This window comes from Schistocerca gregaria, chromosome 2 (genome assembly GCF_023897955.1).
Source record: "Schistocerca gregaria isolate iqSchGreg1 chromosome 2, iqSchGreg1.2, whole genome shotgun sequence".
Taxonomy (NCBI): Eukaryota; Metazoa; Arthropoda; class Insecta; order Orthoptera; family Acrididae; genus Schistocerca; species Schistocerca gregaria.
Window position 1 is genome coordinate 267,095,158 of NC_064921.1, and position 144,179 is coordinate 267,239,336.

The 144,179-nt window shown below is 41.8% G+C and overlaps 3 protein-coding genes across 5 annotated transcripts in view; 1 reads left to right on the forward strand and 2 right to left on the reverse strand.

Annotated features, from left to right (window-relative positions):
- LOC126336850 (presenilins-associated rhomboid-like protein, mitochondrial) overlaps window positions 1–3,433 on the forward strand; it is a 100,666-nt gene extending 97,233 nt beyond the window's left edge. Inside the window, exon 9 of the mRNA XM_050000941.1 lies at window positions 3,164–3,433. Coding sequence (XP_049856898.1) covers window positions 3,164–3,257 — 94 coding nt within the window. The 3' untranslated portion in view covers window positions 3,258–3,433. The remainder of the gene's footprint in view (window positions 1–3,163) is intronic.
- Window positions 3,434–15,388: 11,955 nt separating this feature from the next.
- Window positions 15,389–64,408, reverse strand: LOC126336851 (S-formylglutathione hydrolase). 3 transcript variants are annotated; one of them, XM_050000942.1, is made up of 6 exons: window positions 64,233–64,408; window positions 27,419–27,489; window positions 27,155–27,342; window positions 26,889–27,078; window positions 16,476–16,698; window positions 15,389–16,361 (listed from the first exon to the last, which is right to left on the reverse strand). In XM_050000942.1, the coding sequence occupies exons 1-6, from the start codon at window positions 64,320–64,322 to the stop codon at window positions 16,164–16,166; spliced, it is 960 nt and encodes a 319-aa protein (XP_049856899.1). In that variant the 5' UTR covers window positions 64,323–64,408; the 3' UTR covers window positions 15,389–16,163. The 3 variants fall into 3 exon arrangements, with proteins under 3 accessions (XP_049856899.1, XP_049856900.1, XP_049856901.1); XM_050000943.1 differs by lacking the exon at window positions 64,233–64,408 and adding an exon at window positions 27,570–27,684; XM_050000944.1 differs by lacking the exon at window positions 64,233–64,408 and adding an exon at window positions 27,562–27,669.
- A 37,362-nt stretch (window positions 64,409–101,770) lies between these two features.
- Window positions 101,771–128,432, reverse strand: LOC126336853 (uncharacterized). Its single transcript, XM_050000945.1, has 3 exons — window positions 128,182–128,432; window positions 117,345–117,480; window positions 101,771–102,070 (listed from the first exon to the last, which is right to left on the reverse strand). The coding sequence occupies exons 1-3, from the start codon at window positions 128,329–128,331 to the stop codon at window positions 101,871–101,873; spliced, it is 486 nt and encodes a 161-aa protein (XP_049856902.1). The 5' UTR covers window positions 128,332–128,432; the 3' UTR covers window positions 101,771–101,870.
- Between the last annotated feature and the right edge of the window lie 15,747 nt (window positions 128,433–144,179).

The window sequence follows — 144,179 nt, forward strand, 5'->3', positions numbered from 1 at the left end:
GTGCAAGATTCTTCATCTCCCAATACCTATGCAACCTACATCCTTCTGAATCTGTTTGGTGTATTCATCTCTTGGTCTCCCTCTACGATTTTTACCCTTAAGGAAATAGGAATCAACTGGAGAGATTGGAGACTTATAAGGAACTTGTACCTGGGACAAAGGGTAAAGGTATGACTGAACTATGGAGATGTGAACAGTGTGGAAATAGGAAGGGGAGTGGGACAAGGATGTTGTCTCTTCAACCTTTATGGAGAAATGCTGGCGAGAGAAGCGCTGAAAGGATGCGGAAACTCCAAAGTGGGATGACGTCTCATCAACACCATCAAGTATGCAGACGATCTCGTAGTGCTCGCCAAAAATCAGAGGCAGCTGCAACACATGAACAATTTGGTGGAAATGGGAAGAAAATACGGCATGGAAATCAACATTGATAAATCAAAAGTGATGCACATATCAAAATGTGAGAAACACTTGAAGATAACTGTTGACAATCAGGAACTGGAAAATGTGAATCAGTTAAAGTACCTGGGAAGTTTTACCACAAAGGATGCCCACTGCATCAACGAAATCCGAGCAAGAATCACCATGGCCAAAGCTGCTTTCAACAAGAAGAGGACTCTGCTGACCAGCAAGTTTAGTTTGGGATTGAGGGAAAAACTGATGAAGTGCTACATTTGGAGCATTGCACTGTGTGGAGCACAGGCATGGACCATGAGAAAGAAGGAGAAAAAATACTTACAGAGCTCTGAAATGTGGTGCTGGAGGAGAATGGAAAAGATCATGTGGACAGATCGCATAAAAAATGATGATGTACTGCGAAGAGTAGGAGAGAAGATAAGTATTCTGCATACAATTCTTCAGAGTAAGGCCAACTGGATTGGACATGTACTTAGACACGAGGGACTCATTCATGATGTCATTTAAGGGAACCTCAGAGGAAACGCAGGATGAGAAAGAAGAAGAATTCAACATCTGGATGACATGAAAGGTGGAAAGAGATACAACAGACTGAAGGAAGGAGCTGAAGACAAAGAACAGTGGAATCAGAAATTCTCCGTACGAAGACATGGACCTGCCACTAGGCAGAATACTACATAATAATAATAATAATAATAATAATAATAATAATTCTTTGTGCTTGAACCCAGTTAGAAAATACCTAACAAAGGAATTTTTTTTTATTGTAACTTAATTGCGCAGATTGAGGTAAGTTTTTGTTTGCACACTCTCCAGGTTCTTTTTCTCCCTCTGTTATTGACCTTGGATGTCACACCCTTCCATGTTTCTCCTTGTACATGAAACAAGAGGAATGTATTACATTTAGTTTCAAGCAAAGATTGATTTCTGTCATTTGTCAATGTGATAAGGCATGCTTTCAGCGGAAATTTATGCTTTTTGTAAACCTGTCTTAGAAAATTCTTTTTCATATTATCACAAATGCAGGTTACTTATAATTAAGCTTTTGCTATTTGTACCTATGTGGACAGAAAACTATTTACCACATAGGTACTCAACTTGAATGATGATCACACTGTGCTCTGCAGGATTGTGCTGTTAGTAGTAGTGTTAAGTGTCATGACTTGCTATTACGCACAAGTACTGGTATGATGACACAGGGTTGAAACGCAAGTGGCAGTGTGGATTATAGTTGCAGACATTCAACATGGATCTGGATAATGTGAGCAGGGCTCATAAAGCTGTTTTATCAAAACAACACCAGTACTGCTGCTGGTCTTCGCGAATATCAGTGCATTAAAGGAATACGGAGAGGTCCAGTCTCCACACTCGATGAACAGTTGTGCCAAATTGTCGAAGAAGGCTTGAGAATGCTGGACACAATATGCGATCTTCAAGCAGGTGCACGAGCTGTGTCATGATAGCTGAACATTCCATGGTCCACTGTTCAAAAAGTGCTGTGTATCATTGTGAAACGGTTTTCTAGTAACTACGTGATATGTATAGTTATTTAAACCAATAAATTTTCCTGTTTGTGTGTTCACACTACTTGCCAGTGATTTGCTATTGGCTGACTACATCACGTCCTATGCTCTGAATGTCTGCTGTCATTGGCTGGTGAGATTATATGATGTGGGCAAGGGCTGGCTGACAAAATGTGCATCACAGTAGCTTCAGAAGCTACTGTCTGGTGGGATTCATATTTGTACTTCCATAATATGAAAATATGAAGTGTACACATTGCTATGCATCAAAAGTCTTTCTAAAATGCATTGTTCTTTGCTGGGTTTCATTTCCTAAAGTGGCAGGAAGTTCTAGGGTGGTCTGTAAAATCTTTATCGTTCAAAGGGTTTATGTGTTTTACAGCTCTGAGGGAAAGTGTATTGTCACTTAACATGGAAAAATTAATGTACTTTTAACTGGGATGTATTGTATTTTCACACAGGGAACAGTTTATTCTCACCTAGGAAAAAGTGTATTTTTAACTGGGAAATCTGGAATTTTTTGTTCTCGCCTGTGTATACACCCTGTAACAGTATAGCTGCACTCCTTTTTTTTCCATTTCTGTTTGCTTGTAATTTTGAGGTTCAGAACTAAACCAACAAATTATTCCAAGCAGAGTATGGCATACAGTGTTCTGTTCTGCCTCACAAAGTTAGATGGAAGCCTTTCAGAAGCAGTGGTAAAAATGTTGTTTACTGTTAGGACATGATTTTCTTTGGTTGATGTCTGCATTATAGCAATGTGCACTTCTACAGCACTTCACTGTTGCCTCAGTAATTTCCATAAACCAATCATAACCAAAATTTCCTGTAGTGCTAGTCTATTACAATATAGAATGTGTTTTCTCAATGGAGATTGCTCACATTTCCAAATGTGATAGCAATGCACTAGAAATGCAGAATAATAGCTAAAAAAAGACATGATAATGCTATATAATGTTAGCATAGTTATTCAAAATTGTGCAGTAAAACTTAACCATAGTATATTAAATTTAATGTATGTTCTACTTCAAACTTTTTCATAATAACAATCAGTATGCAAGCCACATTTAATTCCTAATGAAAACGGCACAGCTCTTCAAAACCTTGCGTTGATAATAGATTTTTGACAAGGCTTTGTGCTGGCATCTGTACATTTATAATTTTCCTCTGTTTGTCCTTTGATTCTTTTAAAATGTATGGTTTTAAACAAAATTCTCTTCCAGTTTCTGGTGCTACTGGGGAAACACCTACATTTGGAAAAATAGAGAACCATTACTCCAGTGGTGGCATGCTCTACGTGGTCCACCAAAGAAGTAAGATGCAGACTGAAAGCTGTATCTCAATATACTTTCCAGCTCCCAATGTTTTCATGTGGATAGTCCAGACGCCTAAATATGTAAATCTGGAAAAATGTGAATTATATTTTCTGAGTGTAACAGATTGTTTTAATATGTAATTTAGGCATTAAATATCACAATTTTGACTTCCTTTTATCAAGAAGTAACATTTTCATTATGACCTTTGTGTCCCGCTTCCTTAAGAGAGCCAGAACGAGGATATAGGATTGAGAAATGGCCAGAGGTAAGTAGGTAACTCCAAACATTGGGCACCAGTGTTCCTCTTTCTATGTTCACATGAAACATGCTGACACAGAACAGTATCTTAATTTTGAAGTTTTCCTCATCAAGTAATTCCTCCTTCGTACCATAAGAATCTACAGATGACAAAGATTTTAATGGTGTAGTCCTATCCCTCTAACATCACTTGTGGAAACAGTTTTCTTCTTGAGCAACATGATCACCCAAACATTAAAGTCACATAATATTTTACTGCAGCCTAGTGGTGTTTATTGACTGCTTATTTCATCAGAGCTTTATTTTACTCTCTTCAAACATTCAAAGTAGCAAATGAATCACTTGGAAACCCCCTTTTGTAGACGGCAGTTCTTGTGTTGTATTATGGGTAATTTTGTTTCATCCTCTGGGTTCCAAGATTTCTTGAATTTTAAAGATGTTCATTTCACCTCAGACCTGTAATTAACACTTGCCACCCACTGGGACACACTTCTTGCTCCTTTTCTTTTGTTTTCTCACATGTTGCGCTGTCCATTATGATTCCATTGCATCTGTTCTCTCTCACTCCTTCCCTTCTGATCCCAACTTCTGCCGAAATCTGGAATAGGTCTTCTATTTTTCTACTTTCAAACGTTGACCAGTCAGAACTTTATGACCACTGACCTATACTATCAATATAAACCCATCCAGGCGGTAGTAGCGTCACCAGGCAGAAATGACTGTTAATCAGACACATGCATGGTGCTTGTAATATGTGTGTGTGCAGCCCACATGTAGTATGCAGGTGTGCTATCTACACTATGCGATCAAAAATATCTGGACACCACTAAAAAAGTGTGTTTCATATTAGATGCACTGTGCTGCCACCTACTGGCAGGTACTCCATATCAGTGACCTCAGTAGTTATTAGGCATTGTGAGAGAGCAGAATGGGGTGCTCCACGGAACGCAGTCAGGTGATTGGGTGTCACTTGAGTCATACGTTTGTGCATGGGATTTCCACACTCCTAAATATCCCTAGTTCATCTGTTTCTGATGTGATAGTGAAGTGGAAATAGGAAGGGACATGTACAGCAAAAAAGCGTACAGGCCGACGGTGTATGTTGACTGACAGAGACTGCCGACAATTGAAGAGGGTCGTAATGTGTAATAAGCAGAAATCTATCCAGAACATCATACAGGAATTCCAAACTGCATCAGGATCCACTGCAAGTACTATGACAGTTAGGCAAGAGGTGAGAGAACTTGGATTTCATGGTCGAGCAGCTGCTCATAAGCCACACGTTGTGCCAGTAAATGCCAAACGGCGCCTCACTTGGTTTAAGGAGTGTAGGCGAATGCCCAGTGAACATCATCTGCCGGCATGTGTAGTGCCAACAGTAAAATTCGGAGGTGGCTGCGTTATGGTGTGGTTGTGTTTTTCATGGAGGGGCTTGCACCCCTTGTTGTTTTGTGTGGCAGTATCACAGCACAGGCCTACATTGATGTCTTAAGCACCTTCTTGCTTCCCACTGTTGAAGAGCAATTCAGGGATGGCGGATGCATCTTTCAACGCGATCGAGCACTTGTTCATAATGCACAGCCTGTGGCGGAGAGGTTACACGACAATAACAGCTCTGTAATTGACTGGCCTGCACAGAGTCCTGACCTGAATCATACAGAACACGTTTGGCATGTTTTGGAAAGCCAACTTCGTGCCAGGCCTCACTGACCGACATCGATACCTCTCCTCAGTGCAGCCCTCCGTGAAGAATGGGCTGCCATTCCACATGAAACCTTCCAGCACCTGATTGAACATATGCGTGTGAGAGTGGAAGTCGTCATCAAGGCTAAGGGTGGGGCCAACACCATATTAAATTCCAGCATTACCGATGGAGGGCACCATGAACTTGTAAGTCATTTTCAGCCAGGTGACCGGATACTTTTGATCACACAGTGTACCTTGAGTTTGACCAAGGGCAGATTGTGATGGCCCATAGGCTCGGCATGAGCATTTCAGAAACTGCGACGGAACGTAGGTGTTTGAGGGGTGCTGAGTGAGTGTCTTAAACACGTGATGAAACCAAAGTGAAGCCATGTCCAGACAGTGTGGGTTGGGTTGGGTTGGGTTGGGTTGGGGTGGGGTGGGGTGGGGGGGGGGAGCACCCCTCATTATACATGTTGGATGTCTTAGGTTGGGCAGACTGGTAAATCCGGACAGGTGGTGAACTGTGATGGAACAAACACCAGACTTTAATGCTGGGTGCACAGCAGAAGGGTGTCTGAACAGTCAGTGCACCGAACACTCGTAACAATGTACATTGGCACAGTGGCAGAGCATTGCATGGTGTGATGAATCCCAATGTCATCTTCATCATGCCGATGGGAGGTTGTGAATCCTTCATCTTCTATGGGAAAAGCTCGTTGAAACCTGTACTGTGGGATAGAGAAAAGCTGGTAGTGGCTCCATTATGCTCTGGGGAATATTCACATGGGCATCCATGAGTCCAGTGGAGCTCGTGCAATGCCCCATGATGACCAAGGAGTATCGTACACTGGTTGTAGAACATGTTCACCCCTTTATGATGAGTATGTTTCCCGGTGGCATTTTTCAATAAGATAATGCACCACATCACAAGGCCAGGAGTGTAATGGAGTGGTTTGAGGAACACAATGGCAAGTTCCAATTGTCATGCTGGCCCCACAATTCACCAGATCTGAACTCGATCGAACACATCTGATATGTAATTGAAAGTGGCACCAGACCTCATTGCCCCCTCCCTGGAATTACGTGAGTTGTGTGTGCAGATGTGTTGCCAGCTTCCAATCTACCAATGCCAAATTGCTTCCATGCACAATGCGTCACTGCTGTTATCTGTGCCGAAGGTGGCCATACCGGCTAGGTAGGTGGTCATAATGTGCTTGCTGATCAGTGTAGTTGGGCAATATAAAATAATTTGAAACACGATTGAAAAATTTCAAGAACATTCAATTTATCAATGTTGTGTTGCTTCACTAATAAATTCAGACAAATACGGACTGTGAAAGTGAGTTTCTCTGATGCTCTGTACTGACAACCTGAGACCGGTAACAACAGATATCCAAGAGTAACAAATGCTAATTCTTTAAACTTAATTAAAACTAACATTTCTTCTACAAAGAAGAGTTATAAGTTATAATTGTGATGTCAGGAATTTCATCGTCACTCATTTTCGTACCAGATGCTCAAAAAGGAGCACAATGAAACCATTGCACATAGAAATATTACTGAAGCTGTTTGTACTGTTTGATCATCAATCTCAGAAGAAGCTGAAGAGTAGATATATTTGTATGAAGATGAAAGAGCCAGGTGGCAAAGCAAAACAGAACAAATTGCTAGGAGATGTTTGGCACTCATAAAGAAATATTCTGCTGTGGTGTAACAGCTTGTTCCACCTCTTCCTCATGAATTTAGGTCATTAGCATATCGAGAATCTCCACTGCCCAAGCTTCAGATTTGGTTTGCGTGGAGACGATGTGAGAAGCACGAGTACATCAACGAGGCACGATGCTGTCGAGAATCTCTACTTGTTCTGGAGGTGAACTTATACTTTAGTGTCGCAACTTGTTTGTGTTTTGGAAGGCACACAGCAAGCACCTCTGCTGACAATGTAAACACCCATAAAATGATAGGAATCCATGGAGAAATGTCACTCTCTTATGTGCTGTTCTGAGATTAACTTCAGATATATTGTTCTGAGTAACGAGAGATTTGTCACCTACTGTTGTATATGTTAAATAAGAGAGCAACCAAATACAGAAGCAGTGTCTAAAGAAGGCAGTTACATCATTTCGTAGTGAGTTGGCATAGATGTGAAATCTTTTATAGTCCTCAAACCCCTGCAACTGGAGACTTAAGTGACATGGTACAAGAAGTGGTACTGCACAGCAGGTCCACTGCATCAAGGGAACATGAAAGGGCAAGCATAAATCTTCTATAATGTAAAACTGCTCATAAATGACATTGAGGCAACATGCCAATTGGGAAATGAGGACTTAAATCCAAACCTCTAGATATCAGTCATATCGGTACCAAACATTGTATATTGACAGAGTATTATCAAAACTCTGATACAATTTGTGCTATATGTCCAAGGAATATGCACAAACAGTAATTAATAAGTAACACCTTACCTGTGGAGCACTGTAAAGGTGTAACTGTGAGCCTCTGTCTTGTAGAGCTCATATGAGAAAGTCAGAAGTGCAGTTTGTTGGACCAAGGATCCCAAGTTCAAGCCCTGGTCATGCTAGTTTTCGTACTGTAGTAGATATGAAAGTGTTGTGTGAACCAACATATTCCTGACATAAAAGGACTGTTCGAAGTTTATAGGAATGTTTTTATCACAGTCTACTTTTGCTTCATTTATTTGAAAGTAGCAAACCTATAGAGTACATTTGTAGTTTTATGGAATAAGCAAATAATCCAAACAGAAGAATAAAGAAACAATATGTGCAGAAGTATTAATAGTAACACCAACAACAACAGATAATAATTGAATGCTAAATGGCAGCATTGCCATCCATCAGAAGTGTATGTTGTTGTTAGTCTCATGTCTGTGTACACATGAACAATTGGGACTGAAATTGTTGTCCAGTTATAATATTTCTGGCTTTGCAGCCATCATATTCAGCTACAAGAAGCTATTTTAAGAGCAGTTGAGAAGGCAGCTGTGGCAAGATAACATAATGTGGCATTGGGTACCGATGAGAGATGGTTTGTTCAGTATGGGTACTGTGAGAAAGACCGCCTAAATTGTGGTCCTTTTCCATGATTGGGTGCTGCATTTGGAAGTTGCACACCAAAACGGTAATCTTCTGTTATTAATATTAAACAAACTATACATCATATTTACTTGCATGTCATATTTAAAGCATCATTCCATTATTTCACAAGTATTAATAAGCAACAACTGCAAAACAAAAAGGCAGATGAAGCGCTTCAGTGATCTTAAGATTGCACCTAACTTGGATGGCGGGTGAAATGGTTTGGCTGTAAGATCAGAGCTGGTTCGGCAGTCTCGGAGGATGGATGTGTTGTCCTCTGCGGTATCAGTTAAGACTTCATTTGTAATGTCTAGTTTGTAAAAACAAGGCTGGTTCTGCAAGTGTTGGAGGACAGACATGTCTGTCGCAGTCAGTGAGAGTCAAGATTTCATTAGTAATCCATGGTTTGTAAAGATATAGAGCTGGTTGGCAAGCCTTGTCTGCTGCAGACAATGTTAGTTAAAACTTTATCAACAATTTATGATTATTTGGACATATAGGTGAGAACAGTGTGATACTAATTACAGAAATATGCAGTGCATTAATTAGTTGAAAAATAGAAATCATTCATGACTCTAAACTGGAATTTAATTGTGCAGTTTATCATGTTCTGCTAATAAAAAGTGAGTGGCATCCTGTATAAACAAACTGAGTGGAAAGTTAATTATTTCTAAAATAACAGTTCCTCACAAAGAGTTTCTTACAGCCTCAAGATTGCGGATTCATGACTTACATGCTGTTTTCTGTGCAGGGGCAACAAATATAGAAGACTGCAGGTTGGTGTACTTTTATTAGAACTTATGCATTCCACTCAGGACAGTGGAAGAAAATAGGCACCTTGGGTGTACTGCAATCTTAGTATAAACAAGAGCAGTGACACCTCATCTGTGGTAACACAGAGGAGGTACGAAGGAGAGAAATGTTTTTGAGGGAAGGGGATTATACACACATATCTCTCTCCCACTCTCTCTTTTTCAACTTTCTGTACAGTCTGCACGCTACTAATGCTGCTGCAGCTGACAGTGCTGTTTTGAAATATGAAGCCATGGAATGTTACCCATATTCTTGTCCAATTGTTGACAGCTGTGTGTAGTCCTTCAAGAGACACACACACACACACACACACACATATATATATATATATATATATATATATATATATATATATATATATATACACGCAGTCCATGTACATAGCAGCATATTTAATCATCTGCTCTCACTTCTTCAGCAAAGTGACCAAAGAACTGTTCAAGTGAATGTGGGCTGGTTCCCCTTATTCCGCCTCAGTTACACTATGACGGCCTGCGCAAACATTTTCTCCACGTACGCTTACACCATAATTACTCTACTACGCAAACATTTGAGGTTACACTTGTCTGGTATGAGATCTTCCCGGAGGGGGAGAGGTAGTCCATTTGGGGCCGAACAGCACAGTAACCCTGGATTTAGTGTGGGGTGGCAGTGAGGTGGGTGAACTGCTGTGGCCTGTTGTGGAGTTTGTGAGCCACTGAGGGCTAAGGCGGGATGAAATCTCTCAGTTGTTTCTAGGTCCCCAGTTTAATATACAATACACAAACTTATTGATGAACCCAAACCCTTTGAAAGAGTTCTGCTTCAGACACATGCTTCCATTCTGCAGTCTACATACAGGTTGTATGTGCAAATATGGGTTTCATCAAATGTGCTTGGTATACAAAGGGGCTTCACACACTTATTTGTCAACCACTATCTTGAAACCTTTATTTCTAAATGAACAACACTGTGCTTGTGTGGTGGTGGTGGTGGTGGTGGTAATCAACGTTATGCACTTAATAATAATATTAATGCTTCCACACACGTGACTCAATTGCTTCTTTATCCTTATGTTCTGATTGATTGTTCTTGAAACTGCAAACATTCTCTATGGATTTGTTACTTTCAAATAAATGAAGCGAAAGCAGACAGCTAATAGAACATTGCTATAAACTCCTAATTACAGTCCTTTTACATGTAATTAACATATTTTCCCAAATAATATTTTTACATTTGCTGCAGTACAAAAACTGGCATGACTAGCGCTTGAACACAGGAACTACTAATAAACACTGTACCGACTTCCCCTTTCATTCATTCATTTCTGTGTCCGGTCAGCATTTCCAGAAGGTAGCAACTCTGGTCTTGTCGTTTCCCTCTATCAGGTCCTGTGTTGTGCAGGGTTGTTCAAGTTGAGGACAAATTAGCAGGTGGGCTGGGTCTTGTGTTGTTCCACACTCGCAGGATGTATCTCCATCAGCTGGAAGAATGCCCCATTTTCACATGTTGGTCTTGCAAAGAGGAACGCCCAGCCTAAGACGATTGAGTGATCACCAAATAGGGTAGGGCAAGTCATTTCCTGAAGCTAGCTCTTCCTTTACAGGGATATGAGATAGCAGCTTGCTGTTCTACCTGGTGCGGTTAAACCCAGGTGTTCCCTCTAGTGGTTGAGTCCTGGCGATGACACTCTTTCTTCACTTCAGTCAGCGGACTACAGCCTGATGATCATGCAGTGGGTGTCAGAAAACATAAGTTTGCTTAGTCCTCTCTACATCAGCAGCAACACAACTAATAGTGGGGGGAGCTATTCCAACAACCGGGTAGATTTTATCGACTGGAGTCGGCTTCATACATCCTGACAAGATTCAGACAGTCTCATTGATTGCAATATCAATCGTTGATTTCGTTGGGTCACCGCTCAGGTTTTCAAGAGATTCCAAGCCCACCTACTATTTAATTTCATGTCAAAGTTCTCTACCAATGAGGTCCACTTAGCTTTACGATTTGCTGAGATAGTTTGCGGCAATTAATCACCAACCTCGAAAGTATCATCAGCAAATGGGACTACCTCGGAAAGGTATTTGTAGCGGTTCATTACCTGTTTGCTGTCATCAATCAGTCCTGGTATGTAACTTGTTTTACAGCCTCCTTGGAATGGTCCTTCTTGAAACTGTCAGGACGCATTTGACAAGTGCATTGTACATCTCAGGTTGCGGCAGAATCTTGGCAATCTCTGTGTTGAGTTAGTTGGTGAATCTTTCCCAGTTGGCCTTCTGGAAATTAAATCTTCATATGAAAGGCACCTCCTCTGGCATTACCATGGCATTCACTTTGTAGATTACAGGTTTATGTTGCGTGGATGGGATGGGCTTACCCATGATTTTGACACAGCTCCCAGCAACTTTTGACGACATGAATATATTATCAGGGCTGTAGCCTCTCCTCCACTGACCACTGTTGAAGGACGCCAGCGGCTTTGGATCATGAATTAGCTGAAGATCATGAGACTCTGCCCAGGTCTCAGGCTTTTCATGATTAGTATCTGAATTTGGGTATCCCCATCATGTGCTTCGGCAGTTGTAATCGCCAAGGCACTACCGTATTTATCATGGGGCCGTTCCAGAACAAGTTCCATGCCTGCAATTCTGGGCTGATGGCTATTGTAGCCTCAGCGAGTCTCTTGTACTAAAAGGATGTCACATTAATATTGCACACATAAATCAGCCAGTAAGGACTCTTTGGCACGCAAAAATCCCTAAATATTTATCAAGATCATAACAAATGGTCTTAAAAAAGACCCTTAAGGAGGATCACTACTTCTGTGTTGACCGGTGGTGGAAGAATCAGCCACTGCTAATGTGCAACATTGCCCAGGGAGCGCCCAACTGTACTGAGGAGTTCTACACCCCAGATGCTCACAGTTAGGCTTTTCTTGTGATCCGTAGGTCAGGTGTTATTCCTCGCCGTGAATGCAAGCTCTCCTGGACGACAGCACATAGCACAAACTTTATTGGAGTCATGGTTATACTCTATTGAAATACAACATTTGGTACCGACCCAACTGACTGTCATAGGTTTGGTTGTTAGTTACTACCTGTAACTAGGGACTACTGTTTCACTTCACTATATCATAAGAAGATACTAATATGATCTAACGGGACATGTACCTACGATGACCTATTCACAGTAACGTCCGCAGATCGTGGTCATGTTCTCGCTTCCCACGCACGGGGTCAGGGATTTTCACCTGCCTTGAGATGACTTGGTGTTTGTGTTGTCATCATCATTCATGAAAGTGGCGAGACTGGACTGAGCAAAGATTGGGAATTTGTACAGACGCTGATAACTGCGCAGTTGAGCACCCTACAAACCAATCATCTTCTATTCACAGTAACCACATTTCACTGTACATAACCACATAGATGCAGACATTTTATTAATCACATCTTAAAACAACATCTTTTTAATATTAATTAACTTCCATGCTTTTAATTTCCAATGATGACTTTCTGCAAAACAGTTAAATCTTCCACTAACTTTCTGAATGTGTTTATTATTGACTACAGATTCATAATTATGAATACTTGTTCTTACATTTCAAAATTCTTCCAGTATGAGCGCCCCTTATTGCATTACACGCTGCCTAGAAGCAGCATGATTCACTCTAAATTTCACCTGTTGAGGATTTATGCTAACAAAACAGTACCATCTAATTTTTTTCACACTTTGATACATTTGTGTTTGCTGTGTAAAGTACAAAATGAATTAGCAACACTTGGATGTAAAGTAAAACAAGGGCTACATGAGGGTAGCAAGAGAGAAGTCCCTACACCAATCTATCGACACATACGCAAGTGTGACACTTAAATTATGTTCAAAGTCTCAGACACTGTGCAGTGTGTAAAGTCTTATCAGTGGGGACTACATCTGCTGTCCACTGTGATGGTTAGAACAGTCATTTGGGAATAGTGTTTTGTACCATCAGAAGCAAAAGAAACTTTGATTTACCTCTCAAGAAAGGAGAAACTGAAGAGCAGTATATATCTACATCTGTACTCTGCAAAACATCATGAGGTGCATGGCAGAGGATACATCCGATTGTACGAATTATTAGGATTTCTTCCTACTCCATTCACATATGGAGTGCAGGAAGAATGAATAATTTCATGCCTTTGTGCTTGCAGTAATTATTATAATCTTATCTGCATGTTCCCAAGGTCAGCAATATGTAGGAGGTTGTAATATATTCGTAGAGTAATCATTTAAAGCCGGTTCGTGAAGTTTTGTTAACATACTTTCTTGGGATTGCCTACATCTATCTACAAGAGCCTTCTAGTTCAGTTCCTTCAGTATCTATGTAACACTCTCTCGCAGATTAAACTACCTGGTATGGGCCCCACACACACTTGAGCAATATTCTAGAACCGGTCGCACGAGTGATTTCCTTTGTGGATTGTTTGCATTTCCCCAGTATTCAACCAATAAACTGAAGTCTAACACCTGCTTTAGACACAACTGAATCTATATGGTCATTCCACTTCATATTCCTACAAACTGTTACACCCAGATATTTGTATGAGTTAGCAGATTCCAACAATGACTCATTGATATTATAGTCATAGCATACTAGGCTCTTTTCATTTTGCAAAGTGCAAAGTTTTACATTTCTGAACATTTAGCGCAGGTTGCCAATCTCTTTACCAGGTTATCAAGATCTGACTGAATATTTTTGAAGTTATCTCCCAGATAGTACTCCATTATGGATAACTGCATCATCTGCAAGAGACTTAATAGTAAAATAACACTGTCTGCAAGACCATTAATATACAACAGGAACAGCAAGGGTCCCAACACACTTCCCTGGGGCACACCTGAAGTTACTTCATTTGATGATGACTCCTCATGCTGTGTCCTCCCTACCAAAAATTTCTCAATCCAGTCACAAATTTCACTTGATGTCACATAGGATTGAACTTTTGACAATAAGATTAGATGAGGCATTGAGTCAAATGCTTTTTGAAAATCAAGAAACACTTCATCTACCTGGTTGCCTTGATCCAGAACTTTCAGTGTGTCAGATGAAGTGCGGGTTGGGTTTAAAATGATCAATGGTAATCATTGTTGCCACATTGTGTCTTGGTCACTGATACCAGTTTCGACGTGGACATCCTTAAAGACATCAGTTTTATTTCTTGCCATTAGATCCAGTATATTTTTTATCATGAGTGGGGTTCCTAGCTATCTGTTCTACATAGTTTTCAGATGAGTCATTTAGTACTGTTTCATAGTATACCTTATCACCACTAACAAAACTGTAATTTTCCCAACTGATTGTTGGATGTCCTGCATAGTACATTTATGAAGTGATGGAAAATGATGTTTGGAATAAGTGAGTTGGAAAATTTGGCATGAACAGCAGCTTTTGCTGCATAACACATGTTAAGATTACAAAAGAAACAAAGTACTTGAGAAAATAAGATGTACTAAAAAATGTATGGCTGCAATGCAACAGTAGATATTGTGGTGATAGAGGATGTGCCAAGAATATATTTGGTCTGATACTGCCTACTTGAAACACCCCCCCCCCCCCCCCCCAATCCTTCCTTCCCTCTGTCTCTCAACAACTACAGTTCAACTCTAAAAAAGGTGTGCCACATACAAGACACTGATTACCATTTGGTAGTTTTGTACAGCATGACTGGTCAATCTTTGCTGCTTTCTTTTTGCAAGTTTATCACTAATTAATGACATCTGGTTTTTATCACCTGTCTTGCTGATGCAATGGCCATGAGTTTATTCTCCAACTCCACAACAAATGTTGACTGACTTCTGAATCCAGCAAATATGACATTAGGAATTAAATGGAAGATAATAGTGTGCCACTCATACTTTAGGACTTGCAGGAAGTAGCCAATGGAAAGCAATATTTTATGTATACTTTAGATTTTGTGCATAGTGTATTAAGAATATTTTTTACCTATTCAGTTCAGAAGTTGATATTTATACTTTGATCTGGAAGGTCTACGGAATATTCTGTGCTATGGCAGTAACATCGTTGACAATAAAAATTTAAACACCAACATGTGTTCAGCTTAACTGTAGGAATAAAATTGCTAGAAACACATTTTTCACTTTCACAAGTGGTATCATTTGCCAATAGTACCAATAGTGTGTGTATCAGGCTACGTATTCAGGATGTCTAAATACAGAATACCAATTCTAACTTCTACTTTGGTGTTCAGGTAACTGTATGAAATTTAAGTCTTATTAGTGATATATAGGGTACAATTACGAACCATTTATATGCCAGAAACATTTTATTTACCATAAACAAAGCAACTATTTCAGACTGTAACAAAACTCTGTAAATCTATATACTGTAGTTAACAGTTTATATAAGTAGCACATAAAATAGTCTTATAAAAGAGATAGGTTCTCTTCTTGATCATCATCATTGTCATATGCAGTTAAATCTCTTTATTGTTTTTACCACAAAATATACAAATGGAAGAGGAAAACTTTCTTCTCTTACACAAACATCATTTGAACACACTATTCCATACAGTAAGAAGAATTTTGTTGTAACAGCCTAACCTTACAGAGTTTGTTTCACTATAAATTCCCCTCAAGACCATAAATGCAGTACAACAAAATAATTACTGATGACACTCATTGCTCACTAGTATTGAATCAGAAATCCTGTATTTGGGATCTCTTAGGTCGAGCAATACAAATCACTGTACAAAATAAATGGGAAAACATTAACGATGGAAACCAGGGAGGAAGACACAACACTTATTTAGTAATTGACAAGCTGTTTCTACTGTCAATAGCTACTGAGGTCAGCCCTCAATTTAGACTGACATACTGTGGGAACATGAATGGGGATTGGATGCAGGTTGATAACAGAAGAAAAGGAGCAGTATGAAAAGAAAATAGTACTTGTACTTGTTGCAATCACTAGTATACAGCCCAAATAAGACACACACATGCTGCAAAATAAGTATGATACACTTGGTGTCAGTTTCCCAATTGAGCTTGCCAAGCAGGACAATGTATTTATAACAAATCAATCACAGAAGAGTTGATGTTGCATTGAGATGTTTCATATGGAATTCAATGTGTCTACCAATGAAAGAAGCAATGAAGTAATAACTATGATCATAACCATCACACATTTGGAGCACTACAGGTGTGTGTGATTCCTGACAAGCAGCAACAAAATTTTCAGGCAGCAGCTGTTTTTCTTTCAGGAACTGGTCCTCCACACCCTACCAAAACAAAACAGAAATAGTTAATTGCTACTACTGCCAACCAAGAGCAAAATAAGGTTTTCAAATTTACACATGCCAAAATAACAGACAAAAATATCTACATGTACTGACCTGGTCAATTAGAATGTCAAGGGGTGGTCCATCATAGTTTTTGACTAGCTCAGTTGCATCCCATCTTTGCCACTCAAGAATGTTACCCACTCCCAAATAGCCGGTGAATGCTTTCTTTCCCCAGGGACAATTTATTGGGTTGCAAATGGGTGCAAATGCCGATACAGAGCGGTATTTACCAGGATTCTTCAGGGCACAAATCAGTGCCCCATGACCACCCATGCTGCAAAGTAAAAATGAGTGTGTCGTGTAAATTATGTTCAGAATATATTTAACAAAATGTCAGCTGATTATTTTATTCCCCCAAAAAGTTTCTCCTACTATTACCAGTTTCGTTTTATGCTTTGTTACTAGAGCTCATGGCCATCACACTTATTAATGACTAACCACTGTTCAGTTTTAACCGAAGAAAAAAGATATAGAAACTTTATTTTTTGTCAGTGACTATTAGTCAGCTGCAAGACTTTGTATCAAAGCTACTGTAGATTTCAAAATATTTTAAATTACATTCCTTCTTACAGCTCAACATAGATATAAAGTCTGCATTATCTTTACTGCAAAGGCTTATTATACTTTGGCTAAAGTTAATACAGGAGAATATGCAGGTAACACAATCTCCATTATCAGAAGTGTGAACACATTTTGTATATCTTCGACTTTTGCTCTTCACAAAACAGACAACACTATTACAATTCTTTGATGATTTTGTGATCAGACTGTTAAGAAAAAAGTTACACTACTGTGAGCCATCCAAACCTTCCCACAATAAATAAAAATTGTTCAGCATCAAAACTGACGGCAGACACAAAGCACACTACATTAATTAGTATCTGATGACTAATCTTCAACTACAAGTATTAAAGACAACAGTAAAAACCTCAATAACACAGCATCACTGCCCCACATGGATAATAATGTAACACTGGATAATTTTATGTTAAATCCATCAGCGATTTGTTTGTATTGTTCATTCCAACCTAAGCTCAACATGACAATAAAAGAATTGGTGTTAATAATCATCATTCTCAATATACAAGCACTATGTTAGCATTTTTCCACATTTTTCTGCTCTCCTCAACACAGCAATAAATGAACATGTGTTAATGTATAGTAATTCTCAAAATGTAAGTTCTTTCTTATTCAATAGTTTACCCCTTTTTCTGCTCTTGTGAACAATTACAGGGTACATAGCTGCAGTGTTATTCTTTTGAGTCGCTGCTGATCCATTAATCTATTTTTGTATGTAGACTTCTCTAGTACATCATCATATCCCTTCTCTGAATACATGTGAATCTCAATCACCAAAAACATAACTACATGTACTTCAAATATGACAATAGTTGCATTCTCACACACACACACACACGTGCGAGTGTGTGTTACATAATTCTGATGAAGGCCTGTTTGGCTGAAGCCAAAGGCTTTGTTTGACAGTCTTTTCGTTGTGCCTGTGCCTCAGCACCTGCGCTAGATGGTAATTACCAATCTACGCTTTTCATAATATGACAATATTATGAAATGGATAGTTGCTACTCACCATATAGCAGAGATCTTGATTCACAGACAAAAAGACCACTAAGCACATAAGTTTTTGGCCAAAAGACCTTCTTTTGGAATAGTCACAATATGACCATTGTCTGACCACAGACTGTGACGGGGAGGAGGGGTGTAAGGAAGAGGGATAGTAGTGTATGGGTGGCTGAAAGTAAATGGTGTGTGTGGGATCATACAGGGACAAGGTTACGACAGCTAGGTGCAGTCAGCAGGTTAGATTAAGGGTGGTGCCAGGTGGAAGAGGATAGGAGGAGTAAAACGATTGTGGGTGCATTTGTGGAATAGAAGGCTATGTAGTGCTGGGGTGGAACAGTAAAGGGGGTAGGTGGGTGAATGACAATGACTAACATAGGTTGAGGCCAGGAGGATTATGTGATTATAGGATACATTGCAGGGAGAGTTCTCACCTGTGGAAATCAGAAAAGCTGGTGTTGGTATGAAGGATCCAGATGGCATAGGCTGTTAAGCAGTCACTAAAATAAAAAGCATTGTGTTGGCTACAGTTTGTCGGTCGCTATGCAAACGGACAGGTAGCCTGTTGGTTATCATATCCACATAGAACAAAGCATAGTGGTTGCAGCTTAGCTTGTGGGTTACTACATGGGCATGACAAGCAACAATCTGACTGTCCACATGAATGGCCACCAACAAATCTTGGCCAAGAAACAAGTGGAACACCCAGTTGCTGAGCACACGGCTAAAAATTATGTTCCTCATTTTAATAACTGCTTCACAATTTGCACCATCTGGATCTTTCCTACCAACACTAGCTTTTCTGAATTGTGCAGATGGGAACTCTCCCTGCAATATATCTTATCTTCACATAACCCTCCTAGTCTCAATCTTTGTTAGTCATTGTCCTGCACTCACCAATCCTTCAGCACTACACAGCCTTCTATTCCCCAAGTCTGCTCAGAGTCTTTGTGTCTCTCCTTTTCCAGCCCCCCAGCCCTATATATATATTATTATATATTCCAAGACTTACCTCTTTTTTTAATATACTTTTTTTTAAATATATTTTTCCCATAGATTCCAAGACTTACCAAGCGGGAAAGTGCCGGTAGACAGGCACAATAAATAAAACACACAAACACACACAGAATTTCTAGCTTTTGCAACCAATGGTTGCTTCTTCAGGAAAGAGGGAAGGAGAGGGAAAGACAAAAGGATGTGGGGTTTAAAGGAGAGGGTAAGGAGTCATTCCAATCCTGGGAGCAGAAAGACTTACCTTAAGGGGAAAAAAAGGACACACACACACACACACACACACACACATACACACACACTCTCACACACACACACACTTGTAAAGGCAAAGAGTTCGGGCAGATATGTCAGTTGAGGCGGAAGTACAGAGGCATAGAAGTTGTTGAAAGACAGGGAGGTATGAGCGGTGGCAACTTGAAATTAGTGGAGGTTGAGGCCTGGCGGATATCGAGAAGAGAGGGTATACTGAAGGGCAGGTTCTCATCTCCGGAGTTCGGATAGGTTGGTGTTGGTGGGAAGTATCCAGATAACCCGGACGGTGTAACACTGTGACAAGATGTGCTGGCCGTGCACCAAGGCATGTTTAGCCACAGGGTGATCCTCATTACCAACAAACACTGTCTGCCTGTGTCCATTCATGCGAATGGACAGTTTGTTGCTGGTCATTCCCACATAGAAAGTGTCACAGTGTAGGCAGGTCAGTTGGTAAATCACGTGGGTGCTTTCACCCGTGGCTCTGCCTTTGATCGTGTACACCTTCCGGGTTACAGGACTGGAGTAGTTGGTGGTGGGAGGGTGCATAGGACAGGTTTTACACTGGGGGCGGTTACAAGGGTAGGAGCCAGAGGGTAGGGAAGGTGGTTTGGGGATTTCATAGGGATGAACCAAGAGGTTACGAAGGTTAGGTGGACGGCGGAAAGACACTCTTGGTGGAGTGGGGAGGATTTCATGAAGGATGGATCTCGTTTCGGGGCCGGATTTTAGGAAGTCGTATCCCTGCTGGAGAGCCACATTCAGAGTCTGATCCAGTCCCGGGAAGTATCCTGTCACAAGTGGGGCACTTTTAGGGTTCTTCTGTGAGAGGTTCTGGGTTTGAGGGGATGAGGAAGTGGCTCTGGTTATTTGCTTCTGTACAAGGTCGGGAGGGTAGTTGCGGGATGCGAAAAGCACAGATTTTTCTGAAAATTTGGTGTAAGAATGTACATAATGTATTAGGGTTAAAATGTTTCTTCTGGAGTTTGACCAAAATTATAATTAGGAGACCATTTTGAAATATGGGGCCCCTTCTACCTACAGGCGTTGAGAAACAAAGTGCCTTGTAAGTTTGTAACCACTATAACCTTTTTATTTATTAATCAATTTTATTCAATTTGGTGTCATTGGAAAGTAAAAGAATAGAGCTATAATATAAAAATGATTTAAGTGCTGTGTCTAAGCAACAAATGTTTGAAAATTTGTAATTAATGTTTATTTCTCACCTTTTTTTCTAAATTTAAGGTCTTTTACCCAGCAGATTCAAAAGTTTCACCATCTGAGTTTTTGTTTCAAATAATTCCTACTGTCATACTTTTCAACATAAAAAGAGTCAGAAGAGTGTTTGTCCTCTGTTGTTAGATCTTATACTTTTTCACTAGTGCTGTAATAATTATTGCTTCAAATAGCTAATCAACAACACATGAAACTAAAATGAAAAATTCAGTCTAGCAGCAACACAGGCTGTGTGTGTGTGTGTGTGTGTGTGTGTGTGTGTGTGTGTGTGTGTGTGCGTGCGTGCGCGTGCACTTTATGTATCTGAAGGACTTTTGTCGTCTTGATTTTGTGCTTCTTAAGTAAGTAGCCATTCTGTCTGGTAATTAGAGAACAAGAAAAAGTTTCAAACCATCCAATTCTTTTCTGCAACATACACAGTTGATTAAAAATCACAATGGAAGCAAATGTTCTTCAGGTTTTGTGTCAAAAGAAAAGTAGTAGCAGTGTAGAGCTTCATTTAATAGATATGTCCCTGAATTATTGAAGCTAAGAAGCACCTGTGAAAATATTGAGAATATTTGTTCTTCTCAGAAAAGGCTCCATTTGGGAACATTTGATGACAAAGAATTTGCTGTGGCCCTTTTAACAAGCATGGTAAAATGACTGCTAAGAAATCTTTGAAACACATTTCTTTCACCATGGCGAGGAAATATAAAACCCTTGTACTTATCCCAGTCACCAAGCTGTGCATAACATGCCACAAGGGCATTTTATCTCCTATGGGGTATAACCTTCAAGGAATGGATGAATGTGAAGCTGAATATCAAGAATATACAGCACAGCCATCTAAAGCTCTTCAAAAACTTAATGAAAGTTGTGAATTACTTGATATTTCCCCATTTAAGGTTACCAAGAGAGCACATGACAGGCATCTACATAAGACATTCGATCCAAGTCGTCTTGGCGCTTAGCTTTAAAATTCCAGCAAACAGTATCAGAAGTGCTACATGTTCCAGTGAAAAATGTGTCTGAAGAAACTGGCAGTGCTGAATGTACAGACTGTAATATTTTAATGCAAAAACTTAAACAGAAATTCAGCAGAAGTTCTGTTGAAGAAAGACTACAAATACTTACGCCAGCACCAGCTTCATGGGGTACAGGATAAAATGCAAATGTTTCTCAACACTACTGAATACATGGTAAAGAAATCGAGGGTACCGCTAAAAGAAGATGGTATTTTGCCAAAAGGGAGCTATAAAGTGGGACACAGAATAGGTAAGAATGTGGAAAAATATGTCTACAATTTTTACTGTGAAGATGATATAAGTTACATTTCTGCTTTTTTTTTTTTTTTAAGTCTGTCTGTCCCTTCAGAAAATGGCAAAAAGATTGTATAAAACAAAAGACTAATTGTACATAATCTTAAAGATGTATACTTGGCTTTCAGAGATTGGTTTTACTAAATTTTGTGAATTAGTCCAAAAGAATGTGTTACTGTAAGCAGTCATGGAATGCATAACATATGTGTATGCACGTATCACCAAAACGTGAAACTTGATGCATGCTGCACATGTGAAAGAACCGTATACTGAACTTCTACAAAAACTTGCATGCAATCTGACAAACAAGGAGTGCATGTTGCATCACTGTTCTCGGTGTCCTGATGAATATGAACTGCACAATTTTTTAATGAAGCTGGAGTCCTTACAAGATTGTGAAAATGTTTTATTCAAACAACTGATGCAAACTGATCGACTACAGTGGAGACACTAATGAATTTGTTGAGTATCTCAGGCAAAAACTTCAACTTAACACAACATCATTATGTATCAAATTCTAAGTCACTACTTCAAATCAAGCAAAGAAAACCTCCCTGATACTCCATGCATCATCATAGTGGATTTTGCCGAGAACTATACCTGTTTGCTTCAGGATGCTGAACATGAATTTCACTGGCAGAACATTCAAGTCACCCTTATCCTTTTGTTCTCTTTTTTAAACAGATGATTGCATTAAGTCAATGTTATTGTGTAGTATAAGTGGCTGTTTGCAGCATGATACAAACACATTCTATGTTTTCCGGAAAATTGCTCTCACCTATGTATTGGAACACCACACATTCTGCATGTTATGTACTTCAGTGATGGCAGTTCTGCACAATATAAAAACTTTAAGAATTTTTTTAAATTTGTGCCATCACAAGCAAGATCAAGGTGTAACTGCAGTGTGGGATTTTTTTGCCACTAGTCATGGCAAAAATGCATGTGATGGAGTTGGTGGTACTATTAAACATTTAGCAAGAAGAGCAAGTTTACGGTGTCCATATGACAGTGACATCTTAAGCCCAAAAGATGTTTACATTTGCCAAAACTCATATTCCAGAAATAGAAACCTTTTATGTTACAACAGAGGAGATAAAGTTCACAAACATGTTACAAAAAGGATTTGAGACTTGTTCTACCATTCCTGTGACAAGAGTGAATCATTTTTTCAAACCACCGAATGAAAACAAATTGCTGATAGAGGCAGTTTTTTGAATTCTGAGATGGTGAAAAACCGCTCTAACACAATTAAAGAAGAAAGATTTGTCGCAGCTATCTAAGATAACCAGTGGTGGCTTGGAAAAATTCTAGAGATAAGTGAAGAACACAGAGATACAAAAGTCAAGTTCATGAGCCCAAGTGGCCCTTCCTTAAGTTATTCATGGACACTTCACACTGATGTTTGCTGTATACCTTATGAAAACATTTTAATGACTCTGCCTGCTCCTAGTGCAAGCACAAGTACTGGTCATTTATATACTTTTGAATCAGACATACTATTGTCCATTGAAAACTTGTTTGGAAGAATGAATGCTTTTTAGAATTTTATGAATGTGTTTTATGAGAACTGATCATCGTTTGTGAAGAGTCACAAAATGAAATGTGTATATTATTATTTATGTTCTTTCTGTTTTAAATGATTAAACAGGTCAAAAACCCTTCTGATTTTTTTATGCTGAAATGTATAACAATAGGAATTCTTTGAGACAGAATTTACAATGGTGAAACTTGCAATTTTGATGAAGTTTGTAATTTTTTTTTAATGACTAATTACAGATTTGCACATATTTATATGCACAGTTGCAGCATTTTTATAGTTTAGTGATACAGTTGGTCCTTTCAGCTTTCTAATGATACCAAACTGAACTAAATTGATTTATAAATAAGGGAGTAGTTGTAGTTAAAAACTTTCAACCTACCTTTCATACTGACGCCAGATGGAGAAAATGCTAGACATTTCAAAATGGCCCCTGACTACAGGTTTGATCTAAGAAAAACCGAAAAAAAATTATTTTATCATTTTCTATTTATGTACTTTCTTACACCAAATTTTCACAAATATCTGTGACATGATGGCAACGAGATTTCTTTATTTTGGGCAATTTTAAATGAAGTGGGCAGTATGCTCCCACAAACAGCACTTCACTGTCTCCCACCTACCTCCTGCTCTCACTTTCCTTCCCTGCCTCCTCCTCACCCACACCACCCAGATTACTTCACCACCATGCACAGTACCTCACAATCTGGTCTCCACAGCCAGAGAGAATGGTCACGTGTGTGTGTGTGAGCTGCATTTATGCGAATATATATATGTGGGGGGGAGCGCATGTTTTGTCCATTTTCTTGAAGGCTTGAAAGCTCACGTGTTTAGTAGCCCTTCTATTGTGCCTCTCTATGACTCAACATCTCCACTATATGGTGACTATCAATACAACTTTTTCGTAATGTCATTATTCCATCTTGGATTTTCCACTGTTTGATTTTTTTATATTTCAAATATCTCTCTCTTGGGTTGCTTTTCTCTGTTATAAAGTGTTTCTTAAAATGTTGCTATATTCCTACATGCCTCAAGGTACCCTTTTTGATAATAGTATTCTGAGTGTTGAGTGTGTGAAGACGGTGCATTTTGAACACAGTAGAACAAACTGTCCGTGCCCGAGGTCAAACTTTTTTCATTTCAGTGACTAGCAAAGAAGGTTGTGAAGACTAACTCTGCTCACAGAATTCCAACACAGTTCACGATCTAAAGCAATGTCCTCAGAACAGATTACAGACCCTGCCTCTGAGCCAAGTGGATGATCTGAACCAGAGATTTCAAAGGTTCTGTGACCAGCTACGCTGCGACTTACTTGTCTTGTGCCATACAGCTGATAACTGTGGAATAATACTAAATGCATTATCTGAAAACTAATTACAAGAGATAGTTCAGAAGCCTACTCATGATGAAAAAATATTACAGCTAATGGCAAAAACAAACCTGACCTCTTTCATGATGTCCGTATTGAAATTAACTAGATAAAGAGGTGGTAGTATCATGTCTGACTGGAGAACTTGAAAATGTTAGTTCTGGGTGTGAACATGCAGAGGAACAGTGGCTCAAGTTTAAACATAGCAGACCAAGCACAGTAAGGATGACAGCAACCCTCCATACCATACATCAGCTGTAAAGAAACAGACTACTACACAATCGATATGAAACAAGGCATAAGGCTTCTGACAGAGAGCCAACTGACTGCACCATTAACCGAGACACATACTTCTCTCAGTACAAGCCACACTGGCATTATGGGTTGCACAAGAAATGGAACTCAATTTATAAGAGACATTTACTAAAGCCTTCTCTCTCACTGAAATCCTTACGATACATCTCGATTTGAGAAGCAACTTCTGAAAATGCTTAATGCTCACTGCTGCACAAAACTAGTTTATATAATATGGTGTATTTTCTGACTCTCCCCACAAACTCCTACAGCCAGATCCTGCCAAAATACGTTTTAAAACACTTGAAAAGAACTTCGAGCTGTAGAAAATGCAACACATAGCATTTTGTCATCTAGTATGAGTGAGTCAAACAGCAATGTTGGCTTTAAGACTAGTGGACTGAAATGAAACCTCTTAACTGATAACAATGACTGATGCAGGCCCATTTATTTTTGGTATTACAGCATTGTTGGGTACGTTATTGCAAACAGTTTCGAATCTGGGAAATGTGCACAGGAAGAAATCTACTTCTGCCTTAAATTCCTGTAGTCCTGATGTCTTCATCCAGCATTCTGTTAGGTCACAAACAAGTACTATGGGTAATATTCCAGATTCAGGCTTAGATCTTACAGTTGCATTATTCTTAAAAAAAAAAAAAAAAGGAAAAAGGCCTCACAGCTTCAATTCCACCAGTACCTCACCTCCTACATTCCAAACTTCACAGACGTTCTCCTGCGAAACTTGCAGAACCAGCTCTCCTGGATGAAAGGATATTGCAGAGACATGGCTGTTCCACACCCCGGGGGTGTTTCCAGTATGATGTTTTCACTCTGCATTGGAGTGTGCACCGATATGAAACTTCCTGGCACATTAAAACTTTGTGCCGGACTGAGACGAACTCAGGAGCTTTGCCTTTCGTGGGCACCAGGAAGTTTCATATCAGCGCACACATCACTACAGAGTGAAAATTTCATTCTGGAAACATCCCCCCGGCTGTGGCAAAGCCATGTCTCTGCACTCTTCTAGGAGTGCTAGTTCTTCCAGTTTCGCAGGAGAGCTTCTGTGAAGTTTGGAAGGTAGGAGATCAGGTACTGGCAGAACTGAAGTTGCAAGGATGGGGCACAAGTCATGCCTGGGTAGCTCAGAACTGGTAGAGCACTTGCCCACAAAGGCAAAGGTCCCGAGTTCGAGTCTCGGTCTGGCAGACAGTTTTAATCTGCCAGGAAGTTGATGAATCTGATCCTGAAAACAGAAGACATATGGTATCAGCCTATGGAGCATTCTCCCAAGAATGAAAATTGGAGCATGGCAGACCCCAGGGATCTATCACTGGACCTCTCCTGTTTCTTATTAATGTCAGTGATATATGCTGTAACAACCATGCTGATGACGCCACCCTTCTTTGTCAAAGAAAAAAATGCTGCACATGTTCTCCACCTGTATTGGGGAATTATTCAAAAGTGATTAGACAAAATAATGCTTTCATCTGTTATATATGTCTTCATTGTGAAAACTTTCCTTGCTATCACATAAAAAAATTGTAAAAACGTCCATGTATGTAATCTTGAGTATCTGTACAGTCATAACTGGTAAATGATGCAGATCTAGTAATAAAGCAATCAAAGAACATTATTTCCAAGGCTTACATCAAAAGGCATATTGTCAAATAGAACAAACACTCACTCACTCTCTCTCTCTCTCTCTCTCTCTCTCTCTCTCTCTCTCTCTCTCTCTCTCTCTCTCTCTCTCTTTACTGTCTGTGTCCAATTATTTAATGGTGTTTTTCAAGCACAGGGCATGTATGATATCTGGGAGTTCTCTTCCGAGATACATATAAAAGTCATCCGAGATACATATAAAAGTCATTGTGTTTAATTACCTGTGACCCATTATAGACACTTTATCTGCAAGCACAGGGAAGTTAGTATTTATTATATCTGGGAGTTCCTTTGTGACATACGAATACATTCGGTAGTGTTTTTGCCATGGATCCGTCACGGAGTCAACATAAAATCCAGCTCCACTACCAAAATCCCAACTGTCACCTTCACCGGGCAAATTCACTCCCCCTGTAATAAAATATTATGTGTCAGTCAACAATTATTTTACATAAAAGATGTTGTGCAGATCTGGAAGGCAGCTTACGAGGGCTAGTGTCTGGACAAACTATTATTACTCCATGTGCAGCTGCGTATCTCTGAGCACCGGCCTTCTGAATGAAGTTCTGCTCCGTACAGGTCAGACCAGATAACCAATATATGACTGGCAGGCTACGTTCTTCCGATTGCGGTGGTAGGTAAACAGCAAAGTTCATTTGACATCGCAGCTCGGAACTATCACATAAAATCACAGTGATCAAACAAGATAAATATTACGCATGCCACTCGCTTAAATAAAACGACGTCTTACCTCTCATGAGAAAATACTTTCTGATACCCGCCGAAACAACGATTACTCGATACCTCAATTAGTTCTGGCATCTGAAAAAGCAAACAAGATCTCTTTAACGTCTCCACTCAATAAAACAAAGATGAATTAAAGCCTACTGTTACCTTCGTACATTTATCACGCACAACACAGCACACGCCAAACAACAAACCCAACCCCACGAACCAGTGATATTATAGCGCAGCACTACTCGAATCGGCCGCACTGCAGCGATTCACACGTTTCCGATAAAGTCCCAGACTAATCATCTGCAATTGTATATTAATATCTGTGAAGGATCATGATCAGCAAGTTTTTGATATCGTATACGGTATCACTGCGTCAAAATAGAATTAAATAGCTAAGTGATTGTGGTGTTGAGCTAAACTGCCTGAATACTCAACTCTGGTAAATCATTGAATAAATTTACAGATTTAATTAGAGAAGTCGTTAAACCAAGACGCACTAGTAATCCCAAACTTTTAAAACAGGATTTGTAGCGCAAAACAGGAAGAGAAAAAATAAGCTGTGAAGTGCGAGTTGTCTCCAGCTCAAAATTAACTGACGTAATTTATTTGACACGAAGAGGAAAACTACGTGGCATGTACATTAATCTTGATCTATCTCTCTGGAATCAATTAATGCTTGAGTCTGTGCCATTCACCTGTTTAGGAAATTATCTACTTTATAACAGCACAGATTAGATCACAGGCAAAGATGTTTACAGTTTTCATTACAGTTTGTATGTCTGTAACTGTTGTGGATGTATTGTTATTATTTTTTATTTACTTATTCGTTCTTCGAAAATTCAGTGCAACAGTATCGGACATGCTATATACGATAAATAAATTATATATAATACAAAACACAAACAAAATACGATAGGATTCGGTGATAATAGCGCAGGAAATTGTCCATGATCTAATCAATGGAATCAGTCAGTGTGGCATTCGCCTTAGAAAATTTAGAATACCACAGAAACCCCAATTCAGGATGTCTGCACAAGTTTCTTCAGGAAGTACACTAAATAGATGTGCCTGTGCCTCAGTGATGTGTTACATAAATGTTAGTAATCCTTAAGTACATTAATGCTCCACCATGTAAATGTTACTGTAGTACAAGTATCAGTCTACCTGTACAACAGATGCCCCATATACGCTATAATCTTATAATTTAATGTAAAAATAGTGTAATTAATGTAAATTTGAATCATACAGTATTATATTTGTTATACACTGACTTATCCTTCAGCAAAATGAACTAAATGATTACGGTATCTGTACCAATAAGGATGTGGGGCTACCATGAGACTGACTGATCAAAGTGCATTGTGCAGTATGGTGCAAAGTGATATTTGACCTTTCTGATGTATTTTTAATTAGCGGTTATATGTTATCTATACTGTTTTACTGTTTCATTATTCACAGATAGGATAACACCATAAAAGGAATCCCGACTTGTGACATGTAACAAGAATGTTTTGCAAATGGAGCCAGGATTTTTGCCATCATAGACAAAAGATACAAGGAATTGTTTGGGTAGTTAACAGAGGCGAAAATTTAATAGTGAAGGGGGGCTGGAATTCGATAGTAGGGAAAGGAAGAGAAGGAAAAGAAGTAGGTGAACATGGACTGGGGGAAAGGAATGAAAGGGGAACCCATCTGATAGAAATTTGCACAGAGCATACTTTCATCATCGCTAACACTTGGTTTAAGAATAGTGATAGACGAGTGTACACGTGGAAAAGACCTGGGGACACTGGAAGATGTGGGATTGATTAAATAATGGTAAGATAGAAATTTTGGAGCCATATTTTAAATTGTAAGACATTTCCAGAGGCAGATGTGGACTCTGGCCACAATTTATTGGTTATAAACTGTAGATTAAAACTGTGGAACTTGAAAAAGGTACGAGATGGGATCTGGATAAACTGAAAGAACAAGAGGTTGTGGAGAGTTTCAGTGGGAGTGTTAGGGAATGATTGACAAGAATGGCAGAAAGGAATATGGTAGAAGAGGGATGAGTAATTTTGAGAGATGAAATAGTGAAGTCAGCAGAGAATCAAATAGATAAAAAGACGAGAGATACTGAAACTCATGAAAGGAGAAAATATAAAAATGCAGTAAAGAAATAGGCAAAACGGAATACAAGTGTCTAAAAATGAGTTTGACAGGAAGGGCAAAATGCCTAGGCAGGAATGGCTAGTGGACAAATATAATGATTTGGAATAATGAATCACTAGGTGAAAGATAGAAACAGCCTACAGCAAAATTAAAGAGGCCATTGGAGAAAAGAGTGACTAGCAAGAGCTCATATGGAAGCCCAGTCCTAAGTAAAGAAGGGAAAGCTGCAATGCGGAAAGAATATAAGTACATAAAGGGTCTATACAAGGGAGAAGTACTTGAGGGCAGTATTATAGAAATGACTGAGGACATAGATGAAGATGAGAGGCGAGATATGATACTGGGAGAAGAATTTGACAGAGCACCGAAAAAACATAAGTCGAAACAAAGCCCTGGTAGTTGATGACATTCTGTCTACTGATAGCCTCAGGAAGGACAGGCATGACTAAACTCTTCCATCTGGTGAGCAAGATGTATGAAACTGTCGAAATACTCCCAGATTTCAAAAATAATATAGAACTTTCAATTCCAAAGAAATCAGGAGCTGACAAGTGTAAATATCACCGAACTATTAGTCTGATAAGTCATGGCTGCAAAATGCTATCACGAATTATTTACGTAAGAATGGAAAAACTTATAAGATCAGTTTGGATTCGAGAAAATGTAGGCAATACTGACTCTATGACTTCTCATAGAATATAGGTTAAGGACAGGCAAACCAACGATTATAGCTTTTGTACATTTAGAGAAAGCTTTTCACAATGTTGACTGGAATACTCTCGTTGAAATTCTGAGGGTAGCACAGGTAAAATACAGAGATATAAAGGCTATTTACAACTTGCACAGAAATCAGATGGCAGGTATAAGGGTTGAGGGGCATGAAGGGGAAGCAGTGGTTGAGAAGGGAGTGAGACAGGGTTGTGGCCTATCCTCAATGTTATTCAATCTGGACATTGAGCAAGTGGTAAAGAAAACAAAAGAAAAATTTGGAGTAGGAATTAGAGTCCAGGGAGATAAAAACTTTGACATTTGCCACTGACATTTGCCACTGTCTCTCTGAGACAGCAAAGGACCTGGAGGAGCAGTTGAACAGAATGGACACTGTCTTGAAAGGACGATATAAGATGAACACCAACTAAAGCAAAAGAAGGATGATGGAATGTAGTCGAATTAAGTCAGGTTATGACGAGGGAATTAGATTAGGAAACGAGATGAGACACTTAAGGTAGTAGATGACTTCTGCTGTTTGGACAGCAAAATAGTTCATCATGGCCAAAGTAGAGAGGATATAAAATGTAGACTGGCAATGGCAAGGAAAGTGTTTCTGAAGAAGATAAATTTGTTAAGTGTCATGAAGTCGTTTCTGAAAGTAAATAAAACAGTTTAGAGAAGAATAGATCCGAAGCTTTTGAAATGGGATGCTACAGAAGAATTCTGAAGATTAGACAGGTACATCACGTAACTAATGAGGAGGTACCAAATGGAATTGGGATAAGAGTAATTTGTGGTACAACTTGACCAGAAGAAGGGATTGGATGGTAGGACATGTCCTGAGGCATCAAGGGATCACCAGTTTAGTAATGGAGAGAAATGTGGAGGGTAAGATCGTAGAGGGAGACCAAGAGATGAATACACTAAGCAGATTCAGAAAGAAGGCTGCAGTAGTTAGTCGAAGATGAAGAGGCTAGCACAGGATAAAGTAGCATGGAGAGCTGCATCAAACCAGGATTTGGACTGAAGATCACAACATCAACAACAACTACGCCACCAAATTTGCAACACAATATATTTCGAACATAAATATCTACCGTTAAAACACAAAGGTCTACATTTACATCGTAAATGAAATACAGAATCAAATGTTTCGATTCTTATTTGCAAAAAGACGCGCACCTGACATCTGTCGATTACAGTGCCATCCACCACGGATGGGAAACAGTGGTTTGAATAATCTATATGTATTTTTTGGTGTAGAAACCAAATAGGCAATGAAAATCGGAAGTTCCTATTTTAAAACACACAGTTGACCCCACCCACGCAGAAGGGGTGGTTAGGAGGTGACAAGTTGCAGCACAGGCAGATGTTCCCTTTTCTGATATCAACTTTTCACCTAGAACATTTTTTTCATACTATGCGTCATTTTCGAGATATTTAGTTGTCTCAAGTTAAAACAAACACCCTGTATATGCTTCTGTATCCAGCTATTCGGACATAGAGAGATGTGATCGGGTTCGTGCTGTCCCACCAGCTGCACACAGATCATTGAAAGGTGCTCTACAAGCTAGGATCATGCCTCCCAGCATCATGTAGAATCACGTGATGCAGTAACCTTCTGTGAGTCGGATACAGGTGCCAACACGCCTATCGGAGGACCAATTGCCTGTTGCCCTTGATCAGTGCTGTTATTTATGCAAGACCACTGCAACGGAATTTGACTTTTCGAGTTTTGTTATGCCGGACAGATTCTCACTTCCAGCCTATAGATGAATACCACTTTACTTGGTTTCGAGTATTGGATTTGTTTTCTGTGTAACCAGCATATTGGGCTTAATAAATGAACTGTGTACCACGATTCAACATAGGCCTCGTATGGTTTAAATGTAATCGCTTCAGACAAATTCTAGGGAGGTTCCTGTGAAAGGCCCGATCCAAGACTGCTGTCGATCGCAAGGATTTCGTCATTGATAGGAGAATAAATCTCTGTGTCTTTCTTCTTATCGTTTTAACAGACTGTTTAAGAAGCGTTGTGAATAATTTTCTCATGGACGCATATAGTCGAGCTGCCACCTGAGAAGGCACTCTACCTCAAACCACGAAAGATGGCGGTTCGCGCAGCTCGATAAAGGACGAGGATTGGATTGTTGTCGGGTCCAAGAGACGTTGCGGTACGCGCATAGACTTGCTTCGCGCTTGATGAAAGCGTATATAACTTGCTTGTGTAGAATTTGTCACTTACCACCACCATCAGCTACGGAAACTCGCAACAGATGGAATAAGGCTTTACTATATAATTCGATACACTCATATTTAATGGTTCCAGTAGGTACGACCTTCACAGCAGAGCGCTCAGAACACTCCTGAGTGCCCATTGGCTGTTGGAGAATATCTAACGTAGGTGCACAGGGTAAGCCTAAACTCGACCGCCATCGTTTGTGATTCCAACGATAGTGCTCAATCCACAAGAAGAGTAATGCAAGTTGATGTCAAGGGAATTTTCGGAGAAGCATGAGTTTGGATTACGATAATTTACTTTTAAAATTATCATTGAATAACAAGATTGGTATAGGAGAAAATCTGTAGTAACTGACAAAACGAGAGTATCTGTCCACGGATTACCCATCAGCAAAGCAACTGTTTGACCTGAAATAATGTACCTTGTATGCTTGAATGAAAGACCTACCAACGTTTTATGTTATTAACATCTGTTTACGAGGTTTACCCATATGGATGGACGAACACTTTAATGCTACACTTTGGGGATTCGGGTAGGCGAGCCTGCCCCGTATCCAATCCGCCTCGTAGATTAATGACAAGGACTTGTCAGCTGGCCAGCCTGGACGTGGTTTTTGGATAGGGCTGGTCCCACGTCTTACTCAGATATATGCTATGCTAACTTTTAGAAAACCCTCACACCTGAACATGAGGTTTACTCTAGATGCAGACAGATGTGGTACATAAATTTGGTCCGTGGAAAGCGGTGGTGTTAGGAAGGGCAGCCAGACACAGCTGTCACTACCATTGCCAACATCCATAACACCATGCCGATCGCGTAAGGAAACAGAAAAAGGAAATGAAGAAGAAGAAAGAAGAGAAAGTCTGTTTACGAGGTTTAGTGGCTCATCTTATCTACGAATAAGCGTGTTGATTTGAGACAAAATAAAACGATTGAAAAATTAACTAATATGTGTAGATAACGTTTGTGATCCTGCTCGTTCATGTTTTAAGTCCTGCATAGCACAGCAGCAAAGTAATGGTAATATTATGTGCGAATAGTTTAATTCGGTAGGTCGGAATTGTTATGACAGTTGGATTAATTTGAGTTTCGCAAGGTTCCTGAATTCTGATTTCTGCTATTGTCTACTTTGCACAAATCCTGTATGTTCTGTACATCACCTTAACTGGAGAGCGAAGAGACTCAATAATATAGCTGATTTTACCAGATTGGTTTGTTCTTTCTTTAATGGTAGCAGTTCCTTTCCGAATATTATTGTAGTGCCTAGATGAGAGCACAGCATTACCGCAACTGCATCACAGATAAGGACTGGTAAGTTTAATATCTCGAGATTGTGTGGCTGGACTTCAAGCACGTAGTATCTGTGTCGAAATTAAGACATGCAAACCCTGTTAGATTGTCACTTATAGTCACATGCAGGTTGTTCGATATTACTTTGCAGAACTGATGGTATGGCTGGTTTTTCTTCTTGTGTAAATTTAATGTGCTGGAGCAAATTATTCGGGAAGGTTTGTGTGATGAAATTTTTATTTTTATTAACCAAAGATTTATTGCCCATATTCATTAAACAGCCGAGAGAAGGACAACCATGTTTGAAAATGGTTCATTAGCCATTAAAGGGCATGGAATGATGTGGTATAGTTGCCAACCGAGTATGTAGGATTTAAGACACAGTAGATACTACTTCACAAGGTAAAATAGCACGTGTAACTGACATGAATAGAATTAAGAGGGAACTAAGGAACATAGAAGTTGTCAGTCCTGATATGGATTCGACAAGAGTTTTGTATGAAGAGGAAAGGGGGGTTAGAATCTCCAAGTACATTGTCATTAGAACCAGTGAAAGTGGAACCACTGAAAATTATAAATTGAATTGCCAAAATGTTTTACTGTTGTCTCTAATTGAAACGTTAGGTAATCTCAAGACAGAGTTGCAAACAGAAAGAAGTAAGTGTAATGAAGTGGTCAGTTTTCATGATGCAGCTAAAATTCGAGGTAAAGTGTGACATGGATGAGTACAATTAGAGCATCATGTTGATGTAAAATTGAAGAAGATGTTTCCAAAAGCTCGTAATGAGGTGCTCAAGAATGGCAAGGCATGAGCTAAGGAATTTGAATGAAAGATAGTGAAAAGATTGTACATTCACTCAGCAATTTGAGCAAAAGAATTCAGACCATGAGCAGGCAATGATCCAACAATTAAGTAATGTCAGTGATTAATGCTTGATCAAAGCACCGAAGTTTCAGAAACACATAACTGAGAAGGGTCGCATGCTGGGCGCTGAGGGAATAGCACATGACTCATTCAACACATAGCAATTGGCGCATAATACATTAGTTGACGAGAAACTGGATAAAACTGACAAGGACATATGTAAGTTGTCGAGAACTGTGTTACAGCATTCACTTGTTACTTCAGCAGAAGCTGCTTTTGTTTATTGTCGGCATTTTAGTTATTTAAATCCGCTCAGAAATGATCATCCGGAACTATTCACACAGGAATAATTATGGGATGTGTTATCGATATCCTGGTCTACTCCAGAACGAATTTCTTTTGTAGAAGGACATCCCAGGGGTGATGCTGCTCAATGGGCGAATGATGTGGCCAAAGACTGTAAAGATTTACAGGAGTTCTATAATCCGTTCATCATAAGGATAAACCTGATGTAAACAAACACAAACGTGATGATTGGTCAGAAGCCGTAGCACACGTACACTGGTGTTGTTACGCTCTTGAAGTGGGTCCTACTTCTGTATTAGATATCTTATTACTAAGTTACGTTAAATGAAACTCTAAGAAATCAAATGTATTAACAGCCATCAACGTTTTATTAATCATGCTTTAGCTACTTTTTTTTCTTCAAAACTCGTGTATAGTCACAGCCTCTGCAGCGTTGTGCTCTGATCGATGCGCTGTTAATGCGCACTATGAAAATCGATTAGGCTGCTTTCTGTACCATAGTGAAACACGCGTGTGGAACACGGTTAAAAAGTGCCGAGAAATACGGTGTTCTTAATGTTTTTCATATATTTACGGAGATAATCGGCTTTGAAGTTTTCCCAGTAGTGTATATAAATATAGTCGATAGTGGAAACCCTCACTAAACATTTGGCGTAGTCCGTAGTGTAATGGAATGTGGACAAAATGCGGTTATTCGTATGTTGGTTCAAATCTCCACAATAAGATTTTTTTCCTTGTTCAATTTGAAATATCTACATCTCATAATTATAAAAAATATCATCATTTTTTATGAATAATGCACATCATCTTGTTTCTAATTACATATTGAGCGAAATTCCTCTTTCCATTTCAAATACAAATTCTTAGTTATTGATGTTTTATGAAAGACTGTTCATAAAAGTTGTTTGAATAGAAAATATAAGTTTAATTTTTTAAGGCGAGAATGAAAGACCAAATCCTTTTTATTAGGACTATGTCCATCGTTTTGTACCACAGAAGTATCGTAGAAACATGAAAAACAATCATTTTCACAGCATTGAGCACATCATACAAATGGTGCATTTTTACATTTGCTATTGTACCATTACAATATGAACCCTCAGAACTGATCTGGAACCAAGCTGTGGGATTTGGTCCGAGAAGTAACTAGATAGCTAAGCTGCAAGACGTACTGGAACTAATGCATGCAGCTTTTTCATATGCCACTGTCGAACGCTGGAAGGATATAGAGCGGCTCGTCATAAAAGAAGAAGAGAATATGCTGCGCCTGGTCGGCTCGCTATCAACTTGGCAGCTGAAACTTCCAGAACTGAAATGTATTTCTCGGATTCGGTTAAGAAAGGAGCTAAGTGGCTTCAACATTTAACTATATGGTGAAATCCTTCAGTACTCTGTTACGTTACACACAGATTATGCAGAAAAAATTACCATGTGGTTAAGTCAATAGTACGTTAGCTAAAAACAATAGCGTGTTGCGGTTTTCGTCTAGTCGTCTAAGGAGAGTATAGTGGGAGATCTGCAGTTCATTATTTCATTCTGCTTCAAAATCAAATGACGTTAGAAGAGGTATTGCTCCTCTGCTCGTCTGTTTTTGCATGTGAACTGCAACTGGCCACGTCACTGCAGGCTAGCTGTACCAGCTGACCAGTGTTGTCCAAGTTAAATGCGCCGGTAAGCAGTTGACCCGTATCATCGCTAAGTCGATGTGCGTGTAACGTACAACACAAAACGCACCCTTATTATCGTACTTGACAGTACTCGAGACAGCTTGGCAGCAGTCCCACGTGAAACGGAAATCCAACTTGGCTCAAGAAAACGCGGAAGAATACATAGTGCAATGTTTACATCAGGTTTATTCTTATGATGAACGGATTATAGGACAAAAGTTGCTGGTAGATTTCTGGAGTGGCAACAAGCATCAACCAGATTGTGGCACAATGAAAAGATCCTATGAGTACTGCTGGAAATGATTCAAGTATTTTGAGGTTGCTGAACCGTTTCCTGCGGGTATGGGACATACGTACACAACAGGTGACAGAGTAAGAATCACTGTGATGACATTGCAGAATATGAAAATCATCATCACTAACTGGCAGAAAGCCTAGAAAGTTTAAATGTCTCCTTGTAGGAATATTAAGGCGAAAAATTAGGTGGATAGGTCAGAGTTTGATGGAAAAGCCGTAATTAAAGACATGTTATATGAAGAAGGGCTGGTACACTTTTCAGCCAATGTAAATCTGGCGGTTTGGAGAGTGAATTACTAGTCGATAGTGATTCTTAAAGTCCAGTGATTTTGAAAGAATATTATAGAGGCTTGTCAAGCAAAATGGACAGGACTGTCAACCTCCAGTGTTAAAAAGTTTTGGTGCTATAAGATACGTTTCCAAAGCAATCCGACAGGGAGGCGCTACCTGTGTAATTCAAGGATGTTGTCATAGAGCACACATTTCTGATCATTTCGAAATTCACTATTAACATGATTGTAGACACAGATTTTATGAATTTGTATTTCTGTGATGTAAATGCTGTAATTATGTTACATAAAAGTGTGTGTTGAGGTGAAGGTGGTAGTGATACCATTTTTGCAGTTAGAGGATCCAGTTAGTGGATGCCAGCTAATGGACCCTCTGAACTTCAGAGCAGAGCTGAAATCAGTAATGGAACAGATGAATGAAGTATTAAGTTTATATGGTTTTAGACTTTCAAAGGGCAGCAGAAAGAGAATGTAGGCACTATCTTCCAGAAAGGGGACCAGGGGCAGAAGAAAACGTAGCAGGTTTCTGCTTTAGGAAACTTCACAGTGAAGTTACCACATGTACTCAAGCTGGGTAGACAAAATTCTTCTTTTCCTGCTCTATTATCTTTCTCTCATGTTTAATCCGTAGTTTGTGGTATTGAAAATGTTTATAAAGGCCTCAGAGAATTTTTCCTGAAGTATTTGTTAGAGATATTACTGAAATTGCAAGAGAAAAAGCTAAGGAAGCAAAAAGGTGGATATAGAATATCGTGAAGGAAGCAAGAGATATGTAAAATCCCAAAGGCAGATCAATGTGAATAAAGTTTTAAACATAGGGAAAATAACGGGGTCGGGGGAGATGAAAATGAGGCACTACTCTGGATAAACCAGGATATTTGAAACAACACTCCAAGATATTTATGTACGCATTTATGTAGTTTAAATTAAAGAGATTAAAAAGGACTAACTGTAGAGAAAACTTAGCTTGGAACTAAGGTAACAGTATAAAATATATAATAAGTACAAGGGCGACGGTTTTGTGTCAAGCAGATGAATGATTTGTTTCACAAACAATGAGTAATCTGTGAATATTATTTAGTAGGATAAGTAAACCGAAATTGAGAAATGTGGAGTACCAGAATAATGTGATATGGAAGAGATGAGCAATGTCATGTTTTTGCTAAATTATGGACTAAGGTGCATCTAGCGACAGAGTGGAGTTAAGTTTTCAATGTGCATAATTCTGCCAAACTGAAATAAAGACTAAACAGTCATAAACCCCAGAAAAGGTGGACTACGTGGTATGCATACACAAAGATCTAGTGATTAAGTAAATGTAGCAAATGCAATCAAGAAAGAGTGATATTCTGTCTACTAGGAAAGTTCAGTAAGGGGCAGACGAAAGTCTAGTATGTCACGAGTGGTACTCCTTGGACAATGTAAAGTATGATGAGTAATAATGGTAAGATCCCAGCGTTTTCCAAATCATGAGTCGCAGTATTCAAAATTGTTCAGAAAAAGTAATGTAACAAACGAACCTGAGTGTAAGTCGAAAACTAACTTTGTTATGTGGTAAGGCAATTGGTGCCTTTCAGGAACCATTGTAAGACCAATATACTAAGATCTGTGAGGTAGTTGTCAGGTGAAAAAGATAGCAAGAGCAGGGATTGGAGCAGATGGCACCATTCGTGAGGAGGAAGACGATGTCACTGCAGATGCTGCATGCAGCAGTATCTTCCTTTGTCCAATGCCTAAGGGAAGCATTAGAGTAACTCTCCCCCCCCCCCTCAAAGTCCATTTTTTCAGTTATCACACCAACACTAGCATGTGAAACTGTGTGGAGAAGTAGGATGTAAAGTGTTAGGTAGTGCAACAAAGCAAATGTGAGAACATTACATACATCATGTAAATGTATGGCCTTGATGTAATTTGATGTGTTAGAATTAAATTCAGACTACATAAATTTTATATGACAAGGAGCTGGTATTATTAAGTATCAGCGATTGTTTTCTTAAAATCACTAGTGTTAAATATGGGAGTGACTTCTAAAAAATTGGTATGACACGTAAAGAAAATGAAAGTCAGAATCAAAGGCTGTCAAATACAGCGAAATATTTTGTTTAGAGAAATTGGGTAAAAATGAAATATACGGTACCTACATGGTTGGGAAATAGCAGAAAGAAGATTTTATTATATTGTTATTCAAAACTCATGGAGGTTTTAAAAACAATGGGGCAGGATGGGATTTGGCAGTGGTCCACTGTGCATGTTCATCACACTCCTAGTTAATAAGTTAATAAATTAAAATAATAAAGGAAATAGCTTATCAAGTTTAATTACACTCCTGGAAATTGAAATAAGAACACATTGAATTCATTGTCCCAGGAAGGGGAAACTTTATTGACACATTCCTGGGGTCAGATACATCACATGATCACACTGACAGAACCACAGGCACATAGACACAGGCAACAGAGCATGCACAATGTCGGCACTAGTACAGTGTGTATCCACCTTTTGCAGCAATGCAGGCTGCTATTCTCCCATGGAGACGATCGTACAGATGCTGGATGTAGTCCTGTGGAACAGCTTGCCATGCCATTTCCACCTGGCGCCTCAGTTGGACCAGCGTTCGTGCTGGACGTGCAGACCGCCTAAGACGACGCTTCATCTAGTACCAAACATGCTCAATGGTGGACAGATCCGGAAATCTTGCTGGCCAGGATAGTTGACTTACACCTTCTAGAGCACGTTGGGTGGCAAGGGATACATGCGGACGTGCATTGTCCTGTTGGAACAGCAAGTTCCCTTGCCGGTCTAGGAATGGTAGAACGATGGGTTCGATGACGGTTTGGATGTACCGTGCACTATTCAGTGTCCCCTCGACGATCACCAGAGGTGTACGGCCAGTGTAGGAGATCGCTCCCCACACCATGATGCCGGGTGTTGGCCCTGTGTGCCTCGGTCGTCTGCAGTCCTGATTGTGGCGCTCACATGCACGGCGCCAAACACGCATACGACCATCATTGGCACCAAGGCAGAAGCGACTCTCATCGCTGAAGACGACACGTCTCCATTCGTCCCTCCATTCACGCCTGTCGCGACACCACTGGAGGCGGGCTGCACGATGTTGGGGCGTGAGCGGAAGACGGCCTAACGGTGTGCGGGACCGTAGCCCAGCTTCATGGAGACGGTTGCGAATGGTCCTCGCCGATACCCCAGGAGCAACAGTGTCCCTAATTTGCTGCGAAGTGGCGGTGCGGTCCCCTACGGCACTGCGTAGGATCCTACGGTCTTGGCGTGCATCCGTGCGTCGCTGCGGTCCGGTCCCAGGTCGACGGGCACGTGCACCTTCCGCCGACCACTGGCGACAACATCGATGTACTGTGCAGACCTCACGCCCCACGTGTTGAGCAATTCGGCGGTACGTCCACCCGGCCTCCCGCATGCCCACTATACGCCCTCGCTCAAAGTCCGTCAACTACACATACGGTTCACGTCCAAGCTGTCGCGGCATGCTACCAGTGTTAAAGACTGCGATGGAGCTCCGTATGCCACGGCAAACTGGCTGACACTGACGGCGGCGGTGCACAAATGCTGCGCAGCTAGCGCCATTCGACGGCCAACACCGCGGTTCCTGGTGTGTCCGCTGTGCCGTGGGTGTGATCATTGCTTGTACAGTCCTCTCGCAGTGTCCGGAGCAAGTATGGTGGGTCTGACACACCGGTGTCAATGTGTTCTTTTTTCCATTTCCAGGAGTGTATATGCACAGGGTATACATAAAGTCCAGGAACACTTTCAAATAGTTATTGTACAAGAGCCAAACATTGTACAGATATCATACATATGTCATTCTGAAGAGAAACCCTGAAAGTTATGTTTTTCATGCATACCACCACAGCATAGTTTCGTTATTTGCCGATAGTCAGCGCTAGTCCCAAACATGGCGAGTTAAGGTGCGGAGCGTGCTTTCTGTGTGTTGGAGTTCGACAAAAAGAAGTGTGCTCCAGCTGTTCAACAGATGTTTAGAACCAAGTATGGTAAGAAGCCACCAACAAGGAAGGCCATTTACCACTGGCACAACAAATTCGTTATGACGGGTTGTTTGTGCCCGGTAAAGAGAAGCGGACATCCCAGTGCGAGTGAAGTGATTGTGGAGCACGTATGAGAGACATTTATTAGGAGTCCAAAGAAATCAGTGCGTCGTGCATCACGTGAACTCGCAAGGGTTCCAATGATAGTGTGGAAGTCCTGTGACAGAAGCTGCCTCTGAAACCATTCAAATTGGAGCTAGTGCAGAAGTTCAATGACGACGACAAAGACAAGCATTTGGGGTTTTGTTCACGGTTGCAACAGTTGAATGATAATGGGGACGGCATTGTTGATCGCTTAATTTTTGGCGACAAAGCCACTTTTCACCCTAATGGGAAACTGAACAGGCATAATTGTCGAATCTGTGGTAAAAAGCATCCACACGAATGCATTGAATTTGACCGTGATTCCCCAAAGGTAAATGTTTTTTGTGCCTTGTCATGTCGAAAACTGTATGGGCCATTCTTCTTCGCCGAGAGCACTGTCACTGGATATTCCTACTTGGACATGTCGCAGCAATAGCTGATGCCTCAAATGGAATCACACTCTCCGTTCATATTTCAGCAGGATGGAACTCCACTCCATTTTCATCGTGAAGTTTGTGGGTAACTGAACACGGAGCTGCCGCATCGATGGGTAGGCTGTGCTACAGAAGGGGACAGCTGTTTCATGAAATGGACTCTCCGATCACAAGATCTCACTCTGTGTGACTTTTTGTGTGTGGACACAGTAAAGATCTGGTGTATGTACCGCCTCTACCATGTGATGTAGCAGACCTCCGGAGAGAATACGGGAAGCGAGTGCCACAGTCGACGATGCCATGCTTGGACGGGTATGGCAAGAATCTGATTACCATATTGACGTCTGCTGGGTCGCTCATGGTTCGCATATCGAATCTTTGTAAAAAAAAAAAACTTTTAGAGTTTCTCTTCAAAATGCAATATGTATGACATCTGTACAATGTTTAGTTCTTGTGCAATAAATAACTGAAAGTGTTCCCGGACTTTATGTACAGCCTGTTTATCTACAAAGAATTTTATTGGAGTAAGTTTAATAAAAACAGTATCTGTTTTAATTAAACACTGAAATCTGAATTCTTGAGGCTGCGTAAAGGCAGGAAGCTATCATTGTCGCTTTGGCATTGCAGCAGTGTGGCAAAGGACGCCGTGTCATCATAGCAGGCTTCAGAGCGCGTTTATTGAAAGATTCAGGCGGCTGGCGTCAGATTACGAAAAGTCACAAACTAAAAGTAAGACGCAACTTCCGATGGCAGACACCTCTTGCAACCAGCATATGGACGACTCCAAGGAATGGACTTTTTTTTGTCGGCAGTATTCTAATTTGATGTGGCCCGCACACATTCTTCTCCTGTGCCAACCTCTTCACCTCAGAATAGCATCTGCAACATACGTCCTCAACTATTTGCTGCGTGTATTCTAATCTCTGTCTTCCTCTACAGTTTTTGCCCTCTGCAGCTCCCTCTAGTACCATAGTGTCATTCCCTGATGTCTTAACAGATGTCCTATCATCCTGTTCCTTCTCCAGTGTTTTCCATACATTCCTTTCCTCTCCAATCCTGCGCAGAACCTCCTTATTCCTTGCCCTATCAGTCCAGTTAATTTGCAACATTCGTCTGTAGCTCCACATCTCAAATGCTTCGATTCTCTTCTGTTCCGGTTTTCCCTCAGTCCCTGTTTCACTGCCATGCAGTGCTGTGCTCCATACGCATTTTCTCACAAATTTCTTCTTCAAATTAAGGCCTGTATTTGATGCTGGTAGACTTCTCTTGACCAGGAATGCCCTTTTTGCTAGTGCTAGTCTGCTTTTTATATCCTACTTGCTCTGTCCGCCATTGGTTATTTTGCTGCTTAGGTTGCAGAATTCCTTACCTTCATCTGCTCTGTGACCATTAATCCTGATGTTAAGTTTCTCGCTGTTATCATTTCCGCTACTTCTCATCACTTTCGTCTTTCATCGATTTATTCTCAATCCAAATTCTGCGTTCATTAAATTGTTCATTCCATTCAGTATATCATGTAATTCTTCTTCACTTTCACTCAGGATGGTCGACTCAGGAAAAAGGCATTTTATAAGAAAAAGAATGAAGCGAAAATTATTTCAGGGAGTGTTCCTAAGGAGATCCCACAGAAGGAACCGATTTAGTTATAAATAGGATCGACAGACCATTGTGTGGGGGAGAACGCATAAGACTTGGCTGACGTTCGACCTGTCTCACTCCACCTTAATTACGCCATAAGCTTTGTGATTGTTCACTTCATGTTACATAAATTTGAATATCTACAATCATGTAGACAGTTACTTTAATTGGTGTTTTAAAGCACGTTTTTGATAATGAAGGTATCTAGAGACTTACATGGTAGTTTAACTGAACAAATCTTATGGCGCATCAAACGTCTTCACAAAACGAACGTTTAGTAAATGAGGCGAGGCTAATAATTCAGTTTATATTGGCCCAGTGTTGTTATATAGTGTCGAAGATGGCCATGTGGATGAGATTGGGGGCGGGGGTTTAGAATAATTAGTGTCCCTTATTGCCGGTACTGTTATGTGCGAGTAGCTAAATTCGGCAGGACGGAATTGTTTTATCAATCGGTATTGGTTTCAGTATTGCAAGTTTCCTAATTCTAATGAGTGCTACTGTGTACTTTGCATAAACGCTGGAGAATGTGTACACCAAATTAACTGGAGGACAAAGCGCCTCGGTAATGTAGTTGATTTTACCAGGTTGATTTGTTCTTTCTTTTATGGTGTACCAACGCTTTTCCGAATCTTATTGTAGTTCTGAAAGATTTATTTACGGGCACAGACGGGAGCAGAGCATAACCGCAGCTGTACCATAGGTACTAAACGAGGTGGCGCAGTGATTAGCACAATGGCCTCGCTTTCGGGAGGAAGACAGTTCAAACCCCCGTCCGGCAATACAGATTAAGGTTTTCCGCGATTTCCGTAAATCGCTCCAGGCAAATGCCCGTATGATTCCTTTGAAGGGACACTGTCAATTACCTTCCCCATCCTTGACACAATCCGAGCTTGCGCTGTGTCTGTAATGACCTCGATGTCGACGGGGCGTTAACCCAATCATCCATCTTTCTTGTACCATAGGTAAAGGCAGGTTGGCTTAACAGGAGATAAAGGACGCATTATGTGAAGGTAGGTCTGTGCCGAAATTAGATCGCCGCTTTCCGTCCCGTGTAGGTTGTTTGATATTCCGTTGCAGAACTGAGTACTTGGCTGGTCCCTCCTCTTGGTGTGTACCAATGTATTTAAAATGTTGGAGCAATTGAATCGGAAAGGTTTGTGAGAGGCAAGTTTTATTTTTATTAACCTCAAACAGATTAAATAACCGAGAGCAGGTCAAACATGATTCACACTATGCATGTGGGTGCTAACTCTGTGTTGTTGCATTGCCTTGACAGGTGCTCGATACTGCGATCACTAATTTTAATGAAGACATTGTGCCACAATCTAAGTTCTAGTAAACCCATTTTCAAAGACATACTTTATCTTTCTCTTACTCTAATAGGACATCGTAAATTACTGTTGTAATTCGTCCCAGGGAGTAGACATTTCTTTGGAACTACTGATAGTCTTGGGAGAGCCAGCCATGACAAAATGTATGCAAATGTATGAGACAGGCGAAATACCCTTTGACTTCAAAAAGAATTTAATAATTCCAATTCCAAAAAAAGTAAGTGCTAAAGGTGTGTTTATTACCGACTGTCAATTTAATAAGTCAAGATTACAAAATACTAACACGAATTATTTATAGAAGAAAGGAAAAACATAGAAGCCGACCTCTGGGAAATCAATTTAATACTTGGTGAAATGTAGGATAGTGTAGAATAGTGATGGGAGATTTTAATGCACAGGTAGGAAAAGACAGAAAGGGATTTGAGCAAGTATTGGGATGTTTTGGATATGGAGGCAGACATGAAGATTTGTGCGAGAGGAATGGAATGAAAATAGCAAACAGCTGGTTTATGAAGAGAGAAAGTCATGTTATCACCAGATACATTTGGGATGGAAGAACGAAGAGTGTAATTGATTAAATTCTAGTAGATAGGGAATGGGGAGAGAAAGTAACAAATGTGAAGGTAGTTCCAAGTGTGAGTGCAGATGGAGACCATAGATTACTGGTGGGACAATGGAAAATGAATCAGTGTGTGAAAAATAGAAAACAGAAGAAAGTGATGAGGATAAAGGATTGGAAATTGAAGGAGAGTGAATGTGCTGAGAAGTACAGAGAATTAATAACGCAAAAAATTTCCAACAGAAGTTTTCTGCGATGTAGGAAAAGAATGGAGTTTATTCAAAGACACTTTAGTCGAAGCAGCACAAAAAGTATGTGGCAGAACATCTGGAAAGGAAAAAATAAGACAGACAAGTTGGTGGGATGATACCACAACCCAAGCAGTTAGAAGAAAAAACGGAGAATGGAGAAAATGGTGGAAAACTAAAAATGACGAAGACCATAAAAGATATTTAGAGGAAAAGAAGAAGTGCAAAGAGATAGTGGAAACAGCAAAGGAAAAGGCATGGTAAGAGTTTACAAAAAAACTTGAAGAAGATGTGAAGAGCAATAAGAAAATGTTCTATAAAATGATGAAAAATAAAAGGAAGGCTTCTGAAGTACCAGTAAAGATGGAAACAGAGGACGGTACCATTATTGAAGATCCAGGGAATATAAAAGATCTCTGGAAAGATCATTTTAAGAAGCTGTTAAACGCTGAGGAGCAGGTACATGAGGAAACAACAAATAATGGAGAAACTGAGAGAAGTTGGGAAGCAGAATTAGTACAAATTACACCTGAAGAAATGGAAAAAGCTGTGAAGAAGATGAATGGGGGGAAAGCCCCAGGACCTGATGAAGTATCAGTGGACATGATAAGAGCAGCAAGTCCAGTGGGAATGCAGTGGCTGTATAGAGTACTATCAAGCATGTGGAGAAATAGTAAAATACCTGACGACTGGAGAATAGGAGACATTGTTCCCATCTTCAAGAAAGGCAATAAAAGACTTTGTAAAAACTACAGAGGAATAACCCTCATGAGTCATACAGCCAAGATATTTGAAAGAATTTTACTAAATCGAATAAGTGAAAAGATAGAATAGGAGCTGAGTGAAGAAGAGCATGGGTTTAGGAAAGGACGGAGCACAATCGACCTGATATTTTCTATCTGTCAACTGATGCAAAAAAGTTGGGAGTATAACAAAAGGGTGATAATGGTTTTTATAGACATAGAAAAGGCATATGACTCAGTTGACAGGGGAAGACTCTGGCAAGAACTGAAGAAGATAGATAATGAAGATGGATACATTAATGTTATAAAGACAATTTACAGAGGCCACAATTGTAGAATTAGAACACCATTGGGGAACTCTGAATACTTCGAAATAAGACAAGGACTTAAGCAAGGAAGTATTCTATCTCCTGCGCTTTTTAATGTTGTGATGGAGGGAATGAATAGGGCAGTTAAAGATATAGTAAAAGAAAAAGACAAAAAGATGATTTTTGCAGATGATATGGTAATATGGGGTGATAAAGAGGTAGATGTACAGTTACAGCTTGATACGTGGAAGTAAATAATGAAAAGGTATGGATTAAAAATAAATAAAGATAAGAGTGAAGTAATGGTATTTGGAAGAGGGAATGGAATCAATGGAAATATTACCTTGAATGGAGAAGCCCTCAAAGTGGTAGAAAGTTTCACTTATTTAGGGAGTGAAATATCTAGGGATGGAAGAATAACTAACGAAATTAATAGGAGGTTACAGAAGGGAGGCAATTCCTACCAAACAATAAAACATCTGATTTGGAATAATGAGGTTACAGAAAGAGCAAAACTCCGTATGTATAAGAATTATTACATCCCTATTGTCACCTATGGTGGAGAAACATGGACAATGACAGAAAGGGACTGGAGCAGACTGCAAGCAGGGGAAATCAAATTTCTCAGAGCAGTTAAGGGAAAAGCAAGAATGGACAGAGTAAGGAATGTAGAGATTAGAAGGGACCTCAAACAAGAAAGTATGAGAGAAGAAATTGAAAGAAAGGGATTAAGATGGTATGGGCATGTTAAGAGGATGCGTGGGCAGAGACTCCCCAAAATTATGGAAAATCTAAAGATGGATGGGAAAAGACATAGAGGGCGCCCAAGAACACGGTGGAAAATGGGAGTGAGAATATCTGTTGAAAGGAGAGGTGTGACCTGGCAGCAAGCGGAGGAAGAAAAGTGGTGGGAGGACCGAGGCAAATGGAGAGGACTCGTCAGCACCCAGACCCGGCAGTAGCTGAAGCGGGATTCGGATATAGATAGATATAGAAATGTAGGAACGTGCGACGTAATAATGACTGTACGACTTATCTTAGAAGAAAGGTCAAGGAAAGGCAAACCTACATTTATAGCTTTTGTAGACTTGGAGAAAGCTTTTGACAATGTTGACTGGAACACTCTTTTTGAAATTCTGAAGGTAATAGGGGTAACACACAGATAGCGAAAATACATTTACAACTTGTACAGAAACCAGACGGCGGTTATAAGAGTTGAGGGGCATGAAAGGGAAATAGTGGTTGAGAAGGGAGTGAGACAGGGTTGTAGCCTATCCGCAGTGTTATTCAATCTGGATATTGAGCAAGTAGCAAAGGAAACAAAAGAACAATTTGTTTTAAGAATCGAAGTTCAGGGAGAAGAAATAAAAAGTTTGAGGTTTTGCCGATGACACTGTAATTCTGTCAGAGACAGCAATGCACTTGGAAAAGCACTAGAACGGAATAGTGTCTTGAAATGAGGATAGAAGATGAACATCAACAAAAGCAACATAAGGATAATAGAATGTAGTCGAATTAAATCGGGTGATGCTGCGGGAATTAGATTAGGAAATGAGACGCTTAAAGTAGTAGAGGAGTTTTGCTATTTGGGGAGCAAAATAACGCTTAAAGTAGTAGACACCTAAAGTAGTAGACGTGTTTTGTTATTTGGCGGAAGAATAACTGATGATGGTCCCAGTATAGAGGATATAAAACGTAAACTGGCAAGTTAAGGAAAACGTTTCTGAAAAAGAGGAACTTGTTAACATCGAAAATAGATTTAAGTGTTAGGTAGTCTTTTCTGGAAGTATTTGTATGGAGTGTAGCCACGCACCCAAGTGAAATATGGACGATAAAAAATTTATACAGCAAGAGAATCTTTTGACAGGTGGTGCCACAAAAGACTTGGGAGAAAAGAAATTTGTAGCACAACTTGACTGAAAGAATTGATCGATTGGTAGGGCATATTCTGAGACATGAAGAGATCACTAAGGTAGTATTGGATGGAAGTATGGTGGGTAAAAACTGTGGAGGGAGACTAAGAGATGAATATAGTAAGCAGATTCAGAAGGATGCAAGTAGCAGTAGTCGTTCGGAGATGAAGAAGCTTGCAGAGGATAGACTAGCATGGAGTGCTGCATCAAACCAGTCTTCAGACTGAAGAGTACAATAACAACAGTCACTAAAACGTAAAGGACTTATTTAAGCTAAAAACAAACCTGCAGCGTACATCTTGCTCTGAATCTATAGGCGAGGACTTGGAAAATTTGCTGGTACGTTGACAAGCAGCAAAATTTTCTATTTTATTAATTTTTTTTACTTCAGTCATCCGACTGGTTTGATGCGTCCGCAACGACTTCCTTTCCTGTGCCAACCTCTTCGCCTCAGAGCAGGACTTGCACCTAATATCCTACTTTATTTTAACCCTCTACAGCTTCCTCTATTTCCATGTATTATCCTGTCCCTTCTTCTTGTCAGTTTTTTCCGCGTATTCCTACCCTCTGCGATTCTGTGGAGAACATCATCATTTTGTATTGAATAGTAGGGGAGATAGACTGCATCCATTTTTTACGACATTTTTAATTGGAGTACTTCGTTTTGGTCTTCCATTCTGATTATTCTTTTTTGATTCTCATGCATGTTGGTACCCATGGGACGGCATGTTTTACCTAATATATTCCAAAATGCCGCGCATAACAACGGTATTCTTCCAGCGCTCATACCTCAGGTTCTGATGGTGACAGAAAGGTAGGATCAACTGTTTTGGACAGCCCTTGGGCTAGGGATCATTTGTGAACCCAACAGAAGGATCGTTTTAGTGTCACTATCCTACAATATGGGGTCAAAGTGTGAATATTACACACTTCCTCCTGATCAGGCAAAGGAGCAAATCGGTTGGTCCCTTTTGCATATGTGGTCTACGGTGGCCCTCAAGAGGCTTATGGAGGCACCATTGGGCGATTCCTTAGAAAACTCCAAAAATTATTTTTTACCATTTTTTCGTACCAAAACCGAGCCGGGAATTCCAACACAACAAATGTCTAATATTTTTACGATATATTCCTAATATCCTGTTCTCGAACAACCTTGAAAATTTTCTTGATATTTTTATCCGTTTCCAAGGTACAGAGGTGAGAGTTACCCTACTTCTGCACGTAAAATGCGCACGTAAAATCCAGTAAGAGGAGAAATGTAAATAATAAATAACCACAACAAATTCCTCAATTTTTAAACATGTATTCTCTAAGCATTTATCGAAAAGCGAAATCTTTCAGATCAAAAAAATCTCTATTAGTTCACGGGCGTTTCCTTAGAAAACCACAAAGAAGGCTTTTTTACCATTTTTTCGTAACAAAATCTAGTCTAAAAATGCTGTAAAGTGTCTCCGTTATTATTGGAAGGGTTCTGGAAAAAATGCTCCTATACGAGCACAAAAATTCGAATATGCTCCTGGTTAATAGATTTTTACCGAAAAGTGGGGTACCAGCTGCCTCGTTCTACTTTCCCAAGCATGTGTAAAAAAATTTCCAAAAATTTTGGCATGTGAACAAATTCGCATTTCTAATAATGAGGAATATAAGACAGTGTCAGTAGGAAAGAGACAGAAGATATTAGACATTGGTTGTGGTATAGAAAGAGAGAAGGAGACAATGGTAGTGTGAGGGAAAGAGAAGGCCACAATAGTGGTGGTACGAGGATGGTTTGTAAAGTTCTTGGAACGGAATACAAAAAAAAGTACTTACATCACTGAAACCTTTTTTTTTTTCATTTTTCGATGTAGTCTTCTTGTAGATTAATGCATTTGGTCCAACGATGTTCCAGTGCCTCGTCCCATTTCGAAAAAGAGTTTCCTTTGGCCTGCAAAATAGATGTCAACTCCGCCTATCAATTTTTCGTTTGAAGTGAATCTTCGCCCACCAAGAGAGATTTTCAGTTTTGGGAAGAGGTGGAAGTCTGAAAGAGCCATATCAGGTGGATAAGGTGGGTGTGGCAACAATTCATACCTTAGTTCGTGTAATTTTTCCGCGGCGACGACACATGCGTGCGGGCACGCATTGTCCTGCCGTGGCAACCATCTTGCAGATAATTTTTTCATTTCTAATTCTTCAGTTAAAGTGTGATGTACCCTTTCAGATGACATCTGGCAAGCTTGAGAAATTTCACACACTTTCATAACCATTTTGTGCACTTTTGCAATGTTTTCTGTAGTAGTTACCATCCTGGCCGACACATGCTCGGATCATCATCTAAGGAGGACGCGCGATCCGTGGCAAGGCGCCCTAGACCGCGCGGGGGTCTTCAGCATCTCTGTGACACTCTCCCACGAGTCAAACTAACTTTTGACATTTGTACAGGCCTTCTCTTTATACGTTCAGTATGCCCAGTTAGACCTATCTGATACGACTGCCACACACTTGAGCAAAATTTTGCATTTCCCAAGTATTCCACCAAAAAAACTAAGGCTGCTACCTGCTTTACCCACCCCTGAGCCTATGTGATTGTTTCATTGCATGTCCATACGAAGTGTTACACACAGGTATTTTTATAAGGTGACCGATTCCACTGTGCCTTGTCGAAAACGTAGTTATAGCATACCTACGTTTTTATGTTTTGTAGATTAGATTAGATTAATACTTGTTCCATAGATCATGAATACGACACTTCGTAATGATGTGGAATGTGTCAGGTTAATAAAAGATGTCTGTACAAGATATTGCATTAAACAAAATATTGCATGACACTAATGTTTCAGCTAGTTTTTTTCCCTCCCTTGATTTATATCTAAAAATTCAGCCAATGAGTAGAAGGAGTTGTCATCTAGAAATTCTTTTAATTTATTTTTAAATGTTGATTGACTATCTGTCAGGCTTTTGATGCTGTTTGGTAGGTGTTCAAAGACTTTTGTGGCAGAATAATTTACCCCTTTCTGTGCCAAAGTCAGATTTAACCCTGCATAGTGAAGATCATCCTTTCTCCTGGTGTTATAGCTATGCACACTGCTATTACTTTTGAACTGGGTAGGATTATTAACAACGAATTTCATTAGTGAATATATATACTGTGAGGATCCCTAGATCCTTAAATAGATGTCTGCATGATGACCGTGGGTGGGCTCCAGCAATTATTCTGATTACACGTTTTTGAGCAATGAATACTTTTCTACTCAACGATGAATTACCCCAGAATATGATGCCATACGAAAGCAATGAATGAAAGTAGGCACAGTAAGCTAATTTACTGAGATTCTTGTCACCAAAATTTGCAATAACCCTAATAGCATACGTAGCTGAACTCAGACGTTTCAGCAGACCATCAATGTGTTGCGTCCAGTTTAATCTATCATCAATGCACACACCTAAAAATTTTGAAAATTCTACCTTAACTACAGACTTCTGTTCAAAGTCCATATTTATTACTGGAGTTATGACATTTACTGTACAAAACTGTATATACTGTGTTTTATAAAAATTTAAAGAGAGTCCGTTTGCTGAGAACCATTTAATAATTTTGTGAAAGACAACATTTACAATTACATCACTTAGTTCTTGGTTTTTGGATGTTATTACTATACTTGTATCATCAGCAAAAAGAACTAACTTTGTATCTTCATCAATGTGGAATGGTAAGTCATTAATATACAGGGTGATTCAAAAAGAATACCACAACTTTAGGAATTTAAAACTCTGCAATGACAAAAGGCAGAGCTAAGCACTATCTGTCGGCGAATTAAGGGAGCTATAAAGTTTCATTTAGTTGTACATTTGTTCGCTTGAGGCGCTGTTGACTAGGCGTCAGCGTCAGTTGATGCTAAGATGGCGACCGCTCAACAGAAAGCTTTTTGTGTTATTGAGTACGGCAGAAGTGAATCGACGACAGTTGTTCAGCGTTCATTTCGAACAAAGTATGGTGTTAAACCTCCTGATAGGTGGTGTATTAAACGTTGGTATAAACAGTTTACAGAGAATGGGTCTTTGTGCAAAGGGAAAAGTTCTGGACGGCCGAGAACGAGTGATGAAAATGTAGCACGCATCCAGCAAGCATTTGTTCGCAGCCCAGGAAAATCGACTCGCAGAGCTTGCAGAGAGCTGCAAATTCCACAATCAACTGTATGGAGAGTCCTACGAAAAAGGTTAGTTATGAAACATTATCGTCTGAAATTGGTTCAAGCACTGTCTGCAGCTGATAAGATTAAAAGAATCGATTTCTGTGATTTTATCCTTGCTCAAATGGAAACAGATGAATCTTTCGTTTCAAAGATTGTGTTTAGTGATGAAGCAACTTTCCACACTAACGGGAAAGTCAACCATCACAATGTCTATATATGGGGCACTGAGAATCTGCGGGAAACAACTCAGTATGAAAGTGACTCGCCTAAGGTGAATGTTTTCTGTGCCATTTCAGCCAAGGTGCTACTGTAACTGGACTACAGTATCGGGAGATGTTAGAGAATTGGCTGTTCCCTCAGCTCGAACAAGAAGCACAACAATTCATATTTCAGCAGGATGGGGCGCCACCACATTGGCACTTATCTGTCCATAACTACCTGAAAGTCAACTACCCGAGGCGATGGATCGGCCACCAGGCAGCCCGTGACAGAGCACTTCATCACTGGCCTCCAAGAAGCCCTGATCTTACCCTCTGTGATTTTTTCTTATGGGGGTATGTTAAGGATATGGTGTTTCGGCCACCTCTCCCAGCCACCATTGATGATTTGAAACGAGAAATAACAGCAGCTATCCAAACTGTAACGCCTGATATGCTACAGAGAGTGTAGAACGAGTTGGAGTATCGGGTTGATATTGCTCGAGTGTCTGGAGGGGGCCATATTGAACATCTCTGAAGTTGTTTTTGAGTGAAAAAAACCTTTTTAAATACTCTTTGTAATGATTATAACAGAAGGTTATATTATGTTTCTTTCATTAAATACACATTTTTAAAGTTGTGGTATTCTTTTTGAATCACCCTGTATATCAAGAACAGTAAAGGACCTAAGACCGAACCCTGTGGGACCCAGTACTTGATAGCCTCCCAGTTTGAGAAATCAGCTGTTGTTTTAACATTAAATGAATCACTTATTTCAACTTTCTGTATTCTTCCAGTTAAGAATGAATTAAACCATTTGTGCACTGCCCCCTCAAACCATAATGGTTTAGCTTATCTAAAAGAATTCCATGATTTACACAATCAAAGGCCTTTGAGAGATCACAAAAAATACCAATGGGTGATGTCCGGTTATTCAGAGCATTTAATATTTGATCAGTGGAAGCGTATATAGCATTTTCTGTTGAAAAGCCTTTCTGAAAACCAAACTGACATTTTGTTAGTATTTTTTTTTTTTACAAATAAGGGAGGCTAATCTTGAATATATTACTTTCTCAAAAATTTTTGATAGAGCTGTCAGAAGAGAGATTGGGCGATAGTTGTTGACACCCGTTGCATCCCCCTTTTTATGCAATGGTTTTACAATGGCATATTTCAGTCTATCAGGGAAAACACCCTGCTCTAAAGAGCTATTACATACGTGGCAGAGAATACTATTTATCTGTGGGGAACAAGCTTTAAGTATCTTGCTGGAAATGCCATCAATTCCATAAGAGCTTTTACTTTTCAGTGAGTTTATTATTTTACTGATTTCAGAGGGAGTGGTTGGTGGAAACACAGTTGTTTCAAACTGCACAGTTATGGCCTCTTCTATTAGAAGCCTTGCCTCTTCTGGTGAAGATCTAGATCCTATTTTCTCCACAACATCTAAAAATGATTATTGAAAATATTTTCAATTTCTAATTGTACACTGTCATTCAGTTTTATGGCACTAAAGCCTTCCTGTGCTCTTGGTTGCCCTGTTTCCCTTTCAATAATATTCCAAATTGCTTTAATTTTATTATCAGAGTTACTGATCTCAGACATGATACACATGCTTCTGGAATTTTTAATAACTTTTCTTAGTACCGCACAATAGTTTTTATAATATTGAACAATTTCGGGGTCAGTACTCCCTCTTGCTGTTAGATACAGGTCTCTTTTACGGTTGCAAGATATTCTTATTCCTTTAGTTAGCCAAGGTTTTTTATATGTTTTCTTGGAATTATGTTTAACTATTTTCTTGGGAAAACAATTTTCATATACCCTTAAAATGTATCGTGAAATAAGTTATATTTCAAGTTTGCATCAGGTTCCTTATACACTTCATCCCAGTCTAGCTGCTTTAGGCTTTCCCTAAAGTTTGCAATATTTATGTTGTTAATTGAACGCACTGCTTTGAAATTCTGATTTGATATAGTGCATGGAGCTATGTCATTTACTGTAACTAACTGTGCACCATGATCTGAAAGACCATTCTCAACAGGATAAGCATTTATGTCCTTAAATTTATCTTGGTCTATAAAAAAGTTATATATCAGTATCCTGCTGTTCTTTGTTATCCGAGTAGGAAAATCTATGATGGAGCTCAAATTGACAGAACTGAGTAATACTACAAGGTCATTCTTCCTACTACACTATTTCAAGGAATCAACATTGAAATCCCCACAAATGATAATTTGCTTCCCCCCTGTCTGACAGATAGCACAACAAAGCATCCAAGGTTTCTAGAAATAGCTGGAAATTCCCTGAGGGGGACCTATACACTGTTACAATTATGAAAGTGCCATCATTTAGTTTTAGTTCAGTGGCACATGCTTCCATATGTTGTTCTACACAAATTTTTTTAGTTTCTAAATTTTTTTACACTGTGGAAGCTTCTGACATATATTTCAACTCCTCCTCTCATCATATTATGTCTACTTACATGTGCAGCTAATTTGTACCCATTGATGCTAACCTTTTGCATATCAGTGACAATGTGATGCTCAGACAGGCATAGTACATCTATTACATTCTCAGTTTCTATATCTTCTAAACAAAGCAGAAGCTCATCAGTTTTATTCTTCAATCCCCCAATATTTTGATGAAATATACTAACATTATTTTTCACTTAACTTTTGTGAGTATCTTGAACTTTTTTAACATCTTTAGTACTTGCCTGGCTGAATTCCCCACTGGACGCTGATCTTACACTAAAAAAGAGTTTCCACCATGAGATGTAGTTCCTCCCCCCTTTAAATTCCCTACTATCAGCCCAGCCAGTTTACCCTTCCCCTTCTTGTTGAGGTGTAGGCCATGTCTAGTATAGTCCCACCTACTGAGTGAATTAACAGGAACCACACCAATGTGTGACACTGCACCAGATCCAAGTAGCCGTTCCAACTCCAAATTGACTCTCCTGACAGAAGAGCTCAAATGAGGCTGGTCGTGGCGCTCCAGAACCGACACAAACCCAACACTGGTATGACTCGATGCTGATGAAATATTTGCCAGGTCACACTCTATGCTGTTCCCCGGATCTCTGTCAATACTGTTGGCCGGCCCACCCACAATAACCACGGTATCTTCCTTAGCAAAGCCTCTACATAGTGAACCTAAATCCTCTGTAACCTGCCCCAGTCCAGCACTAGGTTTGAAAAAACTTGTGACCTGATATTCTAACCCTAATTCATCCTGCAGAAGTTGGCCCACACCCCTAGCATGCGAACTACCTAGCAAAAAGACTTTCTTTCTCTTTGAAGACTTCCCTACCTTCTTATTCAATTTGCTGCTGAAAGCTTGTTGAGCCCTGTCTACATCTACTTCTGTGAGAGGCTCATCAGTTTCTGACTGAGGCAACAGGTCAAACCTATTTTGTACATTAATGACAAAGCTGTCAGAAGAATTTCTTAGCCTGTTCCTTATGCCTGTTGCCACTTCCCACCCCTGTTTACCCTTATCCCCCCTTAACCTGCCCAGTTCTCGCCTAGCCTCATCTAACTCAGCCTGAAGGGCAGCAATTTTCCCCTCCTGTTCTACAATCTTTCTATCTCTACTGCATAGCCTACAGAACCACTGATGAGTCTCGCTCATTTTCCCAATTCCCACGCCACTACAATCGCCCCAATGAAAAAAGTTACTACATCCATCACACCAGACCCCGGAGCTAACGATTCTACGGCACGTCAGGCACTTTACACTCATGGTACAAATCGATTTTAGTGACAGAAAGACAATTAAGTTACCGGAAAACAGTGAAAATACGTGTACGAAAAATTAGGCCTACTCGCGAAAAAGTAAACAATGGTTCAGAAGTTTATTACTGGAAATTACTTAAGAGTTGACGATACTCTACAGATATAAAGGGGCAGCAAACGTATTTAGCACACTAAACTATCAGTAAATGCACTTAAAATTGCGGTATGAAGTTTAATGTGAGAGCTCAAAAGTTCGGCCTGGCCGCGATATGTAAACAAAACGAACTTTACGTGATTACTCTGAAAATACGCGAGTAAGACAAAAACTTTTAATGGTACGCTTGAAGAGCACTATAATTAACGTAATGAATTAGTTTAAAGTGTTAGAAACAGTTTATTACTACTTAAATTACTTATCTTGCACGGGAGCTGTGACTGAAACGCCCGTATGACGTTAGGTGCACAATTTATATTTCTGAACATTTAAATCAAGTTTCTAATCTTTGCACCATTAAAAACCTTATCGAGATCTGACTGCATTTGTTTCACGCAGTACTGAATTATAGATAACTGTATCAACTGCGGAAACACTGAGTTTACTATTAATGTTGTCTGTAGTAAACGGTCATTTGAAAACCGAGTTCAGTGCTTGTGCCTTTGCTTTGTTACTCTCAGCTGCAGTTCATGTTTGGGTCCATGAGTATGCGTATACTTATCAGTCATCTTTGCTGTGATGCGAGAACTAAACTGGGACAGCACCCCTGCATTTTATTTGTAACGTACATTTGAAAACCGAGTTCAGCGTTTACGATTTTGCTTTGCTACCCTCAGCTGTAGTTTCTGTCTCGTCCATGAGAGTGTGTGCACTAAGTTTTGCACCACTAACAGTCTTTACATATGACGAGAGTTTCTTTGGGTTTCATGTTGATGAGAGATCTTTCGGTAGTATTCTGCCGTGGAAATCGTTGAAGGCTTAATACAATGCCTCCTGATAGCCAAACCTCGTTTCATTCAGCTTCTTCCTATCTCTAGCTCTCTGCTTTGTTTTATACCTATTGTACAATAGTTTCTATTTCTTTAGAAGTTTCTTTGCAGTGACTGTATACGATTGAAGGTCCCTTCCTTGACAAACTCTTCGTACATTATATATCAAGTTCATGGTCAACTATTCTAAATCTCAGCCGCAGTTGTACTACTTGCCCCTCTCCAGAATTAAATGTTTCGAGTTCCGTATTGAGATACGACAGTACCACATTTTTATCACATTTGCTAAAAATATAAATCCTTCAACCTCTTTTAGTTGCTCTCTGTACGTTTTTGATCATACAGCTGCCTCATGGACACTGATTCCAGTTTCTATGTGGACTTCCTCAGATAGGTCAGGTCTATTTATTACTATTAGATACAATATATCTCCATTCTGAACAATCTGTTCGAGGTAGTACTCAGAGAACGCATTTAGTAATGTTTCACAAAACGTCATTTCGCGCCCACCATTTACAAAACGGTAAAACTTCAAAAACTGTAAAACTAGCAACTGTCGCATGAATACTTATATAACCGGACAGTCACATAAATGAGATATAACTCCTTATTACAGTGTGTATCGATATTTTCCACACATAAAGCGACTATTGTTAGTACGATTAGTTTACTTGCATCTTTTGGTACTTATCTATGAAAAGTAATTTTTTTATCCCTCATTATATTTCGATCTGAATTTGTAGCTGCCACAAATATTCACTGTTGCTGTTACTAATAAATAAATGTGTATAAAAAAGGGCAGGTAAGTGTAATATCCAAGTTTCGTTCTTAGCGCAACAAGTAAACAATCAGCTTCATACTGAGGTCGTATGACAATCGCGTTTTGATGTTGGTGACATGTGCAGTACACTCACTATGCTAACTCCTTACACATTCCTATTTTATGGTTTTACTTCATAACCAGGTACAGGTGTGTTAGAACTAATGGGACCTACACATGCACCAATTTATCTGCCGACAGACTGACAAATTGTACGTGTGTGCGCTTGTTGACTGGCCGAATGACCGATTTTTCTTGTCGCCGACACCTCCACCATTTCACTCAAGAAAATTTTGACATGTGTAACGCTGCCGTGCCAGCCGCCCAACAAAAGTCCTCTTCTGTTACTGCTCACTGGATTAAATGCTGATCAAATGTGGCTAACATGACAGAATGCGAAATAGACAAAATTTGGATGTGGGTCTTTGGAGAAGTACAAAGACTGCAGATGTTTGTGGGACGTGTGAGGAGTATAACAATACAGACGCAAGAAACGAATCACTCGAATCCATAATCGTTTCGGGTGGCACACAGATACTTTAAAAAATGTATGTATTTTCACGAATAAAAGTCCGTCGACGTCGGTCTTTAGATTTCATTTCCTATAAATCTGAAACCCAATCTGTCTCTATATCGGTCTTTAGATTTAATTTCCGATAAGCATAGGAAATAAAACCCAAAAACCGAAATACCGCCAGATTAGATGTTTAGGTTTCGTTTCTAATACGTGTCGGAAGTAAAAGATAATGACAGAAATACTGACAGTCTTCGAACATTTATACATAAAATATTCACTATGTGATCAAAGGTATCCAGACACCCCCATAAACAAACGTTTTTCATATTAGGTGTATTGTGTTGCCACCTAGTACCAGGTACTCCATATCAGCGCCCTCAGTCGTCATTAGACATCGTGAGAGAGTAGAATGGGGCTCTCTGCGGAACGCACGGATTTCGAACGTTGTCAGGTGATTGGGTGCCACTTGTGTCATACGCCTGTACGCGAGATTTCCACACTCCTAAACAACAACCCTAGGTCCACTGTTTCCGATCTGATAGTGAAGTGGAAACCTGAATGGACACGTACAGCACAAAAGCGTACAGGCTGACCTCGTCTGTTGACTGACAGAAACCGCCGACAGTTGAAGAGGGTCGTAATGTGTAATAGACAGACATCTATACACACCATGACACAGGAATTCCAAACTGCATCATGATCCAGTGCAAGTATTTTGACAGTTAGGCGGGAGGTGAGAAAACTTTGATTTCATGATCGAGCGGCTGCTCATGAGCCACACATCACGCCGGTAAATACGAAACGACGCCTCGCTTGTTGTAAGGAGCGTAAACATTGGACGATTGAACAATGGAAAAACGTTCTGTGGAGTGACGAATCACGGTACACAATGTAGCGATCTGATGGCAGGTTGTGGGTATGGCAAATGCCCGGTGAACATCATCTGCCAGCGTGTGTTGTGCCAACAGTAAAATTCGGCGGCGGTGGTGTTATGGTGTGGTCGTGTTTTTTCATGGAGGGGGATTTCACCCCCTTGTTGTTTTCCGTGGCTGTATCACAGCACAGGCCTACATTGATGTTTTAAGCACCTTCCTGCTTCCCAGTGTTGAAGAGCGTTTCGGGGATGGCGATTGCATCTTTCACAACGATCGAGCACCTGTTCATGCACGGCCTGTGGCGGAGTGGTTACACGACAATAAAATCCCTGTAGTGGACTGGCCTGCACAAACTCCTAACCTGAATCCTATAAAACACCTTTGGGAAGTTTTTTGAACGCCGACTTCGTGCCAGACCTCACTGACCAACATCAATACTTCTCCTCAGTACAGCACTGTGTGAAGAATGGGCTGCTATTCTCCAAGAAACCTTCCAGAACCTGTCTTTCGAGAGTGGAAGCTGTCATCAAGGCTAAGAGTGGGCCAACTCCGTATTGAATTCCAGCATTACCGATGGACTGCGCCACGAAATTGTAAGTCATTTTCAGTCAGGTGTCCAGACGCTTTTGATCACACAAAGTATTTCCTTCATTGTTAGAAGTGTTACACAAATGCAGCCTATTACCACGGCTTTTACTTTGAAGAGCAAAGCGTAGGACCTCTTTAACAGTAAAGAGGTGAGGACTAAAGGACCCTATACACGCACCAATTTATCGTCCGACCGCCTGACAAACTGTACACATCACTTCTTGAGTGCTGTATGTATTACATGAGTAGCTGAGTATCTGGCGTTGCTGGGGTATATATTATTCCAATTGTGTTAGTCCATATGCTCCTTCCTCGTTCTGCCCACCTCCTCGACCCCGTTTCTCTGCCCACCATCTCCGTCCCCACTTTCTGTCCATCTCCTAATGCCACTCTCTCTGTCCATCTGCTCTTCCCCCTCTCTTCTGTATCTGCTCCTCCCCCCTCTGTCCATACGTTCTTTCCCCCTCTGTCCATTTCGTCCACCACTTTCTATGTCAATTACAGACTCTCGCCTCTATCTCCTCCTCACTGTCTGTTCAACTCCTCCTCCTCCCTCTCTCTCTCCATCACCTTCTCCTTCTCTGTGTGTCCATCTCCTGCTCCTCCCTCTGCCTGTCCATCTCTTCATTCCTCATATGTCTGTCCATCTACTCTTCCTGTTTTTCTCTGTCTGTCTCCTCCTCCTTTCTCTGTCTATCTCCTTCTCCCCCTATCCGTCTCCTCCTCCTGCCTTTCTGTCCGTCTATCCCCTCCTCCCACTTTTCCTCTCCACGTTATCACCTCTGTGCAGTGCGGTTACTACTCACGAACAGTAACTTGGCGCACTGTGAGGGGGTTGCAGTAAGTGGGGAGAGCGATAAATATTCGTCTCTACTTCATTCACTCTTTAATGTAATACAATGGTTCCGAACCAGGGGGTTATTACTCACTGAGGGATAAAATGAAATTTTTTGAGGGGTAAAAACTAAGCGATTCGATTCTGTTTCAGTTACAAAACTAAATTATTTTCAAATGATCGTTACTGTTATCACCATTTTGGAAGACTCTAATATTGATTATACAAGTCGTCAATGATTACTTTTCTCAGTTAACAGCATTAATGCGGTGAAAGTTGCAGGTTCCTCACGGAGTCCACCCCTCAACATACATATGCTGTGCTTTGTCCCATGCATCACTGATGACAAAAGTGAGACATATACGTAACATATGCTAAATATCTCTCTAGAAATTGCTTCATTACTTGCATCGAGACAGATAATGAATTAATTGACAGCACAACACAGCAGTAACTACATAAGAGCTACTATAGTGCTGTACACAGCATTATCATTATTATTGTTAGGATCGTTAGACGCAAAGCAATAACACACTGAAATTATCCAACAAAATGGTTCAAATAGCTCTGAGCGCTATGGGACTTAACATCTGAGGTCATCAGTCCCCTAGAACTTAGAACTACTTAAACGTAACTAACCCAAGGACATCACACACATCCATGCCCGAGGCAGGATTCGAACGTGCGACCGTAGCAGTCGCGCGGTTCCGGACTGAAGCGCCTAGAACCGCTCGGCCACCACTGCCGGCTCCGGCGGTTAGGAGCAGCTTTTTACACTCGGCTATGCCCACATAGATTTAAAATATTTCTCACGTATTTATACACATATTTCACCTGTATCTCTAACGAATCTCGCGCTGCAGTTTCGTTTTCAAACACCTCACCTCAATGTTTATCACTTTTTATCAACTGAACTATCTATCGTACAAAGCAAATATTATGCTGAGACAACCCTTGGCATATGTGGTTATTGTCTGCAAAGTGTGTTGTGAGCAGAGTTAGTAGTAAAGATGTCATGGCTGATGTGGCAATTTTTCACGCATTTCATTGTTTGTGACGTCGTACCTCCTTAATTATACGTCGCACAATGGTATATTTTTGCAAGTATATTTAACGGTATGTGCGAATACTGGCAGCATAATGTGTTGCAAATATAGTAATAATAAAGTAATACATTAAAAGGCCATACTTGGAGGGGCAGTTTTCCTGCGTGAATGCGAAAATGTGCTAAGCGATAAACTTTTTTCCTTTCATAATTTTGTGGCCGTGTGTGTGGGAGGGGAGGGGAGGGGGGAGCACTGTCAGCGAGAAGAAGTCCCGTAAAGGCTTAAAACTATGTGTAAAGTTTGTTGTAAGTTACTAGGTTCTTAAATACCGGATGAGTATAGTATGGCTGTTTGTGCGTCGTGAGCTTCACTTCTTTTTCAGCCTCATCCCCACAGTGTTTTTTCCAGACAGTGATATTTGTACCAAGTTTGGTGAAATCGATCCAGTGGCTTAGAAGGAGTTGTGGAACATACATCCATTTTTATAATATATACTGATGTGCATCACCACCATTTGTAGTCCTTGTTCTAATCTGAAATTAGTTTCTTAAACTTATAGGGGACAACTTTAATGCTGCTTACATAAATAAATTTATAAAGTTTTCACGAACTTCATGCCTTTAATTTGTTCTGCTTTACCATGACGTATTTAATAAGGCAATAAATCACGTTGCAAGTTTCAAGAAACATTTGAGAGAGTAATTTTGGGGATACAACTGACTGAATTAGAAGGTCTTTTCTACCAGTGGCTAGACATGTAGTTAACAGTCTGTCCTTGCAACTTACGGTTTCTCTCACGACTGTATTGCTTTTCGTCAAGTATGGTTTGCTCACATTTAGCAGCTCCGGAAAAGCATAACTGATCTATTGTTAAATATTAACAAACATCATCGGCTCCTAGCTCTTTAAGTAACAGAGCGTAAGTGAATTCCTTCCGTTACATTAGCAATTTTTTGTCTACAGATTTCTCTTTTTTATTGGCCTTTTTAGTTCTTGAACGGCTTTCGCAAATCACAATTTTTGTATCAGTGTACTACCAAATACTAAGTGGTATGTCGTAGAACATAACCTGATGATCGTACGAGAAACTATTAGCGACCAGCGATGGGTATAGGGTAGCACTATAGCCGCTTAGTGCAGTTCATTGGTCAGTGACTAAGCTGCCATGAAATTGACCGTTCGGTTGACCGGCCGATAAATTGGTGCGTGTATAGGGCTCTTAATGTAACAGTAAAAGCATGACACTGAAACATTTCATTAATTTTTTCATTTACCAGAGAACGTCTCCGAACATCGGTTTCCATCAAAAACATTTTCTATGTCGGTTTAAACATAAGGAAAAAATGTTTTCGAGACAATCTTTAGCTCATTATGTCTGAACGGAACAAAGAAATATTGTAATATAGAACTGTTACAATGCATAATTGATCTAGACATAATAATAATAATATTGATCTAGACACGTTGCTGCAGTCGTAATCATCTGATTTGCTGACTATCCAAAAGAGAACTTATCAATGCGACGTACCTTTAACAGTCCTGCACTTTCTAATTCCATCAAAGCTAAGCATTTACACATTACACAGGCAACGCTTTTCCTGTAAAATATTCGAATCTTGAATCTTAAAGGAGGTAATGGTTGGCTAAAAGTAACTAAAATTAAACAGAGTTTATGTTTACGTTAATATAACAGAGTAATCTGCATTGACAGCACACCAGCACCGTAGTAATGCTTTATTTTTTGTAGAAGCATTGTTGTATATCCTTGATCCATCTTTTACTTCATTTTTACGTTTTTGAAAGTCTTTATCTCTGAACTAAGGGACATAAGTAGTATGTGAAAAGTCGAAACTAGTGCCTATTGAATGTGTTATAGTGTCTACAAACTGTTACTTACTGCCAGAGACCAACTCGTAGCATATCGACGCAAATGCGGCATTCCCTTCTCCGTTAGAAGTACTAAGATACTTCCAAGGAATGTTATCATTAATCGCTGCACAACACTGACCTGTCAAGGATTATTATGTTACCTGAACAAATTAGATCAGTTGCGTAGTCTTCCGGGCCAGAGACAGTTTAACACGAAAGCTTACTGGGCCTCGTACCATGTCATAAGAAATCATCAGTGCCAGTTATTCTGACAAAAAAGAAGTATATTTTATTAATTAATTCTGTCGTAGGCTGTTTATATATTAATGAAACCATCAATTATTTACAATATGATACGGTATCATACCCATAAAACTTCCCTGTTAGATTAACTTAACATTTTTACGCTTCGGGTTACTTTCTCCTTTTCAGAGAAGATGATTTATTTGAAATGCAGCTCACAGTCAGTCAGACCACATCTTTCTTTCAGGTATGTCTTTGGTCCTAGTTGATCCCTGAGCTATATAAGCTGGAAGAGGAGAAATTTAGCGTTTAGTAAATTACTTTCTGATTAATCACGTTTCTGATTCGTGTGAGAAAAGTAGATTAAAAATAGTTTTTTAACGCTCGTTATAATTAATCTGTACACTTACCTTATGCTAAATGATTTCCGGTCGATCTGCAACATACGTTTGCTTCACATAGATCCTTCAGAGAATGCAAGCGGTATGTGTTCTAAACTTCACTTCTGGAGCGACTGTGAACTGTATTTCTAAGGACAAAATCAGAGCAGTTGATGAAAATATAACTATCTTTCTAAAGAAGAAGTGAAGTAAGTAATGACCACGCCTGAAAAATGCAGTTAACTGCAGAAGTGCATAACGTACTTTATCTAGGGATGAACACGAATGTGACTGAAACAGCAAGCCGTGTTATTTTCTTTTTTTGAGTAAATCATGGACGACTTTTAGGAAATGGTAATCACAAATTGCAGGCGATGAGACTTTTTTTTACTTTTTTATTAATCACTATATTTACTTGTGGCTCCCAAAGCTGGATTTTATAAACCGATTTCACAATACCGTTTCTTGTTGGTTATCTAAACACTCCAAAATCGATTCTGGAAATACGTTTCTAGCTACTGGTTTTCGACTTCCACAACCGATTTTTGCTCCGAAGTAAACGCACAACCGTTTTTTAATCACGCTTGTCTTCTCAAGTCACATCTCGGTTTGAAATTATTCTGCTAGTATGGACGGACTGACTTATTGTGAAGGAGAAGCAGAAATACAGGGTTATTCTAAATGATGGCCCCATTTCCAAAAATCCGTATGTCTTCAAGTACAAATAAAAAATGAACAAGCCTTATAACAATGAAAAGAGGAAGTTTCAAAGTTTTTGGCGGGCGGCGGCGGGTGGGCGGTGATGGTTTTTGAAGCGGCCGGTAGAGTTCGCGCGGCAATAGCACCGTCATTCCGTTTCACTGTCAGTTGTGAGTGGGATGGCGACTGTGGAGCAGGTTTTCTGCGTTCTTGAGTTCGCGAAAAGTGAGTCGTAAATTGCAGAGCAGCGGGCATTTCGTACCAAATTCAATCACCAACTCGCAAAGCATTAGCCGTTGGTTTAAGCAATTTAAACAGACTAGGAGAGTGCGCAAAGGAAAATGGCACAGGCCGACCGCGTGTCAGAGGATATGTCCGACGGATTCCCAGTAAGTCTACCAAGAGAGTCAGTCAAGAGCTTGGAATACCCCAACCAACTATATGGAAAGTTCTGAAACGGCGTTTGCTGTACAGGCCCTACCGATTACAACTAAATAATTATAAAAACTAATTAATTGCAAATTATTAAATTTATTAAATGGAAATAAGAGCAAAAACTTTGAAACTTCCTCTTTTCGTTGGTATAAAGCATGTTCACTTTCGATTTGTTCTTGAATAAATACGAAGTTTTGAAAATGACTCCATCATTTAGAATAATCCTGTGTTATTAGATTGAGCGTCAAGCTGTATACCTCTAATATTTAAGTGAAGAGAAATAGCGATTGTGCTGACTAAATCAAAAACAGAAGCAGCTGTTTTCCAGACGCAACATTTAACTGGGCTAGCAAATCCGCTTCAGGCCTTAGCATGTAAACACGACAGGGAAATAGCGTTTCCGACATTCGGTTTTCATCCTCCGGAAGACGTGTTGCATGCAAACGTAGTGACTGAATCTTACGTACCACCACTTACAATAATTACTACACTGACATAGTGACCCATGTATGGAAAGATTCTTAATACACACATCAGAAAATGGTTTGCATCACCTCAGTTCCGGAAGCTGCACAGGAAATTGGAATAGAGATCAACATAAACATCATTTCCGCCCTTTACATTGCTCATGAAAACCACACATTGCGTGTTGTACCACCATACAGCGAGACCTTCAGAGATGGTGGTGCAGATTGCTGTACACACCGGTACCTCCAATACCGAGTAGCACGTCCTCTTGCAGTGATGCATGCCTGTATTCGTCGTGGCTTACTATCCACAAGTTCATAAAGGCACTATTGGTCCAGATTGTACCACTCCCCAACGGTGGGTCACGTCGTCTATAACAAGCCCTTTTCAACTTATCCCATGCATGTTCGACAGGGTTCATATCTGGAGAACATGCTGGCCACTCTAGTTGAGCGATATCGTTATCCTGATGGAAGTCATTCACAAGATGTGCACGACGGGGCCCGAATTGTCGTCCATAAAGACGAATGCCATGCTAATATGCTGCCGATATGGTTGCACTGTCGGTCGGAGGATGGCATTAACATATCGTACAGCCATTACTGCGCCTTCCATGACTACCAGTGGCGTACGTCGGCCCCACATAATATCACTGGGCAACCTGCCAATCTCACCACTACACGTTCACTATTCCTGCGCGATACTGTTGATGGTCTAGGGGCTGTTTAAGAATATGTAGAGTGTATAATACGAGGTCTAAAGGAAAGTACCGTCGGTTTTCAAGTAGTATGGCAAGTAATGGGGATGACTCTAAACGATTTAATGATACTGTAGATTCTATGATTTGTTGACTAGATTCTTGCATGCCATTTCCCGAACACATGCACTGGAAATTCCCAGAACCATATTAACAAATCAAAGTCTTCCATCAGCCTTCTATGATACTAATTTTTGCACTTGACCCATTTTATATCCCTTTTTAGTATTAGCCTTCAATACTTGATGATGTGATGTGCCGAAGATGTTAATTGGTAACTTTGTAATCAGATACTATCGGGTTCTTTCTCTTTGTTACAGGAATCATCTTACATGTATCTACATTTAAAGGGAGCTGCCATCCATTATACCAAGTGGGGTGGAATTGTTGGTAATTGTCTCTTGAGCATGTAATTTAGCCAACATCCTCAGTGGTAATGTCTTACCCTCAGTTTCTGTATAATTATGACACAACGGAACTGCCCGATAAAATTCCGATTTCTGCGCACAGCCAACCCCTGGTTCCAAAATGACAGAGCCCAGGACGTTTCATTGTTGATGCACAGCTAATTGTGTACTTTTGGGGGATGTTGGAAGTGCTGAGTTAGATCTGTTGCATGGCCAATGCTTTCAGTAGGTATGTTACTCTGTAACTGTGTAGTATGTGCACTGGAGTGAAAAAAGTCACTGGATACCTCCTAATGTCATTTCGCACCTCTTTTGGCCGGCGTAGTGCATACAGCTCAACGAGGAATGGACTCAACAAGTCTTTGTAAGTCCCCTGCAGAAATATTGAGCCATACTGCCTCTACAGCCGTCCATAATTGCGAAAGTATTGCCGGTGCAGGATATTGTGCACGAAGTGACAGTTCGATTATGTTTCGTAAATGTTCGATGGGATTCATTTCGGGCTATCTGGGTGGTAAAACCATTTGCTCGAACTGTCAAAATGTTCTTCAAACTAATCACAAACAATTGTGGCCCAGTAACAGAGTGCATTGTCATCCATAAAGAGTCCATCGATGTTTGGGAAGAGGAAATCCATGAATGGTTGCAATTGGTCTCCATGTAGTCAAATATCCAGAGAGCCTCAGTCCATTTCATGTAAATACACCCCACAGCATTACGGAGCCACCACCAGCTTGCACAGTGTTTGTTGACGACTTGGGTCCATGGCTTCGTGAGGTCTGCGCCACCCTCGAAGGCTACCATCACTCATATCAACTGAAATCGGGACTCATATGACCAGGTCAAGGTTTTCCAGTCGTCTAGCGTCCAACAGACAAGTTACAAGCCCTGAAGAGGCGCTGCAGGCGATGTCAAGCTGTTAGGAAAGGCACTCGCGCCGGTCATCTTCTGTCATAGCCTGTTAACGCCACATTTCGCTGCTCTGTCCTAACGGATACATTCATCGTACGCCCCACATCGATTTCTGCGGTTATTTCACTCCGTGTTGATTGTCTGTTACCGCTGACAAATCTACACAGATGCCACTGCTCTCGGTCGTTAAGTGAAAGCCGTCAGCCACTGCGTTGCACCTGATGAGAGGTAATGACCGAAATTTGGTATTCTCGGCAGGCTCTTGACGCTGTGGATCGCGCAGTTTACAATTCCCTAACGATTTCTGAAATGGAGTGTCCCATCTGTTTTGCTCCAACTACCATTCCGCGTTCAAAGTCTCTTAATTCCTGTCCTGCTGCCATAATCACGTTGGAAACCTTTTCACATGAGTCAATTGAGTACACATTATAGTCCACCAATGCACTGCCCTTTTATACCTTATGTATGCGATGTTACCGCCATCTGTACACACTTATCAGCCAGAACGTTATGACCACCTACCTAATAGCCGGTATGTCCCCCTTTGACATGGATAACAGCGGCCACACCTCGTGCTACAGAAACAATGAGGCATTGGTCGCTCGCTGGAGGGTGTTGGCTCAACATCTGCCAACACAAGTCATCTAATTCCCGGAAATTCCGGGGAGGGAGGCAATGAGCTCTGACGCCACGTTGAATCACATCCCAGACGTGTTCGATTGGACTCAGATCTGGCGAGCTGGGACACCAGTACCTCAACTGTAACATGCCACTGTGTTCCCCGATCTACTCCATCACACTACTGAGCGTGTGAGACGGCGCTTTATCTTGCTGAAAAATGCTACTGTGTCAGAAAACATGATCGTTGTGAAGAGGTGTATGTGGTCTGCAACCAGTGTTTGGTACTCCTTGGCTGTCATGGTACCTTGCACGAGCTCCACTGGACCCATGGGTGCTCACATGAATGTTCTCAAGAGAGTAATGGAGACCTTGCCAGTTTGTCTCCGTCCTGCAGTACAGATGTCAAGGAGCTGCTCCCCTGGAAGACGACGGTTTCGCGCCCTGGCTTCGGCATGGTGAAGAAGGAATTGGAATTCATCAGACCATGCAACGCTCTGCCATTGTGCCAACGTCCAGTGCCGATGGTTAGGTGCCCATTTCTGTCATAGTTGCCAATGTCATGGTGTTCACGTTGGCACATGCATGGGTCGCCGGCTGTGGAGGTTCATTGTTAGGAGTGTTTGGTGCACTCTGTGTTCAGACACATTTGTACCCTGCCCAGCATTAAAATTTGATGTTAGTTCTGTCACAGTTCGCCACCTGTCTTTCTTTTTTACCAGTCGGCCCAGCCTACGATGTACGACATCTGTAATGAGGGGTGGACGCCCAACTCCATGACATCTGGACGAGGTTTCACCTTCGTTTCGCCACGTGATGAAGACACTTACCACAGCACTCCTCGGACACTGGACAATTCGTGCAGTTTCCATAAAGCTCTTGCCGAGCCTCTGCCCTCGGTCAAATTGAGATACGTTGCACGCCTTACCCATTCTACACACGAAATGACGCTCACTGGTACAACTTGCACCATGTGCGTGTCTGACTAGGAGACATTCCTCTCGAGGTCAGGCTGCTGTCGCCTGGACGGGTTTATATCGATACTAGGTCGATGGTCATAATGTTCTGGCTGATCAGTGTATGTACATATCGCTATCCCATCACTTTTGTCACCCCAGTATATTATTCCAATTGCTTACAGATCTGAACTGCTTGTCGGAATCATGCATTCCACGGCATGAAAGAAACTTCTGCCATTCTAGAGATGGACAATCATTGGTGTCAAAGTACTGACACAGGCCCATCAGGTTCGTCTCACATATATTTCTGTTGTTGCAGTTCAGTCCTGTTTTGCACTACCACTTGCTATCTGCTTGCGAATGCAGCATGCCTTTCAGAAGAAAGTAAGTCGTTTTATTCTCACACTGAAATTTGTGCACCTGTGTCCTTCTTGTGCCCTTTTCCTATTATTAAATCCAGTACATATAACTGAGTTGACTAAATGTGAGGTCGGGCTTTGTCTTAAAACATTTTAAAATATCATATATTTGTCTGTTGTCTGTTAGTGCAGTTTTGCCATTAGTGGTAGCTTAGTACAAAAGACAAAGAGATTTAACTTGATAGTAAGGGCAGGCATCTGAGTAGGTGGTCACGGGCAGGCTGGCAAATGGTTGGCATGGCCATCGCCGGTGACTAAGAGGAACAGCGAGGGACAGTCACTGCTCGTCCGGCATAAGCACACTCTACTGCTGACACGGTAAAAATGGATGTGTCTTTGGACTGTCTGTGGATGAAGATATTTGAATTTATTTAATATGTGATTTTAATTTCAGCATTTTGGATATTAGGTGAAAATCATGCTAATTATCGCAGGAGTAATTTCGGTTGCGAGTTTACCTTCATTGTAGTGTTTTGAGATGGAGTACTTTGTCTATGAATGAGTTGGCTACCAATGATGTTCACTTCAAATGGACTTTATTCCCCAATGCAATTACTAAAGTGGAAATGTTTCCAGTGTGTGAAATAAATTCGTGGAGCACTATTGTGCGGAATGTGGAACTGAATATTACATTTTTCTTGGATTTTGTGGACTTGAAAGTTACTTTGTCTAGCTAAGACGCCACAAGACCTATGGTAGAAATCAGGTTCTTTCTTCCATTAATTATCAGTAAATGGTTGCACCTTCAGTACTTATACAGCATATGTCCAAATTTCCAAATTTACATTGTTTTTTGTTGGAGAAGAGGCAGGGTTTGCTCATATGCATGTTGGTCTATTCAACCTTGCATCACTCAGATTTCATCGAAAATCATTTCTTTGCAAATCATTGGATAGATTTAAAATTTTACAATAGAATGAATACCTACATGTGTGGATTACTTTTTTTCACTTTAGAGTTGTGCAATTTAATGGGTTTTTCCCAGTTTGGCACTTGCCCTGGATTGAGCTAAGACCCTTGATGAATGAACAGGAATGTGGTTGTGAGATTCCTATCTTATATCTCTTCCCCTATCACTATTCAGTGTAGATATGTTGATAAATTTAATTTTATGTAAAGTGGGGACTGTGCCTAAGCATTATGTTGATACATTTTTTTTCTTTGTTTACATTCGGATTAAGTCAAATATGCTTTTTAAATAAATCATTTGTACGGCATGTTTAAAAGTAACCCAACAGTTACGTATGAGAACCCCAACCAAATCCGTAATACATTTACGAAATAATAAGGTAAATTTCTAACGAGTAAAGTGAGGTGTGGTACTCTGACGCTATTGCTGAATGATTTAAATGAAAAAAAAAAATTATCTGCTGTCTTTTATAAGGAGGCATTATTAGATACAGATCATGATGTGTGGGCCACTATGTTAAATAAGAAATTAAGGAAAGTAAAGGTATTAAAGTAACGATTTGTTTTAGGGCAATATTGCAAACTAGATGTGCTTCACATCATGACTCTTGCCAAAATTGTAGAAAGGACAGAGGTAGGAACATTTGCATGATGACCCTGCTAGGAAATATTATTGCCATTAAAGTAGATATCAGTAAGTATCAGTCATTTTCTGTGGTTCCAAGCAGATTATTCGACCATGTGTAGTGACTTTATTCGAACATAACGAAATTTGTGTATCGTTGCCAGTACCCTCTCTCAGAATTTCGTGGACCTACCCACCATGGCCCCCCCATGAACCATGGACCTTGCCGTTGGTGGGGAGGCTTGCGTGCCTCAGCGATACAGATGGCCGTACCGTAGGTGCAACCACAACGGAGGGGTATCTGTTGAGAGGCCAGACAAACATGTGGTTCCTGAAGAGGGGCAGCAGCCTTTTCAGTAGTTGCAGGGGCAACAGTCTGGATGATTGACTGATCTGGCCTTGCAACATTAACCAAAACGGCCTTGCTGTGCTGGTACTGCGAACGGCTGAAAGCAAGGGGAAACTACAGCCGTAATTTTTCCCGAGGATATGCAGCTTTACTGTATGATTAAATGATGATGGCGTCCTCTTGGGTAAAATATTCCGGAGGTAAAATAGTCCCCCATTCGGATCTCCGGGCGGGGACTACTCAAGAGGATGTCGTTATCAGGAGAAAGAAAACTGGCGTTCTACGGATCGGAGCGTGGAATGTCAGATCCCTTAACCGGGCAGGTAGGTTAGAAAATTTAAAAAGGGAAATGGATAGGTTAAAGTTAGATATAGTGGGAATTAGTGAAGTTCGGTGGCAGGAGGAACAAGACTTCTGGTCAGGTGACTACAGGGTTATAAATACAAAATCAAATAGAGGTAATGCAGGAGTAGGTTTAATAATGAATAGGAAAATAGGAATGCGGGTAAGCTACTACAAACAGCATAGTGAACGCATTATTGTGGCCAAGATAGATACGAAGCCCACACCTACTACAGTAGTACAAGTTTATATGCCAGCTAGCTCTGCAGATGACGAAGAAATTGAAGAAATGTACGATGAAATAAAAGAAATTATTCAGATAGTGAAGGGAGACGAAAATTTAATAGTAATGGGTGACTGGAATTCGAGTGTAGGAAAAGGGAGAGAAGGAAACATAGTAGGTGAATATGGATTGGGGCTAAGAAATGAAAGAGGAAGCCGCCTAGTAGAATTTTGTACAGAGCACAACTTAATCATAGGTAACACTTGGTTTAAGAATCATGAAAGAAGGTTGTATACGTGGAAGAACCCTGGAGTTACTAAAAGGTATCAGATAGATTATATAATGGTAAGACAGAGATTTAGGAACCAGGTTTTAAGGTGTAAGACATTTCCAGGGGCAGATGAGGACTCTGACCACAATCTATTGGTTATGACCTGTAGATTAAAACTGAAGAAACTGCAAAAATGTGGGAAATTAAGGAGATGGGACCTGGATAAACTGAAAGAACCAGAGGTTGTACAGAGTTTCAGGGAGAGCATAAGGGAACAATTGACAGGAATGGGGGAAAGAAATACAGTAGAAGAAGAATGGGTAGCTCTGAGGTGATGAAGTAGTGAAGGCAGCAGAGGATAAAGTAGGTAAAAAGACGAGGGCTGCTAGAAATCCTTGGGTAACAGAAGAAATATTGAATTTAATTGATGAAAGGAGAAAATATAAAAATGTAGTAAATGAAGCAGGCAAAAAGGAATACAAACGTCTCAAAAATGAGATCGACAGGAAGTGCAAAATGGCTAAACAGGGATGGCTAGAGGACAAATGTAAGGATGTAGAAGCTTATCTCACTAGGGGTAAGATAGATACTGCCTACAGGAAAATTAAAGAGACCTTTGGAGAGAAGAGAACCACGTGTATGAATATCAAGAGCTCAGATGGCAACCCAGTTCTAAGCAAAGAAGGGAAGGCAGAAAGGTGGAAGGAGTATGTAGAAGGTTTATACAAGGGCGATGTACTTGAGGACAATATTATGGAAATGGAAGAGGATGTAGATGAAGACGAAATGGGAGATACGATACTGCGTGAAGAGTTTGACAGAGCACTGAAAGACCTGAGTCGAAACAAGGCCCCCGGAGTAGACAACATCGCATTAGAACTACTGACGGCCTTGGGAGAGCCAGTCATGACAAAACTCTACCATCTGGTGAGCAAGATGTATGAGACAGGCGAAATACCCTCAGACTTCAAGAAGAATATAATAATTCCCATCCCAAAGAAAGCAGGTGCTGACAGATGTGAAAATTACCGAACTATCAGTTTAATAAGTCACAGCTGCAAAATACTAACGCGAATTCTTTACAGACGAATGGAAAAACTGGTAGATGCGGACCTTGGGGAGGATCGGTTTGGATTTCGTAGAAATGTAGAAACACGTGAGGCAATACTGACCTTACGACTTATCTTAGAAGAAAGATTAAGAATAGGCAAACCTACGTTTCTAGCATTTGTAGACTTAGAGAAAGCTTTTGACAATGTTGACTGGAATACTCTCTTTCAAATTCTAAAGGTGGCAGGGGTAAAATACAGGGAGCGAAAGACTATTTACAATTTGTACAGAAACCAGATGGCAGTCATAAGAGTCGAGGGGCATGAAAGGGAAGCAGTGGTTGGGAAAGGAGTGAGACAGGGTTGTAGCCTCTCCCCGATGTTATTCAATCTGTATATTGAGCAAGCTGTAAAGGAAACAAAAGAAAAATTTGGAGTAGGTATTAAAATTCATGGAGAAGAAGTAAAAACTTTGAGGTTTGCCGAAGACATTGTAATTCTGTCAGAGACAGCAAAGGACTTGGAAGAGCAGTTGAACGGAGTAGATAGTGTCTTGAAGGGAGAATATAAGATGAACATCAACAAAAGAAAAGCGAGGATAATGGAATGTAGTTGAATTAAGTGGGGTGATGTTCTGGGTATTAGATTAGGAACTGAGATACGTAAAGTAGTAAAGGAGTTTTGCTATTTGGGGAGCAAAATAACTGATGATGGTCGAAGTAGAGAGGATATAAAATGTAGACTGGCAATGGCAAGGAAAGCGTTTCTGAAGAAGAGAAATTTGTTAACATCGAATATAGATTTATGTATCAGGAAGTCGTTTCTGAAAGTATTTGTTTGGAGTGTAGCCATGTATGGAAGTGAAACATGGACGATAACTAGTTTGGACAAGAAGAGAATAGAAGCTTTCGAAATGTGGTGCTACAGAAGAATACTGAAGATAAGGTGGATAGATCACGTAACTAATGAGGAGGTACTGAATAGGATTGGGGAGAAGAGAAGTTTGTGGCACAACTTGACTAGAAGAAGGGATCGGTTGGTAGGACATGTTCTGAGGCGTCAAGGGATCACCAATTTAGCATTGGAGGGCAGCGTGGAGGGTAAAAATCGTAGAGGGAGACCGAGAGATGAGTACACTAAGCAGATTCAGAAGGATGTAGGTTGCAGTAGGTACTGGGAGATGAAGCAGCTTGCACAGGATAGAGTAGCATGGAGAGCTGCATCAAACCAGTCTCAGGACTGAAGACAACAACAACAACAACCCACCATGGAATTCATAAACAGTATGCTAAGAGGAGTATGTTTCTTAATAAAAAAAATTATCCTCTATTTGTGTCCTATCATTCCTCGTTTGTTGGGGAAGCAGTGAAACGCCCCATAATTGCGTGCCAAGACAGGCTAATCGGAAAATTAATAGACGCGTTTTCGATAAGATATTTTTATTCCTGTGGTATGTGCGAATAGAGGTTTTCGAGCGTGTGATACTGGTCCAGTCACACATTATGTTTGTACCATCCGGTAGAAAACACCATTTCCCCAAATATATATTATATCCCATCACTCTCGTTCTCATCACTGTCAGTGAAAATAATACAGAATCCTGGCTGGTGTCTGTGTCAGCTTTTCTGTCAGAGAATGTACGGATTCTTCAGTGAGATACCTCATTTTCCCAATCATAGTCTTTGCAGTGTTTCTTGCTTGTTACAACACAATGAGGAAATAAACTCAAAAAAATTAAAGATTTTACACATGACTGCGCTTCAGCAACTATGCATGCAAGAGTTTTTTAATGGATTACAAATCACAGCAAACCAGTTGCAAAAAACAGAATTTTTAAACTTTGAACAGGGTTTCGACGGTTTTAAAACTGCCTTTTTCAGAAGATATTGTACGTATGGAACAAAGATAGCAACATTACAATGAGCAAAATTACAGGAAATATTTATAATAATGTTTTTAGTAAAGCATACTCACATAAAATCAGATTATCTGCAACCAACGTGGGAGTCGTTGGCTCTGTCATCACCTTCTAAAATACATCATATAAAAGTAGTAGCCGCCTACTGTCGGGCTTTGTCTTAAAACATTTTAAAATATCACATATTTGACGTTAGATGCAACAACGTATACTTTGCCAGTTGAAGGATTTGGGTAAAACTGACATTTAAGCATAAAACGTGGCATGGCATCCTATAGAACGTAAATATGTCACGTAAGAGCTAGTACCATGGGCCGGCGGGTAGGGGGCGCTCTTGCGAGTCCTATATGCACGTAGCTGCAATGAGCAGCGTGTGTGATTTCACTGGCACAGAGTTAGCATGTTGACTAAGTAGTTGAAAAGAGGGCAGGAGATGGGGGTAAAAAGAGTGTCATAGAAGTCATATGGCTTATAAAGAGCACGCAGGCTCTGATAGAAAGACCAGAGTCTTAACAGAGAGCACTTGTGCGTGAATACGCAGCCATAACAAGCATGAGTATCAAAGCAAAACAGCTTTAAGGAACACAATCTCTGTATAACAGGCTCAACACCAGACGTAGCCAATTCACGCATGTCATGTTGGTCTACTCAAATAAGGACACACTGTGAAAGAGAAACTGCAAATACTAAAAGACAAATTCAAATTGGGGAAAGAGAAGGAGGTGAGGGAAGTAGGAGAGGGGGGAGAGGGAGATCATCACGCTATATGAACAAATATACTAAAAAGGGGGCGTTATAAAATAATCAGTAAAATAACAAACGAAGCCTCACTAAGCAGTGCATATGCCCACAAATTACAATATTACAGGCAGTAAAAGAAAAAAAAAAAAAAAAAAAAGAAACAGTTAAAAATTGGGAGGAGGACTATGCCTAAGATGTTCCAATGCTAGAATGTTGAATAGCAACTTAACTGTGGATGACAAAGTACAACGTAAAATAACAAGAGACATGTTCTTATTGAACGTGTAATTTTGATAAAACAAACACTACGCGTAGGCCAGCACCGATTGGTAGACTTGGCTACTCGGCCAGAAGTAGAGGCTTAAGGCCTTCCGGGAAATGTCTACTTGTAAGTTGAAGCGGATCGTTTAAAATGTATTCATCGGTTTTTCCAAGTGTTTGAAGCTTTCATGCCCTTCCCATAAATGCAATCTACGCCCTTTTACTTCTTTGTATAAGATTACTGTATCTACTAAATGCTCCAGAATATGAGCAGCAAGAAATAAATGCTCTGCAAAGGTGGAGTTGTGTACAATACTTCCTTTCTTTCCCAGTAGATGTTCTTTCTTTCTCACTTTGATTGCTTTGTTTGTCTGATACAGTGACTGCGGCAGTTACTGCAGATCGCTTTGTAAATGGCAGAATTTGAGAACGGTTTCTCAGCATTTTTGATACTATGCACAAGATGTTTCTTTAGGTTATTTGGTAGAAAATGTTACTTTGCATTTGTATGTATTCACCAAAGGGCGTGTAATCCTGTTGAACAAATTGCATAAAACAGTAGGGCTTTATCTTAAAACTTTTAATACGCATATATAATATTTGAAAAGGTGTTAAGACAAACCCCTATAGTAGACGCCTACTACTTTTATGTGATGTATTTTATATGGTGATTAAGCGGATGACATGCACTAGACAGAGTCAGCGACTCCCGCGATGGGTATAGATAATGTGATTCTACGTACAATATCTTCCGAAGACGCTTTTAAAACGTCGAAACCAACGTCAAGATTTAATAAACCTGTATTTTTCAACTGTTAGGCTGCACTTTCTAATCCATTGAAGCTTTGCATGCACACTTGCTGAAGCGCATCCATATTCAAAATCTTGATATTTGTGCCTTCCCAGGAAACCAAAGTCGCATCTAAATATATGGACACTAAGTTGAAAATCGTAGAAACAGGTGTGGCCATCGATTTTAACAAACGATGTTTTTTGGAAATTTGTGGTTAGTTCCTATGGGACCAAACTGCTAAGATCATCGGTCTTTAAGCTTACACATCACTTAATCTAACTTAAACTAATTTACGCTAAGGACCACACACCAATGCCCGAGAGAGGAGTAGAATCTCCGACGGGGAAACGATGTTCAAAACTGGGCGTAATATCAGATTATGAGAAATCTTACATCAATATAGAGCAGTACAACAAAGTGCCATCCATTAAGAAAATAGTAGGCCAGCAAATCATATCAGATAGGACCATAGAATTCCATAAGAAAAACGACAATTTGAATATACAAGCATACTGTTTATAACTTTTTCTAACAAAAGCATTTAAAGAACTGTTAATTTTCAGATCGATGTCATCTGGAATGGTATAAATGAATGGCTTTAAAATTTTACATCTAAAATTATAGCTAGATATTAAAAGATATTGTCAAAATTTAAAAGTGGGACGCAAGATAATAATAGCATTAGAATTATTGAAGATACTGGTACTAAGCAACATTTATCGACAGGATACTGAATGAAATTATTTTCACTCAAGAGAAAAAAGTAACTCTACGTAAAGGCTTCAAGTACAATGTTTCCCGCAAGCTTAATGATTTGTCTGTTATTAATAATTTTGTAATCGATCTCAAAATAAGTGTAGACACCTTCAAATCTGACAAGGTCAAGCAAGTTACGATTGGACAGCAGTGTAACAATGTTACAAAAAGAGAAATTATGTTACGAGCTCACTTTTCTACAAAAGAACAAAAACTGATTAATGGTATTACTCGAAAAATGAAAGAAAATGACGCTTTAATAACTAAATTTGATTAAGGTAACACTACTGATATTGCCTAAGTAAAAAAATATCTAGATAAAACCGCAAAGTTTTTTGAGGAAAACGACATCGTTGAGGTCACAACCGATCCTACTGTTCAAATATTTTTTTACGTAAGTTATAGATGTTGTACGAGTCTCCCCTTGTTCAAGCGGGCAACAATTAAGCGCTAATCCGTTTCATGCCATGCAGTCTGAAGGATATGTGAGTTCAGTGACGCAAGCGCATTAGAAATGCGCGTTTTGAATTCTGGAACTGCCTTCAGCAAAAGCGGAGCATACACGAGATGTTTCACATAACTCCATAGAAAGAGTCTCAGGGCTGTTACGTCTTGAGATCTAAGTGGTCAAGAGCAGAAACCAGCTTAGTCGCGTCCAGTACGACCTACCACGTTTGGGAGACATTAATCCAAAAATTTGCAAACCTCCATGCCCTAATATAGGGGTGTGCTTCATCTTGGTGAAATATGATTAAATTTTGACAGAACAACAGCATTGTTAAAATGTAATACACACAATGCCTTCTGTACAGGATCCGACATTTTGGCTGATGACACGAAACGTTTCGCTCATAAATCACCGCGCATGCGCATGCGCCGAATTCTCACTGCGCAACGATCGAAATTTTGAACTTTCTTCTAAGGGTCGCCACACGAGTGACGTTCGCCAGCGATATCGCCTGCAATCTTGTTACTCGCTTGAGCCCTCCGAACACGAGCGATCTACCAAGCAACTGGAAAATGAAATGTTATGTTAAGCAGCAGGTGCAGTTGGTTTACGTATATCCACCAATACTTGGAAAAGATAAACAAATAAAAAACACGAATTGAAATTATAATTTTATTCTGAAACACTTTCCTGGAAACTGTAGGCTATGTTACAGAACGTATTACACAATTCATTGAAGCCATTTGGTTTGTACACCTCTTTGCAAAGTACTGATACAATTCAGTTTCAATTATGAGTCCTCAATTATTTTTCATTTATTAGTCTTGTAGAGTAACTGCAAGTATCTACACAATGATTTGGAAATCTCGGTATGTCTATATAAATGTTGCGAGTAGCAGCACTCCTCGTTTCCATAACTGTCGTTATAAATTGTGTGAGGGAGAGTTAGATTATATGAAATGACAAGGGACTTGAGTTTAGCTGTAGAGCAGGTATGTCGTAAACTTTTAAATTAAAACCTCCACTTAATGTTATCTCATTCTGTTTAGAAGTTAAAAACTTTAGTAATGTGTCTAATTGTTTTCTAAATAACTCAAATTCATCAGATAGTGTATCGTTAATATTACTATGGAGTTCCCTTCAATTCCTGCTTCTAGAACACAAGCTTCAAATGCGAATCATTGCAAAATCTGGAGATGTGAAGAACTATAATTTCAAACGAATAGTGCTTACTACGTAAGGACTAAGCAAAACGAAACAAAATTATACAATCGCGCTTATTATCCACACAAGCGGGTAGCAACCAACCAGCCATATCGCCGCAAGACCTTCGATTTGCTCACACACGTGAAATATACAGACAGGTCGTACGACCTGGTGAAGAACTGTTGGGAAACGTCGCTCGTGTGTGGAGCCATTTACATTCTCTGTGGCTATTAGCAATATATCGCTATGCATTAGAAAGATATAGCAGTTTATAATCGCTACATAATTCTGAACTGCTCTGTAAATCAGCTTCTTTCGGCAATCATTTGGACACTTGTTCCTGGAAGTGGAATGGGGTCGTTGTTGCTTTTTTATTTCCATTCTATCTTCCGAAGGAAGAGAATGGGCTGATAGCGCTATTCAGCCATGGGTTTGGTTGTTCTCTTTAGACTCTGTTTGTTTTTAAATGGGAAGAAAGGAGAATATTCGGTTTACTTCATGTTAGTTTCTGCTTTTGATACTGATTTTGGTTTTTGAGGGGGGTATGGTACAATGCCGATATTCGTGTTGCAGATGAAGGTAACATTTCTAAAACCTTACACGGGATTATGTTGCGCTCGTTAGGTTTGATTTTTATTTTCCTAGTTTTCCTTCCTTGACTTTCTTATAAAAGATTGTTTCCACAAATATGAAAAGGTTTTCTAACACCGCCAAAAGACACAAAATTTTGCTGACTTTCTTAAATTATTTAAAGAAGGAACATGTTTTGAGACACAAACCTCATATTCAGGCAACAATGGCAATACAAATACATCGAACAAAAGTATTAAAGGTGGTTTTAGAGTCTTGGCATGTGCTGTGTCCGTCCTGTGGAGAAAGAGAAGGATAGCCTAATACAAAGGAATATTCATTTCGTTTCTTGGTCTGCTGTTTGCACAAAATTTTTTATATAATCGTTCTCGTTCTTAACATGAAATGGCTGTCTTCTTGTGACGTGTCTACCGCTATGATTAGTAAGATAAGACTGCGTGCAAAATAACTTGCCCCGTAGCTGCACAACCGGCAAGGCACCTGTAGGGACAACGTTAGTGGTGGGTATTGCGGGCAGGCGCTATAGGGGAAATGCTGGATGTTCGAAGGGAAGTGCCGTTCATAACTGAATTCTACATTCACATTTTTTCTAAATATTAAGTGGAGCCCCGCCATACCTACACTTGTATAGTTACCATTCAAAAAGATAATTTGTCACATCTGCTCTGGTTACTTTCTAAACGGAATTCCGCTAAAAATGCAACAAAAGCAGCGATTTACTTTCGATTGGATTTTTAACCATTTGTAATCGTCGTGAGTGGCGAATTTTTAATGAAACTTACATTTCTCTTGTTACCGTGTTAAAATATGATTTTTTTTTTCGAAACACAGTGGAGTTTACACAACGTCACTTCAGTAAAATGTTGTTCAGAAGCAATTGCGAGAGAATTCTGAAAGAGTGGTTTATTAAGTGAGGTAGTCAGGAAACGTAATATAGCCAGCATACGAAAAGGCACATTCTCACTACAAAAATAAACATGTAATGTTTGCTTATGTTGTCCCACACGTAAATTGTTCTTGAAGAGGGGCAGCAGCCTTTTCAGTAGTTTCAGGGGAAACGGTCTGGATCATTGTTAATCTGGCCTTGTACCATCAACCAGAACGGCATTGCTGTGCTGGTACTGCGAAAGAGTGAAAGGAAAGGAAAACTAATCCGTTATTTTTTCCGGGGGTATGCAGCTCTACTTTACCATTGAATGGTGATGGCATACTCTTGAATAAAATATTCCGAAGGTAAAATAGTTCCATGTTTGGGTCTCCTGGTGGGGATTACTCAGAAGGATATCATCGTCAGGAAAACAAAACTGGCGTTATCCGTATTGGAGTGTGGGACGTTAGAACCCTTAATCGGACAGGTAAGTTAGAAAATTTAGAAAAGGGAAATGGATAGGTTGAAGTTAGGTATAGTGGTACTTAATGAAATTTCGTGGCAGCAGGAACAGGACCCCGGGTCAGGTGAATTCAGGGTTATAAATACAAAATCAAATAGTGGCAGTGGAGGAATAGGTTTAACAATGAATAAGAAAATAGAGAAGGGGGTAAGCTACTATGAACAGCGCAGTGAACGCCTTATTGTGGCCAAGATAGACACGAAGCCTACACCCACCACAGTAGTACGAGTTAGTATGCCAACTAGCTCTGCAATGCACTAGAGTTTGAAGAAATGTATGATGAGGTAAAAGAAATTATGCAGATAGTTAAGGGAGATGAAAGTTTAATTGAGACTGGGGACTGGAATTTCATGGCAAAAGGAAGAGAAGGAAAAATAAGTGGCGAATGAAAGCGAAAGCCACCTTTTTGAATTTTGTACAGAGCATAATTTAATCACCGCTAACACGTGGTTTAAGAAGCATGAAAGAAGGCTGTATACGTGGAGACTGATTGTACAAGTGTTACAAAAAGGTACGGCCAAACTTTCAGGAAACATTCCTCACACACAAATAAAGAAAAGATGTTATGTGGACATGTGTCCGGAAACGCTTAATTTCCATGTTAGAGCTCATTTTAGTTTCGTCAGTATGTACTGTATTTCCTCGATTCACCACCAGTTGGCCCAATTGAAGGAAGGTAATGTTGACTTCGGTGCTTGTGTTGACATGCGACTCATTGCTCTACAGTACTAGCATCAAACAAATCAGTACGTAGCATCAACAGGTTAGTGTTCATCACGAACGTGGTTTTGCAGTCAGTGCAATGTTTAGGAATACGGAGTTGGCAGAAGCCCATTTGATGTATGGATTAGCACGGGGAAATAGCCGTGGCGCGGTGCGTTTGTATCGAGACAGATTTCCAGAACGAAGGTGTCCCGACAGGAAGACGTTCGAAGCAATTGATCGGCGTCTTAGGGAGGACGGAACATTCCAGCCTATGGCTCGCGACTGGGGAAGACCTAGAACGACGAGGAAACCTGCAATGGACGAGGCAATTCTTCGTGCAGTTGACGATAACCCTAATGTCAGCGTCAGAGAAGTTGCTGCTGTACAAGGTAACGTGCTACGGGAGAACCAGTTGTTTCCGTACCATGTACAGCGTGTGAAGGCTCCATCAGCAACTGATTGGCCTCCACGGGTACACTTCTGCGAATGGTTCATCCAACAATGTGTCAATCCTCATTTCAGTGCAAATGTTCTCTTTACGGATGAGGCTTCATTCCAACGTGATCAAATTGTAAATTTTCACAATCAACATGTGTGGGCTGACGAGAACCCTCACGCAGTTGTGCTATCACGTCATCAACACAGATTTACTGTGAATGTTTGGGCAGGCATTGTTGGTGATGTCTTGATTGGGCCCATGTTTTTCCACCTACGCTCAATGGAGCACGTTATCATGATTTCATACGGGATACTCTATCTGTGCTGCTAGAACATGTGCCTTTACAAGTACGACACAACATGTGGTTCATACACGATGGAGCTCCTGCACATTTCAGTCGAAGTGTTCGTACGCTTTTCAACAACAGATTCGGTGACCGATGGATTGATAGAGGCGGACCAATTCCACGCTCTCCTGACCTCAACCCTCTTGACTTTCATTTATGGGGGCATTTGAAAGCTCTTGTCTACGCAACCCCGGTATCAAATGTAGAGACTCTTCGTGCTCGTATTGTGGACGACTGTGATACAATAGGCCATTCTCCAGGGCTGCATCAGCGCATCAGGGATTCCATGCGACGGAAGGTGGATGGGAGGGTGGATGCATGTACCCTCGCTAACGGAGGACATTTTGAACATTTCCTGTAACAAAGTGTTTGAAGTCACGCTGGTATGTTCTGTTGCTGTGTGTTTCCATTCCATGATTAATGCGATTTGAAGAGAAGTAATAAAATGAGCTCTAACATGGAAAGTAAGCGTTTGCGGACACATATCCACATAACATATTTTCTTTCTTTGTGTGTGAGGAATGTTTCCTGACAGTTTGGCCGTACCTTTTTGTAACACACAGTATAATTGTAAGACAGCGGTTTTGGAACCAGATTTTAAATTGTAAAACATATCCAGGGGCAGCTGTAGGCTCTGACCACAATTTATTGGTTATGAACAGTAGTTTAAAACTGAAGAAATTGAAAAAAAGGTAGGAACTTAAGGAGATGGGACGTAGGTAAGTTGAAAGATTTGAGGTTGTACCGAGCTTCAGAAGGAGCATTGGGGAATGACTGACTAGAAGAGCGGAAAGGAATACAAAAATGGTTCAAATGGCTCTGAGCACTATAGGTCTTAACTTCTGAGGTCATCAGTCCCCTAGTACTTAGAAATACTTAAACCTAACTAACCTCAGGACACCTCAGGACATCACACACATCCATGCCCGAGGCAGGATTCGAACATGCGACCGTAGCGGTCGTGCGGTTCCAGACTGGAGCGCCTAGAACCGCTCGGCCACCCTGGCCGGCGGAAAGGAATACAATAGGAGACAAATGGGTAGCTCTAGGAGATGAAACACTGAAAGCAGCAAAGGGTCAAGAAACAATGCGAAGTATGAATCCTTGGGTAACAGAGGAGATAACGAAATTAACTGATGGTAAAGAAAATATAAAAATGCAGCAAATGAAAGAGGCGAAAGGAAATACAAAAGTCTAAACACTGAGATTGACAGGAAGTACAAAATGCTGAATGGCTAGAGAACAAATGTAATGATTTAGAAGCGTTTATCACTAGGGGAATGATAGATACCGCCTACAGGAGTGAAAAAATTGATAGATACTGACCTCCGGGAATATCAGTTTGGATTCGAGAGAGATGTAGGGACAAACAAAGTAATACTGGCCCTACGAACTATCTTAGAAGATAAGGACAGACAAATGTACGTTGATACCATTAGTAGACTTAGATGAAGCTTTTGACAATATTGACTGGAATACTCAGAAATTGTGAAGGTAGCTGCGGTAAAATACAGATAGTGAAAGCTATTTATAACTTGTACAAAACCAGATGGCAGCTATAAGAGTCGAGTGGCATGAAAAAGAAGCAGTGATTGAGAAGGGAGTGAGACTGGGTTGTAGCCTGTCCTTGATGTTATTCAATCTGTACAGTGAGCAAACGGTAAAGGAAGGAAAGGAAAATTTGGAGCATGAATTAAAGTTGAGGGAAAAGAAATAAAAACTTTGAGTTTTGCCTTTGTCGTTGTAATTGTCAGAGAAAGCAAAGGACTTGGAAGAGCAGTCAGACGGAATGGAGAGCGTGTTGAAAGGTGGGTATAAAATGAACATCAACAAAAGAAAAGTAAAGATAATGGAATGTAGACGAATTAAACAAAGTGATGCTGTATGAATTAAATTAGGAAAAGATACATGTAAAGTAGTAGATGGAATCAGCTATTTGGGCAGTAAAATAACTGATGGTGGCCAAAGTAGAGAGGATGTTACATGTAGACTGCCAAAAGAAAAGAAATTTGTTAACATCGAACATAGATTTAAGTGTTAGGAAGTCTGTTCTGGAAGTATTTTTGTGGCATGGTAACCCTGTATGGAAGTGAAACATGTACGATAAACACTTTAGACAAGAAGAGAACAGGAGCTTTTGAAATGTGGTGCTACTGAAGAATTCTGAAGATTAGATGGGTAGCTCACGAAACTAGTGAGGACGTACTGAATAGAACAGATGAGAAAAGAAATTTGTAGCTCAATTTGACTAGAAAAAGAATCGGTTGATAGGACACATTCTGAGATATTGAGGGATCACTAAATTAGTATTGGCGGAAAGTGTGCTGCATAGAAATCGTAGAGGGAGACCAAGACATGAATATGGTAAGAAGATTCAGAAGGAAGGAAGCTGCAGTAGTTATTCGGAGATGGAGTGGCTTGTGCAGGATAGCGTAACATGGAGAGCTGCATCAAACAAAACTGAAGACCACAATAACAGCAACATGTTGTTCCAAAACCCACAGCATTTCTCATTTCACCAGCTGTCGATAGCTATTAATAATTACAGCCTTTCATCGAAAAATTCCTTAGTGGAATTACACGGTAGATAATGAAATTATGGATAATAACAATATGGCAAAATATTCTCCAGTTTGCGTGCTATCATTTGCCAAAATCTCTTTTCGATATCTCAGGTAACTGACATAAAATTTTGAATGTTAGAAAATAATGATTTTATCTGTAGGTAATTTTGCTGTCGGCATGCTAGTGCTGTATCTGTGCAGTCCGGTTTTAGCATTTACCAGAGAGTTCGATGAGTCGGTATTTTAAAGGTAGGTCCATTGATAGTGACCGGGACAAATATCTCACGAAATAAGCATCAAAAGAAAAAAACTACAAAGAACGAAACTCGTCTAGCTTGAAGGGGGAAACCAGATGGCGCTATGGTTGGTCCGCTAGATGGCGCTGTCATAGGTCGAACAGATATCAACGGAGTTTTTTTTTTTTTTTTTTAATAGGAACACCCACTTTTATTACATATTCGTGTAGTACGTAAAGAAATATGAATGTTTTAGTTGGGCCACTTTTTTCGCTTTGTGATAGATGGCGCTGTAATAGTCACAAAAAATGAAATGAAATGATCGTATGGCATTGTTGGCCGGGAGGCCCCTTGCGGGGAAGTTCGGCCGCCGTATTGCAAGTCCTTTTTAGTTGACGCCACTTCGGTGACGCAAACATGTAAGTACGTGGTGTCACGTAACATTCCGCCAGTGGGGACGGTATTTGCCTCGTGATACATTACCCGTGTTAAAATGGAGCGTTTACCAATTGCGGAAAAGGTCGATATCGTGTTGATGTATGGCTATTGTAATCAAAATTCCCAACGGTGATGTGCTATGTATGCAGCTCGGTATCTTGGACGACATCAACCAAGTTTCCGGACCGTTCGCCGGATAGTTACGTTATTTAAGGAAACAGGAAGTGTTCAGCCACATGTGGAACGTCAACCTCGATCTGCAACAAATTATGATGCCCAAGTAGGTATTTTAGCTGCTGTCGCGGCTAATCCGCACATCAGCAGCAGAAAAATTGCGCGAGAATCGGAAATCTCAAAAACGTCGGTGTTGAGAATGCTACATCAACATCGATCGCACCCGTACCATATTTCTATGCACCAGGAATTGCATGGCGACGACTTTGAAGGTCGTGTACAGTTCTGCCACTGGGCACAAGAGAAATTACGGGACGATGACAGATTTTTTGCACGCGTTCTATTTAGCGACGAAGTGCCATTCACAAATATCGGTAACGTAAACCGGCATTATATGCACTATTGGGCAACAGAAAACCCACGATGGCTCCGACAAGTGAAACATCAGCGACCTTGGGTGGTTAATGTATGGTGCGGCATTATGAGAGGACGAACAACTGGCCTCCATTTTATCGATGGCAGTCTAAATGGTGCAATGTATGCTGATTTCCTAAGTAATGTTCTACTGATGTTACTACAAGATGTTTCACTGCATGACAGAATGCCGACGTACTTACAACATGATGGATGTCCGGTTGAAGCGGTATTGAATAGCATATTTTATGACAGGTGGATTGGTCGACGAAGCACCATGCCATGGCGCTCACGTTCACCGAATCTGACGTCCCCAGATTTCTTTCTGTGGGGAAAGTTGAATGATATTTGCTATCGTGATCCACCGACAATGCCAGACAACATGCGTCAGCGCATTGTCAGTGCATGTGCGAACATTACGGAAGGCGAACTACTCGCTGTTGAGGGGTATGTAGTTACACGTATTACCAAATGCATTGAGGTTGACGGACATCATTCTGGGCATTTATTGCATGAATGTGGTATTTACAAGAAACCACGCTGTAACAGCATGCGTTCTCAGAAATGATAAGTTCACGAAGGTACATGTATCACAGTGGAACAACCGAAATAAAATGTTCAAACGTTCCTACGTTCTGTATTTGAATTTAAAAACCTACCTGTTACCAAATGTTCGTCTAAAATTGTGAGCCGTATGTTTGTGACTATTACAGCGCAATCTATAACAAAGCGAAATAAGTGGTCCAACTAAAACATTCATATTTCTGTACGTACTACACGAATATGTAATAAAATGGGGGTTCCTATTTTTTAAAAAAGCAGTTGATATCCGTTTGACCTATGGCAGCGCCATCTAGCGGGCCAACCATGGCGCCATCTGGTTTCCGCCTTCAAGCTAGACAAGTTTCGTTCTTTGCAGTTTTTTCGTTTGACGCTTATTTCGTGAGATATTTGGCACGGTCACGATCAATGGACCACCCTGTATATATTTTGGCTGGTGTTGTGTGCCGTATATATACCATATATTGCAGCTGTTCTTAGACTTCTTATCTCTATGTTGAATGATATCTTTGGTTCGGATTAGCTGTCTGGGCAGGCGCTGCATATTCGAGAATTAGTCTAAATAAGGTCTTGTGTGTGAACCAATGTTTCCTTTGAAGTGCCATTGATGTTCCCTTTAATCAGTCCGAGTCGTCGCATTGTCTTTGTTTCAATGTGATTAGTTATTTATATGTTCCATAGATCACTTGAACGATTCTTTTATCGAAACGATGTGGAAAAGTCAATTTACGGGTGTACGTTGCGTATAATTAGTGTTAGAATTAATAAGACATTTCTCAGTCCTGCTGGGGTCATTACACTTAAAAACTCACCTGTTTACTTGATGTGTGGCGTTGTCTCAGGTGACGGTCGTGGTTCAAGCTTCTGCAGAGCATTTATGTGCGATGCCTGTCATTCACTGTTGCGAGCACAAAATATGGCAAGTAGCTGATGGAGATCTGTCAGACGGGTCGGAATTACTCTCTAATGGAGCCCTGAAACCTCGGCAGATTCCAGCGTTTGACACTCCTGTTTGCTGGTCATACTATGAGCCAATTCGACTCACTTATATGGCAGTGCACACAATGAGACCAAACGTCAAGGCGGCAGACCTGCCACAAATAAGATTGCCCTCAGCACAGCGAGTTGTTCGAGATGATTGAGATCTGAACTGTCGGTACAGGCAAGCCCTCACCACACGCTCCCTAGACAAGACCAGTGCTTGCGCGAAGTCACGGTCGGGACAAGTGCCCCAAATGCAAGCCACTCATAGCAAACGTCCAAACAAGAATCCTATCCAGAACGGAGTATGAACTAGAAGACCCACTCCAGACCGTAGTCTGAATCGGAAGACTAATTTTTTCTCTCCTCACTTTTCATCAAACTTCAGTAAACTCCACAAAAGCACTCCCACAACTGCCTCCCCCCCCCCCCCCCCCTCCACAAGAATTTTGTGCCAATTAAAATTCACGAGCTCTTAGTCTCCCCTATAACATATCTGCTCTACTCCACAGCTAAATTTACTCAAAGTTAACAATATTCTTCTCCTTTCAGGAGAAGCAGCCTATCCCTGACTCGCAAAATCCTACACAAAGAGGAGGAGGCATTGTGCTCTCAACTTGTTTTCCCTCTGGGGCCACGCAATATGTTTTGAGTTTTCCATATAACTCTAAAGTGAACAACACATCTATGCCGCCGTTGGATAAGCAGCTGCAGCAGCAAGTCGTATAACCCTAGCTTACTTATTTGTTAGATAGTTTAATTAATTTCTTTGCGTGTTTTTGGGTACTTGCATTGTTTAATTCATATATTTCGGGCGTATTATAGTATTTGACAGTTATAGCATCGCGCTTTAGTGTTTACTTCGTAGATTCATATTTAAATTGCGTGTGAGTTTCGTATAGGAGGTGCAATTTCGAGTTTTAGTTACTGTAATCGTAAATTCAGCAGATTGTAGCGCAGTCGTTAGGCATTTGTACAGGTTAGTTGATACATTCTTTGCGTGTTCCGCTTGCGTTATCTAGGCACGGACTCGTGTTTCGGTAACTGTTGTTAAACATCGATTAAAATGGACAGGGACTGCGATTGCTGTGTTCGGATGAGGGCTGACTTGGCATCCCTTCGCTCACAGCTGCAATCGGCGCTGACTTCGGTCGCGCAGCTTGAGGCTGTTGCCAATGGACACCACTGTGGGGAGCCGGACTTGGGTATCACGGGGATGTCAACCTCGCCCCTTCTGTTCCCAGATCGGTCTGCCGCTGTGGTTGCCCCGGTTGCTGGCCGCAGTGGGGCTGAGCCCTCGCCTGTGGTTGATTGGGAGGTCGTTCCAAGGCGTGGCAGGCAGCGAAAGGCGTCCCCAGAGGCTGATCAGAAAGCCTCCCCGGTGCGTCTGACAAACCGGTTTCAGGCACTGTCTCTGGCTGAGCCAGATGCAGGTGCCTGCCCTGTTTCAGAGGATCATTCTCAGCCTTCAAGGTCCGGGCAATCGCAGAGGGTGGGCTTACTGGTAGTTGGGAGCTCCAATGTTAGGCGCGTAATGGGGCCCCTTAGGGATACGGCGGCTAAGGAGGGGAAGAAATCCAGTGTGAACTCCGTGTGCATTCCGGGAGGAGTCATTCCTGATGTGGAAAGGGTCCTTCCGGATGCCATGAAGAGCACAGGGTGCAGCCAGCTGCAGGTGGTGGCACATGTCGGCACTAATGACGTGTGTCGCTTTGGATCTGAGGAAATTCTCTCTGGATTCCAGCGGCTATCTAATTTGGTGAAGGATGCCGGTCTTGCTTACGAGATGAAGGCAGAGCTCACCATCTGCAGCATCGTTGACAGAACCGACTGCGGACCTTTGGTGCAGAGCCGGGTGGAGGGTCTGAATCAGAGGCTCAGACGGTTTTGCGACCGTATTGGCTGCAGATTCCTTGACTTGCGCCGTAGGGTGGTGGGGTTTCGGGTTCCGCTGAATAGGTCAGGAGTTCACTACACTCAGCTGGCGGCTACACGGGTAGCGGAGGCTGTGTGGCGTGGACTGGGCGGTTTTTTAGGTTAGAAGGCCTCGGGAAAGTGCGGGATGGGCTGCAATGTCAAAGGGTGCTTGGCAATTACAGGACGTGCTTGGATCAAGGAACAGTCGGAATTATAGTTGTAAATTGTTGTAGTTGCGCTGGGAAAGTCCCTGAGCTTCAAGCGCTAATAGAAAGCACAGAAGCTGATATCGTTATAGGTACAGAAAGCTGGCTAAAGCCTGAAATAAGTTCTGCAGAAATTTTTACGAAGTCTCAGACGGTGTTCAGGAAAGATAGATTAGGCAGAATTGGTGGTGGAGTGTTTGTGTCTGTCAGTAGTGGTTTATCTTGTAGTGAAGTCGAAGCAGATACTCCGTGCGAATTGGTGTGGGTGGAGGTTATACTTAACAGCCGAATTAAGTTAATAATTGGCTCCTTCTACCGACCCCCAGACTCCGATGATACAGTTGCGGAACAGTTCAGAGAAAGTTTGAGTCTCGTAACAAATAAATACCCCACTCTTACGGTCATAGTTGGTGGGGACTTCAACCTACCCTCGGTATGTTGGCAAAAATACTTGTTCAAAACCGGTGGTAGGCAGAAAACGTCTTCCGAGATTGTCCTAAATGCATTCTCCGAAAATTATTTCGAGCAGTTAGTCCACGAACCCACGCGAATTGTAAATGGTTGCGAAACCACTTGACCTCTTGGCCACAAACAATCCAGAGCTGATAGAGAGCATCATGACTGATACAGGGATTAGTGATCACAAGGTCATTGTAGCTAGGCTCAATACCATTTCTTCCAAATCCATCAGAAACAAACGCAAAATAATTTTATTTAAAAAAGCGGATAAAGTGCCACTAGAAGCCTTCCTAAAAGACAATTTCCATTCCTTCCGAACTGACTATGCGAATGTAGACGAGATGTGGCTCAAATTCAAAGATATAGTAGCAACAGCAATTGAGATATTCATACCTCATAAATTGGTAAGAGATGGAACGGATCCCCCGTGGTACACAAGAAAGGTCCGAACGCTGTTGCAGAGGCAACGGAAAAAGCATGCGAAGTTCAGGAGAACGCGAAATCCCGAAGATGGGCTAAAATTTACAGACGCGCGAAATTTGGCACGTACTTCGATGCGAGATGCCTTTAATAGGTTCCAAAACGAAACATTGTCTCGAAATTTGGTAGAAAATCCGAAGAAATTCTGGTCGTATGTAAAGTACACAAGCGGCAAGACGCAGTCAATACCTTCGCTGCGCAGTGCCGATGGTACTGTTATCGACGACTGTACCGCTAAAGCGGAGTTATTGAACGCAGTTTTCCGAAATTCCTTCACCAGGGAAGACGAATGGAATATTCCAGAATTTGAAACACGAACATCTGCTAGCATGAGTTTCTTAGAAGTAGATACCTTAGGGGTTGCGAAGCAACTCAAATCGCTTGATACGGGCAAGTCTTCAGGTCCAGATTGTATACCGATTAGGTTCCTTTCAGATTACGCTGATACTATAGCTCCCTACTTAGCACTCATATACAACCGCTCGCTCACCGATAGATCTGTACCTACAGATTGGAAAATTGCGCAGGTCGCACCAGTGTTCAAGAAGGGTAGTAGGAGTAATCCATTTAACTACAGACCTATATCATTGACGTCGGTTTGCAGTAGGGTTTTGGAGCATATACTGTATTCAAACATTATGAATCACCTCGAAGGGAACGATCTATTGACACGTAATCAGCATGGCTTCAGAAAACATCGCTCTTGTGCAACGCAGCTAGCTCTTTATTAGCACGAAGTAATGGCCGCTATCGACAGGGGATCTCAAGTTGATTCCGTATTTCTAGATTTCCGGAAAGCTTTTGACACCGTTCCTCACAAGCGACTTCTAATCAAGCTGCGGAGCTATGGGGTATCGTCTTAGTTGTGCGACTGGATTCGTGATTTCCTGTCAGGAAGGTCGCAGTTCGTAGTAATAGACGGCAAATCATCGAGTGATATCAGGTGTTCCCCAGGGAAGCGTCCTGGGACCTCTACTGTTCCTGATCTATATAAATGACCTGGGTGACAATCTGAGCAGTTCTCTTAGACTGTTCGCAGATGATGCTGTAATTTACCGTCTAGTAAGGTCATCCGAAGACCAGTATCAGCTGCAAAGCGATTTAGAAAAGATTGCTGTATGGTGTGTCAGGTGGCAGTTGACGCTAAATAACGAAAAGTGTGAGATGATCCACATGAGTTCCAAAAGAAATCCGTTGGAATTCGATTACTCGATAAATAGTACAATTCTCAAGGCTGTCAATTCAACTAAGTACCTGGGTGTTAAAATTACGAACAACTTCAGTTGGAAGGACCACATAGATAATATTGTCGGGAAGGCGAGCCAAAGGTTGCGTTTCATTCGCAGGGCACTTAGAAGATGCAACAAGTCCACTAAAGAGACAGCTTACACTACACTCGTTCGTCCTCTGTTAGAATATTGCTGCGCGATGTGGGATCCTTACCAGGTGGGATTGGCGGAGGACATCGAAAGGGTGCAAAAAAGGGCAGCTCGTTTTGTATTATCGCGTTATAGGGGAGAGAGTGTGGCAGATATGATACACGAGTTGGGATGGAAGTCATTACAGCATAGACGTTTTTCGTCGCGGCGAGACCTTTTTACGAAATTTCAGTCACCAACTGTCTCTTCCGAATGCGAAAATATTTTGTTGAGCCCAACCTACATAGGTAGGAATGATCACCAAAATAAAATAAGAGAAATCAGAGCTCGAACAGAACGGTTTAGGTGTTCGTTTTTCCCGCTCGCTGTTCGGGAGTGGAATAGTAGAGAGATAGTATGATTGTGGTTCGATGAACCCTCTGCCAAGCACTTAAATGTGAATTGCAGAGTAGTCATGTAGATGTAGATATGCCCAATCGGCCCAAACGTCACCGCGTGCCCAACCAGGGCCTCCTGCTAAACTAAGAGAAGCGTTCTGTAGCCCAGCACAGATCATTTCAGAGCTGCCATCAGTGTTGCGTTCCTTCCAAAATTGTTTAGAAGGCCCGAGCCTTCCCAAAAGGGACGACACCACCTTATGGTTCCCTTGATAGTGTCCCGCCTATGGTGAATAAGGAAACTCGCAAATTTTTATAGCGACCTAGATTTCTCTCATGCCCCTGCCCCGGCTGTGGCAAGAGGCAACTCACAGGTAAGTCCAGCTAGGGAGTTTTTTCGCCTCTTTGACCGAATGCATTGCCTGCACACCAGTGCAAGAAATCCTTGGGCCCAGCATTCTGTCTCCGATAAGTGCTTTGAGATGTTCCTTTCCCTAATACCTGCACGTGACTTTCAAGCCCCACACGCCCACTGCAAGATTTATTACTAAGTGACCAAACTGCCTGCTTGTTCTTAACCCCAGAAAATACTATTCGAAGGAGAGCCACCATAAAGATCGCACATACATTAAAAACATACATGCTCCCATCAATGCGTGCTCATACTGAAACTGAACTCACAAAAATGTCTTGGGTGTAAAACCAAAGTTAAATTGTACCCTTGAATATGGAGAATAGTGAGAGTAACCCTTCCTCTCTCAATGTATGTTTCATGGATAAAAATTAGTGTTTAAATTCATATGTGTAGTGACACATATAATCTGTTTTGAACTTTTCACAATGCAAATCTATTGTTTCCACATTAGCAGACATACGTAATTCAAATAATGCTATACACTCGCAGTTAATTGTTTGTATTACAGTAATGCCCAATAGATTCGACAATTTGAAAATAAATGTAAATTCAGGCTAGTGTGTTACGCAGTATAATTATTGCAAAAATAAAACAGCGCACTAATGCAACTTAGATGTGATATTGCGTGAAGAGTTTGACAGAGCACTGAAAGACCTGAGTCGAAACAAGGCCCCCGGAGTAGACAACATTCCATTGGAACTACTGACGGCCTTGGGAGAGCCAGTCCTGACAAAACTCTACCATCTGGTGAGCAAGATGTATGAGACAGGCGAAATACCCTCAGACTTCAAGAAGAATATAATAATTCCAATCCCAAAGAAAGCAGGTGTTGACAGATGTGAAAATTACCGAACAATCAGTTTAATAAGCCACAGCTGCAAAATACTAAGACGAATTCTTTACAGACGAATGGAAAAACTAGTAGAAGCCGACCTCGGGGAAGATCAGTTTGGATTCCGTAGAAACACTGGAACACGTGAGGCAATACTGCCCCTACGACTTATCTTAGAAGAAAGATTAAGGAAAGACAAACCTACGTTTCTAGCATTTGTAGACTTAGAGAAAGCTTTTGACAATGTTGACTGGAATAGTCTCTTTCAAATTCTAAAGGTGGCAGGGGTAAAATAAAGGGAGCGAAAGGCTATTTACAATTTGTACAGATGGCAGTTATAAGAGTCGAGGGGTATGAAAGGGAAGCAGTGGTCGGGAAGGGAGTAAGACAGGGTTGTAGCCTCTCCCCGATGTTATTCAATCTGTGTATTGAGCAAGCAGTAAAGGAAACAAAAGAAAAATTCGCAGTAGGTATTAAAATCCACGGAGAAGAAATAAAAACTCTGAGGTTTGCCGATGACACTGTAATTCTGTAAGAGACAGCAAAGGACTTGGAAGAGGAGTTGAATGGAATGGGCAGTATCTTGAAAGGAAGATATAAGATGAACATCAACAAAAGCAAAACGAGGATAATGGAATGTAGTCGAATTAAGTCGGGTGATGCTGAGGCAATTAGATTAGGAAATGAGACACTTAAAGTAGTAAAGGAGTTTTGGTATTTGGGGAGCAAAATAACTGATGATGGTCGAAGTAGAGAGGATATAAAATGTAGACTGCCAATGGCAGGAAAAGCGTTTCTGAAGAAGAGAAATTTGTTAACATCGAGTGTAGATTTAAGTGTCAGGAAGTCATTTCTGAAAGTATTTGTATGGAGTGTAGCCATGTATGGAAGTGAAACATGGACGATAAATAGTTTGGACAAGAAGAGAATAGAAGCTTTCGAAATGTGGTGTTACAGAAGAATGCTGAAGATTAGGTGGGTAGATCACATAACTAATGACGAAGTATTGAATAGGATTGGGGAGAACAGAAGTTTGTGGCACAACTTGACCAGAAGAAGGTATCGGTTGGTAGGACATGTTCTGAGGCATCAAGGGATCACCAATTTGGTATTGGAGTGCAGCGTGGAGGGTAAAAATCGTAGAAGGAGACCAAGAGATGAATACACTAAGCAGATTCAGAAGGATGTAGGTTGCATTAGGTACTGGGAAATGAAGAAGCTTGCACAGGATAGAGTAGCATGGAGAGCTGCATCAAACCAGTCTCAGGACTGAAGACCGCAACAACAACAATGCAACTTGCTTTATTTCAGCTTTCTTTTTGGCTTTTTCTTGTATAAACATCGTTTTGGAGAATTGGCAACACTGCTCACGGCCGGTTTTCGGTGCGTCACCCTGTATTTGGTGGTTGAATGTGTAAACAGAATTCTCAGTAGAGCAACCCTTCCGGAATCCAAACTGTGGTACGGTGAATAAATTGTAATTAAATGTGAGATTACTCTTCGAATATCCTGAGAAAAGAGATCACTAAGAAAATTGGACGATAACGGTTTAAGTGTTACTTCTCATCTTTCTTACAAAGACAATTAATAGGTGCATGTGTTGTTCCTGTCTGAAAAAATTCCCTGTGCGTGATGCATTACATATGTACCTGTAGCTAAGGACATGACTTATTAAGGTGAAACGACTTTTCAGAATTCTGTTTCATAATCCATCAGCACCATATGAGCTTCTGTATAATTCTACTAGCTAGGAATGCCAGTGTTACGTGGGTATTTATTTATTCCAGTCTTCTATTAATCCATTCCCTCCTCCCTCCTCTCTGTCGTTCTAGATCTGCTCCTTCCCTCTCTCTCCATTCATCTTCTCCTGCACCCATTCCCTGTCTATCTCCTTCTTCCCCCTCTCTCTATCCACTTCTTCCTATCTCTCTCTCTACCCACCCCTCTCCTTATCCCCCAGTCCTCCTCCTCTCTATCTATGCTCCCTGTCCCTGTCCATCTCCTCCACCCCCAATCTGTCCATCCCCTCCTGCACCTCCCTCTGTCCTTATCCTCCTCTCCCCTGTTTCTGTCAATCTGCTCCTGCCACCCTCTGCCCATCTGCTCCTGCCCCCTCTGTCTATCTCCTCTTCTCCCTCTAATTCCATCTCCTCCTCCCCCACTCTTTGTCAATCTCCTCCTTCCCTTTTCTTTGTCAGTCTCCTCTTTCCTCTCTCTCTCTCTGTCCAGCTCATCCTCCCTCCTCATCTGTCCATCTCCTCCTCTTTCCTTTCTGACTCCATCTCTTCCTCTTCTATTTTGTCTTTTCATCTCCTCCTCCCCCTCTGTCCATCTTATCCTGCCTCATTTCTCTGCCTGTCTCCTCTTGCAGTGCCTGCTGATCTCCTCCTCTCTTTTCTCTGTCCATCTCGTCCTGTCCCATCTGTCTATCCATTTTGCCCTCCCCTATCTCTGTCCAACTCCACCTCCTCCTATATGTGCCTATCTCCTTCTCCTCCCTCGCTGCCTGTCCATGTCGTCGTCCTCGCTCCCCTCTCTACGTTATCACACTCACCCAAGCTGGAGGCTAAAGTAATTCTTTCCAAATTGCAACTAATATATGTACGAAATTTGACTGAAACCATCCCAGTGTCTAGGATGAGGTTTCTACCTGTGACTTTGCTGGCATGCGCACGTGTCAAATGTACCGGGTGATCAAAAAGTCAGTATAAATTTGAAAACTTAATAAACCACGGAATAATGTAGATAGAGAGGTAAAAATTGACACAAATGCTTGGAATGACATGGGGTTTTATTAGAACCACCCCATGTTGCTAGACGTGTGAAAGATCTCTTGCGCGCGTCGTTTGGTGATGATCGTGTGCTCAACCGCCACTTTCGTCATGCTTGGCCTTGCAGGTCCCCAGACCTCAGTCGGTGCGATTATTGGCTTTGGGGTTACCTGAAGTCGCAAGTGTATCGTAATCGACTGACATCTCTAGGGATGCTGAAAGACAACATCCGACGCCAATGCCTCACCATAACTCCGGACGTGCATTACAGTGCTGTTCACAACATTATTCCTCGACTACAGCTTTTGTTGAGGAAAGATGGTAGACATATTGAGCATTTCCTTTAAAGAACATCATGTTTGCCTTGTCTTACTTTGTTATGCTAATTATTGCTATTCTGATCAGATGAAGCGCCGTCTGTAGAAATATTTGAACTTTTGTAGTTTTTTTGTTCTAATAAAACCCCATGTCATTCCAAGCATGATTGTCAATTTGTACCTCTCTATCTACCTTATTCTGTGATTTATTCAGTTTTCAAATTTATATTGACTTTTTGATCACCCGGTATTTCGTACATTTTTAACATATTTGCACACATATTTCACCTGTATGTATAGCGAATTTCGCCCTGCAGTTTCATTTTCACGCACCTTAATGTCTAGAACGTCGTATCTCCTGAAGTATGTGCTGTACAATGATATAATTTTGGAGGTACATGGAGTGCCATATGTGCGTTCTGTCTTAGAAATGCGTTATGAACAGAGTTAGTAGTGAAGTAATAAATTAAAAAGTCATGCATGCTCACACATCTCAGTGGTTATGACATCACACGTCCTGAACTACACGCCGTAAGACGACATTTTTCTAGGTACTTTCAACGACATATGTGGATGCCGCGTGCGAAATGTGTTTGCGAACAGAGGTATCAGTAAAGAAGTAAAAAATTAAAACGTCATGCAGTCTAGCAGTTTTACTGCATGAACAGCGAAAATGTACTTGCAAGTCTTTAAGTGCTCTCACTCTTAAACACTGGATAACTTAAGTATGGGTATTCACGCGCCATATGCTATACTACTTTTTCACCCCTACCCTCACCCTTTTGAAAGGTGAGTGGTTCTTACTCCAACAGTGATCCTTTCCAGATAGTAGATGATATGTGTACCAAGTTCGGTTGAAATCAGTCCAGTTGTTTAGGAGGAGATGTGGAACATACATACATACGTTCATCTACATCTACATCTACATTCATACTCCGCAAGCCAACTGACGTTGTGTGGCGGAGGGTACTTTGAGTACCTCTATCGGTTCTCCCTTCTATTCCAGTCTCGCATTGTTCGTGGAAAGAAAGAATGTCGGTATACTTTGTGTGGGCTTTAGTCTTTATCCTCATGGTCTCTTCGCGAGATATACGTAGGAGGGAGCAATATACTGCTTGACTCCTCGGTGAAGGTATGTTCTCGAAACTTCAACAAAAGCCCGTACCGAGCTACTGAGCATCTCTCCTGCAGAGTCTTCCACTGGGGTTTATCTATCATCTCCGTAGCGCTTTCGCGATTACTAAACGATCCTGTAACGAAGCGCGCTGCTCTCCGTTGGCTCTTCTCTATCTCTTCTATCAACCCTATCTGGTACGGATCCCACACTGGTGGGCAATAGTCAAGCAGTGGGCGAACAAGTGTACTGTAACCTATTTCCTTTGTTTTAGGATTGCATTTCGTTGGGATTCTTCCAATGAATCTCGGTCTGGCATCTGCTTTACCGACGATCAACTTTATACGATCATTCCATTTTAAATCACTCCTAATGTGTACTCCCAGATAATTTATGGAATTAACTGCTTCCATTTGCTGACCTGCTATATTGTAGCTAAATGATAAAGAATCTTTCTTTCTATGTATTCGCAGCACATTACACTTGTCTACATTGAGATTCAATTGCCATTCTGTGCACCATGCGTCAATTTGCTGCAGATCCTCCTGCATTTCAGTACAATTTTCCATTGTTACAACCTCTCAATACACCACAGCATCATTTGCAAAAAACCTCAGTGAACTTCTGATGTCATTCACAAGGTCATTTATGTGTATCGTGAATAGCAACGGTCCTACGACATTCCACTGCGGCACACCTGAAATCACTCTTGCTTCGGAAGACTTCTCTCCATTTAGAATGTCATGCCGCGTTCTGTTATCTAGGAACTCTTCAATGCAATCACACAATTGGTCTGATAGTCCATATGCTCTTACTTTGTTCATTAAACGACTGTGAGGAACTGTATCGAACGTCTTGCGGAAGTCAAGAAACACGGCATCTACCTGTGAACCCTTGTTTGTAGCTCTCTGAGTCTCGTGGACGAATAGCGCGAGCTGGGTTTCACACGATCGTCTTTTTCGAAACCCATGGTGAATCCTACAGAGTAGATTTCTCGACTCCAGAAAAATCATTATACCCGAACATAATACGTGTTCCAAAATTCTACAGCTGATCGACGTCAGAGATATAGGTCTGTAGTTCTGCACATGTTCGATGTCCCTTCTTGAAAACGGGGATGACCTGTGCCCTATTCCAATCTTTTGTAACGCTACGCTCTTCTAGAGAGCTACGGTACACCGCTGCAAGAAGGGGGGGGGGGGCAAGTTACTTGGCGTTGTTGTTGTTGTTGTTGTTGTTGTCTTGAGTCCTGAGATGGGTTTGATGCAGCTCTCCATGCTACTGTATCCTGTGCAAGCTTCTTAGTCTCTCAGTACTTACTGCAACCTATATCCTTCTGAATCTGCTTAGTGTATTCATCTCTTGGTCTCCCTCTACGATTTTTACCCTCCACGCTGCCCTCCAATGCTAAATTGGTGATCCCTTGATGCCTCAGAACACGTCCTACCAACCGGTCACTTCTTCTTGTCAAGTTGTGCCACAAACTGCGCTTCTCCCCAATCCTATTCAATACCTCCTCATTAGTTATGTGATCTACCCACCACATCTTCAGCATTCTTCTGTAACACCACATTTCGAAAGCTTCTATTCTCTTCTTGTTCAAACTATTTATCGTCCATGTTTCACTTCCATACATGGCTACACTCCATACAAATACTTTCAGAAACGACTTCCTGACGCTTAAATCTATACTCGATGTTAACAAATTTCTCTTCTTCAGAAACGCTTTCCCTGCCATTGCCAGTCTACATTTTATATCCTCTCTACTTCGACTATCATCAGTTATTTTGCTCTCCAAATAGCAAAACTCATTTACTACTTTAAGTGTCTCATTTCCTAATCTAATTCCCACACCCTGTGTAAAATCGAACTGGTATCCCATCAGGTCCAGCGGCCTTTCCTCTTTTGAGCGATTTTAATTGTTTTTCTATCCCTCTTTCATCTATTTCGATATCTACCATTTTGTCATCTGTGCTACAATCTAGAAAAGGAAATACAGCGCAGTCTTCCTCTGCGAAAAATCTTTGGAGAAAGACATTTAGTATTTCGGCCTTTAGTCTGTCATCCTCTGTTTCAATACCATTCTGGTCACAGAGTGTCTGGAGATTTTGTTTTGATCCACCTACCGCTTTGACGTAAGAACCAAAATTTCTTAGGATTTTCTGCCAAGTCAGTGCATAGAATTTTACGTACGTACATCCATTTTTATAATTTGCACGGATTAATTTCAATGAAGGATTTAGTGGTCGCTCGTAATAAAGTACAAAGAAGTCGGGTAAAAAAAGTTTTATTGGCGCGAGTTTTACATGTTAGACGGTGCGATGGGAGAGTGGGACGGTGCGGGGTGGGGCGGGGTGCAGCGACGGCGGCCTCAGGTGAAGCGCACGGTGGCGGTGCAGAGGAAGCCGGAGCGGAAGCGCGCGCCCGTGATGGAGCGTCCGAGGCGCGCCGCCACCGTCAGCGGGTACTCGGGCTTGCGGCCCAGCAGCAGCAGGTGCGGTGGCGCGTCCGGCTTGCAGATGCTAACCGCCAGCACTCGCTTCTCGCGGATCAGCCACGCCGGCACCTCGTCTGCAACACCACACGCCCCACTCTCACCGACAGACTTCAGCACTCACAAATGAAAATCGTATTACCATGTAAATGTACGCTGTTGGACACACCAGGAAAATCGGACGAGTGGGAGTAAAACTCGCGTACCCAGGTTTACGTACAGACCTAACTACATACACTACTGGCCATTAAAAGTGCTACACCAAGAAAAAATGCAGATGCATCGGACAAATATACTAGAACTGACATGTGATTACTTTTTCACGCAGTTTGTTTGCATAGATCCTGAGAAATCAGTACACAGAACAATCACCTCTGGCTGTAATAACGGCCTTGATAAGCCTGGGCATTGAGTCAAACAGAGCTTGGATGGCATATACAGGTACAGCTGCCCATGCAGCTTCAGCACGATACCACAGTTCATCAAGAATAGTGACTGGCGTATTGTGACGAGCCAGCAGCTCGGCCACCATTGACCAGACGTTTTCAATTGGCGAGGGATCTGAAGAACGTGCTGGCCAGGGCAGCAGTCGAACATTTTCTGTATCCAGAAAGGCCCACACAAGACCTGCATCATGAGGTCGTGCATTATCCTGCTGAAATGTGCGCTTTCGCAGGAATCGAGTGAAGGGTAGAGCCACGGGTCGTAACACATCTGAAATGTAACGTCCACTGTTCAAAGTGCCGGCAATGCGAACAAGAGGTGACCGAGACGTGTAACCAATGGCACCCCCTACCATCACGCAGGGTGATGCGCCAGTATGGCGATGACGAATACACGCTTCCAATGTGCGTTCACCGCGATGTCGCCAAAAACGGATGCGGCCATCATGATGCTGTAAACAGAACCTGGATTCATTCGAAAAAATGACGTTTTGCAATTCGTGCACTCAGGTTCGTAGTTGAGTACACCACCGAAGGCGCTCCTGCGTGACGCAGCTTCAAGGGTAACCGCAGCCATGGTCTCCGAGCTGATAGTCCATACTGCTGCTAACGTCATCGAACTGTTTGTGTAGATCGTTGTTGTCTTGCGAACGTCCCCATCTGTTGACTCAGGGATCGAGACGTGGCTGGATGATCCGTTACAGCCATGCGGATAAGGTGCCTGTCATCTCGACTGTTAGTGATACGAGGCCGTAGGGCGATGCAGCACGGCGTTCCGTATTACACTCCTGAACCCACCGATTCCATATTCTGCTAACAGTCATTGGATATCGACCAACGCGAGCAGCAATGGCGCGATACGATAAACCGCAATCGTGATAGGCCACAATCCGACCTTTATCAAAGTCGGAAACCTGGTGGTACGCATTTCTCCTTCTTACACGAGGCATGACAACAACGTTTCACCAGGCAAAGCTGGTCAACTGCTGTTTGTGTATGAGAAATCGGATGGAAACTTTACTAATGTCAGCACGTTGTAAGCGATACAGTCTGGAACCGCGCGACCGCTACGGTCGAAGGTTCGAATCCTGCCTCGGGCATGGATGTGTGTGATGTTCTTAGGTTAGTTAGTTTTAATTAGATCTAAGTTCTAGGGGACTGATGACCTCAGAAGTTAAGGCCCATAATGCTCAGAGCCATTTGAACCATATTTGAGCACGCTGTAGGTGTCGCAACCGGCGCCAACCTTGTGTGAATGCTCTGAAAAGGTAGTCATTTGCATATAACAGCATCTTCTTCCTGTCGGTTAATTTCGCGTCTGTAGCACGTCATCTTCGTGGTGTAGCAATTTCTATGGCCAGTAGAGTATAACAGGCAAAAATCTTGGAGAGTCTCGGTTCGCAGACTATTATATATATATATATATATATATATATATATATATATATATATATATATATATATATATATATATATATATATAACAATCTCCAAGATTTTTGCGTGTTTTCTTATAGACACTGGGAAGATATTGGTCACAGGAATTCTAAAATCGTATCAAAATATCTACATTAATTCGTCAGACTAGTCCGCACATACAGAAAGAAGCGAGCAGAGGACTTCAGTTTATATACGAGGGTAATCCGAAAAGTAACAACTATTTTTTTGTAAGTACATAGACCTGTTTATTTCTACAATGGATTACGTTCAAAAACCGAATAACTGCGCGCAGTTCGGACTTGGCGGTAACATCCAACGGGAGCTCAACTCTCAACAGCTGTCAAGCCAAGGCTGAGCGCCTCAGTGCGGTGTGCGCATGTTTGCACATAGCGCGTGAAGCACTCTTCATAACAGTGTGACCAGCTGTCACACAGAGTTCTGTACTTATAAAACAATAGGAGACCTTACTTTTGGGATTACCCTCGTATATAGGTATAGAAGATTTAATAAAACACTTATTTACTTACTAAAACTTGACTACAACTTACATTTTATGTTTCCATGCAGTAACGATCGTCTACTATGTTTTTGATGAATGATGAACGCAATGTTCTAATGGCGAAAAGGTATTTTTTATGTGATGTAATTACAAAATAACAATTTCCAGGTTTTTTTACTTTACTAGTATTGTGAAACCTTTCTTCTTGCCAAATTTCATAATTCAACGTCAACGGACAGTACCCTGTAGGTCTTGATGAGTGAATTTGCAAGTGTTAAAATATATGACATAAATGGCAGCACATTTTGATTGTACTAATTTAGAAGCTTGAATCTTTTACATTGCCAAAGGACTGTGGACTTAGTAAGTGACATAAATTTGAATTTTATAAGCCACCCTGTTCACAGATTGACACACAAACGGATAAAAAGACAAAAAATATTTTTTTGTGTCATGTAATTATAAATTAATAATTTTCAGATTTTTTTCTTACTTGTACTGTGAAACTTTGCTTCTTGCCAAATTTAATGATTGTAGGGCAGCGGAAAGCACGGGAGTTGTTTTCGAGTATCAAAATATGTGATATAAATGGCTTTTTCTTTTGATTGCACTAACTTAAAAGCTTACAATTTTTACACTTCCAAAGGGTTTATACCTTAGTACGTGACATAAATTTGAATTTGATACGGCAACCGGCTACAGAGAAAATGAGTCTTAGGAGACGGGCAGACACAAACAAAGAGATGGACGAAAAATGACAAAATATTTATACGTTTTATGTAATTACAAGATAACAACTTTCGCATTTTTTTCTTTCCTTTACTGCGAAACCTTGCTCCTTGCCAAGTTTTGTAGGTTTAGATGAGTGAGTTCTCCAGTATCAAAATATGTGACAAATGTCTGTATGTTTTTGACTGCATTAACTTAGAAGCTACAGATTTTTGTACGGCCAAGGGACCTTGGACCTTAATATGCGACATAAGTTTGAACTTGATACGCCTACCCGTTACTGAGGAAAAGGTGTATTAACGGTCAGACACACGGTCCTCAAAGCGATCGTATAAGAGTTGTCTGTTTTAGAGACTGAGGCATGGAACCCCAGTGACCTAATTTTACTACTATCTTTTGTTGCTGCTGTTATCAGCCTATTACTGTGGTCTTTAGTTCAGACACTGGTTTGATAAAGCTCTCGAAGCTAGTCCGTCCCTGTAGGAGTTTTCATCTCTGCGTAACTGCTACAACCTACCTAGTGTTGTAATCAAGCTTGGTGCATATTAGGAACCCTTCGACACCAGTAGGTATTGATCACTTTAGTAATCGACTTCTATGTAAGCGATATATATGGGGAGGACAAATAGGGAAACAAGAAAAACACATCACCATGCCTAATATGATGTAGGTTGACGTTGGATGATGCAAGGATGGCCGTCCTTAAAGAGTGAGATAAGCTTGAACGGCAAGGATGTTACCTTTGCAATCTTTACACTAGAGAACAAAATAATATCTCCAGCTTCAGAAGTCAGGTCATAACATATCTACTCAAGCAACAGTAAGGTTTATCATTGTCCCTGTACGCACTAATTACCATTAATGGCATATCTACTAAAGCAACAGTTAGGATTATCATTGTCCCTGTACCCACCGGTTAACATGATACTTTCCTTTTTCCGATCTGATCTGCTTCATTTCCCAGTATTCTCAGTCGATGCAGTCTCCTTAAATTTCCTTTCCTCAGAACAGGCTATATCAGAAAACATCAATTTGTACACATATACATTCTTCATGTATATACCATTATTATTATTGTTATAACATCCTTGGTTACTGACGTTATTATTGTTATTATTACTATCACTGCTATCACTGTTAGTGGCAGCAGCTGCAGTAGAACAGGTACTACCAGTATTAACTTTATTAGTCAGTATTGTTTACTCACTGTGGCTTTTGAGACAGTCAGATAATTTTTAATACTATCTGTCATTAAAATTGTTATTTATTAGGTAAATTTAATATATAATAAATGTACTGAAGTGTGAAACTATTGTACGATGTAAGAGAGGCCCTGATGGTCCTATCAGAGCAAAATGGCTCTGACCACTATGGGACTTAACATCTGTGGTCATCAGTCCCCTAGAACTTAGAACTACTTAATCCTAACTAACCTAAGGACAGCACACACCTCCATGCCCGAGGCAGGATTCGAACCTGCGACTGTTGCAGTCGCGCGCTTCCGGCTGAGCGCCTAGAACCGCTAGACCACCGCGGCCGGCCTATCAGAGCAGGTTAAATAAATAAATGTTCCAGATAATTGCTTCAGTGCCTGTTGTTCTTTTCTGACAGGCCAGAGAGGAGATGTCTAAGAATATCAGATATGTCCAGGGATGTTGCAAGGGTATCGGTGAAAGACAGGTAGTAATGTCACCGCAAAGTGCAAAACTTCTACTGACTTCATAGTGTACACTGTTTACAGATCATGAAAATAAGATATGAGAAATTGGGTAGTGTAGGGATACATACAGTGTGTGATCAAAAGTATCCGGACACCCCCAGAAGCATACTTTTTCATATTAGGTGCACTGTGCTGCGACCTATTGCCAGGTACTCCATATCAGCGACCTCAGTAGTCAGACATCGCGAGAGAGCAGAATGGGGCGCTCCGCGGAACTCATGGACTTCGAACGTGGTAAGTGATCGGGTGTCCCTTGTGTCATACTTCTGTATGCGAGATTTCCACACTCGTATACATCCCTAGGTCCACTGTTTCCGATGTGTTAGTGAAGAGGAAACGTGAAGGGACACGTACAGCCACAAAAGCGTACATGCCGACCTCGTCTGTTGACTGACAGAGACCAGTTGAAGAGGGTCGTAATGTGTAATGGGCAGGCATCTATCCAAACCATCACACAGGAATTCCAAACTACATCAGGTTCCACTGCAAGTACTATGACAGTTACGCGGGAGGTGAGAGAACTTTGATTTCATGGTCGAGCGGCTGCTCATAAGCCACACATCAAGCCGGTAAATGCCAAATGACGCCTCGCTTGGTGTTAGAAGCGTAAACATTGGTCGACTGAACGGTGGAAAAACGTCGTGTGGAGTGACGAATCACGGTACACAATGTGGCAATCCGATGGCAGGGTGTGGGTATGGCGAATCCTCGGTGAACGTCATCTGCCAGCGTGTGCAGTGCCAACGGTATAATTCGGAGGCGGTGGTGTTATGGTGTGGTCGTGTTTTTCATGGAGGGGGCTTGCACACCTTGTTGTTTTGTGTGGCACTATCACAGCACAGGCCTACATTGACGTTTTAAGCACCTTCTTGCTTCCCACTGTTGAAGAAAGATTCAGGGATGGCGATTGCGTCTTTCAACACGATCGATCACGTGTTCATAATGGACGTCCTGTGGCGGAGTGATTACATGACAACAGTATTCCTGTAATGGACTGGCCTGCACAGAGTCCTAACCTGAATCCTATGGAACACCTTTAGGACGTTTTGGAACTCCGACTTCGTGCCGTGCCTCACCGATCGACATCTATACCTCTCCTCAGTGCAGCACTCCATGCCGTTCCCCTATGAAATCCTCCAGTACCTGATTGAATGTATGCCTGAGAGAGTGGAGGCTGTCATCAAGGCTAAGGGTGAGCGAACACCATATTGAATTCCAGCATTACCGATGGAGGGCGCCACGAACTTGTAAGTCATTTTCAGCCAGGCGTCCGGATACCTTTGATCACATAGTGTATATACAATGTACGCCCGTTTAGCTGAGTGGTAACGTGCTCGCCTCCCATGCAAGCAGGCCCGGGTTCGATTCCCGACCGGGCTGGAGATTTTCTCCGGTCGGGGACTGGGTGTGGTGTTGTCCTCATCGTCATTTCATCCTCATCACCGGCGCGCAAGTCGCCCAAGGTGGCGTCGACTGAAACAAGGCTTGCAGTTGGCGGCCGAACTTCCCTGAATGGGGCCTCCAGGCCAACGATGCCATACGCTAATTTAATTTCATATATACAATCAAGTTTTCTGCTCCCTCCCTTCCCTGTGGGAATGGAGCAATGAAGGGAGTAGGTAAAATTGGGGCAAAGCTATCTTCTGCTACGATTGTGCCTCGAAGTGTAGAGACGTATCTATATGCAGATGTAGAGTCCTACTGCAGTTAATAAGGTGTGCAATTCGCATATTTTCAGGCTGACGAGTGAAAAGAAAGAAAAATTATGGGTAGCGAGCACTTTTAGAGAAAAATCTGGAGTCCACAACCACTAGCGTCTCTTTCATAAGTGGCTAAACGATTTCGCCCATGTGTAGCCAAGAAAAGAGGTGATATGCTCTCTTACAAAAGGGTATGATGTTCCTGAATACCGAACCAAAAGCAAGATCTCATAAAAACGTTTCAGAAGATGGCGTATGGCTGGTGGTATAAAAATTTCGTATAGTGTGAATCCCATCTCGTAAATGCTGTCATTTATTGTCAACAGATTAAGTGCCCTGTAGCTGCAGTCGAAGGAAAACTGCCAAGAAGCTGCAGTAAGTGCAGCAGCAGCAGCAGCAACAGAAAACAATCCTGTAGGCCTACACCTCAGAAATTACGAAAGCAGCTACCCAAGAATTTTGTTAGAAATCGATTCTACGTCCTCCACATTCTTCCGATCTTGCTACATCAGACTTTCACATTTCTGTTCGTCATCTAACAATCCACGGTAATGACGTTTTTCATTCTGAGCTTAATGACTTCCTCCATTACAAACAAGTAGATTTCTTCACACGTAGAGTCTAGAAACTAATGAAACGATTGGAGGGAGGCTGGTGTAATGGAGGAGAACGTGTCGTTGATTTATGTAAGCTGTTCGTCATACACAAATATATTTCCCCCACTTGCAGAATATTACATTCATAAACAGTGGTAGTCCGCTTTCTTTCAAGGCACAGAATTTCTAGCAAGTTTTTTAATATCCAAACAACTTTCGGTACAGTACAACAGAATCAGCTACAGCAGACGTTTCCATTTATTCTTCCGTTACGTTGTAATTTTTCGAATAGTTTTTAAGCCTTGGTTTCCGTGGAAAATGTGGCGTGTTGATTCTTCACAGAAATATTCGAACTGGTTTTCGGTGCAGATATTCTTGTCTCATTTTAATGGCTGCAAAGCGACGCAGATCATTCACTTTTCCTTTCGACGTCCCTCCAGAGAATGCTACAGTAAACGAATTCCAAAATACGTTATAATTTCTATTGGAAAAAATGTCCGCCGGCCGCGGTGGCCGTGCGGTTCTATGCGCTCCAGTCCGGAGCCGCGCTGCTGCTACGGTCGCAGGTTCGAATCCTGCCTCGGGCATGGGTGTGTGTGATGTCATTAGGTTGGTTAGGTTTAAGTAGTTCTAAGTTATAGTGGACTGATGACCACAGCAGTTGAGTCCCACAGTGCTCAGAGTCATTTGAATTTTTAAAAAATGTCCCAAAATTGTTTTTGAATTTACAGTGGTATCATGAATAAAGGAAAATGGTTAGTTAAGATGGTTCGGAAGTGTATAAACACTTTATAGTACTAAAAAAAACAACAGAAACTATAGACAGCTATTGTTTTCAGCCGGATTACAACGAAATGGTAGTGCGACGGAGACGTTCGCAATTGGTTGTGCTTAGGAGGGGATTACCAATTTCAAAAAAAAAAAAAAAAAAAAATAAAAAAATAAAAATAAAAAATAAAAAAAATGGTTCAAATGGCTCTGAGCACTATGGGACTCAACATCTTAGGTCATAAGTCCCCTAGAACTTAGAACTACTTAAACCTAACTAACCTAAGGACATCACACACACCCATGCCCGAAGCAGGATTCGAACCTGCGACCGTAGCAGCCCCGCAGTTCCGGACTGCAGCGCCAGAACCGCACGGCCACCGCGGCCGGCTTACCAATTTCGGAATTTGTCTGAAAACCTAGTAAAGTTCTCAAAAACCTTGTTCGGAACAGGGGATCTGAAGCTGTTTGTATCATTCTCTGACTGAATACCCTAGACAAAAATATAAAGGCCTAGTTTGTGATTCTTTCTGGACTCTGCTCATGGGGGTCCGTAGAAAATTATCCACGTGCGGGCAAGATTCCAAAAGTTCCATTTTTTATGCAACTGGTTAGTTGAGCTTGAGAACGTGTCGTGCCCCAAGAAATAAGTTTGAGAGGAAGTACACGAGGCGATTGTATCTTGATCATTTCATAATTACCCATTCAACGTATTTTGGAGTGGGTCACTGCTATATCTTAACGGTAGGCATATTACATTGGTATATCCAAAATACAGAGGGCTCCAAAAATTTGTCCACTGTTTAAAAGTCCATAACTTGCAAACTAATCGACGGGGTTGTCTCATTTTTGGTGAAAGTGTAGCTTAAAGTCCAACATAAATATATCACTGCAGGTGTTCGAAATGGTCACCATTAACATCCACACACAAACGATGCCAACGAACTGCAGCACGAACTACTGACTGCAACGTGTTCACTTGGATATTTGCACATGAATTTACGATGGATTCTCGAAGTTCATCCAATGTGCGTGGATTTTGACGATAAACGACGTCCTTTAGTGTTCTTCACAGGTAAAAGTCCAGAGGAGTTTGGTCTGGGGAACGTGGTGGATACTCAACAGCACTTCTACGGCCTATCCATCTTCCTGGTAGATTTTCGTCGAGACACGCCCTAACACGACTTTGGTAGTGGGCTGGGGCACCATCTTGTTGAAAGTAAACTCTTCCGTCTCCTTACAAGCCTCGGATGGCAGGTAAAATGGATGTCTGAAGCTTCTGAAAGTACACTTCACCGGTAACTGTGCCGTCAAAAAAGAATGGCTCAATCAAGCCCCGATAAGACAACCCACACCACACATTTACTCCTGGCAAATTCACGGCTTTATCTACATGGACGGTTGGATTTTCGGCAGCCAAGTAGATGCAATTGTGGCGATTTATTGTACCATTAAGTTGGAACTGTGCCTCATCAGACCACGCAATCATCTCTGCAAACTCTTCACCGTTGTGCACCATGTTAGTAAACCACTCGCAGTATTCCGTTCTACGATCTGGGTCGTCCTCGTTCATTGCGTGTAGCAATCTTGGGATGTAGCACTTCCACTTTGCTCTCTTCAAAATTCGCCGAACACTTGAGCGATTCACTCCAGTTTCACGGGCACACTGCCTCACAGACTTCTGTGGTGAGCGAGTGAATTGCTGTTAACACACGACGGGAGTTAGCTGGACTTGTTACTGTTACAGGCCGTCCAGATCGCTGTTTGTGTACATCTTTAACACAGCCTTCGGCTTCAAATTTGTCTCGCATGCGACGAATCTTTAAATGTGTCGGTGGCTCTGTTTGGTACTCATTTCGCCATTGCCGTTGAACCTCATTAATGTTTTCGTATTAAAAATATCACTTCAAAACTGACTTCCTTTCATCGAATGTAAGCCTTGTGCCAGCCATGTTTTCTCGAGTAACTAGGTGCAACTAAGAACAAAACACTGACTATCTGGCGACTGTCATCTGACAAAACAAAACAACGCAATACAACGCTCGTGTGGCGATTGCCGGAACTACGAACTATTACACTACCAAAGATGAGACAACTCCGTCAATTAGTTTGCCAGTTGTGGACTTTTAAACTGTGGATACATTTTTTTGGACACCTCTGTATGTTTTTTATAATATTAAAATGACTGTGGCTGTAGGAAACCTTCGAAAAACACCAAACTAGTTGGCAGAATCAACTCGTAACAGCCTAGGACTCAACCAAAATTGTCTTTGTCGCCCTGGTTTGGTACGTTATTGTACAGACGCGGCAACGAGACTACAGAACTCATAACTCTATGGCTGGATGTCACGCAGTGTCACATTCCATATATTGTCTAGGAACCTTGTAGTGAAGAAGGTCCAAACGCCTTTCCAATCTTGATATTTAGCCATTTTTTCCTGTCCTCGAGTGCAAAAGTTTGTATTTTTTTGTCTGTTTGGACCCGTAGATGAATTATAGGTGAATACGCTTACAGCATAACATGATTGTGTTTTTCATACTACAATGCATACATACTATAATCACTCTACCGTTTAAAACTAAATGAAGTCGCAGAAAACCTTGACGGGTCAAATGCAAACATATTATTGAGGCTAATATGTTCGCAAGTTTAGGGGAAGTTCTTTAGAAACTTGGGACAGTTGTCGGCAGATATAACACAGCGATGTTTATTCTGTGCTGGGTGCTGGAACTGTCCCTAACTATACCTCATTAAGGATTATGTAATAAAGTGTCGTAGACACGATTCGGAACTCTATTTCGGCAATGTTCTTTAAAGCTTTACATCCTCTAAGATTGCAAAAGAACGCTGAAACCGTCGCCACGACACGAAGACGTAGCCAAGGCTTTTTCAAACGGGAGGGAGGTTCCGATTTGTTAAAGAGGACCTTAAAAATATATATTTTTCGTTTATTCTGACATTGTATAAAGAACAATAAACAATTTTATATTAATGTGATCTCAGAGTTATTCCCAAGCGTAGGTGTAATATTGCTACTTAGGAGTGCTACATTTTGGCAAACCACTAAGAAGCAGTCATGCTTCAGTCTCATTTCACCCACCAAAGTCATTGTACACTCTTCTTCTTTCAGTCTTGATTTGAGCTTAGGAAGTGATCAGGAATGGACGAACGCTAATCTATTGGGACACAGTGATTATCTTTTGGACTAAAGAGATCTTTGTTCAACACAGAAGCTACATCAATTTTTGGTAGCGAAAATACAAACTATCCGAAATTATCCAACCTCATTTAAGTACACGTCTGTCACTTTTTGCAATGTAAGAAACATCATTTTCTGCATTAAAGAATGTTCCGACAGACAAATGCATGAGTCTAAACCAGGGGAATTTTGATTATTATTTATTTATTTATCATACGGCTTTTCATGCCGGGAGTCTCCGAAGAGATGCTTGGTTCGCCTTCGATACAGTTTCTTTCATTTAAGTAGAAGGGATGCATATTTAAGGGAACTGGAATCTGTCATCAGGAAAGAAAAGTTTTTGGAAGAAACTGGTTGTGACGAGCCAACCACCGGCATTTGCTTAAACTGAAAATGAGAAACCATTTTCAAGATTTCCGGCGGATTGAATCAAATCACCTCGCATCCCGAATCCATGAACTGCTAGCCCAGCTACTCGCCACGCAGAGCTTCCCCAAGTCTGTGAATTTTTGTAAAAACTGGTTCGTATGATGCGTATAATCACGTAAAATGATGATCAGATTTTTGCAAATTGGGCTATTCCAAGAAATGATTTTTTTAAAGTTCTAGATATTTTATCTGGGGAAGGTTAGGAGACATTACAATTCTCGCGGCACGCCTGACATGTATTCGCGACACACCAGTGTGTCGCAACACGGCAGTTGAGAAACGCTAGCCTAGAGGATGAGTGTCGCTACAGAAAGGTTGCTGGTACATAGCGTTATATTTTATCAGAGGTAGAAAGGGAAGGCCTCAACGTACTAATGGCATACTTTCTAACATATGGTCCCTCGCACGTAAAAAAAGAAGTCGGAAAACTGATGACTAAAAATTCATCTACATCTACATTGTTACTCTGCAATTCACAGTTAAGGGTCTGGCAGAGAGTTCAACGAACCACCTTCAAGCTATTTCTCTACGCTTCTACTCTCCGACAGCACGCAGGAAAAATGAACACTTAAGTCTTCCTGTGGCAACGGCCTTGCCGCAGTGGATACACCGGTTCCTGTGAGATCACAGAAGTTAAGCGCTGTTGGACGTGGCCGGTACTTAGATGGGTGACCATCCAGCCACCATGCGCTGTTGCCATTTTTCGGGGTGCACTCGTGATGCCAATTGAGGAGCTACTCGGTCAGGAATACCATCATTATGACCGGGAGAGCTCTGTGCTGGCCCCACACCCCTCCTATCCGCAACCTCCTTGTTGGATGACACGGCGGTCGGATGGTCCCGGTAGGCCACTCGTGACCTGAAGACGGAGTGCTTTTTTTTAAGTCTTCCTGTGCGAGCTCTGAGTTCTCTTATTTTATTTTGATGATCATTCCTTCCTATGTAGGTGGACGCCGACAAAATATTTTCACGCTGTGAAGATAAAATTGGTGACCGTAATTTCATGAGAAGATCCTGCCGTGTCGAAAAACTCTTTTGTTTTAATGATTGCAGCCGAAATTCACGTATCACATCCGTTACGGCCTCTCCCCTATTTAGTAGCAGTGCAAGGCGAGCAGTCCTCCTTTGAACCTTTTCAATTTCTTCCGTTGATTCTGTGTGACGTGGATGCCACACCGCACTGCAGTGCTCCAGAAGAGCGCAGTATAGGCACTCTCTTCATTAGACCTGTAGCATTTTCTCAGTGTGCTACATTGCGTAAAATGTGTTTCCTTTACCTTATTCTATTCTGACGTAATCTAAACTACTGAATCAACATAATGTGCACGTTTTGATACAGAGTACTAATAGAAGTCAAGAAGAGCCAAATGGTGTTGGTAACATTCTGCCGAAACAAGTTACACGTATTTGCAGTTTAACCCTCGCAATACTAAAGCTGGGAGGGGGAGGGGGGGGGGGGTACTTGGTGCCCATCTTTTGCAAATATAATGTAGTCAGTTAATTTATTTAAGTTATTTATTTTTTATATAAGTCAACACAATTAACGACTTTTTTATGGTAGGCATAAGGTACGCCCCCCCCCCCCACCCCCATCATCCCCGCTACTTACAAATCAGTGTCTCTTTAAAAAGTATAGTTTTTATATAAGTCAATACAATTAACGATTTTTTTATGGTAATGATAAGGTACGCCCCCCCCCCCCCCCCCCTACAGGAAACGTTAGCAACAGCCCCGGACATTTGCACAAGCCCCACCCATTTACCCACTTCCACACCTACCCCCCGCCACACTAACCAAGAGGGCATCAAAATGATCTTTGGTAGTCCTCGTCGCTGTCGTTTTTTTGTTCGTCGTTTTTTGTTTTACCGCGGTTGGTCATACTAGCAGTGTTGTGCTGTTAGTACTTCTTAGCAGTTTGAGTAATACTGTCAAAATGAAGCATAGTAATGCATTCTCAATAAAGTTATCATACACAAGGTACCTAATCTTGGCTGTTGTGGCCAACTGCTGTCAAAACTGATACCTAACAGACATTAAAGTACGATAAGATGTGTTGGAATGACACTGACGAAATTATGTACATATGTTTAACAATAGGCAGCTCTAAAGCTCTCAAACACTGAAGAAGAACTCAAAGTAATCTCGTGTCTGCTATAAGAAAGAAGTCATAAGAGTTCACAAGTAAAAATTCACCCATTACACAGGCAAATATTAATGAAGAATGTCACTGTATAAATATCTGACTGCTTGCATTACGCATTTCTACATTATCCCACTCTTATATTCTTTAGTCGTAATGAGGTAATCAGAAACAAACTAAGACATCGACTTTGCCTTGTTTATGCACAACATTGACTTTAGACAATCGAGATAATGGACAGCATCCTTGGCGATACTACCAATTAATATTTCCCAACAGAATTTCTTACACTACGCGAAGTGACGGAAATTTGCGCTCACTGCAGTTAACAAATATCAGATTTTCTGATATAGTGCAGATGAAAGCTCATGAAATAAAAAAGACAGTGTGGATACCATTTTTCTTTTTCTTGATGATTTTTCAACTCGCATATTCTATGAACATATTTCTAATTCATCACTAAACACTTCCGGGCTAAATTGCCGTGGTCGATCTGTAGAACTTCTTCTCCCTGACGTTTCGTTCTCAACTACGGAGAACATCTTCCGAGGTGCGTCGACGACTGGCTGCTAGGAGCTGGGGCCGCCGCTTATATGGAGATCGTAGAGGGCGCCACCGCAAGTCACGTGGCGTCGATGTGTAGCTATCTCTGGCTATCGTCTGTTCTCTCGATTGCAGACAGTCGATTGTCACGTGATTCATGTAACGTCGACCGCCATATTTTGTCCAATTTTAATCCTTCTTCTTTACGATTAAAATTGTATTGATGTTTGTGGATTTCAATTGCCTCTTTATACATACATGTGTAATAATGCGACGCCCTCGCTAGCACGCTTGTCTCACCAAATTTTATTTCGTGATCTCCATCCTTAAAAAGATGTTCCGCTACTGCCGATTTGTCGATATGTCCCAAGCGACAGTTTCTTTTGTGCTCCGTCAAACGTGTGTTGATGCTTCTTTTTGTAGTTCCTATGTAAATTAAAATTGGACAAAATATGGCGGTCGACGTTGCAAAAATCACGTGACAATCGATTGCCTGCAATCGAGAGAACAGATGATAGCCAAAGATAGCTACATATCGACGCCACGTGACGTGCGGTGGCGCCCTCTACGATCTCCATATAAGCGGCGGCCCCAGCTCCTAGCAGCCAGTCGTCGACTCACCTCGGAAGATGTTCTCCGTAGTTGAGAATGAAACGTCAGGGAGAAGAAGTTCTACAGATCGACAACGGCAATTTAGCCCGAAAGTGTTTACTGATGAAGACGCCGGCCGTGAAAGCCTACATGGGATATTTCTAATTCTTTTCACAATGGTACCGGAAAAGCTGTATTTCGTACTAACTACTGATTTTCTCCCTTGTTATGACTGGCATATCTGTGATACGAACAACTTTGATGTTGGAACATGCGGCAGACCATGGGGGGAGCTTAGGATGTGGATTGGTGTGGAGGGGGGCGATTGGGCGGGACTTGTGCACCGTCCGGGGCTGTCGCTAACGTTACGTCCTCCCTACCACCACCATCCCCGCTTCCGCCACCCACACCCCTTTCGTAAAGCGCATTACAGAAAATACGCTGATATTGCTAGGAGTAATTGTAAGTGACAACCGTGAGCTGCACGTTGGATCTGAAACAGAAGTGACGCACTCGTGTCGTGCGACGTGCTGCGGCAGGAGGGCTTACTCACCCTCTGTCTTGCTGAGCTCCCAGTAGAGACGCAGCAGCCCCGGGCGCGACCCTGCCTTGGCGGTCACCTTCTGGCAATAGGCGCGCACTGTGTTGGACGCCGAAAAGCCCATCAGCACCAGCCAACGGCCTTCAGCCTGCGGGGCAACAGACACAGTTACAGAGGATTTACGGCTAATCGAGGGGGGTCGGTTTTACTGAAAGCTGTTACACACTGGTAGAGAAACTGAAATGATGTCCCTGCAAGACATCACAATTGCATGATATACAGTTTGGCTCACTAATTTCAGTAAAACGTGACTGTTATCTAATATACCAAAATTGATATGAACACAAGAAAAGAGTACACAGGCTAGACTAGCGTGGTGAGCTGCATCAAATCAGTCATCGGACCGGAATACCACAACTACTACATTGTCGTTCAACCCAAAGCAATCGAGCAAGAGGTCATGTCGTCATTGTGATATACACTGTGAGAAAAGTCATGGGGTACCTCCTAAAATCGCGTTGGACCTTATTTTGTGCGGCATAGTGCAGCAATTCGACGTGGCACGGACTCAACAAGTCGTTGGAAGTCCCATGCAGAAATATTGAGCCGTGCTACCTCTATAGCTGTCCATAATTACAAAAGGGATATCAGTGCAGTATTATCGGCATGAAATGACCTCTCCATTATGTCTCACAAATGTTCGATGGGATTCATGTTGGTTAATGTGGGCCGCAACATCATTAACTGAAATTGCCCAGAATGTCTTCAAACCAATCGCAGACAACTGTGGTCAGGTGACGTTGAAACGGTACAGTAGTTCCCGCTCTACAAGCAGCAGGTTTCGCTGCTCGCTCGCACCGAGAAATACAAACAGAGGCGGCTCTGCCGCCAATTTTATTGCACGACGCGGCCGGCCGCGGGTGCAACAGAACCCATGTGGACGGGTGGAAAGAAATGTGTCAGGCTTCATAATACGTACTTATATGTGACGTGTATTATGCATTTCTTGTACGTGAATGTGAATCTGCACATGAACTTTCCTAATCCTCCTCACACCTTTCCGTAAAGCGTGGCCAAATCTTAGTTGGGAAGTAGTTCTGTAGTATAGTAGTGCCAACCTCACTTCTGGGTAGGGGATCAGAGAGACATCACAGGCAGATAAAAGTCAAAGACGTTCCAGTATCACAAGATTTGGGGTGGAGAGGCTGGTTACGGCCAAATGGTTCGACCATCCTCTCCACCTGGGCCCAGGAAGACCTCCGGGTGCCCGCCATATTGGTGGAGTGTTACAGAAGACGGGTAAGTGAGCAGACTTGCCCTCAGTGCTTCTGTCTCAATGTTCACACATGGAAGAGAGGTATTTGAATATTTGTACTAATTCTTTTATTTCCAGCTTCGGATTGTGTAAGGAAATGAATGTGCTCGTTTAACTTCGGAAATTTGACCCCCTGTGTTAATGTATCTGCTCCCCAGTTTGCCCGTTACCCTCCTCACATAGTGGATGTCCTATGTAAAATATTGTGAGACTTTGGTGGTATACATTTGGGCAAAGCAATTTCGTCTTGCCCTCAGATTAGTATATAATGTACCTGAGCTGTAAGTTGTAAAATTGTAATATTTGTAAACTGGAACAATTGCTGCAATCGCTGTAAAGTCGAGTGATAGTGTTTAAAATAAACAGGTAATCAATTGTCATCAATCTTTAACATACCTTAAAAAGCACAAAGAAGTCAAGTTATTTAAAATAAAAGCTATAGAGTGCAGGGATCCACACATCAGCGTGTGAGCTCTCCAGCCCCTTGTCTAGTATCATACAGAAAGGGCACGCTCTCTAGGTAGAGCTCTCAAGCTCCCCTCCCCAGTTATCCGTTGCGTAATTTTCATTCAGGACTTGAGGACACCAACTTCCATCTGGGGTCCCTAGGCAAGGAGGTTTGACGGTAATATTTCAACATGGCGCATTGTCATCCGTAAAAATTCCACTGTTGTTTGGGACATGAAGTCTGAACATATCCATTTCCAGTCAATGATTGCTTCAGCTGGACCAGAGGACCAAGTGCATTCCACTTAAGTACAACCTACACCATTATGAAGCCGCCACCAGCTTGCAAAATGCCTTGTTGACAAGTTGGGTTCATGGCGTCGCGGAGTCTGCACCACACTCGAACCCTACCATCAGCTCTTACCAACTGAAATCGGGACTCATCTGACCAGGCCAAGGTTTTCCAGCCATCTAGGGACCAACCGATATGGTCACGAGCCCAGGAAATGCACTGCAGGTGAAGTCGTGCTGTTAGCGAACGCACGTCGATCGTCTGCTGCCATAGCCAATTAACGCCACATTTCACCGCACTGTCATGGCGGATACGTTCCTCGTACATACCACATTGGTTTATGAGGTTATTTCACCTAGTGTTGCTTGCCTGTTAACGCTGATAACTCTATGCAAACGGCGCTGCTCTCAGTCATTAAGTGTAGGCCGTCGGCCCAAGCAGTGTACGTGGTGAGACGTAATGCCTGACGTTTGGTGATCTGGGCTCAGTCTTGACATTGTAGATTTCGGAATATTGAATACCCTAACGATTTCAGAAATGAGAGGTCCCACGTCTCTAGCTCCAACTGCCATTCCGCGTTCAGAGTCTGGTAATTCCGGTCGTTTGGTCATAATCACTTCGGAAAACTTTTCACATGAATGACCTGAGTACAAATGACTGCTCCGCCAATGCACTGTCCTTGTACGCGATACTACCACCATCTGTATATGTGCATGTCGGCATCCCACGAATTCTGTCGCCTATGTGTAACTCGTTTGGCGGTGGAGACCTGGCGTCATGAGCCAGACCTATAACAGAACGTGCCTGAGCTGCGTAGAGATGTTGATTAAAACATGATGTATGCAAAGTGTGTAGCTCGTGGAGCAGTCAGTGTGTTCGTGTCACTGTTAATATTTACACTACTGTCCATTAAAATTACTACACCACGAAGATGACGAGCTACAGACGCGAAATTTAACCGACAGGAAGAATATGCTGTGATATGGAAATGATTAGCTTTTCAGAGCATTCACACAAGGTTGGCGCCGGTGGCAACATCTACAACGTGCTGACATGAGGAAAGTTTCCAACCGATTTCTCATGTACAACCAGCAGTTGACCGGTGTTGCCTGATGAAACGGTTGTGATGCCTCGTGTAAGGAGGAGAAATGGGTACCATCACGTTTCCGACTTCGATAAAGGTCGGATTGTAGCCTATCGCGATTGCGGTTTATCGTATAGTGAAATTGCCGCTCACGTTGATCGAGATCCAATGACTTTAGCAGAATATGGAATCGATGGGTTCAGGAGGGTAATACGGAACGCCGTGCTGGATCCCAACGGCCTCGTATCACTAGCGGTCGAGATGACAGGCATCTTATCCGCATGGCTGTAACGGATCGTGCAGCCACGTCTCGATCCCTGAGTCAACAAATGGGGACGTTTGCAGGACAACAACGATCTGCACGAACAGCTCGACGACGTTTGCAGCAGCTTGGGCTATCAGCTCGGAGACCATGGCTGCGGTTACCCTTGACGCTGCACCACGCAGGAGTGCCTGCGATGGTGTACTCAACGACGAACCTGAGCGCACGAATGGCAAAACGTCATTTTTTCGGATGAATCCAGGTTCTGTTTACAGCATCATGATGGTCGCATTCGTGTCTGGCGACATCGAGGTGAACGCACATTGGAATCGTGTATTCGTCATCGCCATACTGGCGCGTAATGGTATGGGTTGCCATTGGTTACACGTCTCGGTCACCTCTTGTTTTTCATTGACGGCACTTTGAACAGCGGACGTTACATTTCAAATGTGTTACGGCCCGTGGCTCTACCCTTCATTCGATCCCTGCGAAACCCTACGTTTCAGCAGGACAATGCACGACCGCGTGTTGCAGGCCCTGTAAGGGCCTTTCTGGATACAGAAAATGTTCGACTGCTGCCCTGGCCAGCACGTTCTTCAGATCCCTCGCCAATTGAAAACGTCTGGTCAATGGTGGCCGAGCAGCTGGCTCCTTAAAATACGCCAGTGACTACTCTTGATGAACTGTGGTATCGTGTTGAAGCTGCATGGGGAGCTGTACCTGTACACGCCATCCAAGCTCAGTGTGACTCAATGCCCAGGCGTATCAAGGCCGTTATTACGACCAGAGGTGGTTGTTCTGGGTACTGAGTTCTCAGGATCTATGCACCCAAATTGCGTGAAATGTAATCACATGTCAGTTGTAGTATAATATATTTGTCCAATGAATACCTGTTTATCATCTGCATTTCTTCTTGGTGTAGCAATTTTAATGGCCAGTAGTGTATTTCAGCCAATGTCTGTGGTAGCGACCGTTTTGTTTGGAAGGGCTGAACGAACTAGCACATAAATTTGCCAAGTATTGTCTATAGTTTAAGGGCCGATTTCTCTCATTCTTCTCCAGTACGAGCTTGTGCTCCGTCGGTAATGATCTACGTGTCGGGGGTCGTTAAATCCTAATCGTTCTTTCTTTAGCGGGCACGGAGGCTTATGGAATTATAGTTACCACGCTCCGTATGTAAACAAAATAAATCTTCAGTTATATCTACATACATGCTCTGCAAACCACTGTGAAGTGTATGGTAGTGGGTACTATGTATGGTATCGCCTGTTAGGATTTCTTCCTGTTCCATCCTTTGTGGATCACGGAAAGAATTACCGCTTTAATGCGTCTGTGCGTCCTATAGTTAGTCTAAATCTTATGTTACGATCCCTACGGCATCGAAAAGTAGCGGGATATTCATCTCTGGATTCTTCACTTAATACTGGATGTTGAAAATTTGTATGCGAGTTTTCACGTGACTATTAGTTGGTTGGTTGGGAGGGGGGGGGGGGGGGGCGAGGGGTGCGGGGAGAGGACCAAACAGTGAGGTCATCAGTCCCACCGGACTAGGGAAGGATGGGGAAGGAAGTCGGCTATGTCCTTTCAAAAGACCCATCCCTGCATTTGCCTGAAGTGATTTAGGGAAATTACGGAAAACGTAAATCAGGATGTCCGGAAACGGATTTGAACCATCGTCCTCGAGAATGTGAATCCAGTGTCGTTACCAATGCGCCACCTCACTCGGTCACGCGATTGTTGGCTTCTATCTTCAACAGTTTACCAATTCAGGTTTTGCAATATTTACGTAACGCTCGCCTGTGAGTCACTCATGCCTGTGAACATTCACGCTGCGCTTCTTTGTATACTTTCATTATCCCCTGTAGTCTGGTTTGATATGGTCTTAACACATGAGCAATATTATAAGACGCAACGCACAAGCGGTTTGTACAGAGACTTGATAACTGTTTCAAATTGTAATGAGCGGATGGACGTGTACGGGTATGGAGACAACCTCATGAATCCCTGGCCCCTTATGTCAGCAGGGTTCAAGCTGGTGGAGGCTCTGTACTGGTGTAGGGCGTGTGCAGTTGAAGTGATATGGGGCAGCTGATACGTCTAGATACGACTCTGACAGGTGACACGTACGTAAGCATCCTGTCTGATCACCTGCAGCCATTCATGTCCATTGTGCAGTCCGACGGACTTGGGTAGCTTCGGCAGGACAATGCGACACCCCACAAGTCCAGAATTGCTACAGAGTGGCTCCAGGGTGACTCTTCTGAGTTTAAACACCTCCTCTGCCCACCAAACTCCCCAGACATGAACATTATTGATCATATCTGGGATGCTTTGCGACGTGCTGTTCAGAAGAAATCACCGCCTCCTCGTACTCTTACGAATTTATGGACAGACCTGCGGGATTCACGGTGTCAATTCCCTCCAGCACTACTTCAGACATTAGAGGAATCCATACCAGGTCGTGTTGCGCACTTATGCGTGTTCGCGTGGACCCTATACGATATTAGGCAGGTGTACGAGTTTCTTTGGCTCTTCAGTGTATTTGAGCTCAGAATGTGTTCGAAGATTATACAAGAAACGTACGTCAATGGGATACGACGGTAATTTTGTGGATCACTTCTGCTACCTGTCTTATAGAAGGGTGTGAGATGTGCTTTCTTCCAGTCATTGGGCACAGTTTTTGTTCGAGCGATCTACAGTAGGCGCCCAGAGTGGCCGAGCGGTTCTAGGCGCTACAGTCTGCAGCCGCGCGACCGCTCCGGTCGCAGGTTCGAATCCTGTTCTAGGGGACTGATGACCACAGCAGTTAAATCCCATAGTGCTCAGAGCCTTTTGAACCATTTGATCTACAGTAGATTATGGCTAAAAGAGGTGCCAACTCATCCGGAAAGTCAATATAGAATCTAATCTGACAGAGGATTCCATGAGTCATGAAGTTTTGTTCGGTTTTAGCGATTTCAGCCCGTTGTCAACACCACTCACACGATTGTCGCAGTTCTTGCCGATACCGGGCAGCAATTTTCTATTGAAATGTTCTCACCTGTACGGGAATTACATAACGTGCGTAAGACGACAGGTTGTGACACGTCCCGGAAGTTTAAAACTACCCGTGAGTCGTGCACGGACACCAAAGCAGTTAAGGCAACCGTTCGCGTAAAGCGGGAATCCGGGTTCGAGCCCCGGTCCGGCACAGATTTGCATTGTCGTCCTTCCGTTATACAGCTGATGGTTGTTCGTATTCGCAACTACGATTACCTTTCATGAATATCTGTATCATTCATCTTTGCAGTGCTGCGAGGATTAAATTTGGGTAATACACCTGGATTTTTATTTGTAAAGGAACATTGGAAAACCGAGTTCAGCGTTCCTCCTTTCGCTTTGATTCCCTCAGTTTGTTCCTTATATGTGGTTGAGTAATTAGCTTTTGCCGTGCTTTTTATAATGAATAGGAGAGCATAAATCAGTGCCAGAACTTGTTGTCCGCCATCACGTCTGTAGCGAATCCGTTATTGACAGGACGTGCAGTGTTAACACAACGAATGATAACGAGTATATTGCGCGAAGCGTAAAACACGTTTGGTATGACCCAGCAGGGGAGGTCGGTGAGGCACGTGCGTTGTTACTGGAAGCAGACAGGTGGGATCAATAAACGAGACAGATGCCGGCGGCATGCGCTAGCCTAGCATCACGGCGCTATCGATGTCACTGGAACCTGAGGATTGACTTACTTATACCTGCCGAATGATCATGTAGAAGCATAAGCCCAAGTCTCAGAGTAATGTACACGCAAGAGTAAGCTGAAACGACATGGGGAAAGAATCAGCATTCCTCTATGCGTCTTTCATTCTGAAAGAGCTCTTTCTGTGCGAAGATTTCGGCATCCTGGAAATGTGCCTGAGCGCACTTCGTTCCTTTGTTGCGCTTCGACTTTAAGGAAATGACATCAGGGTGCAGAAATGATGGCGTGAGTGGAGTAACGTGTGGAATGCAAATGATTGGCCGACAGGAAAGCCTCATTGCTGAGACGCAGATACTGAGCTGAAACAGGCCTTTGTTATTACACTGATCTAAGGCGACCAAACAAACAAACAAAAAAGTCATGTTTTTTTTTTAATGGTCAGGTTAGCATTAAGCATGGTTGCCTTGCTTATAAATATTCCGCAAAGACGTCCTCAACTAACGCCACGATTATAGGAAAAACTATGTCGGTGAATATTTTTTAAACTGTAGGTAACATACTTTACAACGTAATTTTAAAAATGCATCCGTAACGACATTGTGAGCCAAGAAGCTATAGTAACAGAAAAGGGCACGCATTTAAAGCTCAGTACTTTTGGACAATAGTTACTTAAGTTTTTAATTTCGTTTCTAGTAAAAGTTTAGGTGATCGTATATTATCAACAGTATGTCATTAAGCGTCCATGTTAGTTTCAGGAGGAGAAAAATGTTGAAATGTGCCCCTCCTTACCATCTTGAAAGCACACTTACAAACAATAACTCGTATATCTTCGAGTTCTCTGTTGCTTCGGAGTAGTGGCAGTACGATTCTTTAACAAAGTCCATAGTCATTAGTTGATTCATCTGTATTTTATACTAGCGATATAACTCGTAGAACAGAAAATAATCCTTAAGGAGCAAAACAAAAACTGAGTTCACCAGATATTTATTAAAAATTAAGCGCACAAAATTTATTTTGTTTGAAATAGGTGCTTTTCTTTATTTATACTATTCCGCCATTTTGTGTCCGTACATTTAAATTAAACTAATACTTTAGTAATCAATTAGACAAAAAGTCAAACACTGCTGCAGGATGTAAACTATCATTTAATGTCCGCCGAAAACACAGAGAATTACGCTTTACTGATGATTTCCTTTCTCTTGATTCCCCGTGACCTGTCAGCTGACTAATTTTAGCTAAACTGTTTCCGCATAATGAGAAATGAATGTAGGTTTTAACTAAAGTATACCCGGTCGAATTTTTGATAAATTCTCCTTGAGAGTTAAGTGGAATCTACTGTTACTGTTACTGAATTGATGTTTTCGGCAAAAGGTGCTTTGTAGTCAGTGGCAATAACCAAGATATTGTCTCAACTATCTTTGGTTTTTGTTCTAATTGAGAACTTTGAAAACGATGAGGAGAGTAATATGATACTTGTTATAGTCTGAAGAGCAGCTGTTACGTAGAGTTGCTGTCCAACCTATTACAAGCATCATATTACCCTTCTCTTCTTTTTTCAAGGCTTTCGATTGCAGTAAAAACCAAAGATAGTAGGCGATTGGGGGGGGGGGGAGGGGTGGAGGAGATGGAAAATGAATTACATATTAAATGTGAGGAACAAGACTGTGATGTACTGCGTGGTTTCAGATACTTTTCCAAGTAAACATTGTGTAGTGCAGCGGGACCCTCGCGATTCTGACAATCTTGTCATCATATTTAGCACATTTTCCCGCCTCTCCTTGAGGAAACCCTTCATGTCACTTTATTTTTCATATCCGTGGACCTCTCAAGCCCTTAAAAAGACACTATTCGATACTAAAAAACTGAACTGAGTTAATATATCTGCCTCAGTATCTCGGAGGATAAAATTTTACACGCGTTCCATAACTAACCGTATTCCTTAGTGCGTTATCTTCAACGGTTGGGAAAAATTTAGGTTAACAGTGTAGATAAATCATCCGGTATATAAAAACAACGTTAGCACATATAGCGGCACTTGACCTCTGCATGCATGTAACTTAAAGTGTTAGAAAGAAAGTTAAGAGCAGGTGACAGGTTTTGTCCGCAATGATCCTTTTATACTCATCTCAATGTTTATTTTTCTTTACTTCCGCTGACGCCTACCCCGCCCTGGCCACCTTCCCCTCCCCCACACCCACCCCACACAAAGCTGCGCGCGCCCACACACACACACCCACACACACCCGCAGACACACATAGACAAAGACCCTCCCCCCCTCCTCTTATTGTACTCAGAGGAACACAAACAAATGTAGAGTATCACTGAAGAAATTCGATTTCATATTCTCGCATACGACGCCCTTACTTAAAGAAGCAAGGTATTGTCACACACAGAATCAGATGCACATCCCATGACATAATTACATACATGAACATAAAGGTATAAACATCCCAAATGAAGCAAAATGTACACTAATATGCACCAAATGCTTTTTAATTCTGAAATAAGGAAAGTGTGTCTCGTATGTTAATTATTTCTCTATTCTTTACCTTTTCATTCCCTTTCACACATTTATGAATATGAACATAAAATATTTACAGAATGTCAGAATTAGGGAGGAACTGTATGATTCTTTGGAAAGGGGGAAGGGGGAGGTAAACACATAGCAACAGTGTTTTAAAATTACAGACAGTATAAAATTTTTACCCTCAGTTTTATTTCCCGTTTCGACCCAACAACAACATTTACTTCCAGAATGTTTCTTTCACCTTGCAGCGGAGCAGGCAGTGCTTTGAAACTTTCTGGTAAATTAGAACTGTTTCTGGACTGAGACTCTTTACACCTGAAAAATTTCCACCACAGTATTGGACAAGGCAATGCCATAATAAGACTGCCTCTGTTGAGCTTCGGACACAGCTCTTAAAATTTCACTAGGAGAGAGGTGCGGAAGTAGGGGTGTGAAGGTGAGTGGTGAGGCGTGAGTGGACATCTCAGTCCGTAAACGAATTGCTTTCAAGGCGAGGTTCCGGTTCGAGTCTCAGTACGGCAGAAAGTTTTAATGTGCCATGAATTTTCAATACTTCTTTCGTCAAGTGTCCCTCTGTGCCCTTCTCCTATACCATGTACACGCTTAAGAGACAACTGAACCTACCGATACTGGATGTCATCCCATAAAATATCGATGGTGGGTTACGTGACGCCAAATATGTTTGTGCAAACCAAAAAGGAACGCAGCATTGTCGAAGTTTCTGTTTCAATTTCTAGAATGTGTATTGTGGTGATAGGCTGATCTGTACCCGAGGTGTATGTTAGGGCGGAAGGTGACAGTTTGGTTGTGAGTTAACTATGTCAACGAATAAATCACATAAGGTTAGATGAAGTGATAGACTGATTTGTATCGTAGCCTGAGGCCTAGGTTAGGTTCAAAGATGGCAGCTACGTTGGTGAGTCGGCTAAATGGCATCGAACACTTCAGTTAATATCCCGCTTGCTCCACTACTATCTTCCCCTCCCCCCCCCCCCCCCCCCCCCCAAGCCCCCACAAGACCGACTCTTCCGCCCCCTGCCTGCCCTCTTTAAGAACGACACACACACACACACACACACACACACACACACACACACACACACACAATGCAGACGGCGCGTGCCCACTTCAGACAAATGCGTGAGCGCAGACACGAGGGTAGAGGGACTTAAGCAACTGTGCCAGCCAACGGTGCGAGAGGAGGGCGTGTCGACAGGCGCCGCGAGCTCAGCTGCGACTTACCGCGCTGTCTGCGGGCGTGCCCGTCGGCTTGTAGGGCACGCATCCCTCAGTGACGAAGGTGTCGGCTGGTACAGGGTCGGCAGCGGCCAGCAGCGGCAGCAGAAGCAGGAGGAGCAGTCGCGAGCAGAGAGAGCGCGGCTGCGGCGCCATGGCGGATGCGGCGCCGGTCGGCGCGGCCCTTTATATATCGACCTGCAGTCGCAGCCGGCGCCCGGCCCGGCGAACCGACCGGCCGTCCTTCCGCGAAGCGCGCTGCCTCGTGCTGCGCTCCCACGGGGGTCGACGATCTCATCTTCACCTCTCGGCCGCGCCCCCGCAATATACAGGGTGTTACAAAAAGGTACCGCCAAACTTTCAGGAAACATTCCTCACGCACAAATAAAGAAAAGATGTTATGTGGACATGTGTCCGGAAACGCTTAATTTCCATGTTAGAGCTCATTTTAGTTTCGTCAGTATGTACTGTACTTCCTCGATTCACCGCCAGTTGGCCCAATTGAAGGAAGGTAATGTTGACTTCGGTGTTTGTGTTGACATGCGACTCATTGCTCTACAGTACTAGCATCAAGCACATCAGTACGTAGCATCAACAGGTTGGTGTTCATCACGAACGTGGTTTAGCAGTGAGTGCAATGTTTACAAATGCGGAGTTGGCAGGTGCCCATTTGATGTATGGATTAGCACGGGGCAATAGCCGTAGCGCGGTACGTTTGTATCGAGACAGATTTCCAGAACGAAGGTGTCACGACAGGAAGACGTTCGAAGCAATCGACCGGCGTCTGAGGGAGCACGGAACATTCCAGCCTATAGCTCGCGACTGGGGAAGACCTAGAACGACGAGGACACCTACAATGGACGAGGCAATTCTTCGTGCAGTTGGCGATAACCCTAATGTCAGCGCCAGAGAAGTTGCTGCTGTACAAGGTAACGTTGACCACGTCACTGTATGGAGAGTGCTACGGGAGAACCAGTTGTTTCCGTTCTATGCACAGCGTGTGCAGGCACTAGCAGCAGCTGATTGGCCTCCACGGGTACACTTCTGCGAATGGTTCATCCAACAATGTGTCAATCCTCATTTCAGTGCAAATGTTCTCTTTACGGATGAGATCAAATTATAAATTTTCACAATCAACATGTGTTGGCTGACGAGAATCCGCACGCAATTGTGCAATCACGTCATCAACATAGATTTTCTGTGAACGTTTGGGCAGGCATTCTTGGTGATGTCTTGATTGGGCCCCATGTTCTTCCACCTACGCTCAACTGAGCACGTTATCATGATTTCATACGGGATATTCTACCTGTGCTGCTAGAACATGTGCCTTTACAAGTACGACACAACATGTGGATCATGCACGATGGAACTCCTGCACATTTCAGTCGAAGTGTTCGTACGTTTCTCAACAACAGATTCGGTGACCGATGGATTGGTAGAGGCGAACCAATTCCACGCTCTCCTGACCTCAACCCTCTTGACTTTCATTTATGGGGGCATTTGAAAGCTCTTGTCTGGTACCAAATGTAGAGACTCTTTGTGTTCGTATTGTGGACGGCTGTGATACAATACACCATTCTCCAGGGCTGCATCAGCGCGTCAGGGATCCCATGAGGGTGGATGCATGTATCCTCGCTAACGGAGGACATTTTGAACATTTCCTGTAACAAAGAGTTTGAAGTCACGCTGGTACGTTGTGTTGCTGTGTGTTTCCATTCCATGATTAATGTGATTTGAAGAGAAGTAATAAAATGAGCTCTAACATGGAACGTAAGCGTTTGCGGACACATGTCCACATAACATATTTTCTTTCTTTGTGTGTGAGGAATGTTTCCTGAAAGTTTGGACGTACCTTTTCTGTAACACCCTGTACACTGACGGAAAAAATCGCAACATCAAAAAATAATTAATGTAGAGTAATGAAATTTCGGGGATACGTTGTCTAGGCCACATTCTGACGTGATTAAAATTTCAGAATGACAGGTTAATGAAAGATAAGTCGTTGCAAATGGAAAATGCTGGTACATTAATAACTGGCGTAACAGCCAGAATGTTGAATGCAGCTGGTATGGAGTTCCGTGCCTGTTTCACTTAGTCAATACAGGTATGGTTAATGCCATTTGTGGATGATGCTGGAGTTGTCGTCCGACGATGGCTCATACGTGCTCCACTGGAGACCGATTTGATGATCGAGCAGATCAAGGCAATATGGCCGGTATTACACTATCAAATTTCTTTGTCAAAGATTTGATCAAAGATGTGATCAAATATTCCGTCAAATATATTTGACAAAGATCTTTGACGTAGCGCTAGAAGGGGTATTACACTGTCATCATATTTTTCGTCAAAGTTCAAGATGGTTGACAACAACAACTTGTTATTAACCGCAGCAGTTGCATGTACCACAATTGCACTGTGTGCACATGCGGAAGAGAAGTGGAGGAAAAAAAGGAACATTCCTGGGTGATGCCGTGGGTTTTACGACAACATAAAAGCATCCAACAAAACTTGATACGTTAGCTTATAGTGGAGGACGTCAAGTCGTACATTAATTACTTAAGAATGGCTGGGCATACATTTCTGTATGTGCTCAGTGAAGTGTATCCTCATATCACAAAGCACAATATTCACTTAAGAACTGCTACATCTGCAGAAGACAGGCTCACAGTAACACTCCGATTCCTTGGTGCAGGAGAGAATTAGGTTGGGTTAGGTTAGGTTAGGTCTCCAATCTTCTTAATCTATTTTTGTATTCAGGGTGCCTCGTGTTGTAAAGCGCCTTTATTAATTTTGTAGTTGTCGGCACACATCAATTGTATTTACCGGCAATATTTATAAAAAACACTACAGACGACAGAACGGTGCAGCGATGCTAGCGCTCCACGTGGTAACATGTCACATTGCAGTGAACAGAAGACAAGCGACTTCTTTGATCAAATCTACAGCGAGGCCCTAGATTTGATCAAATATTGGACGACATTTGACAAAGTTCCTTATCACACCACCAAATATCTTTGACAAAGATTTTTGACAAAGATATCTGACAAATAAATTTGATAGTATCATACCGGCCTATGGTTGGTTAGAACAGCGGTATTTGGACGAGCGTTACCCTGTTGGAAAATACTCCCTGGAATGCTGTTCATGAATGGCTGCGCCATAGGTCGAATCACCAGACTGACGTGCAGTTTCGCAAGATGGGTGCGTTGGATAACCACGAGAGCGCTCCTACTGTCATATGAAACCACTCCCCAGACCATAACTCCAGGATTAGGTCGGGCGTGTTTAGCACACAGACACTCAACTGGCCTCCTTCTCACCACCACACGGCCACCACTGGCACCGAGGCAGAACCAGCTTCCATCAGAAAACACAACAGATTTCCACACTGGCCTCCAAAAAGCTCTCACTCCATGCAGCTTTTCGCGGATGCTGCTGTATTATACGAGGTGCATATAAGTTCTAAGGCCTCCGATTTTTTTTCTAATTAACTACTCACCCAAAATCGATGAAACTGGCGTTACTTCTCGACGTAATCGCCCTGCAGACACATTTTTCACAACGCTGACGCCATGATTCCATGGCAGCGGCGAAGGTTTCTTTAGGAGTCTCTTTTGACCACTGGAAAATCGCAGAGGCAATAGCAGCACGCCTGGTGAATGTGCGGCCACGGAGAGTGTCTTTCATTGTTGGAAAAAGCCAAAAGTCACTAGGAGCCAGGCCAGGTGAGTAGGGAGCATGAGGAATCACTTCAAAGTTGTTATCACGAAGAAACTGTTGCGTAACGTTAGCTCGATGTGCGGGTGCGTTGTCTTGGTGAAACAGCACATGCGCAGCCCTTCTCGGACGTTTTGTTGCAGTGCAGGAAGGAATTTGTTCTTCAAAACATTTTCGTAGGATGCACCTGTTACTGTAGTGCCCTTTGGAACGCAATGGGTAAGGATTATGCCCTCGCTGTCACAGAACATGGATACCATCATTTTTTCAGCACTGGCGGGTACCCGAAATTTTTTTGGTGGCGGTGAATCTGTGTGCTGCCATTGAGCTGACTGGCGCTTTGTTTCTGGATTGAAAAATGACATCCAAGTCTCATCCATTGTCACAACCGACGAAAAGAAAGTCCCATTCATGCTGTCGTTGCGCGTCAACATTGCTCGGCAACATGCCACACGGGCAGCCATGTGGTCGTCCGTCAGCATGCGTGGCACCCACCTGGATGACACTTTTCGCTTTTTCAGGTCGTCATGCAGGATTGTGTACACAGAACCCACAGAAATGCCAACTCTGGAGGCGATCTGTTCAACAGTCATTTGGCGATCCCCCAAAACAATTCTCTCCACTTTCTCTATCATGTCGTCAGTCCGGCTTGTGCAAGCCCGAGGTTGTTTCGGTTTGTTGTCACACGATGTTCTGCCTTCATTAAACTGTCGCACCCACGAACGCACTATCGACACATCCATAACTCCATCACCACATGTCTCCTTCAACTGTCGATGAATTTCAATTGGTTTCACACCATGCAAATTCAGAAAACGAATGATTGCACGCTGTTCAAGTAAGGAAAATGTCGCCATTTTAAGTATTTAAAACAGTTCTCATTCTCGCCGCTGGCGGTAAAATTCCATCTGCCGTACGGTGCTGCCATCTCTGGGACGTATTGACAATGAACACGGTCTCATTTTAAAACAATGCACATGTTTCTATCTCTTCCCAGTCTGGAGAAAAAAAAATCGGAGGCCTTAGAACTTGAATGCACCTCGTACAGAGAAGTTGCAGCATGAGAAAATTGCAGCGAAATGTAGGGAGATCTGCAGTGGATAGGCACTTGGTGCAGGGAGTGGCCACTGACCCTTAACATAGACAAATGTAATGTATTGGAATACATAGAAAGAAGGATCCTTTATTGTATGATTACAAGATAGAGGAACAAACACTGGTAGCAGTTACTTCTGTAAAATGTCCGGGAGTTTGCATGCAGAACGATTTGAAGTGGAATGATCATATAAAATTAATTGTTGGTAAGGCGGGTGCCAGGTTGAGATTCATTGGGAGTGTCCTTAGAAAAAGTAGTTTATCAACAAAGAAGGTGGCTTACAAAACACTTGTTCGACCTATACTTGAATATTGCTCATCAGTGTGGGATCCGTACCAGGTCGGGTTGACAGAGGAGATAGAGAAGATCCAAAGAAGAGCGGCGCGTTTCGTCACAGGGTTATTTGGTAAGCGTGATAGCGTTACGGAGATGTTTAGCAAACTCAAGTGGCAGACTCTGCAAGAGAGGCGCTCTGCATCGCGGTGTAGCTTGCTGTCCAGGTTTCGAGAGAGTGCGTTTCTGGATGAGGTATCGAATATATTGCTTCCCCCTACTTATACCTGCCGAGGAGATCACGAGTGTAAAATTAGAGAGATTCGAGCACGCACGGAGGCTTTCCGGCAGTCGTTCTTCCCGTGAACCATACGCGACTGGAACAGGAAATGGAGGTAATGACAGTGGCACGTAAAGTGCCCTCCACCACACACCGTTGGGTGGCTTGGGGAGTGTAGATGTAGATGTAGACACTATTGAAGATGCAAATGGCGGGGTATGGAATCAGTGGAATGCACGCTACAGGCCCACTGGCTCGGATCTGTCCTTGAAATAACCGAATCGTAACGGTTTGCTGTGCCACTGTGGTGCCAAATACAGCTCAAATTACTGCTGCAGATGCAATACGATGCACCAGAGCCGCACCCCAAACACGATGGTCTCCTCTCTCGATAGCACCAAGTCGTCGTCCTAGGTTCGGTCTTCTAGCATCCGTACATTCCCGTGACCATCGCTGCCAATAATCATGTACAATGGCTACATTCTTGCCAAGTCTTTCTGCAGTAACGCAGAAGCAACATCCAGCTTCCCGTAGTCCTATTGCACGGCATTGTTCAAAATGAGTGAGATTTTGATAATGACATCTTTGTCGCCTTGAGGGCATTTTTGACTAACATCAACTCACCAAGTCTAGTCTCAAAAATAACTTATGTTAACGTCGTGTAGTTAACGTCACCCTTATGTGACTGGCGCGAAAGTTGTATACACGTCATCCGGCAGACGTAGAAACACGTCTACCAACGTTAGGTTATGCCGCACAATTTCTTCTTGGTGCTGTGATTCTCTTTCTCTCAGCGTAGTTCGTACAGACCAAAGTGTTGCTGGAACTATACTCGTACATTAGAGCAGAACGAGTCAAGTCCAGTCTAACAATGATATACAAGACATAGAATCCCGTCTGAGGCCTGAGATCATTTTTATCATAATAATTGGCAACCAATGCTGTAAAATCGCAAAAAAGTCGTGAGATGTTCAAATGACTCTTTTATTAGAACATGTTACGCTTTTCAGGACTACACCCATCTTCTGACATCACAAACTTCAACTCCTTCCTAACCAACCAGGCATACATCCTTGACAACTTAAAGAAAGTGTACGCCTGGTTGGTTAGGAAGGAGTAGAAGTTTGTGTTGTTTGAAGATGGGTGTAATCCCGAAACGCGTAACATGTTCTAATAAAAGAGTCAATTGAACATCTCACGACTTTTTTGCGATTTTACAGCATTGGTTGCCAATTATTAACAGTCCAACAATTCTATCTTTCGTGAACAGGTATCCTTCTTCAGACGTGAAATTAGCTTTCAGGATACCTCAAGGTACTGTTTTAGGTCCAATACTGCTTACGAACCAAGCTGCTTACCTCTGATGGGCAGGTATGGTACTTCAGTCGATTGGTTAGCCTCGGGTATATGACGAGGTGTCCGTCTCCGTAGCAGAGTAGTCAGCACGGCTGACTGCCATGTGGAGGATCTGAGTTTGATACCCGACACTGCCAAGGAGTTTTCCCTGGTGCAGGCACTGGAATGGTGGTGCACTCGGCCTCCTCATACCAATTAGTGAGCTATTTGAATGAGGAGTAGCGGTTCCAGGTCACGAAAACTGAGAGCGACTGGGAGGCGGTAAGCAAAGCCCATGCCCCATTACATCGCATCCAGTGTCGCCATTGGTAGAGGATGACGCGGCAGCCGGTTGTTGAGCGACAGGGTCTCTAGACGGAGAAAAGATAATACAAGGTAGTGTTTCTATTCAGTCACCTGCGTTATGACCGTTTTGATGCCCACCACAAATTCCTCCCCTGTGCCAACTGCTTCTTCTCAGAACCACCCAATGACCTCAGTTATTTGTTTAAATATTCCAATCTTCGGTGTCTTCTACAGTTTTTACCTTATTTAGCTTTCTTAGCTTCAATGAATTATTCCTTAATGACTTAACAAAAATTGCTTCTTGTCAATTTGTTTCACGCGTTTCTCTCCTCACTGATTCTCCAGGGAACCTCCCCATTTCTTATCTTATCAGTCCACCTAGCTTTCAATATATTTCTACGAAACGACATCTCAAATGCTTCGATGCATCAATCCGCGATTTAGTTCCGTACAAAATCTCTGATCCAAATGTACATTCTTCGAAACGTCTTCTGCAAATTAAAACCAGCGACTTATGCCTTTGAAATTATTCCAGTCTTCCCTTTTAAGTCTTCTTTGCTTCGTGTGGTATTTTACTTCCAAAGTAGTGGAACCCCTTTACTTTGTCTACATTGCGGTCCCCAATTTTGATGTTAAGTTTGTAAATAACCTCTTTTCTGCTACTTCTCATTACCTTCGTTTTTTTCGGATACTCGGTTTATAGTGTGTGCTCATTACACAGTCCATAACATTCAATATGCCCTTCAGTTCTTCCTCACTTTCAGTGAACATGGAAATGGCATAAGCGAATATCACCGCTGGCAGCTTTTTACCATGCATTTTAATCACACTAATAAACTTTTCTTGTGTTACAGGATAATTACTATTCACAATATGGGACTAGTACCCAGATACTTTAGGCCCGGCCGGCTAGCCGCGCGGTCTAACGCGCTGCTTTCGGAGCAGGAAGGCGTGCCGGTCCCCGGCACGAATCCGCCCGGCGAGTTAGTGTCGAGGTCCGGTGTGTCACCGATTGCAGTGCAGACGCTGTCTCCACGTACGCGTAGACCAGGATTACTCAACCACGCAAACATTTGGGGTTACATTCGTCTGGTATGAGACTGGGGGCTGAACTGCACAATAACCCTGGGTTGGATGTGGTGCGTTGGTGGGGCGTGTGGACTGTTGTGGCCAATTGTGGAGTTGTGAACCACTGAGGGCTGCAGCGGGACACAGCCTCTCCGTCGTTTCTAGGTCCCCAGATTAATATGCAATACACACCCAGATACCTAACTTTTGTGGACACATACCATTCTCCAGGCGAAAATTAGGTTGGGTGAACCTAAGAGAGTTTTTAAATCATTAGTCCTCCGACTGGTTTGATGCGGCACACTACGAATTCGCCTCCTGTGCCAACCATTTCATCTCAAAGTAGCAATTACGACCTACCTCCTCATGTATATTTGGATATTTTCGAATCTCTGTCTTCCCCTGAGGTCTTTACACTCTATAGCTCCCTCTGTTGCCGTAGATGTTACACCGTGGCCTTTTAATACACCATCTGATCAAAATTATAGGGACTCCTATTAATGGGCGGGAATGGCAGCCCATTCTACCTGAAGAGTCGAAACCAGAGATTGTACCGAAGCTGGACACTGCGATCTGGAAGTAATTCTACGTTCTAACTCATCTCAAAGTTATTGTGCTGAGTTCAGGTCGGGGTCCTGGCCAGGCCTGTCCATGTCAGGAACGTTATTGCCCATAAACCATCGACTCAAAGGTGCTACTTTATGATAGGATGCATTGTCATGCTGATACAAACAACCATCGTCTCTGAGCAGTTCCTCTACTGTACGCAGTATCCAATGCTGTAAAATATTTCCATATTCTTTCTCACTTAGCGTTCTCTTAAGCGTAAAAAAGGGCACTACACCCTAACCACGAAAATCACCCCCATACAGAATGCCACCTCCTATGTACTTCACTGTTGGCACCTGGCAGGGATCATTGTCCAGGAAACGTCAAACCCAAGCCCTTCAACAGGTCTGCCACAGGGAATAGCGGGACGCATCACCGGAAATCACTCCTTTACAGTAATCCACTGTCCATAAAAATAGCTGTTACATCACGTCATAGATCGTTTGGCATTGATTACAGAAATATGTGGCTTATGAGGAGCTGCTCGACCAGATTACCCCGTTCTCTTTAACTCTCTAGCATAGTCATACTGCGAGCTGGACTGATGGTAGCACTCTGTAACAGACGAGTGATTTCATCCGCTGATGTCATGCGATTTTGTACAATCACCCTCCGCCATGTCCCTGTCCGTCAGTAAATTAGGTGTGCTTGGTCGTGGTTTAGCAGTGGTTGTTCTTTCACATTTCTTTCCACTTCACAGTAACGTTACCAATAATCGACGCAGGCAGCTTTAGAACTATCAAAATATTCGTGACAGATTTGTTACTCAGGTGACATCCAATGATTAGTCCACGTTTGAAGTCACTAAGCTCTCCTGGGCGCTTTATTCTGTTGTTTCTGCTTCTCTGCTAGCTACACAGTACTAACCCCCCTGAGGGCCCGCCTCTCCTGAAATCAAATGGTCGGTTCCACATTACATCGGTGCGTCCGGATTCCTTTTGATCAGACAGTGTACATGACCTACCAACCCGTCCCCCCTTTCGGTCAAAGTTTTCCACATATTCCTATCCTCGTTGATTCTGCTGAGCACACCCTCAATCCTTATCAATCCATCTACAATTTAGCATCCTTCTATAGCAACGTTTCTGAAATGCTTCGACTTTCTCCTTTTCCGGCCTTCCCTCAGTCCATGTCAAATGGGTGTAAATTCCTAAGGGACAAAACTGCTGAGACCATCGGTCCCTAGACTTAACACACTACTTAAGGACTCGAACCTCCGGCGGGAGGGGCCGCGCAATCCGTGATATGGCGCCCCTAACCGCGTGGCCACTCCGTTGGGCTCCGCCGTCCAGGAATCACCTTCATAAACTGCTGTGCCCCAAAGGCGCTTTGTCAGATATTTCTTCCTTGAGACCTATGTTCAATGGTGTAGACTTTCCTGCATTAGGCTGCTTATTATGTCCTCCTTGCTTCGTCCATCGTGTGTTAATTTGTTTCCAAGGTAACAGAACTCCTTAACTTTATATACGTTATCGTTTCCAGTAATGATAACTTTATCGATAATCTCATTTCTACTACTGCTCTTTGCTTTCGTCTTACTTAGACTTACCCTTAATCTATAATGTGTGCTCATTAGACTTTTCATTCCATTCAACAGGTCCTGCAGTTTTTCATCACTCTCACGCAGGGCATTAATGTTAACAGAGAATACAGTCACAGACTTATTTACTCACTTGATTTTAACAATACTTTTTAATCATACAATGCATGCTTTCACGGCCGGTGTCGCCTTCAGTTGAAACTTTCGTGGTTCCCATCTCGAAAAACATGCAACAATAAATTTAATGAGACAAGCGTTCTAAGACGAACATCCCATTATCATGCGCGCTTGTATAGAGAAGCAATAGAGATTCACTAACACAATAATAATTTTAATAGAAACGAGGAAGTTTTAAAGTTGGACAAAATGTGGATGTCGACGTTGCGCCAGCAGAATGACAATCGATTACTCTTAATCGAGAATGATGACGGCTTCCATAGAAATGCATACCGTCGGCATCACCTGACGAATGGTGGTGCCCTCTGTGCGCTCTATAAATACGAGAGTACCTGGATCCTCAGTGGCAGTAGCCGGACGACCTCAGAAGATGTTTCTCGCAGATGGAAACGGAACGTTAGGTGGAAAATTTATACATCGACCACGGCCTCTCAGCCCGGAAGTTTCAACTGAAGAATACTTTTTAACTTAACCGTGTGGCGCACAGTGTCCACTACAGAGGACAGCTGTTAATGGTCGCTTCTTTGGCATTTTCAACCAGTCTTGAGGCTGCAAATGCACACAGTTCACTGCAATGGGCACTCCCTATTGGTGATGTGTCCTGCATGCATTTGCAACCTCATGACTGATTGAAAACGCCAGAAAATTGACCCTTATAAGTTGTCCACTGCAGTGAAATTCATGCACCACAGGGTTAACTTGTGTTATAGGACCAATATTGTTCACAATATGCGACACGAAACCTGACGCCTATCCTCAGATGTAAATGTACGAGTGGCAGTCGATAAGTGATGCAACACATTTTTTTCCTGAAACTTGACTGAATTTATTTAAGATTCCAATACACTATATTATTCCCCACTCTTTTGAATACAAACCCTGTTTTTCAAAATAATCTCCGTTCAACGCAACGGCCTTACACCACCTTACTGGCAGGGCCTGTATGCCTGCATGGTACCACTCTTCTGGTCGACGTCGGAGCCAACGCCTTGCTGCACCAGTGGCCTTCCCGTCATCCACACACTGCTTCCCGATGAAGACGGACACAGCGCTCAACGACTCGCCACCAGATCTCTGTAGATATTCTGCAAGCACCTATGAATATCTGCGATGCTGTGGTTTTCTGCCAAATGAAGCTCAGTAACAGCTCTCTCCATGGAACGCACGTCCGTTACAGACGCCATTTTGAAGATTACGTTCAGCGTCGCCACCTATCGGAACTTCATGAAACTATAGAGGCTGAAGTGGGAATATTCCACCATGCTCCACAACAAATTCAGCACTTTTCACCGAAACTGGCCGAGAAAAAAAATTGTTGCATTCCTTATTGAACATCCCTCGTAGCTTCAGACGTATTCTGCCTGACAGTTGTAGGAGCATTACTATTCAAAATATAGACTGAAACAATTTCTGAAGTTTTTCTCGGATATTTTCTGAGTATTTCAGTGTAAAGCTCCTAACTTTGGAAACAACATACGTCCTCCGGGCTTACCCAGGCAGAGTAGCATGGCATAAGTCGTCAATTAAATGTGGCACACCTTTCCATGTCTGCAACGCAGTCATCTCGAACCAGAAACCTCTTGCTTGTCACCGTCCGTCCAAAAAGTTCCGGGATTGGATTTAGTTCTGGCGTATAAGTATCCTTGAGAGCAAATAAGATAGGAGGTGTAGATAACATTCCCTCGGAATGTCTAAGCTCATTTGGAGAAGTGGCAACCAAACACTGGTCAAGTGTGAGACTGGCGACGTACTATGAGACTTTCGGAAAAATATCATCCTCACGATTCTGAAGGTAACAAGGATTTGTCGACCGAAAAAAAAAACCGTTCGACAATGTAAAATGGCGCACGATGTACGAAATTCTTAGAAAAATAGGTGTAATATGAAAGTGGGGTAATGCACAGAATGTGGAAGAATCAACAGGGAAAAACACAAGTGGTAGGTGAAGAACGATATGCTTAGATTAAAAAGGGTGTAAGACAAGGGTGTAGTCTTTCACCCCTACTGTTCTATCTATACACCGAAGAAGCAATGACGGAAATAAAAGAAAGGTTCAAGGGTGGGATTAAAATTTAAGGTGAAACGATATCAATAATAAAATTCGCTGATGACATTGCTATCCTCAGTGAAGGTAAAGAAGGATTACAGCATCTGTTGGATGGAATAAACAGTCTAACGGAAATCGGAAAAAGGCCAAAGAACGAGAAGTAACAGGAATGAGAATAGCAAGAAACTTAATATCATAATGGGTGATCACGAAGTAGGGAATTTTGCTACCTATGCAGCAAAATAAGCCATGACGGACAGAGTAAGATGTACATAAAAAACAGACTAGAAAAGGGAAAGAGGGCGTTCGTGGCCAAGAGAAGTCTAATGGTATCAGACATAATCCTTATTTTCCGAAGAAATTTCTGAGAATGTACGTTTGGAGCACAGTATTGTATGGCAGTGAATCGTTGACTCTGGGAAAACCGGAACAGAAGAGACCGAAGCTTTTGGGGTGAGGTGCTACAGACTAATGTTGAAAATCAGGTGGACCGATAACACCAGGTATGTGGAGGTTCCCTAGCAGAATCGGCGAAGAAATGAACATATGGAAAACAGCGCAATTCGGAGAATGCTCAGGAAGCAAAGACAGTTGCACTCGCGGTACAAGAAAGATCGGGAGAATGAGGACAGGCAAAAGTTAGTAGAGATTCGTGCTGCTGCGAAAAGAGCGATGCGCGAAGCATACAACCGCTAACACCGTCATACGTTAGGAAAAGATCTTGCTGAAAACCAAAGGAAATTCTGGTCTTACGTAAAATCGGTAAGCTGGTCGAATGCTTCCATCCAGTCACTCACTGATAAGCCTGGCCTGGCAACGGAAGACAACAAAACGAAAGCTGAAATTTTAAATTTAGCATTTGAGAAATCTTTCACGCAGGAGGATCGTACAAACATACCGCCGTTTGAGTCTCGTACAGATTCCCGAATGGAGGACATAGTGATAGACATTCCTGGGGTTGTGAAGCACCTGAATGGGTTGAAAATAAATAAATCGCCACGTCCTGATGGGATTCCAATTCGGTTTTACAGAGAGTACTCTACTATATTGGCTCCTCACTTATCTTGCATTTATCGCGAATCTCTTGCCCAACGTAAAGTCCCGAGCGACTGGAAAAAGTGCAGGTAACTCATGTATATAAGAAGGGTAAAAGGACGGATCCTCAAAATTACAGACCAATATCCTTAACATTTGTTGCAGGATTCTCGAACATATTCTCAGTTCGATTATAATGAATTTCCATGAGACAGAGAAGTTGCTGTCCATGCATCAGCACGGCTTTAGAAAGCATCGCTCCTGCGAAACGCCACTCGCCATTTTTTCACATGTTATCTCGCGAACCATGGGTGAAGGGTATCAGACGGATGCCATATTCCTTGACTTGCGGAAGGCGTTTGACTCGGTGCCCTACTGCAGACTCTTAACTAAGGTACGAGCATATGGGATTGGTTCCCAAATATGTAAGTGGCTCAAAGACTTCTTAAGTAATAGAACCCAGTACGTTGTCCTCGATGGTGAGTGTTCATCGGAGGTGTGGGTATCATCTGGAGTGCCCCAGGAAAGTGTGGTCTATCTACATAAATGACCTTTTGGATAGCAATGTGCGGCTGTTTTTGATGATGCTGTGGTGTAAAGGAAGGTGTAGTCGTTGAGTGACTGTAGGAGGATACAAGATGACTTAGACAGGATTTGTGATTGGTGCAAAGAATGGCAGCTGACTCTGAATATAGATAAATGTAAATCAATGCAAATGAAGAGGAAAAAGAATCCCATAATGTTTGAATACTGCATTAGTAGTGTAGCGCTTGACACAGTCACGTCGATTAAATATTTGGGCGTAACATTGCAGAGCGATATGAAGTGGGACAAGCATGTAATGGCAGTTGTGGGGAAGGTGGATAGTCGTCTTCGGTTAATTGGTAGAATTTTGGGAAGATGTGGTTCATCTGTAAAGGAGACCTCTTATAAAACACTAATACGACCTCTTCTTGAGTACTTCTCGAGCGTTTGGAGACCCTATCAGGTCGGATTGAGGGAGGACATAGAGGCAATTCAGAGATTTATTACTCGTAGGTTTGATCATCTCGCGAGTGTTACGGAAATGCTTCAGGAACTCGGGTGGGAGTCTCTGGAGGAAAGGAGGCGTTATTTTCGCGAATAGCTACTGAGCAAATTTAGAGAACCAGCATTTAAGGCTGACTGCAGTACAATTTTACTGCCACCAACTTATATTTCGCTGAAGGACCACAAAGATAAGATAAGAGAAATTAGGGCTCGTACAGAGGCATATAGGCAGTCATTTTTCCCTCGTTCTGTTTGGGAGTGGAACAGGAATAGAAAGTGCTAGTTGTGGTACGAGGTACCCTCCGCCACGCACCGTATGGTGGATTGCGTAGTATGTATGTAGATGTAGATGTAGATGTAGTGGCAAGAAGAAGGAGCAGGATGATAGGTCATGTGTTAAGACGTCAGGGAAGAACCTGCATGGTACTATAGGGAGTTGTAGAAGGTAAGACCGTGACGGAAGACGAATAATTGAGGACGTAGAGCGCAAGTGCTACTCTGAGATGACGAGATTAGCGCAGAAGAGGAATTCGTAGCGGGGCACATGAAGCCAGTCAGAAGACTGATAACTCAAAAAAAAAAAAAAAAAAAATAGTGACGTCAGCGCCGTAACTACGGTGGCAGCTGGAACTAACATTTGCAAACGACAGGTGTGCATTCGAACACTCAGTTGTGAGCAGGAAGTGTTAAGATGTGAACGTGCGACCGAAGTATGTCAACGTTGTTTTGTCACAACTCACTACGGATCAACATCTCTAACTCAAGCGTTTAATACATTTTCCAATGAAGCAGGGAAAGGTGTGTACAACGTTTGTGCCTCATACCTTGACTCCCGAACAAAAAACGACGCGTGGACGCCTGCCCCAACTAATTGAAATTCAAAACGCGGATAATTCTTTTCTGAAGAAAATCGTCATTTTTGATGAGATTTGGTGTTATCAGTGCGAACCTACCACAAAACGACGAAGTGCTGAAATTCGTGTCATGTAGGGTCGACGCTGTGACAGCACAACCGACATTCAAGCCAAAGAAGGTCATGCCTGACAGTTTCATATCATTATAAGAACGTTCTGAGCCCTGTACTCAAGCGGGGTGAGGCTATGTACAACGCGCGAAGCCCTGAAAACCCCGTCTTAATGCTTCTGTATTTTTTTTAGCAATCCAATGTCGAAAGTTTTTGAACTGACAGGGTATACCTGTTTCGGCTGCTGGCGGTTGCCAGAGGTCGTTCCAGTAAACAAATAAACTTTGATGTTGGTCTGTATTACTAAACGGCTAAAACGGTGTAATGTTTTAGTTGCAGGTTGCCAATCTAATGTCTTCCAGGGGCAGCGAAAAATTGATTTTCATTATTTCACAAGATTATTGACTGAATTTAAAATTTTAAAATGGTGTCATGATCTACTTGATAATATAATCTTATGTTAAAGATTTAACAGACTATGTCAAGTAGTTGAACGGAATGGACAGTGTCTTGATAGGAGGATATAAG

What these genes read in the sequence shown, in the direction of transcription:
- LOC126336851 (XM_050000942.1), bottom strand. Translation starts at nt 64,322, where the DNA reads ATGATAACATTCCTTGGAAGTATCTTAGTACTTCTAACGGAGAAGGGA. An exon ending in CTACGAGTTGGTCTCTGGCA is followed by an intron (nt 27,490 to 64,232) that starts GTAAGTAACAGT and finishes TTGCTTTTTCAG; the next exon opens with ATGCCAGAACTAATTGAGGT. An exon ending in TTGACATTCTAATTGACCAG is followed by an intron (nt 16,362 to 16,475) that starts GTCAGTACATGT and finishes TTGTTTTGGTAG; the next exon opens with GGTGTGGAGGACCAGTTCCT.
- LOC126336853 (XM_050000945.1), bottom strand. Translation starts at nt 128,331, where the DNA reads ATGGCGCCGCAGCCGCGCTCTCTCTGCTCGCGACTGCTCCTCCTGCTT. An exon ending in GCACGCCCGCAGACAGCGCG is followed by an intron (nt 117,481 to 128,181) that starts GTAAGTCGCAGC and finishes GTTGCCCCGCAG; the next exon opens with GCTGAAGGCCGTTGGCTGGT. An exon ending in GGAGCTCAGCAAGACAGAGG is followed by an intron (nt 102,071 to 117,344) that starts GTGAGTAAGCCC and finishes GTGGTGTTGCAG; the next exon opens with ACGAGGTGCCGGCGTGGCTG.